The sequence below is a fragment of the Cyprinus carpio genome, chromosome B3 (assembly GCF_018340385.1).
Source record: "Cyprinus carpio isolate SPL01 chromosome B3, ASM1834038v1, whole genome shotgun sequence".
Lineage (NCBI taxonomy): Eukaryota > Metazoa > Chordata > Actinopteri > Cypriniformes > Cyprinidae > Cyprinus > Cyprinus carpio.
The window spans coordinates 7,624,700-7,747,032 of NC_056599.1; the positions used below are offsets into that span (position 1 = coordinate 7,624,700).

At 38.2% G+C, this 122,333-nt stretch overlaps 1 pseudogene; it reads left to right on the forward strand.

Moving 5' to 3' along the window:
• Positions 1 to 43,292: 43,292 nt before the first annotated feature.
• LOC109057473 lies at positions 43,293 to 115,967 on the forward strand (annotated as a pseudogene).
• Positions 115,968 to 122,333: the final 6,366 nt, after the last annotated feature.

A 122,333-nucleotide genomic window follows, 5' to 3' on the forward strand; every position in this document is an offset into this window, starting at 1 on the left:
AAATTAAGTTAATTTTTACTTAATTTATTCAATAAATCATGTTATTGCGAATGGTTTTAAAAAACAAAATTTGGGCGTTTTTTTTTTGTACTTGTTATCTGCGTCAGTGTTTTATATTTGCAGAACAACAAGTGATGAAACGTGCTCTGTGAGCCGTTTGTCCGTTTAGGGCTACTGTTACAAACATGGGTGGCGACTTCCTCGTAAGGGGACCCCCCAAAAAGGTTGTATGTAGATAGAAAACTGCCTCAATCTAATGTAATAAAAACACATAACGGTTCTTTCAAGACAGGCTTTATACACCTCTGAAAACATAGTTTTATAGTACAAATCCGATTCCAAAAAAATGGGACACTGTACAAATTGTGAGTAAAAAAAGGAATGGAATAATTTTTACAAATCTCAAAAACTGTATATTTTATTCACAATAGAATATAGATAACATATCAAATGTTGAAAGTGAGACATTTTTTGAAATGGTCATGGCCAAATATTGGCTGCATTTTGGATTTCATGAGAGCTACACAATTCCAAAAAACTTTTGGGACAGGTAGCAATAAGAGGACGGAAAAGTTAAATGTACATATAAGGAACAGCTGGAGGAACAATTTGCAACGTTATTAGGTCAACTAGCAACATGATTGGGTATAAAAAGAGCCTTTTAGAGTGGCAGTGTCTCCTCAGAAGTCAAGATGGGGAAGAGGATCACCAATTCCCCCAATGCTGCGGCGAAAAAAATAGTGGAGCAATATCAGAAAGGAGTTTCTCAGAGAGAAAAAATTGCAAAGCAGTTTGAAGTTATCATCATCTACAGTGCATAATATCATCCAAAGATTCAGAGAATCTGGAACAATCTCTGTGCGTAAGGGTCAAGGCCGGAAAAACATACTAGATGCTCGTGATCTTCGGGTCATTAGACGGCAACTGCATCACATACAGATAATGCTACTGTAAGGAAATCACAAACATGGGGCTCAGGAATACTTCCAGAAAACATTGTCTGTGAACACAATCCACCGTTGCCATTTGCCGTTGCCAGCTAAAACTCTATAGGCCAAAAAAGAAGTCCCATATCTAAAACATGATCCAGAAAAAGCGCAGGCATTTTCTCTGGGACAAGGCTCATCTAAAATGGATTGTGGCAAAGTGGAAAACTGTTCTGTGGTCAGACGAATCAAAATTGAAGTTCTTTTTTGGAAAACTGGGACACCATGTCATCTCGGACTTAAGAGGACAAGGACACACCCAAGTTGTTATCAGTGCTCAGTTCAGAAGCCTGCATCTCTGATGGTATGGGGTTGCATGAGTGCGTGTGGCATATGGGCAGCTTACACATCTGGAAAGGCACCATCAATGCTGAAAGGTATATCCAAGTTCTAGAACAACATATGCTCCCATCCAGACGTCGTCTCTTTCAGGGACAGACCTTGCATTTTCCAACATGACAATGCCAGATCACATACTGCAAATCAATTACAACTCATGGCTGCGTAGAAGAAGGATCCGGGTACTGAAATGGCCAGCCCTGCAGTCCAGATCTTTCACCCATAAAAAACATTTGGCGCATCATAAAGAGGAAGATGTGACAAAGAAGACCTAAGGACAGTTGAGCAACTAGAAGCCTGTATTAGACAAGAATGGGACAACATTCCTATTCCTAAACTTTGAGCAACTTGTCTCCTCAGTCCCCAGACGTTTGCAGACTGTTATAAAAGAGAAGAGGGGATGCCACACAGTGGTAAACATGGCCTTGTTCCCAACTTTTTGAGATTGTGTTGATGCCATGAAATTTAAATCAACTTATTTTTACCTTAAAATTATACATTTGATATGTCATCTGTGTTGTATTCTGAATAAAATATTGAATTTGAAACTTCAACATAATTGCATTCTGTTTTTTATTCATAATTTGTACAGTGTCCCAACTTTTTTTGTAATCGGGTTTGTATATTATATTGCATTCCTGTAAATAGATCATTGTAAATATTACACATTGCACCTTTAAACAGGGATGCACCACTGGCCCGATACTGTGCTCCTGTACTCGTACTCGTAAAACTGCCCCCGAAACCAAAAGCCGGATACCACACAGCGTGTGAATAATTGTGTCCAGAAAAAAGAAACACAGACAACGAACAACAGAGAGTAGAATGGAGTTATTAGAGATTAAGGATGTCCATGAAGTACATGTAAGTACACTGTAAAAAATTGCGCTGTAAAATAACGGTAATCTACTGGCAGCTGTGGTTGCCAGCATTGTACTGTTAGTTTACAGCTCTCTACAGTTAATTTACAGCTCTTCATTTTTACAGTATGTTTACCCGTTATTATACCATGTGGTAAACTCGTTTCATTTGCAAAAACCGATTGCTTCAAAACCATCGAGTTAAAAACAACAACAACACAAACTACTGTTTAGATGGTTTTTAGTGCAGTGAACTTATTTAATTTGAGTCCACTAAAAAGAAATACTTCTTAATGTAAAACTGCAAACATTGAAAGTGCAATCAAACAAAGCACGAATTTCACTCAAATCTTTGTAGAACGTCATTAACTAGCAATAGTACACACTTATGTACTAAAATGCTTAGTAAAGAGATTGTCACTGAATCAGCAACTCCACATTTACTGTCTTTATATAAAGCAGCAGAAGATTAGTGTTTGTGGCTCATCATTGACTGAAGCCACAGACTCTACTCTCCAGCACAATGGGTGAACCCACCAAAACTACATTAAAACTAACAGATCTCTCTTGTGCCACACATTAATACAGCTGAGTTCAGTATTTACTCTCATCATCAGTGTATGACTTTGCATAACTTTTTTTTCTATAAACATTTACTAATATTTTAGTTAAATTAACTTGTTTTTGCTTGGTAAACCTGACTGTTACGTTTTACAGTATATTGCTGTTTTTCCCTTGAATTAACGGTAATCTACTGGCAGCTCTGGTTGCCAGCATGTTACTGTTTTTCTACAGTTCATTGCCGTAAATTAATTACCAGTTTATTGCTGTTAAATTACGTTTCATGCTGTTTTTGTTTTTTCGTCATTTTATATCTTTAACTCTTTAAACCCCACAACAAAATCCTTAGTTTTAAATGAACACTTATAATGTGTGCACACTACAGAGTGTTAGAGTAACACTGAATCAGTGAAGTTAATGAGACAATTCTGTGATTAATAAAGTGATAATTGAGCATATTGATGAACACCTGCTATTAACAAACGGAATCAGTGAATGAAAGAGAAACACAAGAAATACAATTTTCAAACACAGCCTTAGATGAAATCAACTGAAATGAAAGACATTAAATCTCTCAAGATCTGATTAAACAACTGCTAAAACAGCTTCACCAGCCTCAATTATTACTAGAGTGACTTTATTCCTGTGAAACATATACAGAAGATCTTACTGAGAGTTACAAAGGGGTTTAGATGTTCTTCTTCTGTTTTTTGTTCACTACCATGATTGAGATCAGTGTTCACTTTAGTTGGGCTCTTGAACCTTGACTTTTTAATATTAACTTTTGCTGCTGTAGCAATGTGTTTCTGGAACATGTTTGTTATGGCACAAAAGAATTAAATCAAAAAAAAAAAAACCTGCCATTGTTGTTTCATAGCATTGTCCTCATTGTTCTCATACTGAACATTGTTATAGAAACAGAAAAAAGAAGCAACTATCAAGCAATCAGTTATGAAAGACTGTAAAAAACTCAACACTCATTTGAAAACAATTAAGAAAGTTTATTGTAATTTAGACTGACACGTCAATAATCAGCGTATTTAATCTCAACAATGGTGACAATCTAAAAAATATATTAAACAGATCAGTTCTGAACATCACAAAACATGCTACTAAAGCCAAACACAAAAGCAAAATATAAAAACATAGTAAGAATCCAAGGAAACAAGTGGACAATTGAGCAGTATAATTTATTCATGCTGCAATGCATGCTGGGAGTAATGGGTGGTACCCAGCATGCATTGCATAATGAAGCTTTTGATTGTCACCATTGTTGAGATTCATATGCTGATTCTTGATGTCTCTCTGAGTGTTAATGAGATGGTAGTTCAAAATTAACTTAAACATGAAATGTTTTAAATTCTTAATATTATGCATTAGACCACTGCTCAAGCAAATCACAAAAATATATTTAACACTCAAGCAATTCAATCATATAATTCATCAAAATTTTAAACGCATATTACAGATTATGGCTATTAGAAAAACCCACACATTACTTGACCATCATCCACAAACATTTTGCCTATAAAAATTGTATCTTTAACAAAACAGTTATAGCAATTAAACAAATGCTAATGTTCAAAAGTCAAGGGTCAGGAGCACAACTAAAAGCAAACACTCATCTCCCACAATGGTAACGTCAAATGAAACAATAAAACAGCATCATTTAAAACTGTTGTTGATTTCAATAAGATCTTCTGTAGATGTCTGACAGAAATAAAGTCAGTCTGGTTAGTAATGAGTGAAGCTGGTTAAAGCTGGTTTTGTTGATTGTTTAAATCTTTAAATCAGTTGATTTCATCTAAGGCTGTGGCTGAAGTCAGTTGTAGTTCATGTGTTTGTCTTGTTTCTCTTTTCTTCAGTGGTTTTGCTCGTTAACAGCAGCTGTTCATCAGTAGAGGTCTGCATTCACTCATTAGTTTCATTCTCTCTGTCAGGTGGATTATATTAGTAAACTCATGTAGGGAATAGTGAATGAGGGTGTACTGGTGTGATTTGAAACACAGCCTCTGAGTGTCGACTTTGAACGTTGTTAATTTAACGATATATAGCAGCAGGCTACTTTCTCGAAAATGACAAATATTACCCCAGAATGCACTGTTTTAATGGAAAACAGAATGTTACTGTCAAAATTTGGCCGTTTTTTTTAACAGCGATTTTTAACAGTGTGTAATTAATAAACATATTAAACATTCAATATCCACGCCTGTATAGCGGATGTGCATGAGCTGATAAGCAGAGCACACTGAGTGGATTGAGCACGTGGCGGCACAGATGCGCGAGCTTGTCAAGTGAATATTTCACAAACATCACTGGAAAGTTTGTAGTTCGGTCAGATATGTCAAAAGCAAGTAAGTAAAACAATGCACAAGTTACTAAAGTTATTTGAAAGTAAGGAGAGAGAGTGCGAGAGTAGAGAGAGAGTGAGCGCGCACTTCTGAAGCATTGACCTTGATTGCTGTTCGCTCCATTAGCACATGCATTTGGATTAAAACTAAATCGTTAATTAATCCTAAAAATTATATGGGCATTCACTATAAACAACATTTATTTTAAATGTCAAACAAATAGGACTTCATTTAAACTAAAAGTGAAACTAACAGACTGTGTGAAATCCACGAGGCTGTAAGTGTCTGTCACATTTTGCACCAACACAAACGTGTGCGCTGCGCATAATTAGCTTGCTTTAAAGACCAAAGTATATTTAGTTTTTTACTCGTACGTGAGGGTCAGGTAATAACTGAAGTGTGGAAATAACTGAAGAAAATATTTGTTTGCTAAATGAAGCCATCTAACATGATTCATATTATTATATATATATAATATATTTGTAATGTTTTACAAATATTGCATACAGAAACAAAATAATAATCATAATAATAATTATTATAATACTTATTATTATGATTATTATTTTATTTCTGTATGCAATATTTGTAAAAAATTACAAATGCTGTAACCAAAATGTACCAAAAAAAATGAGTACCAAAAATGAAATTATCGGTATCGGACTCGTTCTGAAAAAAGTGGTATCCGTGCATCCCTAATATTGAAGGCTATGAAAACAAATAAAGTGAATGTAAACCATGTAAGCCTTTATTTATGTGCAAATCACATTTCATTCTAACATCGTAGCATTGCAATATAAAAACAAAAACAAGGCTTTTAAAGTGGAAGTTAAATTCGCTAAACTAAAAATGAAAATAAATTTAGTAAAAAAAAGAGTTGTGTTAGTCTATTTTGATTACATTACAGTCACTTTACAGTTCAGTGCTATCATAAAAATAGACTTAATTGTAGGCTTAAAATTCTACGTCACATTTATTGTCCAACTACAAATATTTCAGCGAAATGTATGTTTTAGTCAGAATTATTGCGCTCCTATTTAATTGGACTGGAAATATTTCCAGTGGTTTCTAACATTTACAGATGGAGAATATACCTGTGTAATGTAAGTTATGCATTCAGGAAGACACAGCGCATCTCAAAACACATTAAACAGCTTGAGTAGCCAACTGTCTCTGTCAGTGGCACACGCATTATTTCTGTCAGAGCATATGACGGGCCGAGACGCTTAAAACTAATATGTGAAACGAAACTATAAACTATGTCTTACCAGTTTTTAAAGGCCTTAATATGAAGCTTGTCACCATTTTTAGAACAAATTGGATTATGCACTCTCTCCGCAGCAGCTGATTCTGTCCTCCCACTATGTTTTCAGATGTGCTCATATCAAACTATTGTATATCGATATAAACAGTATTGCCTCATATCGAATCACATATAAAGAAAATATTGATATATAGTAAAAAAACTCAATTATACCGCCCAGCCCCTACACTGAATTACATGTTTTTATAACTCTCTTGAAATGTGGTTTTACATTTGGGGACATCTTGATAAAAATTGTCTCCTGTTCTGTCCTGGTAGGGGCTGATGGGGAAGTTCAGGGGAAAGTGAGACAATTTCTCGCTCGTCCCAGTTGCAGAGAACATTTAGGATTGGTAGAAGGCAAGTCGTACCTCATCATGGGCAGATCTGATGACCTGCCAGAGCTGGGAGGAAGGTAGGTGTCAGTACTTCCTGACCTACAGAGAATTTGCAGTTTTGCACAGAAGGACCCACAAACCCAGTAAATTTAGTGTGTGGAATTTATCCAGAGCTCTGTCTATACACACTCATTTTTCTCATATAGTGTTGCCAGATTGGGTGGGTTCCCGGTTCCCACCCAATGGGGTTTCTTTTGATCAGGCTGGGGTCGGAGATTAGGAGGGGCGGGAAAAAAAGCATTGGGGCAGGTGGACAACATTTAGGCTGCTTTTTTAAAAATTACATGGCAGATTTTTTCACATTTTTTGTTTGGTTGTGATATTCTGACAGAGGGTTTGAATCAACAGTTAATCAATCAGTTCTGACTGCACGTAAAGTTCTGCTTTTATGTTCCTCAGTGCATTCTATAGTTCTGTTTGACGTTAAGGTAAGCGCATTATTAAGTCCCTTGTAATTATTATTTTTTGACTATTGTACAGTGTGTAATGAATGACTCATTATCGGCTGCGCCTGGTGTTTGCATGAGCGTGTGGGTGAGATGAACATGTCAGTATCAACCAAAAAAGTTGATCATATTACAGGTCACCTCTCTCAAAAAAATTAGCATATTGTGACAAAAAGTTCCTTATTTTCATAATGTAATGATAAAATTAAACTTCATAAATTTAGATTCATTGCACACCCAACTGAAATATTTCAGGTCTTTTATTGTTTTAATACTGATGATTTTGGCATACAGCTCATGAAAAACCCAAAATTCCTATCCTCAAAAAATTAGCATATCATGAAATAGGTTCTCGTAAACGAGCTATTAACCTAATCATCTGGAATCAACTAATTTACCCCCTAAACACCTGCAAAAGATTCCTGAGGCTTTTAAAAACTCCCAGCCTGGTTCATTACTCAAAACTGCAATCATGGGTAAGACTGCCGACCTGACTGCTGTCCAGAAGGCCATCATTGACACCCTCAAGCGACGAGGGTAAGACACAGAAAGAAATTCTGAACGAATAGGCTGTTCCCAGAGTGCTGTATCAAGGCCCACATCAGTGGGAAGTCTGTGGGAAGGAAAAAAAGTGTGGCAAAAAATGCTGCACAACGAGAAGAGGTGACCGGACCCCTGAGGGAGATTGTGGAGAAGGACCGATTCCAGACCTTGGGGGACCTGCGGAAGCAGTGGACTGAGTCTGGAGTAGAAACATCCAGAGCCACCGTGCACAGGCGTGTGCTTTTGAACCAGAAACAGCGCCGCAGAAGCGCCTGACCTGGGCTACAGAGAAGCACCACTGGACTGTTGCTCAGTGGTCCAAAATACTTTTTCGGATGAAAGCAAATTTTGCATGTCATTTGGAAATCAAGGTGCCAGAGTCTGGAGGAAGACTGGGGAGAAGGAAAATGCCAAAATGCCTGAAGTCCAGTGTCAATACCCACAGTCAGTGATGGTCTGGGGTGCCATATCAGCTGCTGGTGTTGGTCCACTGTGTTTTATCAAGGGCAGGGTCAATGCAGCTAGCTATCAGGGAGATTTGGAGCACTTCATGCTTCCATCTGCTGAAAAGCTTTATGGAGATGACAGATTTCGTTTTCTTCAGCACGACCTGGCACCTGCTCACAGTGCCCCAACACACTGGTAAATGGTTTACTGACCATGGTATTACTGTGCTCAATTGGCCTGCCAACTCTCCTGACCTGAACCCCAATAGAGAATCTGTGGGATATTGTGAAGAGAAAGTTGAGAGACGCAAGACCCAACACTCTGGATGAGCTTAAGGCCGCTTTCGATGCATCCTGGGCCTCCATAACACCTCAGCAGTGCCACAGGCTGATTGCCTCCATGCCACGCCGCATTGAAGCAGTCATTTCTGCAAAAGGATTCCCGACCAAGTATTGAGTGCATAACTGAACATAATTATTTGAAGGTTGACTTTTTTTGTATTAAAAACACTTTTCTTTTATTGGTCGGATGAAATATGCTAATTTTTTGAGATTAAAAAATTTTGGGTTTTCATGAGCTGTATGCCAAAATCATCAGTATTAAAACAATAAATGACCTGAAAATATTTCAGTTTTGGTGTGCAAGAATCTAAAAATATGAAAGTTAAATTTTTATCATTACATTATTGAAAATAATGAAACTTTTTCACAATATGCTAATTTTTTTAGAAGGACCTGTATACTGGGCTTTTTGTCTGCTACTTGAACTGGCTTGTTTTTGCTGTTGACACTGAAAATGATGCATGTGTTTTTCCAAACGGTTAAAGTCTGTCAGTTTCTTGATTGTAGTTTCCAGATATTTGACTTGTTTTAGTTTATGTCTGTTTGGAGTTATTTCATGTTAATTTTTTCATCATATTTGCTAATTGCTAATCTCCTAATTCGCTTTTACTATATTTGTCATGTTTGATCTGTTTCCTTCTTGCATTGTTCTCCAGGCTAGGAAATTTATTTATTTATTTATTTGTTTATTTATTATCAGCAATATTTAGGTGAGGTAAAAATGGTCCTTATCAACCTTGTTTGACATGGCAATAAAATCATATCGCATTCTTTTGGCAATGAATGTTTGGGCATCCTTTTTTCCCATGGAGTGGGTGGGTTTTGGAGAGCGCTTTTGGGCTGGAAATCCCTCTGCCAATCTGGCATCACTGTTCTCATATAGTGTGATATTTTTCACAAAGAATTGTGAAGTGTGTGTCATTTTTTTAGGACTGACGAAAACCAACCATCAATCTCGGGTAAATCATCAGCTCAATGCTGTTAATGTGAAGTTTGTTTTTAAATGCATATTTGTATGAAAAATCAATTTATGGTTTTGCACAGTCTGTTTTCCTGTTGTTTTAGTCTGCAGTATGTTTTTGGAGAGCAGACCTGGGTTGAATACTGGCCTACAAGAGAAGAAAGCCAAACTCGAGAAACACAGGGAGCGATTTCTTCGGCATCAATGATCTCCAGAATAGCCTTCTCAGTTATGGATGTGCTACTTAAAGGGTTACTCCACCGCAAAATGAAAATTTTGTCATTAATCCACTTACCTCCATATTGTTCCAAACCCATAAAAAGCTTTGTTCCGTCTTCGGGTACATAATTTTAAGATTTTTCTGGATGAAATCGGAGGGCTTGAGACTGTCCCATAGACTGACAAAATAATAACAGTGTCAAGGAAAGGTATGAAAAGCATCGTCAGAATCAGCGTAGTCCCATTTTGGACAATCTGAGCTGTACGTAGATGGGCATACGCTCTTCTGTGTCAGACGCGCTGCGCTGATGTGGTGTTTGGCTTTCAAACCAAAGCATAAATCACATTGGTAAAAACGTATCCTTGTGGCGCCGCTGATACAGAAGAGTGTAGCCGCTTGCATACAAAACTCAGAGTTGTCAAAATGGTTTTGACAAACCCTCTGATGGGTGAGAGACACAGAGGAAAGATGTTTTGACATAAAGTCATTGATTTTTGTTTTCTTCGTGTACAAAAAGTACGCTTCGTCGTTGCTTCATAAAGTTTACGGTTGAATCACTGGAATGGCAGATGGACTATTCTGACAATGCTTTTCAGACTTTCCGGACCGTTGACAATGTTATTTAATTGGCATTCTCTGGGACGTCTCAAGCCTCCATGTTTCATCCAAAAATATCTTAAAATTGATTTTTCAAAGAAGAACAAAGCTTTAACGGGTTTGGAACTACATGGTGGTGAAGTGATTAATGACAAAAAGTTAATGTTGGACTAGAGTTTCCCCTTTTAAATATACAGTAGTCAACATCTGAAGTGGATCAAAAATGTAATCCAACGTTGTTCCCTAAGACGAGACAGTGTATGTGTTTTGGTTTTTAGGACAACTGTGATGAAAGGTTTTTGATCCCCTTCAAAATGTTGACTGCTGTAGTATAATAAAAACTATTTCTTTATTAACAGAAAATGTAAACATTGATCTTTTGCATAGTCAAAAAAAATTGTTCTTGATAAATGACTTTTGCACCAAAGATATGCTGTGTGTAATTCCTAATAAAATTTGAACATGTTCATGCACGATTAATTATCATGTTTGTAATTTATGCAGTACTTGAATTCATTTTAAAATCTTGTTTTTCTGACTTGAGCCTTCTCTGGGAGAGTTGATTGGACATGCGATCTGACCAATCATAATGCAGAATCGCCATTTTTGTCTTGAAAAACAAACCCGACACAGTAGAGTTAGTCGATTAAAGCCATAGAGTTTAACTTGAAAATGGGGGTAGTGAAGTGATGTCTTTGCACTCAGTGTACCGGGTTACAACATACTTTCTGATGCGTGTCATTCTACAACCTAAGGGGCACTACAGCAATCTGTCCACCAATGGTAACCAATACATACTTGGTTTACTATTGAGATTTTAATATAAAACATGTCTCCACAATACTTTGTTGGCCATTGAATAAAATTCGAGTGCCTTTAATCTATTACATAACAGTAAGAGTGAGCGAGTTTTTTGGGATTACTAGGTAAGAACCACACACTTTATTTTAGTGATAAGTAGTACACATTTTCGATTATAGGATATTTGTTAGGGGAGGTACACACAAATGTTCCTTTTACCCTTAGCTTGCTAGAAAAATCCTCAGTCTATATACTTCATTACAGTTTTCATGTGGCTCATAAACATTTCCATTTTAACGTGGCTTTAAAGGACTATGCATGGTTTACTAAGCTGGTAAATGTGGGCTTTACATGGAAATAAATCATGTGAGTTTTATCCTTAGGGTCCGGAACCCGAGTCTCCGATCAGTAAGCGATAAAACGACCCATCTTCCATCTGAAGACTTGTGTTGCATTTTTGGGGAAAGAGCAAAAAAAACTTTGTCAAACAACAATGTAACAATGTTGGAAACGCTATTAATTGGTTTATTCCTACAATTAATGTATACTATAAATTATACACTAATGATTGGAAAAATACTGTAAATTGGTAAACTGTCGGGCGTGCTAGTGATGACGTTCAATGGTCAGTGCCTGTAGTCCCCATTTAGAAACTTGTTAGCACCCGTCTTTCTTAAGAACATAACAGTTAAAAATAAAAAAAAATCAATGATGTGTGGTTGCAAACTGGTGTGTTTTATGTTGTAGAAATCAAAACTTGAACCAAGTATCTTGAGCTTGTGTAAACCACGTACCTTATTTTAGGGGATTTAACCAAACTCCCATTCAAAAAACTCCACTGACTTCATGGTGATGACCTGGACACTGCGTGCTGTAAAACTGAGCAAGAAACAAAAACTCAGCCCACGTTTCCGACACGTCTCTTATCTACACAGTGACACACAGCACGTTTCACCCACTCTATTGAACACATATTGGTAACCCTTAGTTTTTACCATTGCTCACGGTCGGACAAACCAAAACAGAGTTTGTAAACTGTCTTACAGTGACAGCCTGCCAGGGTGAAAACCTTGTCCAAAAGATGTTTTGGATAAATAATTGGACACAGAAAGAACCCCACCAATCATGTGGGGACTTAAATGTGCCACAGAGCAGTGGTCGGGCAACAGGTGGACGCGAGGCCAGAACTGGCTCACCAGCAATTATTCGGCTAACGGCCAGATTTAATTTGAAAGCAGCTGGTTCTGAAATATGATCTGTTATGAACAAGGCAAACAGTTACTTGCAATCACTTTGTCTTTAGTGAGTTTGCCTTCAAAATAAAAAAGTAATGCGAAAGTTTTTTGGGCAGCATTGTTTATTTTGAGATGAATTTGAGAGCTTTAATATTTAAATAGTCTGAAAGACATTCAAAAAGAGTCTGGCGTGTTTGCAAGGCACACCTCTAAAGATACGCCGGTCATGAAAATGTGTGGTATGAATAAAAACGTTAAAAGAATAGGCTACGTCCTAATAATTATCTACAATATGTAATTGTTAGGTTTCACTTGTGTAAACAAGCAAATTAAAATTAGCCACATTTATTATTCACACATATGGAAAGAGGAAATAAACCAGGGCCTCCAGACTAACATTTGAAGAGCAGTGGCACCAGAGCCACTAAGGTGCTTTCAACACCTGCCTCATTTAGTTCGGTTGAATCCGTACCCAGAAGTTCGTTTCCCCCGTTGGGTGCGGGGTTTCCGTTTTCGTGTTGGGCAGGTGTGAAAGCAGCAATCGAACTCGGGTGTGCACCAAATGGCGGGACCAAACAAGGCGTACCGAGAACCGTGCTTGAAGAGGTGGTCTCGTACGCTTCAAACGAACCCCGGCGCGGTATTCGTTTGTGGTGAGAACGTGCTCCGACCCTCGAAACAGACCCAACTGCAAAAAACACTGATCATTTCTTGGACTAAACACAGCTGCCGTAGTCAAGCTGCGCTGTTTGCATTATGGGATGATGGAAGTGTTTTGTATGACAGTTTGCCCTTTAGATGGCAGCTCGTGGACTTAATGCATGCCTCCGCTTGAAGTTTACGAGCGATGCCCGCTCGCCGCTTGCAGTGCATTAGAACGTTGTTTTCAAGCCGCATCCGCGCATCATTATAGAAATGTATTGTTTGCATATTGTGGTGTATACAAACAATGTAACAGATTATGGCCAGGGACAAAACCAGCCCGCGCAGTCTCTCCATAGTTGTGTTGTCTCTGTGTTGTTTGCTGGCTTTTCCGGCTTATGTTGGAATTTTCCCCCCGCACGTAAATTCTGACCAATCGAAAAAAAGCAGTTTAGAGCGAATACTATCATTGGCCAATGAGCGATGTGGATGTTGTCATGTGACTGCATTTTTGGTTTTCGTTTCAAACTGGTTTCGGACCAAAGCAATCAGTGTGGTGGTGAAAAAGGAACCAAAAAAGTGAGAAGGGTATAACTGCAGCCTGGAGATCTTCCAATTGGGGGCGGAACTCCAAAACGGGGTGGGAGCTCCAAAATAGGGGCGTGGCTTTCCTCCCATTGACAGACAGGCACATGACACGCAAGCGCAATTTTTTCCCCCCCAATCAACTTAAGTGCAAAACGCCGCCCCATACTGATTTCTAATGCTTTTAATTGGTTGTGTTAATTAAATTTTTGTTTCCTACACTATGGCGATATGATAGTCATTCCATACCTCTTCCCCAACTGGACCTCGCCGGACAATGGCACTTTTTACGTTACACCCAGCGTCCTACCACACCCCGTTCTACCCCTGCAAATTTCGAGCCCCAGGACTGCCCCCGTTGCTGAGCGGAAAAAAGCGTTAGAGCTGCCGCTGGGACGGCTCGCGGGAGACCTCGTGGGTGATTCACGTTTTTATATCATTATAAGCAGAGGTTCAAACATCAGTCCGAACCTCACTGGCCACAAGCTTTGGGGGTGAACCAGGTTGCTCTCACAGAGAATATCTTGATTTATATAGCATAATTGTTTATTTTATGAAAATAAATGAACTAGAAACAAATGTTTAATTTATAAAATTTTTATTTTGAAATGTAAAGTCAATAACAATTGGCTGGAGCCAGAGCCAATGGTTGGAAAGTCCTTTGCCGCGAGGAGGACCCCACCCCATTGTTGAGGGTTCTGCCCAATTTTGGAGTTCACTCCCCATTTTTTGGAGATCTCCGGCATGCAGTTTATATCTACCTTGAAAACAGCTGAAAAAATGCTACAATGTATCAATTGTTTGCCCTTGGTGTCGGACCAAATGAACCGCCTAGAGCTGTGAAGCACCCTAAGTTTCTACAGATGGTGGCGCCAGGAGCAGAATCTGGTAGCGCTGGGGGTGGGGGTGGTTTCATACTAAAGATTAATTTAACTCAAAAAAAATAGTATTGTTTTTGCATTAATAAGTGTAATTATAATAATGTTTTCATCTTAAATTTCTTGATTATTTTTCTTTTGTTTATTGTTTATACAGATTTGAAGAGTTAAGAGCACTAAGCTTGAGGTTAAGGTGGTGGTTGAGGAGATTCCCCCTTTCTATGTTTAAACGCTTTTGCGGTGCCCAGAAAAGCGTTATATAAATGTAAGGAAGTTACATTAATTATTATTACGATGCATACAAAAATGTTACTTTTATTAACAACAAGCAACAAGTGCAAAACTCTACTTTTTTTATATAACAGAAAAATGTCTCTCTTCCACTCTTATTAAATGTGCCATTAGTTTGGCATACGGAACTAACAACTTCAGTGATTAGGTTGTATTTAGTAGCCAACTGAAGAAAAGTTTGTGAATTTTATTACTTTCTTGCACAAAAAAAGTGTACAAATTCTGACAAAATCTGATTTTCTTGATTTTAGGTTTTATAGTGATTTATAATTTCAAAATATGGAGAAAAAGATGAAGGACTAATAAGCCAATAAGTGCTCCTCTGCTGTTGTCTGCTGGGTATAATTGTGATTTGATGTATTTTTTATTTTTTTATTATACACCCATAAGTGTTTGTTTACACAAAGTATATTTTTGCTCATCCCATTAAAAATAACATTCAATCTGGATCATTTTTTATTTTAGAGCTTAGATTGCTGGAAACAGCTGTTGTGAAAGTGCTTGAAAAATCATTGAAAAGTGCTTTGAATTTCTCTCTCAAAAGGATTTGTACAAACCCTGAAATGAATGGATGTAAAGCATTCGACTATGCCTACCACAACACCATGGTTACAGTTAGGTGTTACCCACTTCTGTTTTCCTGAAGTATGTCAGCCGATGTTCATGGACAGATTTCTGTGCAGAATTGAATGATCGCAGTAAATCTGGCAGACAACCTATATCATTAGGTGGTGAATTTCAAACGCTTCTCACTGGTTTATCGAAGCACTGTTGCATCTGTGCAGTACAACAGTGTCGCAAAATCGGACTTTGGCTCCCGAATAAAGCTGTTTTGAGCTCGGACAAGTTTGTTTGCATCGCGGCCTCGATTCTGAAAAACGGTCCGCGCTGCGCAGCTGAATCTTAGCATGGTTTACTTTAATTCATTTGCCGTTGATGTTTCTCAAATGCAACAGGAAGCCAGCACTTATGACGGTTGACACAATGCGGTGGAGACCTGATAAAACATAGTTAAACAGCTTTGTTAAGAGCATGACTCAAACATGCCATTATGGGCTTATTCAATTTCCTCTTTATTTTTTGGAGTTATGCCATTCGCATCTCCCACATATGTTGCCAGTTTGGTGAATGAAGATACTTGCCACACTGTAAAAAAAAGTCTGTAGTTTTTACAAAATAATTTTGGCAGCTGTGGTTGCACAGAATACTTTTGTAAAAAAATACCACTGTAAAAAAAAGTCTGTAGTTTTTCAAAATAATTTTGGCCAGCTGTGGTTGCCAGAATACTTTTGTAAAAAACTACAGAAAAAAACTGTAAACACAATTACGGCCAAAACTGTAAAGTTTACAGTCTAAAACTGTTATTTACAAAACAAAAAATTTTAATGTAAACCAGTAAATTCAACAAACGCACACTGCTATTAAATCTGTTTTGTACCTTTACACATACTGACAACCACCTAATAATGCAGGTGCCAGTACAAAGAGAAAGCCACATGAAGAATCGAAAGTTCATCACAAGTAGCTTCGCCACAAGCAGAAGTTTATATTAATATATAGAAGGTGCAAAAAAGTCATTCATGCAAACACAAAACACCATCATGGTGACACACGATGACTTAAAACAATTTCAAAACTTGCATGTAAACAGCTAGAAGATGTAACATAAAGCCCAAATGTAACAAACTGATAACAAAAAAACTATAAAAAAAAACATGATTATTTAAACAAAATACTTTCAAATGTTGGAGCGTCACACACAGGGAATTCTTCTGGAATATCAGTTTTACAGTTTTTTGACTGTAAATTATTAGCATTGATTTGTTCTTTTTTTATTTCGAAAAAACTGTAAAATTAACAGCATTTTACTGTAAAATTTACATGAAATGTCCTGGTTGGGATCTTTTACAGGTTTTCTCCCTGTATATAGTTACAGAAACTTACTGTTACACTTTAACACTTTTTTTTTTGTAGCGTTTTTGCAAAATTGCATACAGTTAAAATGACAACACTTATTTTTTACATTGCAAGGTTACGTGTCACTACTCTGACTTTAAAAAACTAATTTATCCAGTTGATACCCTTACACTGACACACACACGTGGTTTTTTTGTAATAACTGTCCGTTCTACAGAATAATTTAACACAGAGCAACAGATGCTCACTACCAAGTTACCAAAAGACACTGGAAATAAATTATCATTTTTTCATTTTATGGCGCTTTTTTCCCCTGCATGGTACGGCCTCGAGTTCGCGCTCGGTACGGTTTCGAGCTCGGGCGCGGAACGGTTCGGATCCTCGCCCAGTCACGCTTTGGCCACTGCTTGGTACGACTCGACTTCGTACTGGAATCGGTTTTTCGGTGTCGTTTAGCTCGGATTTTGCTTTTACACTGCAGTTAGTACCGCTTCCAAAGTGGAGTGGGATCTGATCGTTAATAGTTGCCGCGTCTTACTGTCATGACATCATCCTAAAACGCGCCATATTTCAAACGCGACAACACAGACACCACATGGAGGCCTATACGCGGGGATGGGTTGTTTCTTGACTTCCTCGGCAATGGTGGATGTTTTTAACCTCAAAGACGGAGAAATGTTTTTAAACTGAGGCTTATTGCAGCAAAACAAATTACTGCAAAAAAAAAAAAAACAAAACCGACGTCTGGGGAACTCTATACAACGAAAAGCGTAAAGGATGATGACGAGCAATCCAACAGCAGAATGTTGCACCGACGGCGCACGAGGGTAAGCTAATCTTGTTTAGGGGCTCAGAATTTGCAATATTGTCACAAAAGCATATAATGGATTTAGCTGCACCATTGTAGGTATTAAACATGTTTAACTCTGTGTAATTTTAGATGTACAAATATTTTGCAAAAGTCGCCGTCACAGGCCATCGTGTCTGGACAATTTAACAGAGGCTTCGAACGATGGAGTGTGGGTGTGATTTGTAATTCCTGGGTTTACAAACACGCCAGTGGTTGGAGACACTGTTTCAGAGAGCAACCTGTTCGGGAAAGAGAACGTTTATTTACTTGTGTGAACAAACACTGCGTCCTGCGATGGAGAAGGACGGGGACACAAACTATGCCTTGCGGTGTGTGATACCTCTAAAGAAGAGAGTAGCACTTGCAAACTGTGGAACGGCTTGCTGTGCACCGGCTCTGAGTACAGAAGTAGTTTTGCCAGACTATCGTTTTTGGTAAGCAAGCATTTCAACTGTGTGTCACGGGTCGCTGGTTCAGGAAGTTCTGTGCAACGCTGCAGGCAAGAAGACGTTGTATGATACCAGAACATCAATTTGTTTCCAAGATGCAGGAGAGGTTTAAGAACTATGGCTGACCTACATTAGATAAGACAAGATGGGGAGTTTTCACAGATCTGTGTATTGGTGCGATTGAGTTGATCACCACATACCCATAATAGCGACCACAATGACTTTATCGGTAGCACTGATGACTATGTCAAACGTAAAGGCTGGCGACTACATCATCCTTCAAGGGCGTGTCTTGTTGTGGATGGAAAGGCGACTTTTTCTGGAATGACGGCGGCTTAACAGGACTGCCTGGAAGTCCTTGCTATGATGCTCGGGTTTTGAGACTGTCCACACTGTTGGCGATGAGAAACACATGGTTACAAATACCTAGCTATCTCGACAACAACATTCGACGGGGTTAATGCTTGGCTACTCTACGTCCCTGGAGACTCTGGCCTATCCCTTGCGGAACTGGGCTATTAAAACCATTCATTGACAATGGAGGGCAAACAGCAGGACAACGCGTTCTACAACATGGAAAATCTCCAGAGCACGTGGAGTGGTTGAAAAATGACTTGTGGTAGATTAAAACAGGAAGATGGCGGGAGGCTCTGATGCCGTTACGTGAATAGTTGACTCTGTCTGTTCTGTGAAGTTGTGTGGAGAAGAAACTTGTGTGCCGTATTCTGAAAAAGTTTCCCCTGCATATTTATTTACCCAATTTTATTATAAATATAATATTTAATACTACTAGCATTCATTATAACGATTTGTAAGGATCTACAGCTAGATCGAGAGTTGGCCAAATGTGTATGTAATTCTGCACACCATGCTCGCCACACCGACCGTGACAGTACAGTCTTAATTTATTACCAGGGACTGTGTGGAGCTGGCTCAAGCTGCAATATACTCTGTAAACCTGTGATACTTTGAATAGTAATTATCACTCATACTGCACTCAATCATTGGTTCCCTCAGGTTTGGGTGTTTCACTTACATGCAATATACAGCATTCTTAAGCGGCTCTTATCCAATATGTTGTGCACATTTGGAGAAATAATTAGGCCACACACGTTCTGTTTAAATACTATTTTGTCATACAGAATAGCATGTTTTGAATGCAGTATTTAGTATGCCACACAAACACTAGTTTTAAACCACGAGCAGAAACGAGGGTCAGCCGTACGCAAGGATAGCTGTCGAAGCGAGCCGGTTTAAGAAGTGAGATTTTAGACTGATATACACGGCCAAGAAATGTAGTACCATATTACATCCTTTACAAGCCCCCACCGGGAGTGTGCTGGCAGATCTTAGCACTTGATGAAACCTTTTTGCTCTTATCCAGCATGCACCATAAAAAAGGAAAGTACAAAAGTTTGGACAAGTAAATTTTATTCTAAAGAAAAATGTAAACAGATTATAAACGTTAAACAAAGTACTAATGTATGTATACTGTTAAAAATTGCTGTAAAAAAATGGCCAAATTTTGACAGTAACATACTGTTTTTTCATTGAAACGTGCAATTCCTTGGTAATATTGCATCATTTTCGAAGAAGAGCAACCTGCCTGCTAATAACGATCGTAAATTACACCAACGTTCAAAGTCGAGACACTCAGAGGCTGTTTTTCGAATCACATCCCTAACACCCTCATTCACTATTATCCCTACATGGAGCTTTACGATTATGAATCCACCTGACAGGGAGAATGAAAAACTAATGAGAATGGTGATTCAGAACCACGATATGAAAACAGCTGCTGTTCATGAGCAGAATCTCTGAAGATAAAGAGGAAAATAATAAAAATACTACACACAAAGAACTACAATTGACTTCCGCCACAGCCTTATGATTAAGATCAACTGAGGATCTTAAGAACAGACTCTCAACAAACAGAGCTTGCCACGCTTCACTCAATTACTAGACCAGAACTGACTGTTATTTCTGTTAGATCAGAGATCAAAAGATCTTATTGAGAATTACAGAGATTTAGATGGATGGATGTTTTACTGTTTCGTTTTGACGTTACCAATTGGGGAGATTCAGTGTTTGCTTTTAGGTGGACCTTCTCTCCCTGGACTTTGAACTTTAAGTTGTGTTTGAGATTGCGTAAGCTGTGTCTTTAGGGATACATCTGTTAATAGCAATATTTATTTGGTCGGTCCAGTGATTTATGGCTGATTTTGTCAGCCTACTTATCTACTAGACTGACTTCTTAAAAGAGTTACTAGAATACATTTGTTGTTGACAAATAAGATGTGCAATTACAACATTGGTGTTTTTTTTTTTAATTTCATATGATCTTCAAAGCATTAATGTGGACAAGTAGTGATGTTGTCATGCGCAAAAGTATGCTGGGCTCCAATGAGAGCCGATGCTTGTGTAGGGTGAATCGATGAAGAAAGCCGGCTCCCAGTTTTTTTTTTCCTCGCTTCCCGCTGCTTCACCTCAAGGCGACATAAACATTATGTTTTTGATTGGTCAGCCAAGAGCCATCGCGGATACCGAATCAGGGGATTGTGAGTATATGGGAATCATACCATTATGTAAAAACAGACGCGAGGGGGTATGTGAAACAGGGCAGTATAATCCCGAGGCGTCAACCTCCCGCTTCTCGTCTCGTGGACAGCCAATAAGGAAGTGACAAAACGGGAAATGGCTTTCATCATACTGGCCATCCTTGAGGCATGGACTGTCTCGCAGGGAGTCCAATCCCATAGATTATCTCCATAGTTTAAAAAAACACATGCCCAACTTGTGACAGGCCCAGAAAAAAAAGCCGGAAATGGTATTAGCGAGCCTGTTTCACAAACTGAATTCGCTAGCGTACTGCTATTCAGCTAATTTTGCCCTTTCATGACAACAGCGTGAGGTGAGCAGTAATTTTGTTTATAAAGAAATCGCGGGGATAACTATTATTAAGCCTGGCAGCGTTCTGCCGTCCGTCTCAGGCGGCACGGCGTACGTCACACTTGAGTGAGCAGGGTGGATATGACGCTGACTGGACACTCGCCGTCATCGCGCTTAGGTGTGCTGTGGACGTATTTTGGCAAGACAAACCAGCTCCCATGCCTTTTTGCCCATTTTCGATTAACCGGGAAGAGGTCGACATCTGGGAGAATGAGTGACGCACGCTGCACGAAGATGTGCGACGGCCCGCTACTGCATATACACTTGAGGCTTCAATGACAACCAACATCGTATCAGGTAGTCTATGGGTGACAGTCCACAGGCGTTGAGCGAACGTGACGTCCACTATTCTTCTTATACCAGGTCCTATGAGAGTCAATCACACGAAAAAGAAATAGGTATCAGTCCCATCAAAGCTGAGGCACTCTGATTTTTTTGAATGCCAATCTTCACTGAGGACGATTGAAATACTGTTTGCTGGGGGAACGTTATGGGTTCTAGTTCTGTTCTGTGGATTATATTTCGTTGTTAGAGATTTGATGCGAAATAACCATGTTGTGAATTCATAAAGTTATGATAAACAAAACAAACAACAGAATGATTTGTAACAAAATACAATGCACAAAATTAGGCAAACTATAAGGATTCTCAATAAAAACCACTCTCACGTATGGAAAGGGGTTTCAACACACGAAGACCATTAATTTTGTTGCAAAGTGTATGGATAAAATAAAAGTCTCTACAAAAAATCCCTAAATGTAAAGAGCCGTTCAGTGAGTCCGAAAGAGCCGGCTCTTCTTTGGGAGACGAGCCCAAAAGAGCCGAACTTCCCATTTGCACTAGTGACAATCAAACATATGGATTTAAAAACAGTTGGGTTTGAAATATTTTGAGCTTTCAGTGTCAGCAACACTCAAAAAGGAGACATCAACAATCAGCCATATGAATCTCAACAATGGTGACAATCAAAAGGTTCATGGATGCAATGCATGCTGGGGTACCAGCACAAGGACAAAGAGCTCCCGACATAACATGACGGCAAAGTAGGCCCGCAAGATAGACACGGGGCCATTGCCCCGGCATGCAATAAATTATGCATCCTGAATGTGTCCCCTTATGTCTTTAATTCTTATGTGCTTGTCTTTTTGCTTTTTGTCTTAAGTTTAGTAAGGAAGTTTTTGTAATGTTCATGAACTTATCTGTTTATTATCTTTTGTGGCATTGTCACCATTGTAGTGTGGATTCATACGCTGAATTCTTGATGTTCCTGTCCTAAAATGTTCAACAAGAAGTTTTTTTTTTATTAGTGATATATTTCTTACGCAGTCTTTCAGGTAACATTGTTATGGCTCAGCAGGTGTTCTTTTGCCTGTAGTATCAATATTATGGAGTCAAATTATAATATCACATAATATACGCAAAACAAAGGAATAATGCAGTTTTGCGCAAGACAAAAAATCTAAAGTACGCCTGAAGGGTAGTTAAAGTAATACTTTTTGCTATTTTGCAAAACAAAAATAAAGGAATTGCAAAAACATAAATGATACCAGTGCGGCGAAGAGCAATGAGTTTTGCAATACATATTTTCCAATCGGTCCCATATCTACAATTTTAATTGCAACACTGATTTTATTTTTGCGCGTCAGTCTCAGGTTTGGAGCTTGCGCTGCAGTTTTCCTGTGAACGCTTCATTTTCTCTGCAGCGTCTAGACTTTTGTAGGCAGCTGTTTTTGACTTGGGTGGTGGAAGTCAAGGGGCAGGGGCGTGTAACAACATTCCTTCCCTGGAAGTGACGTTCATCGGCCACTGAGACGCAGCTCACTGATCCAGTACGGTCAGCATGGGGGGGGGGTCACTGGATGAGCAGATGCGATGACGAGTGGATCACCTTCCTTTTATTCACTAGCATTAAAACATGCATGGTTTCGTTTTTATAACTTTATTAACTAAATGTATAGGGTCGCACTGATTATAGCAGCGTTTTGCTGACAAGTTAAAGATATTCGGTGTGGTACCATGCACATCTGTTTTTTATTTCTCCTCAGATGGTGCACGTCTTTTACTGGCATACAAGTTGGCTTGTACGTTGGACGTTTCGATATTCGCATAATCTAGGGACCGTCTCTAAGAGTTACATGGACGGAAAGCTACTATACGACTTCTCCTAACGTTCAATAAGCATGCAAGGGGAAGAATGACTAACAGTCATGAAAAAACAACTGTTAACTGTTCAATCCAGGTGTCAAACTATAATGCCCACACCTTGTTATATTTTTTGATAATTAGTCAAATAAACTGTACAATCATATGTAAAATATTGCTACCTTTTCATTACACTTTTCCCATGTACAAGGTGCACTTTAGAGGAATTGATTTCCCACAATACCCTATAATAATAAATACGCGAATTATAAAGAATCAATTCGCTAGTTTCTTTGATAAAATGAAAACACTAATGTAACAAAGAACGTTAATTGGTAAGCAATATCACGAATTATAAAAGGGGAGAAGAGAAAAGCATAACAAAGAATATAAACATATCAGCCCTCTTTAATATAATTTATTATCATTATTATATCGGTACCTAATATGGAATAAATGAATGATGCATTTATATAGCGTTTTATAATGTATTGTTGTACACCCAATTCGCTGTACGATCATGTGGGGGGTCTCTCCTCAACCAACCAGCAGGGTGCAGCATCCACTTGGATATAATTATATATATATAATGATACAAATAATAAAAGCCGTATATGCGCATATATTACATAAAAAGACACGACTCGGTCAACGGACTGTGGGATGGATAAAAATATTTGATCAATCTCTGTCTTAATCTCAGGTTGCTATGGTCACGCGGGTGTTGTTTATGCATTAAACTCGTGGCAAAATTTAAACCAAAAAGATTCGAGCGCTTCATTTTTGTTTTTTTATCTTACAGACAGTCATTTATTAATTTATGCCAGGAGTTATGTAAATGAAAAACGTAGTCGAGATCGATATAAAACTTGAGTCGTAGACCTCTTAATGATGTACGTTATAGTTTATGAAGTGAATTGCATACTTTTTACATTAAACTAGCAGGTAACTCTTGACCTAATGTTGAACAAAGAATGCTTCTGTGCGCTGGCGTCCCCCCACGGTTAGATCTTAAACCAATAATGTTAATACAACTGCCAGTAACCAAATGGACGAAACAATACCAACATGTAATGCAATAAAAGTGGTGTGACTGACATGTAAAGTTGGTCTTGACCGCTGCGATGGAAGCGTTCGATATTTGCAAATCTTGAGGGACCGGTATCTAAAAGTTACAGCGAAAATACGTATACATTCTCTAATGTCCAATAGCATGCCAGGAGAATGACAAACAGTAGTGAAAACAACGTGTTAAACTGTTCGATAAAGGTGTCAAACTATAATGCACACCATTTTAGATTTTTTTGATATATATCTAAAATAAAACTGTAACTCAAATGATAAAATATTTAGGCTACTTTTCAGTAACCGACTGGGCTCAAATTTAAAATAATGGCCATTAATCTGATCTGGCGCCTATAATAGCATTGAAACAGAATGACTACACTTTCATAAACATACTTATAACAGGGTTCATCTAGGCGTCAACTATAATGACCACATCACATTCATTATTTTCATAATTAGTTCAAAAAACTGTTATAATCATATGTAACAATATTGCTACTTTTCATTACCGAATGCACGTAAAACAGAGGTGGAAGGAGGCCAGGGAGTCAGAAAGTAAAAGTCATGCACATATGTTATTCCACCCATGAACTCACGCCAGCTGATTTGAACCGTCAGAGGAGGGAATCAAGTCATTCCTTACCAAGTCACAAGCAACAAGTCTCAAGTCAAATCCCCAAGTCCTCAAAGACGTTGAAAGAGTTAATGAGCTAATTAAGGGACTATTAATTGATGATTGTGCATTAGTGGATGAACAAAGCCTATTTGTTGTTGTAAATTACAGAGGATCAGATGTTAATTGTTTATGGTTGGTTAAATGATGCCACCATCATGGAGATTCAGTGTTTGATTTAGTTGTGTCTCTTGACCCTTGACTTGTTGTACTAGATCGTTCTCTGTAGTTTCTATATGTGGGGTTGGTGAGAGAGAAAAGAGATCAGTGCAATATGCATTAAACAGATAATCACAATGAGATGGTGTGATTAGTATTCAAAAATCGGTGTTTGTTTTTTTCAGTAAGTTTAGATTTGAATAATCATCCCGAATAAAAACTACAGCATGCAAAAAAAAGTACTGCTCTAAAATTTACAGGGAATGAATTTTATATCTGTGTAACACATACAGAAATATTGAACTCCAGTGCTTTTTAGGACCCACACAGATATCAAGAACAGCATATGAATCTCTACAATGGTGAAAATCAACAAAATGCTTCATGTTGCAATACATGAACAAAAACCTCCAATAAAGCACTGCAGTATGAATAATTATTTGTCACCACTGTTGAGGATCGATCATGATAAAATGTTCACGGCTAAATGCCTAATCCTAAAACAAGTTTTTTTTCTCTTAATAAATTGAAGTAGTATGTATGGCAATGTATAATGAGATATCACTCTTTTTTAAAAAGCAATAAAGAAATTCAATCAAGATCATACCAGTCATCAAAAAGCATAAGTTACCTGCTAGCTCAAGAATTTGCTTCCAGCATTGCACAAACGTTTGCTATGAAACAGTAATGCATTGCTTAGAAGCAAATTTATCAAAACTGTTAAAAAGGCTCAAGAGTCCTCCAACTGAAGCAAATACTGACCACAATATGGTGGCAAAGTTTTTTTTTTTTTTCCATTTCAATTGATTTCATCCAAGGGCTGTGCTTAAAGTCAGTTGTAGTTCTTGTGTTTCTATTTTCTTCAGTGATGTTGATTGTTAACAGCAGGTGTTCATAACTAATGCACAATCTTCATTTAATTAGTCACTTAATTATTTCATTACTTTAACTCTTGAGGACTTGGGATTATTAGACTTGAGACTCGTTTGTGACTTGGAAGGAATGACTTGATTCCTCCTCTGGTATGAAATCAGCTGCTGAGTTCATTGTGGAATAAACATGATGGCAGGACTTTTTACTTTATGACCCCTGGACTCGCCCACCTCTGCACTTAAATACACATACAATTTAAAGCTCATAGCATTTGAACAGAAATGACTCACTTTCAATAAAACGCTACTGTAAAGTGTTCATCTTCGTGTTCAACATATAATGCACACCGTTCATATTTTTCATAATTATTCAAATAACTGTAAATCATATGTAAACCTATTGCTATTTTTCATTTGAGCTTTTGAGCTTTAAAGTTAGGTTTACGTCCATTTGGTAATGAAAAGTAGCAACATATTTTACATATGATTTACAGTTTATTTTAATAATTATCAAAAAAATATCAAAAGGTGTGCATATAGTAGGATGACCCTGGGATGAACAGTTAACAGGTTGTTTTCATGACTGTTAGTCATTCTCCTTGCATGCTATTGACGTTAGAGAAGGTATAGTAGTTTTCGCATGTAACTTTTAGAGACGGTCCCTAGATTTGCGAAATATCGAACGCTCCAACCGTCAAGCCAACTTTAGTGCCAGTAAAAAGAGCGCACATCCGAGAGAAATAAACAATAGATGTGCATGGTAACAACTTCTTTAACTTGAGCAACGCGTGCTAATACACATATACATTTGTTAATAAAGTTAATAAAAAGAAACCCATGCATGTTTTAATGCTATAGTGAATAAAAGGAAAGCGATCCACTCGCATGCATCTGCTCATCATGACAGTACCTGGATCAGTGAGCTGCGTCTCGGGCCGATGACGTCAATTCCAGGGGAGGCATGTTGTACACGCCCCTGCCCCTTGACTCCACCCACACGTCAAAAACGCGTCACAAAGCGAGACCGCGCAGAAAAATGAAGCGCACAGAAAAACTGCAGCGCAAGCTCAAACTAGCGTATGTGACGCGCAAAATAAAAATCAGTCGTTGCAAATAAAATTGTAGATATGGACCATGGAAAATATGTATTGCACAAAATCATTGCTTTCGCCGCACTGGCAGGTATCATTAAATATGCAGATGCAATGCTTATTTTTGTTTGCAAAAAGCAAAATTATTTTTCCTCATAGCGACTTTAATTTTTGTTTGCAAAACTTTATTTTTTTGCGTAAATATATGTGATATTATATTAACTCCCATACAATTATTCAATAATAGAAGGGACACACGGGATTGGATCAGAAAAAAAAAGAAGGAATGTTTGTTCTTATCAATCTATAAACACAACAATACCACATTTTATTTTTTTTTTCTGCTAGGACCTCTATTTTTGCTATAACAAGTGCGACCCGAACTGTTACAGCATGTGTAAAAAACCTTAAGATTTAAAAGTCACGGTTCAAGAGCCCAACTTAACGTAAATACTGGATCTCCATCATGGTAGTGAAAAAAAAAATAAACACCGAAACCTCTTTTAAACTCTCAATAAGATATTCTGTAGACATATGGACAGAAATAAAGTCAGTCTGGTTAGTAATGTGATCTGGAGAAGCTGTTTTAGGAGTTGTTTAATCAGAAATCTTGAGAGATTTGATGTATTCTTTTCATTTCAGTGATTTCATCTAAGCAGGCTGTGCTGAAGTTCAGTGTAGTTCTTGTGTTTCTCTTTCCTTTAGTGATTCTGTTTGTTAACGCAGCTGTTCATCACTAATGCTCCAATCATCAATTAATCACAGAATTATCTCATTAACGTCACTGATTCAGTTTTACTCTAACACTCTGTTAGTCTGTGCACACATTTGAGTGTTCATTTAAAACTGAGGATTTTGTTGTGGGGTTGTTCAAAAGGGTTAAAGCTTTAGAGCGAAAAGATAAAAAACGCATGAAACATAATTTAACAGTAATAACTGTAATTAATTCACAGGAAACAAACTGTATAAAAACAGTTTATTTACTGCACCCCTGCTGCCAGTAAATAAACTGTTTTTCTACAGTTTGTTGCTGTAAATTAATGGTTGCCCAGTAAATAAGTGTTTTTCTACAGTTTTGTTGCCGTTAAAGTCAAAGGGAAAAAAACAAGAACTATACTGTAAAACGTACAAGTCAGAGGTTTACCAAATGAAAAAAGTTAATTTGACTAAAATATTTAGTGAACATCCACTAGTAAAAAAAGTTATGCAAAGTCATACACTGATAAATGAGAGTCAATACTGAACTCAACGGTATTAATGTGTGTTTGCACAAGAGAGATCTGTTGAGTTTAATGTAGTTTTGTGGTTCACACATTGTGCTGGAGAGTAGAGGCCTGTGCTTCAGCAATGATGAGCTACAAGACACTGATTTTCAGCTGCTGTTATATAAAGACAGTAAAATGTGGACGCATCAACACTGATTACAGTGGTGATCGTCTGTATACGTATTTCAGCCATAACGTGTGTTCTAGCTGACCAATGAACTGCACGTGATTTGAGTCAAAGTCATGCTTTTAGTTACTTTCTATTTAGCTGTTTGCGAGTTGTTATATTAAGAAAATAATCCTTACCTTGCAGTGGACCAAAATGAAATAAAGTTCCCAGTACTCACATTGTAAATGAAAGGTGCTAGTTTTTAAACTCCGAACTCGAAGCAGTGGGGGAGGTGGAGGTTAATTTCCAATGGTAGGAATTCTGGTAAAACCCTGCTAAAAAAAAAATTAAATTGAGTTGTAAATTAATGGTGCGCGCTGTACGATTAACAGTGACCTTCATATGCTCACCCGGCTGCCAGTCCCTCGCCCTGTTATTTAACGGCACCAATTTGTTACCAGTGTCGTGCCAGCAAAATGTATATAAAGAAAATATCAAAGACATATGATAAAGACAAATTTAAAAGTAAAGACGTGTACACCAAGCCAACTTTAAATGTGAAAATGTATGTAGTGCAAAACAAATAAAAAGTATAAATAAGACCTATATAATAACAGTTTAAAGTAAAAAAGGTACACTCCAAAAAACCTTTTAAAATGTTGTGCACAAACATATGTAGTAGAAAAAAAATTCACAGAGGGACAAAAACAAGTTAAAAAATTAACTATTTCCGTTAAGTATTGGACTAGGGAGGTTTTTAGTCGGGAGAGGAGGAGTTTGTTGTTCTTGTCAGTTCTGTCACTGTTCTGGTCTGTTACTCACCTCGCCCTGTACAAGCATCCCCCATGACGTTGAGAATATGGCTTGATTGAATGCAGCCGTTTGTGCATTTTCCTCCCTCCTTAAGGCGCCTTACTGCCTCCATTTCTTGCCCGAGGTCTCATCTGATTACAATATCTGCAAAATGTAGCTCCCTCTGTGCATGGTTCAGTTCATGCTGTTGATATCAGCCCCGTGCATCTCTCTTTAAAAACAGCAAGATGCTCCTGCTGGTGCCTGTTCCGGTTCCGCTTGCCTGGACGACAAAGACAAGAAAAGTTATAATTTGTGATTTTTTTTTCTCTAACAGTTTTTGTCTAAATAAAAAAAAAATAATTGAGAGTTAAAATAAAGCTTATCAAAAATCATCGATATCATTTATGAAAGAACTGCTCATTTTAAACACCCATTGATCTACAGGGTGACACTAAATCAAAGTTACAGTACTTAGTCAATAATGGTTTTATTGTGCGCAGCAGGATTATCATGATATATCCAATTTTAGTGGCCACAAGGTTTCTCAAAACTACATAAGACAGGATTAGGTAAGCTAGTCTAAATATATGATCTGTAACATTAAATTGTTTTAGTCAGTATTTTCCAGCAGTGGTGGACCAAAGTACACAAATCAAGTACGTGAGTAAAAGTACAGATACAGATATATAAAAATATTACTCCATTCAAAAGTACTCTCCTTTTTTAAGTGTATCCCAAGTGAAAGTACAAAAAGTACTGCAGGTTTTTCTGTACTTAAGTACAAAAGTACTGAAAGGATAGATGTTTGCATATTTTATATAGGGCTTACTTAATTTAATTTGTTATATTAGCACATATTTTTTATCATCCTACTGCTCAAAATCACCTGGGATGTTTTATTCCAAAATAACCCCGATAATGGAGTCAAGATTTTTGTTGTTGAGATGGACTATGTTTATGAGAGTTACAGGTCACTGTGAAGCTTTACAACTGTGATGTACCTGAGAGAAAACAGAGATGACACCTCTGATTTTCACCAGTAAGAAAAAAAGTATTTTAAAGTTTGTGTGTTTTACAGAACATTCACCGTTGACATGATAATAAGGCCTGAAGTTAGTATAATATAAATTTAAAATAAACTACCCCCTGGCCAACACGGGGTGCATCTTCTCTCCCACTTTGATAATTACTGTAGTTACCATGTTCTAACACAATCACATTCCTTTCACATTTTTTTCTCCCCAGAGGTGTATATTATATATATATATATATATATACATATATATATAAGATATATATATATATATATATATATATAACCATATTATATTATAATATCTACATATATATAGTACATTATATATTAAATATATATACTATATACATATAACATATATATAGCATATATTAAATATACATATGTATTAGCATATCTATATACATATATATACATATATATAGTCATAGTCATACATATATGATTTAACATATGCTATCTATATCTATATAACTAGGTATACATATTATATATACATAATGTATACATACCTGATATATATGATATCTATATAGATATATAGGTGGTTGAATAAAAATATTTGGACATCATTTATAAAATTACTCAACTTAGCACCAGCAAGCTTGTTAGCGGGGCAGTTAGCTCTGGGGTACCAATATTACTTTTTCAGTATGGTATGAATAAACATTCATGTCTGTCTACTCATTAATTTAATCCACCACTGTCAACCTGGAGACAACACGCTCTGGGGTCCTGCTGAAACAGCTGGAACGTGCTGTGTCGTACGGTTGCCTTGCTGTGTGGCGACGGCTGCTATCACCAATTGGGACGTTGATGCATCACTGCACGGAGAAAAGAAATGCTAACTATGTCGGAATCCTAGTACGTGCATCTGAAACAAAACAGTTTGTACATGGTTGTTAATGCACCAATTACAGCAACATCAATAGCCACAATAAACATCCATAACATTTACATAATAATTGAATAGGCCACTACATGACAAAAAAAATAAAAAATAAAGCTTACAGTATAGCTGGTAAATAAAGTGAAGCTTTCCAACTTAAGATATTGGTGCACCACTTTACATACCTCCCTCGATTGTGTTGTCCACAACGTAGGTGCCGAGGTCCAGGGCACCCTCTCCTCCCATTGCTCGCAGGTCGACTTCCGTAGATAGCGTCCATTTGGTCGAACAAATGTCCATCTACTTTGCTGTTGTGGTGGAACCGACTGTATCTCGGCGGCCGTTGTGGCTACGTGGGGGTTGGCTTCGGTAGTCCTTTGTTTCAATTTTTTTAATTTGTCCACCACAACTGTTTTTGTAGGTCCGGTGGTAGCGTGTGCGGCTAAGAGCTGTGCTACTTCTTGGGTACAATTTTCCATAATTCGTGTTGCCCTAACCATCTCTGGGTCGCGGGATCCGCTCATCGGCAACAAAGGAGATGAGGAACGTTCTGCCCTCTCCACTGACCAACACGATTCAGGTAGCCATTCTTTTTTTGAAATTTTTTTTAAATTCCTATTTCTTGTTATTCAGTAAAAAACTCTAAAAACAAGGTGCCTATTACGTACTTTGCTTTGGCTGTTTGTCCTGGTCTATTTTAACATCGATAGCGGGTGCGTGTTGTCCTCGTTTCGCAAATACAATGCCGCTGGTATTGCGCGAATTCTGTCGGACCTCAGTGATCTGAGTGTTTACGTTCACATTTAGTACTCGGTACGGTCCGACTGGGGAACCTCAACAGATGTGGTACCATTTAAAAGCGAGCCGAAGCGAGCATGTACAGTTTACCGTTACCATGCAGTGGAAAAAATGCGCCATAACCTGAGCAGTACTGAATGCCCGAGCTTGGTGTACGTTACATGCAGTGGAAAAGTTGCCAAAAGGCGCCGTGCCGCGACCGAAAACCGTACCGTACCATGGCAGGTGGAAACGCGCCCATTGAAGTATCCTTTGACTTTATGTTCTGGACCGCCATCTAGTGGCTGTGATTTTTTATTTTTGGCCTTATGCCAACTATACTTGTCGAACCCTGCAATAGCGGGACTATATAAAAGATTTTAAAATGACACTATTGTTGGTAACAAGATTAACTTTGCGAAGCGGCGTGGTTTACCGATGTTACGGGTCGTCATGATCGCAGATGACAATATCCCGGATGCATGTAGCGCAGGAAAGGATTAACTTAATGTATATGTTAACCCAGCTTAATATGGAGTGTGACACTTGAAATGTAGACCTCCATTTATGTGTTTTTTTTGACCTACACTGTACATGACCGTGGGAACGTTTTAGCTACTTTACTCAGTTTTGTATGTTATGGATCTTGCTAACTTTTAACGTTAGCTAGTTTTAGCCAGATATACCTTGCTGAAGCACAAGATGGCATTAACATTTCTGCTTGAGCAGAAGAAAATTAATGAGAGCATGACAACCAGAAAATGAACGTTTTCAACTTTATTGGGATTGGGGTTGGAACGCTTAGCGATATTTTGCGTTCGATTTGTTTGGGTTTAGGAAAGGGGGTAAACAAATTCCATTGCCCATACGTTTTAGGATAACTGGAATCAGTTGTTACAAGAACCCCAGGCACATCGGTTTTCCATTTTTTGTAGCAAAAACACCATCAAAAGCGATGAAAGCTTCGGATCGTCCAATGTTTCTCTATGGCACTGAAACCTAAAGAAGTCTGAGTTCCGGTCCCTGTGCAACTGATATTTGACTGTCATTGGCTCATCTGTGTTTGAGGAGGATGAGGGGCTTACCGAAAATAGGCCAATTATTGTACAACAACTCCTAATTTTTCAAAATATCAACACAACAACACACAAATTATTGATGACACATGTTTTGTAGCTTCGGATACGTGAAAATGTGGAATTATCAATATTTAAAGGCAACAATCAGTTTGCTGATGAGAATCAGTTTTTTTCTATGATTTCAGAAGATAGGGCTTCTTAGATTCGCTGAGTTACAACTGAATAACCTGTGACTCTCTGAAATTGCATTATTAGGGGAGAACAGTCCCTGGTTATTTCATAACGTTTAAAAATCAATAAGACATAGTGCTTTTACCAGGTTTTTCCTTGAGCAACGTTAGATAGTTTGAATGCTTTATTGTCATTGTACACAAGATGCAACTAATTGCAGAGCTTCTGCGCAAGGTGCCGTGGCACACAATAGACGAAAGAAACCAAAAAGAAATACATAACACAAAAGAGATGTACAATCAAACATTTAAGCCAAGACAAGAAAATAAGGAGAATGAAATAGAAATAATGTTTGTTTGTGTCTAAAAATAGATAAGTATTAAGTGAACAATTTGTTAAAATGATTACTGCGCTGATATGAGGTAGACCTCTCTGGCTCTAGTAAAATGGCACTAAAAGTGAAGATATTGCACTGAAATATAATGCTACACTAGTACTGAGGGGAGAAGATATAGAAAAACATTTCAAAAAAGAGAGTGCATAGAATAAAGATACATATGATATACACATATTGCACTGAGGACAGATGGGGGTGGTGGGGGTCCGTGCGTGTCATACATGGATGTGTGTTCACTGTGATTATAGCTCTGGGGAGAAGCGATCCTTAAGTCTGTTTGTACGTGTACTGATTTAATGCACTGTAAGCGCCTGCCAGAGGGCAGCAGGATGAAACAGGTGGGATCCAGGTTGAGAGTGGTCTGGTTTCCAAGTTCGAGCTCTTCTGAAGGCAGCGAGGAGTTGGAAAGTTCCTTCAGAGAGCGGAAGAGAACAGGCCAATGATCCTCTGCGCAAGGTGTTTGTTGCGATCCGCTGTATTCGTTTGCTCTCCCTCACCGCTCTGTACAGCTGCCATACCATAGGGACTGTGATACAGTAAGTCAGCGGCTCCTCCACGTGCAGAGCGATAAGAAGGTCTCCAACAGCTTCTCCTTCAGAGTTGTTCTTCTTCAGCAGCACCTTCAAAAACCTCTTTGAATTTTACATAACTTAACTCAAACCGTTTGAGTAAACAGATATCCTTAAAAACCTGACAAGTTAGGGTTTACTCAAACCGTTTGGGGAAACCGATTGCCCTTAAACCATTTAAGTTTTAAACTAACACACTGTAAAACCCACAAGTAACGTAATCAAACCCTTTTCTTTGTAAACAACATAGCCTTAAAAACTGACAAGTTGGTTTTACTCACAACCGTTTGAGGAAAACCGATTCCTTAAACCATTTAAGTTTTAAAAATAACAGTTATGAGTACTCTGAACTTGAATTCAGTTGAGTTCACTGAAAAGAAGATAACCAGTTGCAATTAAAAGTAATTAAGTGTTAACTGAGTGATAACCTTGAGCATTAGTGATGAACAACCTGCTGTTAACAAACAGAATTACTGAAAAAAGAGAGAAAGGAACTACAACTGACTGTCAGTGACGACAACCTCACCGCTAAAACCTGACAAGTTATGTTAACTCAAACCGGTTGAGGAAACCGATTGCCTTATAACCTTTTTAAGTCTTTTAAAACTAATAGTTGTGAGTTACTCTGAACTTAATTCAGTTGAGTTCACTGAAAGAAGATATACGTTTGCAAATATTAAATAATTAAGTGATTAATTGAGTGTAGTTAAATTGTGAATTAGTGATGAACAGCTGCTGTGTAACAAACAGAATTACTGAAGAAAAGAGGAAACACAAAAGAACTCCAACTGACTTGTCAGACACAGCCATTAGATAAAATAAACTGAAATTAAAATACACTACAATCTCTCAAGATAGATTGATTAAACAACCCCACAAACAGCAACACCAGCTCCACTTATTAATAACCAGACTGACCTTTATTCTGTCAGACGTCTACAGAAGATCTGATTGAGAATGAACTAAGTTTAGATATGTATTGATTTATGTTTTCATTTGAAGTAACCATGTTAGAGGATCAGTGTTTGCTTTAGTTGGGCTCTTGACCCTTGATTTCTGTCTTAGTTTTTTCTTTGGCTGTTGTAAACCATTTTGTTGTAACTCAAAAGCCCAGAGAAAAATATCATCAGTGTTATACACACACTTACACTCTTAGAAGCTGCTTTTATCCAAAAGCAACTTACAGTGCATTCAGGTTAGAATTTTTTTTTTATCTAACCTGTACCTGGATGTTTGGCTGTTATATACTGTATATTGGTGTGATGATAATCATTGATTATTGGACTGTTTGGAGTCCAATCTCTGATGAAATAGGTGTTGTGTAATTAGTTGGATTGATTACAGTAAAAGTAATTAAGAGCCAATGGTTCCGAGATAATCAGTTAATATAAAGGACTTTCCAAATAGTTTTTTGGTTTTCTGTGGTGTCACTTAGTAACACACAGACATCAATAATCAGCATATGAACCTCAACAATGGTGACCATAAAAAAAAAAAACAATGCAGCAGAGCATGCTGGGAGCCATGGATGGGTTTTGTGTACTACAATAGTACCCAGCATGCAGTTGCAGCATGTTTTTTTTTTTTTTTGTAACCATTGTTGAGGTTCATATTCTGATTATTAATGTCTGTGTGTGACTAATTGACACCATAGAAGACCAAACTGTTTGGAAAGTTCTTTATATTAACTGATTATGAAAAGACCACTGACTTTTTGAATGGCTTTCATTGTAATCAACTGAACTAACTATAGAACACCTATTTAATAAGATTCTGAACTCTGAACAGCTCTATAATTGATGATTATCATCACCAATATGCTGTATAACAACCAATACCTGATCATATTTTTCTCTGGTTTTTTTTGAGTTATAACAAACGTGTTTCAAAAAAACCACATGGTTACAACGTCCAAAAAAAAAATAATCTAAGACAGAAAATCAAGGTGGGTCAAGAGCCCAACTAAAGCAAAAACGCACTGATCTCTAACATGGTTACTTCAAATGATAAACAATAAATCAACATCTAAACCTTAGTTAATTCTCAATAAGATCTTCTGTAGACGTCTGACAGAAATAAAGTCAGTCTGGTTATTAATAAGTGGAGCTGGTGATGCTGTTTGTTAACAGCAGCTGTTTCATCACTAAAAGCTCAATCAGCACTTAATTAATCACTTGATTACATAATTGCAAAGTTTTTAAAACTTACATGGTTTAAGTAAAGGCAATCTGTTTACTCAAACGGTTTGAGTTACTGTGACTTGTCAGGTTTTACAGTGCAAGTGAAGGCGCTGCTGTGCCTTCTTGATGACTGCTATGGTGTTGGCTGACCATGTGAGATCTGCTGAGAATGATGGTGCCGAGGAATTTGAATGTCTGAACCCTCTCTACGCAGTCTCCATTGAAGTAAAGGGGAGTGAGGTCTGCCCTGTGCCTTCTAAAGTCAAGGATGATTTCCTTTGTTTTGGTGGTGTTAAGTGTCAGGTTGTTGGCTGAACACCACTCTGGACAGTCTCAGGATCTCATCTTCTGTATGCACTCTCATCCCCCTTTGAGATTCAGGCCCACCACTTGTAGTATCATCAGTGAATTTGATGATGGTGTTCTGGTGATGGGCTGGATGGCAGTCATTTTGCGTGTAGAGAGAGTACAGAATTGGGCTCAGCACGCACCCCTGAGGGGAGCCAGTGCTGAGCATGTGGGTGGAGGAGAGATGGGGACCGAGTTTAACAGTCTGGGGGCGGTCAGTGAGGGAAGTTTCTGATCCAAGTGCAGGTGAGTGAGGAGAAGCCCAGATCTGTGCGTTTGCTGAAGAGGATGTCCGGTATGATGGTATTGAAGGCTGAGTTGTAGTCAATAAAAAGCATCCTCACATGGCTCAGCGCATTATGGAGAGCTATGGCTATTGCATCCTCAGTCGTCTGTTTACTCTATACGCAAACTGATGTGTGTCGAAGGTGGAAGGAGGCAGGTCTTCAGATGGTGTAGGACACAGCCTCTCAAAGCACTTCATGATAAATTGGCATGAGGGTAATAGAGCGATAGTCCTTGAGGCTATCCGTGCCTGATTTCTTTGGTGGGGATGGTTGTGTTGAAGTTTTCAGGTCAGGATGGAATTGAGGCTTGTATCAGGGAGAGGTTGAAGAGGTTGAAGTGAAGAGGAATCCTGAGAGCTGGTCAGCACATCCCTTAAGTACCCTTCCCTGGGATGCCGTCAGGGCCTGCAGCTTTCCCTGTGTTCACTGTTCTGAGCACCCCGGCTAGTCCCGCCTCACTTCATGCTCCTGGACAGTGAAGGGGGGGGGGGGGGTACTATGGGTTCTAGTGTTGGCTGAGGGTTGTGTGTTTTTTTGCTGCTTGTGGTGTGTCAAACAAGCAAAAACAAGCAGTTCCCAGCTTGCACAGCTGCTGCCTTCTGAAGTTTGTTAGGTGCTGGAATCCCTGCCATACCTGTCGTGAATGCCCATCAGTGAAGCGGATCATCTACCTTCTTTTTATAGTCCCTCTTTACATCCTTAATTCCTCTCTTCAGGTTGGCTCTGGTAGCACTGTAAAGAAGCTCTATCACCTGACCTAAAAGCAGCTTTCCCGATCTTTAAGGAGCTTGTGGACTTGCCTGGTCATCCAGGGGTTTCTGGCTAGGAAAAAACCCGTATGATTTTATTCCACTCTGACGTTGTCGCATGCAGTACATGATGAAGGCAATACCGCCTCAAAGTGTGAACTGCCAGGTCATGATGTTTCAAAAACTTCCCAGTCAGTATGTGTTGAAACAGTCCTGAAGCTGGGGAAAGTGCATTTTCAGCCCATTAAGAAAAAAGTCTTTGTGAGTGGTGTTTTTCTTCTTCTGAGGGGAGTATATGCTGGAGTAAGAAGCATCTAGAGAAGTGGTCTGGCTGGCCTAGGTGAGGGAGAGGAATGGCTCTATATGCATGTTTTAATGTTGGTGTACACACGGTCGAGTGTGTTATCCCCCCCTCTAGTCGGGCATTTAAACATGCTGGAAGAAGTGTGGACGTTGTGCTTGTTTTCCAGGTCTGTCTGATTAAAATCTCCAGCTATAATGTGTACTCCGTTGGGGTGAGCACGCTGCTGTTTATTTATGGAATCTAGTACGAGAGAGTGAGAGGTCATGCTGACATTAGCGTTGGTTGTATCGTTAACAGCACAGTGACAATCACTACTGTTAGCTCTCTCTGTAAAAAAGAATGGGTGCCATTTAACAGTCATGAGTTCCAGGTCCGGAGAGCAGTGGCTATCTATGATTATACTGTTGTTTGACCAGTCGCCGTTGTGCACATATATACAAACGCCATCCCCCTCTGCTCTTACCAAGTCTTTGTTTCTGTCCCAGCGGTGTAGAGTGCGACCCGCCAGCTGCACTGCTGCGTTGGGGATCCTTGGGTGAAGCCAGTCTCAGAAACTATCATATTGCAGTCAGTCGCAGATGTGCTGGTTACCATCGATATAAAGCGCCAGTTCATCCATTTTGTGAGCCATGGATCTTGCATTGGTGAGAAAACATGCTTGTTAAAGGAGGCTTATGTGGCTGTTTCTGAGTCTCGCCAGAAGGCCGGCCCGTAGCCCCGCTTTTTTGTTTCCTTTCCCGACTCGCCGCTGCGCGTCGTCTGCCAGGGCCAACAACAATCCGCTGAGATCCGGTGGTCCTGGCGATGTCCTTCGGAATATTGTGTGGTGCGCGATAAAAGTCATGTGATCTTGTGCTTGAAATCCAATGTCTAATAAGTCCTGACCGCTATAATTATGCTCCACAGCAGCAACAAACGAAAAACACACAAGAAAACAAACAAAAACGCACCAAAAGTGAGAGCTGTAAGCCCCTGCATCTGTGAGCGCCCTGCATTACACATTTTTTCTACAGACAGACAGCAAGACATCACAGGCCAGTTTCTTCTGCCCTAAAACGTGATTCTCTTCCACTCTTCTTTTCCTGTTGTTTTGAACTTTCCCCCATACTGAATGACCTCTTTCTCCCTGGCCTCTGTCATTCCACACACACAAGAACTGGTCTATCTCAGAAGCTTTGATTTCATCTTCCTCCACGTCGTATACGCACTCTTTCATACCTCTCAGATTGATGGATGCACCCCTGCCAATCTGTGCACTTCAAACTGGATTATATTTTGTACATTCACACATTTAGAAGCAAGTGTGAACAGTTTTTAATAATTGTGTATAAATGATGACAACCGTATTGCAGTTGCGCTTAACTTTTGCCTTGTTTTTTGGGTTTTGCATCACAAGTTAATCACAGTGCAAATTGTGTTTTAGTGAGTGAGAATGTGTTTTGCAAAAGAGTGCATGCACTCTCAAAAAAAGTTTCAGTCTAAATTTTACTTTTATATATTCAATTACATAACCAAATTTCCATCCAGTTAGATTACATAGTTTTAACATAAAAGAAATCAAAAATTTAATATGATTCAAATGCATCAGTCATACGTGAATGAAACAGATAAAATTTATGTAATAGTTCACAGTACAGTGCCCACACTGTTCAGTGTTCATGTGTTATCTTTGCTGGTTAAGCTAAATGTGTTTTTTATGAACACACAGTTAAAAACAACCAGCATAACATTGCCACCACCCAAGACATCAAGGGTAAAACAGCCCAAACAAAAGGATGGTCAACTTGATGGTGATGTTAAATGAGAAAAACATAAACATCTAAACCTCTGTTAATTCTCAATAAGAGTTTCTTTAGATGTCTGACAGAAATAAAGTCAGCCTGGCTAATAATGAGAAGCTGCTTTAGGAGTTGTTTGTACAAATCAGATCTTGAGAGTTTATAAAAAGTCTTTTATTTCAGTTGATTTCATCTTCGTCTGTGTCTGAAAGTCAGTTGTAGTTCTTTGTGTTTCTCTCTTTTCTTCAGTGCATTCTGTTTGTTAACAGCAGCTTGTTCATCATTAAGTTGTCAATCATCACATAATTATCTTCTTATCTCCAACACTGCTTCAATGCTACTTTAACACTATGTAGTGTGGAAACACATGAACACTGGGCACTGGCAGACTTTGAAACTTACATGTTTCATTCACGTATGACTGACGCATATGAATCACATTCAATTTATTGATTTCTGATTGTTAAAACTGTAATCTAAATGGATGGAAATTTGTTATGTAATTAAATTACATAAAATGAAAATTTAGACCGAAACATTTGTTTGAGTGCATGAGATCTCCAAACAGTGTTTAAATGTGGGAAGTTGTGGCCTAGTGTTTAGAGAGTTTGACTCCTAATACCACGACTGAACTGCTCCCCGGGTGCCGCAGCATAAATGGCTGCCCACTGCTCTGGGTGTGTGTTCACTGCTGTGTGTGTGCACTTTGGATGGGTTAAATGCTGAGCATGAATTCTGAGTATGGGTCACCATACTTGGCTGTATGTCACGTCACTTTCACTGTCTCTTTTTAAACTGCCTGAACTTGTTTAAGGTTTTGCAAAAAGAGTGATTTATTTGACAAATTGGTTTAGGCTATTGAGAAGTTGGTTCAGAGAAAAGGGTTTAGTGTCTTAGCAAATGTGAAAAACTGTAATATAACACAACCAACATGTATTTGAAAATGCCAAGACAACAAATCTGTTTTTTAACTTGCTATTTTAGGTTTATTAAAAGGTGTAGGCTAATGGTAAAATCAAAATCCTGACCATTACACTGAATAGCATTTTTTCACTTTCACTTTGGAACATTATTTCCCCCATATTTTGACATTTTATTTTCACCAAAGTTGTTTGAACTATGAAAGTAGACTCATTAGTTGCATTTAACATTTATTTTTATGTATATAAAATGACTTTTGTAATTTTAATTTGACATGGACACCATGGTGGTGAAATATGGTGTTTTATGGTTTTTTACGTGTTATTTTTTTGTTTTTTTTTTTTTTTTTTGTGTTTTTTTTTTTTTTTTTCTGTCTTTTTTGGCTTATTAGGTTTATCACAGCAGAGTGATCTGCACAACTGATTTGGCACATGTTTTACGCTGGAAACAAAACATGCCCTGTCCTGCTGCAAACCAGCACAGACAGTACACTAACTTGTTGGTGTGCAACCTCATTGCTGGGACACACTCACTTCACCAATTCACACACACCACGGGCCAATTTTACTTTATCCAATTTACCTGTACTGCATGTCTTTGGATTGTGGGGGAAACCGGAGGACCCGGAGGAAACCCACCCAGACACGTGGGACCTTCTTGTGCTACCCACTAAGCCACCGTGCCGCCCGGTGTGTGTATATGTGTGTGGTGTATGTCTGTATGTGTATGTATGTGTGTGTGTGTATGAATGCTGAATATATGCTGAAGCTGAAAACACAATAGGTGTCCATCAGGAGTCTGTTTGTAAATCACTGGATTTGGGTGGTTTATGTGTTTAATGTCCTTCATGGTTTTTTTTAATAATACCAGTAAGATTTCTGCTTTATACATGAACACAGTATTGTCTTCACTCTTCTGTTGTTTTAGTCTGCAGTATGTTTTTGGAGAGCAGACCTGGGTTGAATACTGGCCTACAAGAGAGGAAAGTACAAGGGAGCGATACATAGGCATCAGTGAACTCACTAATGCACTTGATACAGTAGAATGGATTAATTAATTGTAAAACAAGTGTTTTTTTTGTTTGTTTGTTTGTTTGTTAAGATTACAGCTTAATGCCATAAGAGAGTTTAGACCAAAATTTTATTATTTTGGCCAAAACCTGTAAATTGCAAAAATGAGTTACAAAATTTGTAACTCATGTGCGAGGTTTCTGGTCTCATCTGCTTCCAGATATTTTAGCAGTACATAAACAGTTGGTTATGATGACTGGTATTACAGACTGCTGTTTTGGTATCATATCATTTTAAAATATTATCAAAATTATAAACACACTGGTTTATAATGCAAATAGTTTTGCACTTGTTATTTCTATTATAAAATGTTCAATGAAATGCAAGTCTTGCACATTCACAGAAAATAGTTTTACATCTGCACTGCAAAATCAGGTGGATATGTTTTAGAGAGGGTCTCTTTTTTTAATTTATATATAAAATCCTTAATCATTTAACACATTACAACTTACTGAGGGTAAGTTTGCTCTCAGAAATGTTTTTCAGCAGACCTGTGCTGTAAATACTGTCAACTTCCTGTGAGTGGATTTCAAACTGGTCTCTTATCACCAGTATTACTGCTTTCTTATTTCTACACCATTATTCATTACAACCATCCCACAGTCAGCAGTTGATGATTGCTTAGCCATTTAAAACCATGTATTATAACTGATGCAACCACATTTTAAACATGAACTTAAACATGAAATGTATTTGTCAAAGTGGTTTGTTTCAATAAAAAATTGAAAGATAATAAATGTAATATCATTTCCTTTCATTTAAAAGGTACTCCTAATCCACCATAAAAAAAAAAAAAAAAAATAAAAAAAAAAAAATGGTTTGTGCCTCCAGAGTGCATGCCAAACATAAACTCCTGCAGTTACACTCAAGATCTCTGTTCTGTGTGTTTTGTCTCTGTTTATCATACACAGTACCAATAGTTGAATATAAAAAAGATAAAATACGTCCATTTCATGAATTAAAATATAACATACAAAACAAATATATAATATAATGTAATATAATACAGTCAATAAAATAGATACAGAGATTATTCAGACGTTTCTTAACATTATTGTCCTTATTTTGTCATTTCAATGGAGAAATCCTTTGGACCTCATTTACATAAAAGCACAGTTGTTGAGCCGAAACATCTGGGACATATTTTCATGGCTATATATGCTGTTTGTTAATTCTTTCAACCCTTAAAAGATCAACAGAGCACCTGCCAATTTACCAAAGGTTGAATTTACACAAACGGTTTTTGCAGGTCATTTACAGGAAATCTGAACTGGACTGCCGTGAACCCTTCACATCCTTCATGTCCGTTTGATTCACAAAACTGGACTCAATATTTAGACACTGAACAAGTGTGAAATTTGAGCTACATGAATTCAAAATATTTGATTCATATTTGATTCATAAAATCTATAAAAATAGAAAACTGTTATTTCAAGCATGAATATAATTTGCTATACTGTTAGACTGTAGATTGGTGAACTGAAGTGTCTGTTTATTTATAAATCAAATGCAAACAGACAGACTGAGAGAGTTATCAGTTTGGACTCTGAGGGAGGTGGAGGCGGGTATAAATCTGAGCTGCTGCAGCTTCACAGACGCTCACAGGAAGAAACACACAGACAGTCAGGATGGAGGTGAAGCTGCTGTTTCTCTGACTGTTGTTCTGCTCTCCTCACCGCTCCTCACACTATGTGACCCGCTGTGAGTATCAAACACTGTTTGTTCATGGATTCACTGACAGATCTGTTCTCAAACACTCTGATTTTATATCTTAAGTTATGTTCTGTCAGCTCCTAATCTGCTGAGGGTGGGTTCCTCAGAGAACGTGTTTGTGGAGGCTCAGGATTACTCTGGAGCAGCTTTCGATGTGAAGATCATAGTAAAGAACCACCCAAAAAAAGACAAGGAGATACTGTCTCAATCAGTGAGACTTACTGCAGCCAACAATTTCCAGATCCTTACAGATATAAAGGTGAGAGTGCAGTAACTACAGTGCAGTGATGTCTCATTTATTTTATTAACAGTTATAACTGACTGGTTATCTGTTCTACAGATCCCTGATGATCAGAACTACTTCTCTGATGATCCTCTGGAGAAGCAGTATGTGTATCTACAAGCTCACTTTCCATCCGTCACTCTGGAGAAAGTGGTCCTGCTCTCATTCCAGTCTGGATATATATTTGTCCAAACAGACAAACCCATCTACACACCTGCTAGCAAAGGTACCATTAAGTGCTGAAAATTTGATGAATATAGAGTGCATTAATAAACTTTGAACTTTAAAACATCAGCCTGATGTCATTCTGTTGATTATTAAACTGCCTGCTGCTTTTATCAGGGTTTGTATCTGCAGAAAATAAAACCATCAGAACTCAAATTTGAGTTTTTGCTTTTACCTTTTTGCAGTTTATTACAGAATTTTCTCTCTGACGCCCAACATGACACCACTCAGTGTGTCTGGAATCACAGTGGAAATAATGGTAAACACTGTTATTTCACACACTGTCTCTCTCTCTCACACACACACACACAAGGTTTGTTTTTGTGAAAAGTGGGGACATGGGGTAATGTCCAGAAAAGTCACCTTCTCCTTGTAATACCTATGTCATAAAAGCGCACACTCATTCATGACATTTCAGCTGTAATGAGCACTGATGATCTCTGCAGTCACAGTGTTCATGCTGATTTCTGTGTTTCTGAAGAATCCTCAAGGCATCACAGTTTCATCAGACAAGATATTTCCAGTCAGAGGGATGAAGTCTGGAAGATACACCATTCCTGAGATGGCCAGGTAGGTGTTTGTGCATGTGTGTGTGTGTGTGCGTGTGTGTGTGTGCGTGTGCGTGCGCGCGTGCGCATGTGTGCATGTGTGAAACACTATGAAGACTGATCCTGAGTGAACTGACTGGATTTAATTTTCAATGATCCACGATGTCTACCTCAGGATAATAATTCTTCAATGTATCTACACACACACAGCTACTCATAAATGTGATCTTTGTTATAAGGCTGATTTAGTATATTGTATAATGCTTATTTGTGAATGTTATCCAGCTCTGGGATCTGGAAGGTGGTCACACTGTTCTCAAACACTCCTCAGAAGAAGTTTACTGCAGACTTTGAGGTCAAAGAATATGGTAAAAACTGATTGTTACAAAAATGTGATAACAATTAAAATGTATTTATTGATTGATTTGTGTGTCTTTTGTCTGGTTTGGTTTTAGTGCTTCCAACATTTGAAGTGAAATTAAAGCCCAGTAAGTCATTATTCTATGTGCGTGATGAGAGTCTGACAGTCGATATTGAATCCAAGTAAGACAAAATCAGTGTTTAATGTGTGAGCACACTGAATTAAAATAAAGTTGTATGTAAACTACAAAATAATGTACTATATATGTGCAACCAAAACTTGTCCTGATAGTTTAACTTTAAAATGAACAAAGATAATTTTCTATTTACCACAATTATTTTACTGGTCATATAACCATAGTTTCAATTTTGTCTGTCACTTCCAGTAGATCTGCACAATCTGCACAAACACTCAAAGCACAAACACTTCTCAAACAGCATAAGAGTACAAAAATAAAAATACCCTCATAATGTTTAAAACCTGTATGACTTTCTCAACACAAAAGAAGAACTTTTAAAAATGCTGAAGTTGCTCTTTTTCTGTGTAATGAAGTGGATGTGGATCATCATTCAGTTTTACAGCAGAGATTGGATGTGCTTTTATAGATACCTGTTTGGACAGAAGGTGGATGGAAATGCGTTTGTGGTGTTTGGTGTGATGGAAGATGAGAAGAAAACAAGTATTCCTGCATCTCTGCAAAAAGTTCAAGTGAGAGACATTAAACATCTTGTCTGATGGGATCGATATAATTTCTCCTCACCTAGAGGACAGTTTAAATAAGAGGTTAAATAGCTGTAGCACCCTGCTAAATTTATATATTGTTTATTTTGTGTTCTGTTAACAGAAATACAGTATATTCTGAAATATGGGCCAGTTCAATTGTTCTTGATGTGTGAGAGATAGCTACGAGCTAGTGGTAAGTGGTAGGCCTACGATTGAGTACATTACTGGTCATCAACAGTTAAGAGCGGGGGGAATTTGTTTTTTCCCCCGGTTTTTTTTTTTTTTTTTTTTGTCAGTGTGTAACCCTGTTAAAACTGGAGAGTGAGTTTTGTTTTGTAGCTGGTTAAATCGGCCACGGAGATTCTACTGAAGAGGAGCTAGCGCCATAGCCATGTGCGAACTGTTACTCCACAGCCATGTGCGTCGGATGCTGCCATACATGTTGCTGTAGTAGATGTGCTCATGATTCGCGCTGATTCCGGAGGGTGTCTGTGTTTGCACATGGATGGGACGGAGGTTCAGGATGTGTTTGTTCATATGGCAGCATCCGACGCACATGGCTATGGAGTAACAGTTCGCACATGGCTATGGCGCTAGCTCCTCTTCAGTAGAATCTCCGTGGCCGATTTAACCAGCTACAAAACAAAACTCACTCTCCAGTTTTAACAGGGTTACACACTGACAAAACACCAACAAAAAAAAAAAAAAAAAGAAAAAAAAAAAAAAAAAAAAAAAAAACGGGGAAAAAAAAGAAAATTCCCCCCGCTCTTAACTGTGATGACCAGTAATGTACTCAATTGTAAGCCTACCACTTACCACTAGCTTGTAGCTATCTCTCTCTCTCTTTTTTTTTTAGTCCCGCCCCCTCAAAAATCCGGTAGGTTGCCAAACTGCTCTCTGGATGGCACTGATGGGATAACAAACAAAACTGACACCTAGCCACCCAATGCAAAATAAAATGACAGAGGGTTCAAAGGTTACTCACAACAGGATATTTCAACACCTTACAATTTTATAACTCAATAACAAATATGAATTAATATTAAATATTAATGACAAAAGTTATTACACACCAAGAACAATTGAACTGGCCCATATTTCAGAATATACTGTATTTCTGTTAACAGAACAAAAAATAAACAATATATACATTTAGCAGGGTGCCACATAGCTTTTTACTGTATCTTGTAGACTGATGTTGCTGTGTTTCTCATAAATTAATAGATCATTAAAGGAGAGGGTACTGCAGAACTGACCAATCAGATGATCACTAAGACCTTTCCAAACATTAACCAGCTGGTTGGACGATCAATCTATGTTTCAGTCAGTCTATTAAACAGAAAGTGGTAAGACTCAACAGATCTGTATGCAGATGTTTACCTGCACCTGTGTGATTGTATGAGAAGCTAATCGTGTGTTTCAGGCAGTGAAATGGTGGAAGCAGAAAGGAGAGGCATTCAGATTGTGACGTCACCGTACACCATCCACTTCAAAAAAACACCACAATTCTTCAAACCTGGGATGCCTTTCAGTGTCTCGGTAGCTGATTTACACATTAAACTCTATTCTGTAAAAAGGAAGTGGCACTCATGTGAAAGACACTGAAAATAAGTGAGATATGAGTGTCGTTTACATAGAAAAACTGTTAAAAAGCAGCACAGTCAAATGTTTTTTTGTTTTGTTTTTTTACAGTTTTACAGTTAAAATGTGGAAAATGTGGAACAATTTCATTATTTTTTGGTCTGGGTTCTAAAAAGGTTTACATAACAAATCCTGACCAAACACCTGCTGAGAATGTGGAAGTGGAGGTCAATCCTGGAGGGGTCAGAGGTCGAACAAGAGCCAATGGCATTGCGAAGGTTGCGGTCAATACTCCGGGAGGATCTTCAACACTGGAGATCACTGTAAGACCTGCCATCATAACAGCACTGATGTTCAGTCAGTTTCACTGATGATTGAGTATAAAATAGATAAGTTAACAGATATTAAATAATCAATTGAGAATATTGTACAAAGAACATCAGAAAACAATATATATATATATATATATATATATATATATATATATATATATATATATATATATATATATATATATATATATATATTCTTTCCAGGCAAAGACCAAAGATCCACAATTAAGAGATGAACAGCAGGCAGTGAGAAAGATGACGGCTCAGGCCTACGAGACCAAAGGTGGCTCCAACAACTACTTGCACATCTTCATCGATGCTGCAGAGCTTCAGATCGGTGATCAAATGAGAGTCAATCTGAACACTGGACGAAGCCCAGGAGTGAGAGATCAAGACTTCACATACATGGTGATTGACAGTCATGTCATCATTCAAGCAAAGAAATTATTGTTTTAAGTAAAACTTGTGTATTGCTTTTGTTTAAGTTTTGAATCTTATGAATAAATGAATATCTCTATTTTCTCATCTGCCTCATTTTCAGATCTTAAGTAAAGGTCAGATTGTAAAAGCAGACAGGTTTAAGCAAAGAGGACAATTTCTAGTGACTCTGTCTCTGCCTGTAACCAAAGACATGGTGCCGTCCTTCCGCTTTGTGGCTTATTACCATGTGGGCTCGTCTGAGGTGGTGTCTGATTCAGTCTGGGTCGATGTGAAGGACACGTGCATGGGGATGGTGAGTCAACATTCACAAGAAATAGATGATGTGTTGAGGTCTGACTCAGTGTGTCTCATTTAATAACAGCTCCAGATTAAGGTGAAGGACAAGATGAATACCTATGACACAGGAGATGAGGTCAAGCTGCAGATAACTGGAGATCCTGGAGCTAAAGTTGGTCTGGTGGTGGTTGACAAGGCTGTGAACAAGAACAGACTCACTCAGACTCAGGTGAAGGATCTTCCTCAGCATCTCATCAGTCACTGAACACTTAAGATTGGTTTATAAATGGTCTTTTTGTTGCTCTAGATCTGGGAAGTCATAGAGAAGCATGACATCGGCTGTACAGCAGGAGGTGGGAGGGACAGTATGGGGGTTTTCACTGATGCAGGTCTGATGTTTGAGTCCAGCACTGCAGGAGGAACCAACACCAGAACAAGTATGTGTACATATTTGTAATTTCTTCATTTTGAATAAAAATACTAGTATAGTTTATTCACTAAAGAGGCAACACTATACAATAATGGTACATGATGGTACATGGTATGTGTACTAATAGCTGATTTAATACTTCAACATGAGCTCATGACTAGTGATGACGAGCTAATCATGAACCAATCAAGAGCTGTCCTTAACTATGATTGGAGTCATAAGGATTCATGCATGAATAACGCATCCTTAACTAAATAGTACATGTTTAATTGACATTTAGGGGTGTACTCAATCAAACAGTCTCTATAAGAAGGAACTGTATATATTTTGACTTTTCAAATACATTTAAACAGTGTAATATTGTTGTAATTCAAACTATTGACATCTGCAACTTTGCCATAAACATTACTGGGTGGCACAAGATCGGTTTGTCATTATTTTCACTATTCCTCCTTATCAAATGTAGAAGATACTAAATATAATAATAAATTATCTTAAAAGGTCAAAATCTGTTTTGAGTATCCATGAATCCTTATGACTTCAATCCAGTCATAGGATTTGAGTTTTGGATTTCCTCAGAAAAAAAGAAGCGCTTTATCCAGCAGAGGTCATAAACATGAGTAAGTCTTTATATATATATAAATATATGTACTTGAATTGAATTAGGTTTCACATAATGTGTACACATTTTACTAGTTAGACTATTTCCAAACTATAATAAATGTATAATCAGGTGAAACATTATGAAGTTTCATTTACATCAACTGAATGTTCTACTGTACTACTAGTATCAGTGACCATCACAATAATGTTAATAATGTAGTTTATCATTTAGTTTATTTAAGAGCTCATAAACAATACACACTTTGGAAATGCTCGTTATGTGATGTTCATTTATATTTCAGCATTACACAATACCAGTCAATACCAGTTTGCTTCAGCAGTGATATTGATCAATAATTTTACTATTTAAAAGAACTGCTTTCTATTTGAATATATTTTACAATTTAATTTATTCCTGTGATCAAAGCTACATTTTCAGCATCCAGTCTTGCTCCAAGTTTAACAATATACACTACACTCTAAAAAATGCTGGGTTAAATATAACCCAGTGCTGGGTTAAAAAGGGACCAACCCAGCGGTTTGGGTTGTTTTGACCCAGCGGTTGGGTTATTTTGACCAGAGTTGGGTAGTCCAGGGGTCAGAAAGTAAAAGTCCTGCCATATTTTCGCTCCATCCATGAACTCAGCAGCTGATTTCACCAGAGGAGGAACAAAGTCATTCCTTTTCAAGTCACAAACAAGTCTCAAGTCAAATCCCAAGTCCTCAAAGAGTTAAAGTTAATGAGATAAATAAGTGATTAATTAAATGATGATTGTGCATTAATGATGAACACATGCTGTTATTGGGAATTACAGAAGATCAGATGTTGCTGTTTTATTGGTTAAAATGATGCCACCATCATGGGGATCAGTGTTTGCTTTAGTTGTGCTCTTGACCCTTGACTTGTTGCGCTAGATCTCTCTCTCTGTAGAAATGCATGTGGTGTTTTACAATGATGAGATATTTGCTGTTTATATGTGATGAAACAAGCCTCATGAAATGGCCTTATTTCATTTAAAAATAACTTGCTTCCATTTACATGTTCAGGTTTTGCATTAAGAACTATGTGAAACTACAGAACACTGTTGTTCTAAAATATATAGTGAATTTGTGTGTGTGTGTGTGTGTGTGTGTGTGTGTGTGTGTGTGTGTGTGTGTGTGTGTGTGTGTGTGTGTGTGTGTGTGTGTGTGTGTGTGTGTGTGTGTGTGTGTGTGTGTGTGTGTGTGTGTGTGTGTGTGTGTGTGTGTGTGTGTGTGTGTGCATATAATACACCAAAAAAAAAAAAAAAAAAAACTACTATACTATTTAGACACAGAGAGACATCGAGAACCAGTATACCAATCTCAACAATTGGTGACAATCAACAAAATGCTTCATGATGCAATGAATGCTGGGTAACACCATAGTAAAAACTCCCATCATGCACTGCAGTATGAAAATGTATTGTCACCACTGTTGAGGATAGTATGATAAATGTTCATGGCTAAATTCCTGAGCTGACATAGCTTTTTTTTTATTCAATATTGACACATTAAGGTGGCATTTGTTTAATAGTTTTTTTTTTGTAGTTCTACAGTACCTGAACAATAAACCAAAGAGAGAGACAGCTTTATGATGTTTATTTACCATGAGTTATTAGCAGAAATCACAAGTTACTCTGCTACTTCAAGCTTTTGATTCAGCAATGCACAAATGTTTGCTGTGAAACAATATTGCAATTGCTTAGAAACCAACTACTTTGAGTTATTAAAAGGGTCAAGAGACTAATTAAAGCAAACCTTGACCACAGTTATGGTGGCATCTTGTGTGCTTTTAAAAAAAAGAAATAAATCAGTATATTTCATCCAAGGCTGTGCCTGGAGTCAGTTGTAGTTCTTGTGTTTCTCTTTTCTTCTGTTAAGTTGATTGTTAACAGCAGGTGTTCATCACTAATGCACAATCTTCATTTAATTAGTCACTTAATTATCTCATTAACTTTAACTCTTTGAGGACTTGGAATCTGACTTGAGACTCGTTTGTGATGTGAAAGGAATGACTTGGTTCTCTTCTGGTTAAAACAGCTTGCTGAGTTCATGGGTGGAATAAACATATGGCAGGACTTTTACTTTCTGACCCCTGGACTTTATACCTCTGCCAACTGCTGGGTCAAAAACAACCCAACTGTTGGGTTGGTCCCTTTTTAACCCAGCGTTGGGTTATATTTAACCCAGCATTTTTTAGAGTGTACAGTCACACACCTGACTGAAAGGCTCATTATGCAGCTCATTATGTGGGTCTTTGTCTTTGTGGTGTGATGTTTTCAAGTCACAAGCAAGTCTTCAAGTCATATCCCAAGTCCTCAAAGGGTTAAAGTTAATGAGATAATTAAGTGACTAATTAAGTGATGATTGTGCATTAGTGATAAACACCTATTGTTAACAATCAACATCACTGAAGAAAAGAGAAACACAAGAACTACAACTGACTTTAAGCACAGCCTTGGATGAAAATTAATTGGACAAAAAAAAAAAAAAAAAAAAAACTTTGCCACCATAATCGTGGTCAGTATTTGCTTCAGTTGGGCTCTTGAGCCTTTTAACAGCTTCGATAAATTTGTTTCTAAGCAAATGCATTACTGTTTCATAGCAAACATTTGTGTAATGCCGAAACAAGTATTGAACTAGTAGATAACTTATGTTATTAATGACTGTGTTTAGGATTAGGCATTTAGCCATGAACATTTATCATATGATTCTCAGCACTGGTGACAAATAATTAATAATACTGCAGTGCATTATGGGAGTTTTTCATGTATTGCAGCATGAAGCATTTTGTTGATTGTCACCATTGTAGAAATTCATATGCTGGTTCTTGATATCTGTGTGTCTAAAAGTACTGGAGTTCAAATTTCTGTATGTGCTACACCGATTTAAAATAAGTTCTCTGTAAATATTAGAACAGTACTTTTATGCGTGTTGTAATTTCACTGGAGTGATTATTCTTAGCTTAAATTTATGAAAAAAAGCATTATTTTGATTATAATCACACCAGCTCATTATGACTATATGTTTATTGTATATCACTGAACTCTCTTCTCTACAACACCACAAGCACGAGTCAAGAGCACAACTAAATCAAACACTGATCTCCATGATGGTGGCATCATTTTAACCAATAAAACATTAACATCTGATATTATGTTGTTATCATTTTAAGCAGTTGATCATTAATATTTGATAATAATCATTTAATTAGTCACTTAATTATCTCATTAACTTTAACTCTTTGAGGACCTGGGATATGACTTGAAGACTTGCTTTTGACTTGAAAGTCCCCCCTCTGTTGTCTTCTAAATCTTTGTCTTCTGTAAATCACAATGATATTCATGATAGTTGAGGCCTACTCGCATATGCCCTTTACAAACAAAAAGTATCTTATAAATTTTAAATCGATCCATTGTTTTCTGTGAGTGAGTAAACAAAATGATTTTCACATCATTTTGAAGCAAAAATTCTAGGCTACAAGCTCCAGGTTTGACAGTCTTGTGAACAAATGTTCTGTATGTATTTTATGACCTTATTTCAGTGACTTCAAAATGTTAGATTTTCACTAACCATGCATAAATGTTGTTTTCTCAAAAACAAAATCATGTACATACATGCTATTAACATATTATTGTAGCCCAGTTTGTACTGAATACAGTGTTTTCAGACTTTAGCCATGTATATGTTTAGAAGCAACTAAAAAAAGAGGAAAAGTCAGGGTATGTCAAAACTTCTCCAGGCCTCCAAAACCCCCTTAGATCCCAGAGGGTTAAGGAAAGTTCTTGCTTGGTTCATGATTCACTCATGTACTCACCAATCTTGAGTTCATGTTATAAGGATTAATTCAAGTATTAGTACATGATTATTAATGTATACTTTTATTTTAAAGTGTTACCACTAAAGATATTCCAGAGGGGCACGTACTGTCCATAAACACCATGAATTACAAAAAAAAAAAAAAAAAAAAAATCTTATAAAGCAGATTTTCACATTTGAGATGTTTAAACAGTTAATCATAGTGTATTTGGCTTTAAATGTCTCCAGTGTCCAAGTTGGTATCAGTGCTGAAACAGCACTGCACACAGCAAAATCTCCAGTGTTAATTTAACACTCTGAGTGTGGACTCATATAAACTCTGAAGTAGTGTTAAAAGTAACACTGAAGCAGTGTTGAATTAATAAGATAATTAGGTGATTTAATTGAGTGATGATTGACCATTATTGAAGACACCTGATGTTAACAAGCAGAATCACCAAATGAGAAAATCACAATTTGTTTGTCACCATTATAGTGGTCAGTGTTTGCTTTAGTTGGGATCTTGACACTTGACTTCATAACATAAAATTTTGCTTGGCTGATGTAATTGAGTTATAACAGACGGACAAGCCAAGAACAAAAGACGTTGAGAGATGAAGATTGTTTTAATTTTGGTTTCTCTGAGTTATGTTTGTTTTATTGATTATAACACCTTTGATTCCACAGTGGAAGTGTAATTTTTGTATGTTTGGTACAGGTCTCTTGCAAGCTGTTATGTTTTTTTTTATTTATTTTGAGGGCCTTTTTGTTTTATGGCACACACACATCAAGAATCAGCGTATGAATCTTAATAATGGTGACAAACAGCATATTCAGATAAACAGATCAACCCTGAACATCACAAAACAAGCTATTAAAGTGTCACATAAAAAAAAAAAATAAAAAAATAAAAGAATATAGTAAGCATAAAAGAAGTTACAAAGACAATTCAGTTCATAATTTATTCATGCCACAATGCATGATGGGAGCCATGGATGAGTTTTTATTGGCTACAACATGCTTTTTTGATGGTCACCATTGTTGTGATGCTCACACTGATACTTGATGTCTGTGTGTCTAAATTAAAGAGTGCTTTATTGATCTTTTATGTTGAAGTAACTTTTAAAGATGTCGGACTACCCCAAAAAATTCCAGCTCTTGTATTTTTTTACCTAATTTACACAATCAATAAAGCAAACCCAATTGAGGTGTTCAGGTCACTACATGACAATTAGTTCAAAACATAATCAACACCACATGATCACCTTTCCTCTGGTTTGTCTGTCTGTTATAACTCATTTATCACAGCCACATAAAATATAAAGTTATCAACTTCAGGATCACAACTAAAGCAAACACTGACCACTATAATGGTGACACACAAATTGTGATTTTCTCGTTTGGGGATTGTGCTTGTTATTATCAGATGTCCTCAATAATGGTCAATCATCACTCAATTAATCACCTAATTATCTCATTAATTCAACACTGCTTCAGTGTTACTTTTAACACTGCTTCAGAGTTTATATGAGTCCACACTCAGAGTGTTAAATTAACACTGGGGATTTTGCTGTGCACCTAGTTAATATTTAGTGAATTCCCCCTTTATACATCAGAGTGTCATATGCTAATTTTCTCTAGTGTTGGAGTGTCCCTTCCTTTCAAAGAGAAGACGGCGATCAGGTGAGAAACAGCAATTCTGATTTAACCCTTTTAAATGCTAAACATTCATCTCTGTTGTTAGATTTGTTGCATTTCTATCATTATGGTTTGTTGGAAAATTAAGTTACCATCATCTTGATGATTATCAGAATTTGCTAGTAATGATCCAACTATGATTTCTCTGCTATTTGTGTCTGACATGACAGATATTCACTCTGCAAGAAAAGTCACAAAACTGGAGTGATAATGTTGCTCAGCAAATAATGAAATAATGCAATGTTCTCCTTATTTCCAAACAATTACATAAATTATGCTCTGACAGGTTAGATTCAGGGTTGACCAGTGTTACTTCAGCACTTATGTGGCTTCACCCCAGCATAACATACATGCAAGAATTAAGAAACAAAGACAAAAATAAAAGGCACAAAACAAATTTAGAAAAACAACAATGATAACCGATGAGACTAAGAAGGAACTGTGAATACAGTAACAGTAATAAAGGTTTTCAGATCCCAGAGAAATTAATGATTTGTTTGTGTTAAAACTAAATATAGATGATGAAGATGATGACGACTATTATATAGACTCTGAAGATATTGTGTCACGTAAGCAGTTCCTTGAGAGTTTGTTTTGGGAGGAGATTGATCTACCCGATAGCAGAGGAAACAACTAGTAAGTATAAGAGTTTGTGTTTCTTTAGACAGCAGTATTGTGCTGAACTGAATCAAATCAGTCTTTGCTGGTCAGATGAATCTTGTCTGTGATTTTCTATCTGTCTCTTCCTCATTTTCCAGTGGAACAACATCAGTCACAAAGGAGATCTACCTGAAAGACTCTATCACTACCTGGCAGATCTTGGCTGTCAGTCTGTCACCAACACTTGGTAAGGAGAAGCTGCAAACCCAGAATACATGCTCTGAAAATCATCATCATCATCATCATCATCATCCAGGAGCTGCTTCTTTAAATCCTTCTGTGTGTCTGTGTTCCTCCTCAAAGGCATCTGTGTGGCAGAACCTGAGGAGATGGTCGTTTTTAAGAGCTTTTTCATTGACCTAAAGATACCTTACTTAGCTGTGCGCGGCGAACAACTGGAAATCAGGGCCATAATTCACAACTACACCCCAATGAATCTGAAGAAGGTAGATCTGATTTAATATAAATAAAAACAAAAAACTAAATAAAAAATCATTCTGTTTTTTATGTACAGTATATTATAGCAATGTGGATTGTAGTAAACATTTCTGCTGGATCTAAATCATTTAGATCCTTGAGCTGCTTGTGACTCAAACTGAAGAAATGTGTAGGATACTGTCCTGTGCTGAAACAGAAATATATCCCATCATCACACATTTCATCTTGGATTTATTTCCTCTTGATATTTAAGTGATATGAGTCTCATTCTCCTGTTTTATCCAGGTGCGTGTGGAGTTCATGGAGACAGAAGATGTTTGCAGCTTTGCCAGTAAGAAAGGCAAATACAGAACGACAGTATCTGTTGACAGAGGCTCCAGCATATCCGTTTCATATGTGATTATTCCCATGACGCTGGGAAATCACATGATTGAGGTGAAAGCAGCAGCATTTGATTTCTCTGATGGAATGAGAAAGACGCTGAAGGTGGTGGTACGTCTGATGGGAATCAGTGATTGTCACTTGTAGCATTTGTTTCATTTAAATTGGTTATTTGTTAATATTATGATCAACAGATCATGTTTTGAATAGATAAACTAGAACATCACAGATAGTTAACACACACTCGCTCTCTCTCTTTCAGTCTGAGGGTGTGCTGACTTCAGTACACAGAGGAAATGTGGAGCTCAATCCTGTTAAGAATGGTAAGATTTACTGTGAAGCACTCAATAACATCTGTGTTACACTTCCATTATACAACGTTGCAGACATTACACTTCCAGCCAATTATGAAAAATTCTCTATGAATAGCATTAGTTTTAGCAAGTCCAGAGATCACAATGAACTTCTGCTCTTTTCTCACCAAAATGTGATCAGCATGTGACTCTTTCTCCATCTTGATGTTCTTCTCTGTTTCTCTTCCAAAATGGATTAGGGGAAAAACCTTTAGTTTTTAAATCTGTCATACCAGCTGATCGTCTTCCAGACACAACTGCTTACACATACATCTCAATTACTGGTAAGGAAAAAGATGCTTTTATGAATGTGTAATGATTATTTCTTTAACGTTGTATGCATGATTTATTTCGAGAGAGATGAAGTCTACAGTATGTCTACAGTCATAATGTCCATGGCAGCTTTTATAGTGCTTGTATGAGGATTCTCTCACAGTACTTAATGTTGGGTTGGTTTGTAATAATTGCAGTTCTGTCATCACAGCTTTCTGAGAATTTAACATCATAATATACATGTGTTTGGTGCATGTCAGTGAGACATATGTCCATGTGTGCCTGACAGTGGCGGTTCTACATTGCATTACACCCTGGGCGAGACACCTTCAAGCCGCCCCACCAAAAAAAAAAAAAAAACACAACATTCTGCACAAACAGTTATATTTTATTATAATAACATAAGTGAATGAGAAAATTATATTTCTCAGTTGCACAAACGTTAACTCAACTGATGGAACTACATAATAACTGAACTTGTAACAGTTTTGTTGCAAAGCACAATTTTATGGTGAAATTAGATATCGTGTTTGCTGAGTTAAAACCAAATTATTTTTGTATAAGAATAGCAAGCATCATAGCAAAAAGGCTAACAAACCCCCCCCCCCCCCCCACTGTCCGTTCCATTTGGGTTCCCAGAGGTGAACTGTGCCCCACTCTGCTCCCCTTCTCACACAGCTTCTGTGCACGGCACCTTCTCAGCAAGCAGGGGCGCCAATTTGCCAATTCCCCACTCAGTGAAATGATAGATAATAGAAAACTGCTTTGTGTCGGCGGCACAGAGGATTATTTTATTTTATTTTTTAACTGCTCGTGCCGCCCCCTGTGTATCATGAAAAAATGCTGCCCCGGGCAGCTGCCTGGTTCGCCCATGCCAAAAACTGCTACTGGTGCCTGAGCTACCATGCCAACCGGCTTAAAACTACACTGTAAAAAATTGCGCTGTAAAATAACGGTAATCTACTGACAGCTGTGGTTGCCAGCATTGTACTGTTAGTTTACAGCTCTCTACAGTCAATTTACAGCTCTTCATTTTTACAGTATGTTACCGTTATTATACCATGTGGTAACTCGTTTCATTTGCGAAACCGATTGCTTCAAACCATTCGAGTTAAAAACAACAACAAAAACTACTGTTTAGATGGTGTTAGTGCAGTGAACTTATTTCATTTGAGTCCACTAAAAAGAAATACTTCTTAATGTAAAACTGCAAACATTGAAAGTGCAATCAAACAAAGCACGAATTTTACTCAAATCTTTGTAGAACATCATTAACTAGCAATAGTACACACTTATGTACTAAAATGCTTAGTAAAGAGATTGTCACTGAATCAGTAACTCCACATTTACTGTCTTTATATAAAGCAGCAGAAGATTAGTGTTTGCGGCTCATCATTGACTGAAGCACAGACTCTACTCTCCAGCACAATGGTGAACCACAAAACTACATTAAACTAACAGATCTCTCTTGCGAAACATACATTAATACAGCTGAGTTCAGTATTTACTCTCATCATCAGTGTATGACTTTGCACAACATTTTTTTCTATAAACATCTACTAATATTTTAGTTAAATTAACTTGTTTTGTTTGGTAAACCTGACTGTTACGTTTTACAGTATATTGCTGTTTTTCCCTTGAATTAACGGTAATCTACTGGCAGCTCTGGTTGCCAGCATGTTACTGTTTTTCTACAGTTCGTTGCCGTAAATTAATTACAGTTTATTGCTGTTAAATTACGTTTCATGCTGTTTTTTCATCATTTTATATCTTTAACTCTTTAAACCCCACAACAAAATCCTTAGTTTTAAATGAACACTTATACTGTGTGCACACTACAGAGTGTTAGAGTAACACTGAATCAGTGAAGTTAATGAGACAATTCTGTGATTAATTAAGTGATGATTGAGCATTAGTGATGAACACCTGCTATTAACAAACGGAATCAGTGAATGAAAGAGAAACAAAAGAAATACAATTTTCATACACAGCATTAGATGAAATCAACTGAAATGAAAGACATTAAATCTCTCAAGATCTGATTAAACAACTGCTAAAACAGCTTCACCAGCCTCAGTTATTACCAGAGTGACTTTATTCCTGTGAAACATCTACAGAAGATCTTACTGAGAGTTACAAAGGTTTAGATGTTCTTCTTCTTTTTTTTTGTTCACTACCATGATTGAGATCAGTGTTCACTTTAGTTGGGCTCTTGAACCTTGACTTTTTAATATTAACTTTTGCTGCTGTAGCAATGTGTTTCTGGAACATGTTTGTTATGGGCACTGGCACAAAAAAAAAAATAATCATCTGCCATTGTTGTTTCATAGCATTGTCTTCTTGCTTCAGGTTCACTGATTTTATCTGGTGTCTCTTCTCATACTGAACATTGTTACTAGAACAGAAAAAGCACTATCAAGCAGTCAGTTATGAAAGACTGTTAAAACTCAACACTCATTTGAAAACTATTAAAAGGTTTATTGTAATTTAGACTGACACGTCAATAATCAGCGTATTAATCTCAACAATGGTGACAATCTAAAAAAATATATAAACAGATCAGTTCTGAACATCACAAAACATGCTACTAAAGCTCAACACAAAAGCAAAAATAAAAACATAGTAAGAATCCAAGGAAACAAGTGGACAATTGAGCAGTATAATTTATTCATGCTGCAATGCATGCTGGGAGTAATGGGTGGTACCCGGCATGCATTGCATAATGAAGCTTTTGATTGTCACCATTGTTGAGATTCATATGCTGATTCTTGATGTCTCTCTGGGTATTAATGAGACGGTAGTTCAAAAATAATTTAAACATGAAATGTTATAAATTCTTAATTTTATGTATTAGACCACTGCTCCAGCTCATCACTGCAAATCACAAAAATATATTTAACACTCAAGCAATTCAATCATATAATTCATCAAAACTTTAAAGGCATATTACAGATTATGGCTATTACAAAACCCCAACATCACTTGACCATCCATAAACATTTTGCTATAACAATTGTATCTTAACAAAACAGTTATAGCAATTAAACAAATGTTAATGTTCAAAAGTCAAGGGTCAGGAGCACAACTAAAGCAAACACTCATCTCCACAATGGTAACGTCAAACAAAGCAATAAAACAGCATCATTTAAACTGTTGTTTATTCTCAATAAGATCTTCTGTAGATGTCTGACAGAAATAAAGTCAGTCTGGTTAGTAATGAGTGAAGCTGGTAAAGCTGTTTGTTGATTGTTTAAATCTTTAAATCAGTTGATTTCATCTAAGGCTGCTGCTGAAGTCAGTTGTAGTTCATGTGTTTGTCTTGTTTCTCTTTTCTTCAGTGGTTTTGCTCGTTAACAGCAGCTGTTCATCAGTGTCTGAATTCACTCATTAGTTTTCATTCTCTCTGTCAGGTGGATTATATTAGTAAACTCATGTAGGGAATAGTGAATGAGGGTGTAGGGTGTGATTTGAAACACAGCCTCTGAGTGTCGACTTTGAACGTTGTTAATTCACGATATATAGCAGCAGGCTACTTTCTCGAAAATGACAAATATTACCCAGAATCCACTGTTTTAATGGAAAACAGAATGTTACTGTCAAAATTTGGCCGTTTTTTTACAGCGATTTTTAACAGTGTAGTTAGAAGCGCACTTTGTGTAGTTAACAAATACATGTATGTTGCAAGTTGATGAGATGATAAAATAAAAAAAAAAAAAAAAAAAAACAAGCAACCACCTGAAGCAAAATATCAGAATTTAAAGTCATTTATTAATTGTAATTGACATACTCTTATTTTTATATAATAAATCCATTAGGTTCAAGGTTCAAATGCTTTACCTTCAGGAGCGATAAAAATAATGCTAATATGCTGAGTGTTCAGCTCTTGCATACAAATGCAAGACTGTTAAACATTATGCTTAGTTTAAACTTGTTTATTGTTATTTATTTACAAATCAGTAAGGCAGACCATGCAATATTCACAATTATATAAAGCAAAAGAGAGTTCCCTAGCGATGGGCACTTTTGAAGCACTGCTTCATGTAGCTTCGAAATCTTTAGTTTTGAATCAGTGGTTCAGAGCGCGTTTCAAACTGCCAAAGTCATGTGTGCTGCATCCCAATGTGCCTACTTATACTACGTCCTTAATTGTACTCTTAATGTACTCTTTTGGTGAGGAAAAAGTACACACTTTTGAGTTTTTATAGTAGAAGTGTAAGCAAGCTTTGAAACATACTATCATGTCATACAACTGTGTCTTTAACGCACTGCTCTGTCGCACAGTTACACACACCCTGTCACTGTAACCCTTACCAACAAGTAGTATACTTCAAGTTTATTTTATTAAGTATACTTAAGCAAAGTTCAAGTATATTTTTAAGTATACTTTATGTAGCAAGTATACAAATATCAGTGTTCTAGTAGTATACTTGTAAGTGCAGTACTGTTTCAATACTCCTTGGGACTAAATTGGCCCACTTTCTAGTATAAAAGTATACTTTAAATTTAAAAAAGTACCAAACTTTGAGTACACAACTAGTTTACCTGTATGTTTGTAGTTTGTACTGCAATTATACCAAAAGTGAACTTATAGGTATACAGATAGTTTGCTAATTAAATACTTTGTACACTTTGAAGTATAGTCTCAGTAAACTACTAGTTTAGTAGTTTTATACTGCAAGTACAGTATACTCATAAGTTGTCTTTAAGTGAACTTTACGTCATGCTTTAAGTATACTACTATGTCCCTATTTAGGTTTTAATTTGTATATATTTCAGATGGCGGCGCGTCCACACGCAGCGGCTTCTCTCTGTCCCGACAGAACGGTGTTTTCGTGTTTTTTTGTCTTGTGAGTCGCAGTGTTTTTGTACGTCGTCATCGCGTCTATCTGTCTTTAAGCGCGCATACAGTCGTGAGTTTCTGCTGGATGTCGGCAGAGCCGCATTTTTAGAGTTAAACTCCGCGCACGCCGGAACAGCTGCGAGATCTCGGACTACTCCGGAGGCCTACATCATCACCGACACCCACTACTGCATCTCGCCCACAGCGGAGGCGCCACAAGCGGCGTGAGAGGAAGCAGAAGAGGGGTAAGCGTGGAGGTATCCGGGCTAGGCTAACGGCTAACCCACACAAGCCATCTATCCCCACCATCGTACTGGCTAACGTACGCTCTTTGGACAATAAACTGGACTACATCCGATTACTACGTTCAACTCAGAGGACTGTAAGAGACTGTTGTGTGTTTGTATTCACGGAAACATGGCTCAGCGACAGCGTTCCGGACTGCGCCATTCAGCTCGACCAGCTGACGTGCTATCGAGCAGACAGAGCTCTCGTCGCGGGAGGAAAAACCCGCGGCGGCGGGCTTTTGTGTTTACATCATGACGCGTGGTGCCGCGATGCTGTTGTGATCTGCAAGCACTGCTCACCCCCTGGTGGAGTTTATGATTATTAAGTGCCGGCCGTTCTATCTGCCGAGGGAATATACTGCCATACTGCTCGTATCGGTTTACATTCCCCCGAACAACAGCAACAGCAACAGGAACGATGCACTAAATGAACTATACCAGCACATCAGCGAGCAGCAGACAGCACACCCCGATGCTTTTCTCATCATAGCTGGGGATTTCAACCATGCTGACTTAAAGAGTGTGTTTCCAAAAATACACCAACACATTAACTTTCCAACACGAGGTAACAACATTTTAGACTTTGTTTTACACCACACAGAGAGGAGCTTACAAAGCCCTCCCCCTCCCCCACCTCGGTGCCTCAGACCACATCACTGTCATGCTAATGCCTGCATACAGACCGCTCGTTAAAGTCGCTAAACCAGTTCAGAAACAGATTCAAGTGTGGCCAGAAGGGTCGTCTGACGCTCTTCAGGACTGCTTTGATACAATTGACTGTCTAATTTGTAGTTAATCTATCACCCATATAAATTCCACTGACCTCCAGGAGTACTCGGAGACTGTCACTGCCTACATCACCAAGTGTATTGAGGATGTAACAGTCACAAAAACCATCACTGTCCGGGCCAACCAGAAGCCGTGGATGACAGGGGAAGTCTACAGACTCCTGGAGACGCGGAACGCTGCCTTCAGAGCTGGAGACGAGGGGGGCCTGAGAACAGCCAGGGCCAACCTATCCCGCGGCATCAGAGAGGCTAAGAGACAGTACTCCAGGAGGATAGCCCATCGTTTCAGCGACAGCAGAGACACTCGGAGTCTGTGGCAGGGGATACAGACCATTACGGGCTACAAGCCTCCACAGCGGACCTGTGACAGCAACATCTCTCTGCTGAACGAGCTGAACACCTTCTTCGCTCGCTTTGAGGCACAAAACTGCTCCACTGCACAGAAGACTCCACCTCCTTCCAGTGACCAGGTGATGATGCTGACCCCGGACAGCGTGAGGAGATCCTTCAGCAGGATCAATGCACGCAAAGCTCCGGGTCCTGACAACATTCCTGGGCGTGTACTGAGAGACTGTGCAGCAGAACTCACTGATGTCTTCACAGACATTTTCAACATCTCACTGAGTCAGGCTGTTGTTCCCACATGCTTCAAAGCTACCACCATCATTCCAGTCCCGAAGAAGCCATCTCCATCCTGCTTCAATGACTACCGTCCTGTTTGCACTTACTCCCATCCTCATGAAGTGCTTCGAACGGATAGTCATGCACCATATCAAGTCTGCCCTCCCCCCCCTCCCTGGACCCCTTCCAGTTTGCATATCGGTCCAACCGGTCGACCGATGATGCCATCTCAACTACCCTCCACTCAGCACTCACACATCTAGAGAAAAAAAGGCTCATACGTCAGAATGCTGTTCATAGACCTTCAGTTTAGCATTCAACACAATCATCGCTCAACAGCTCATTCACAAGCTGGTCGAGCTGGGGCTAAATATTTAGATGTGAAGATTGATGTTTGAGTTTGTGACTGGAAGACCTCAGGCAGTACGTGTCGGCAGCAACACATCCAGCACCATCACACTGAACACTGGGGCCCCCCAAGGATGTGTGCTGAGCCCCCTCCTCTTCACTCTGCTGACCCACGACTGCACACCGTCACACAACTCCAACCTCTTTATTAAGTTTGCGGATGACACGACTGTGGTGGGTCTCATTAGCAACAGAGATGAGACAAACTACAGGAGCGAGGTGAGCCGCCTGGCCGGGTGGTGCAGTGACAACAATCTCTCTCTCTGAACGTGGAGAAGACGAAGGAGATTGTTGTTGACTTCAGGAGAGCGCACACTCAGCATGTTCCTCTGACCATCAACGGTGCGACTGTGGAGAGAGTGAGCAGCACCAAGTTCTTGGGTGTGCACATCACAGAGGACCTCTCCTGGACCGACAACACTGCAGCACTGGCCAAGAAATCACAACAGCATCTCTACTTCCTCCGCAAACTGAGGAGAGCCAGAGCCCCACCCCCCCATCATGTACACCTTCTACAGAGGCACCATCGAGAGCATTCTGACCAGCTGCATCACTGTGTGGTATGGCGCCTGCAAAGCGTCCTGCCGGAAGACTCTGCAACGCATAGTGAGAGCAGCTGAGAAGATCATTGGTGTCTCTCTCCCCTCCCTCCAGGATATTTATGGAACCCGTCTCACTCACAAAGCCCTCTGCATTGCAGGTGATCCCACTCACCCGTCACACAGCTTCTTCAGTCTGCTGCCATCAGGGAGGAGACTGCGGAGTCTCCAGGCCAGGACCAGCAGACTGAAGGACAGCTTCATCCATCAGGCTGTCAGGAAGCTGAACTCGCTCCCGAACTTGCCACCCCGTCCCTCTTCTGCCCCAGGCACCACTGAACTATGAACCACCCCCTCCCCCCAGGTCCCACATCCCAGGTCCTTCCACCCCCCCCCTCCCTCTAACATACGATGACATGCACCAGTCACTTTGTGCAGCAGTGGTCTGCTCACTACCTCATTCACTCATTCACCATGGAACTGACATCATTCTACCACCTCATCAGTCAGTTTAATAATATAACTGCTCTTGAGCCCTTTGTCACTTTGTCACTTTTAATCAGACTGAATAAGCTATTTTTTTTATGCACTAAAAATATTTTTATCTGCACTGTTTGTTCACTGGTTTGCACTCTATCTGCCATGTGCCTTGCGCTGCTTTTATTTAACCTTATTTTTATTTTTATTTTTTCTATTATGTCTTTTTTACATTCCCTTATTGTATAGTTTTATCTTATATTTTATATTTGATCTAGATTTTTAGGGCTCTACTGTTAGTGATATCTGTATGCACCGGGGGTCTGAGAGTAACGCAATTTCGATTCTCTGTATGTATGTACTGTACATGTGGAAGAATTGACAATAAAGCAGACTTGACTTGACTTTTTCTATTTTGTTTGTCTGAATGAATTTAGTTTATTTGTGTGAGTATTGTTTATATAGCACTTTAAACAAAACAGATTGTGTCAAAGCAACCGAACAACATTAATTAGGAAAACAGTGTGTCAATAATGCAAAATGACAGTTAAAGGCAGTTCATCATTGAATTCAGTGATGTCATCATCTCACACAGCAAAATCCCCAGTGTTAATTTAACACTCTGAGTGTGGACTCATATAAACACCGAAGTAGTGTTAAAAGTAACACTGAAGCAGTGTTAAAGTTAATGAGATAATTAGGTGATTAATTGAGTGATGATTGACCATTATTGAAGACACCTGATGTTAACAAGCAGAATCACTAAACGAGAAAATCACAATTTGTGTGTCACCATTATAGTGGTCAGTGTTTGCTTTAGTTGGGATCTTGACCCTTGACTTTTTAACATTAAATTGTGTTTGGGTGATATAACTGAGTTATAACAGACAGATAAACCAAGAGTAAAAGTCATCGGGTTGTGATTATGTTTTAATGTAATCATTATGTGACCTGAATCGCTGAACTCACTCAGAGTATTTTCTCTGAATTATATTTCTTTTATTGAATATAACAACTTTTGATACCACAGTGAAAAAGTCTGCATCTGCTATACATTTTGTAAGGGTCCCTTGCAAACTGTTCTGATTTTTTTTTTCTATTCTTTGGTGATTCTGCTTGTTAAAATCAGGTGTCTTCAATAATAGTCAATCATCACTCAATCAAACACCTAATTATCTCATTAACTTCAACACTGCTTCAGGTGTTACTTTTAACACTACTTCGGTGTTTATATGAGTCCACACTCAGAGTGTTAAATTAACACTGGGGATTTTTCTGTGCAGTTAATTTTTAATTGTTTCTGTGCAATCATCTGCAATCAAGTCAACGATATCGCTGTAAATGAAGTATCCCCAACTAAGCAAGCCAGAGGCGACAGCGGCAAGGAACCAAAACTCCATCGGTGACAGAATGGAGAAAAAACCTTGGGGGAAACCAGGCTCACTCGGGGGGCCAGTTCTCCTCTGACCAGACGAAACCAGCAGTTCAATTCCAGGCTGCAACAAAGTCAGATTGTGCAGAGGACTCAACTGGTTCCTGTGGTCTTGTCCCGGTGGTCGTCTGAGACAAGGTCTTTACATGAGATCTGTATCTGGGGCTCATCTAGTTGTCCTGGTCTCCGCTGACATTCAGGGATGTAGAGGTCCTTTCTAGGTGCTGATCCACCATCTGGGCTGGATACGTACTGGATCCGGGTGACTGCAGTGACCATCTGACCTGGATACAGACTGGATTCTGGTGGCTACGGTGACTTCGAAATAAGAGAGAAACAGAATAATATTAGCGTAGATGCCATTCTTCTAACGATGTAGCAAGTACATTGGGTGTTATAGGAAGTGTTCCCGGTTCCGGTTTACCTAATTAATGCAGCCTAAAAATCCTTTAACAGATTGAAATATATTAGAAATGTGTTAGTGTGTTATGTGTAAGCCAGGTTAAAGAGATAGGTCTTTAATCTAGATTTAAACTGCAAGAGTGTGTCTGCCTCCCAAACAATGTTAGGTAGGTTATTCCAGAATTTAGGCGCTAAATAGGAAAAAGATCTACCGCCCGCAGTTGATTTTGATATTCTAGGTATTATCAAATTGCCAGAGTTTTGAGAACGCAGCGGATGTGGAAGACTATAATGTAACAAGAGCGAGTTCAAATACTGAGGTGCTAAACCAATCAGGGCTTTATAAGTAATAAGCAAGATTTTAAAATGTATACGATGTTTAATAGGGAGCCAGTGCAGTGTTGACAGAACCGGGCTAATATGGTCTTACTTCCTGGTTCTAGTAAGAACTCTAGCTGCTGCATTTTGGACTAGCTGGAGTTTGTTTATTGAGCGTGCAGAACAACCACCCAATAAAGCATTACAATAATCTAACCTTGAGGTCATAAACGCATGGATTAACATTTCTGCATTTGACATTGAGAGCATGGGTTGTAATTTAGATATATTTTTGAGATGGAAAAATGCAGTTTTACAAATGCTAGAAACGTGGCTTTCTAAGGAAAGAATGCTATCAAATAGCACACCTAGGTTCCTAACTGATGGCAAAGAACTGACAGAGGAGCCATCAAGTCTTAGACAGTGTTCTAGGTTATTACATGAAGAGTTTGTAGGTCCTATAATTACCACCCTTTTTTTTTTTAGAATTTAGCAGTAAGAAACTACTCATCATCCAGTTTTTTATATCGACTATGCATTCCGTTAGTTTTTCAAATTGGTATATTTCACTGGGCCGCGAAGAAATATAGAGCTGAGTATCATCAGCATAACAGTGAAAGCTAACACAGTGTTTCCTGATGATATCTCCCAAGGGTAAGATGTTAAAAAAAAAAAAAAAAAAAGATGGCGGCGCGTCCACACGCAGCAGCTTCTCTCTGTCCCGACAGAACGGTGTTTTCGTGTTTTTTGTCTTGTGAGTCGCAGTGTTTTTGTACGTCGTCATCGCGTCTATCTGTCTTTAAGCGCGCATACAGTCGTGAGTTTCTGCTGGATGTCCGCAGAGCCGCATTTTTAGAGTTAAACTCCTCGGACTGCTCCGGAGGCCTACATCATCACCGCCCCCCACTGCTGCATCTCGCCCACAGCGGAGGCGCCACAAGCGGCGTGAGAGGAAGCAGAAGAGGGGTAAGTGCGGAGGTATCCGGGCTAGGCTAACGGCTAACCCACACAAGCCATCTATCCCCACCATCGTACTGGCTAACGTACGTTCTTTGGACCATAAACTGGACTTCATCCGATTACTACTTTCAACTCAAAGGACTGTAAGAGACTGTTGTGTTTTTGTATTCACAGAAACATGGCTTAGCAACAGCGTTCCGGACTGCACTAATCAGCTTGACCAGAAGACGTGCTATCGAGCGGACAGAGCTCTCGTCGCGGGAGGAAGAACCCGCGGCGGCGGGCTTTGTGTTTACATCAATGCTGCGTGGTGCCGCGATGCTGTTGTGATCTGCAAACACTGCTCACCCCTGGGGGAGTTTATGATTATTAAGTGCCGGCCGTTCTATCTGCCAAGGGAATATTCTGCCATACTGCTCGTTTCGGTTTACATTCCCCCGAACAACAACAACAGCAACAGGAACGATGCACTAAATGAACTGCACCAGCACATCAGTGAGCGGCAGACAGCACACCCCGATGCTTTTTCTCATCATAGCTGGGGATTTCAACCATGCTGACTTAAAGAGTGTGTTTCCAAAAATACACCAACACATTAACTTTCCAACAAGAGGTAATAACATTTTAGACTTTGTTTACACCACACAGAGAGGAGCTTACAAAGCCCTCCCCCTCCCCCACCTCGGTGCTCAGACCACATCACTGTCATGCTAATGCCTGCATACAGACCGCTCGTTAAAGTCGCCCAAACCAGTTCAGAAACAGATTCAAGTGTGGCCAGAAGGGTCGTCTGACGCTATTCAAGACTGCTTTGATACAACTGACTGGAATATGTTTAAGCAGGCTGCCACTTACAATAACACCACTGACCTCCAGGAGTACTCGGAGACTGTCACTGCCTACATCACCAAGTGTATTGATGATGTAACAGTCACAAAAACTATCACTGTCCGGGCTAACCAGAAGCCGTGGATGACAGGGGAGGTCTACAGACTCCTGGAGACGTGGAACGCTGCATTCAGAGCTGGAGATGAGGGGGGCCTGAGAACAGCCAGGGCCAACCTATCCCGCGGCATCAGAGAGGCTAAGAGACAGTACTCCAGGAGGATAGCCCATCAATTCAGCGACAGCAGAGACACTCGGAGCCTGTGGCAGGGGATACAGACCATTACGGACTACAAGCCCCCACAGCGGACCTGTGACAGCAACATCTCTCTACTGAACGAGCTGAACACCTTCTTCGCTCGCTTTGAGGCACAAAACAGCACCACTGAACAGAAGACTCCACCTCCTCCCAGTGACCAGGTGATGATGCTGACCCCGGACAGCGTGAGGAGATCCTTCAGCAGGATCAATGCATGCAAAGCTCCGGGTCCTGACAACATTCCTGGGCGTGTACTGAGAAACTGTGCAGCAGAACCCGCTGATGTCTTCACAGACATTTTCAACATCTCACTTAGTCAGGCTGTTGTTCCCACATGCTTCAAAGCTACCACCATCATTCCTGTCCCGAAGAAGCCATCTTCATCCTGCTTCAATGACTACCGTCCTGTTGCACTTACTCCCATCCTCATGAAGTGCTTGGAGTGGTTTGAACGGCTAGTCATGAAGTCTGCACCACATCAAGTCTGCCCCCCCCCCCCACTCCCCCTCCCCCCACTCCCTGGACCCATTCCAGTTTGCATATCGGTCCAACCGGTCGACCGATGATGCCATATCAACTACCCTCCACTCAGCACTCACACATCTAGAGAAAAAAAGACTCATACGTCAGAATGCTGTTCATAGAGTTCAGCATTCAACACAATCATCCCTCAACAGCTCATTCACAAACTGGTCGAGCTGGGGCTCAACACTTCGCTGTGCAACTGGCTGTTGGACTTTCTGACTGGAAGACCACAGGCAGTACGTGTCGGCAGCAACACATCCAGCACCATCACACTGAACACTGGGGCCCCCCAAGGATGTGTGCTGAGCCCCCTCCTCTTCACTCTCCCCTCCCTCCAGGACATTTATGGAACCCGTCTCACTCGCAAAGCCCTCTGCATTGCAGGTGATCCCACTCACCCGTCACACACAGCTTCTTCAGTCTGCTGCCATCAGGGAGGAGACTGCGGAGTCTCCAGGCCAGGACCAGCAGACTGAAGGACAGCTTCATACATCAGGCTGTCAGGAAGCTCAACTTGCTCCCGAACTTGCCCCCCCCCCCCGTCGTCCCTCTTCTGCCCCAGGCACCACTGAACTATGAACCCCCCCCCCCAGATCCCACATCTCCAGGTCCTTCCACCCCCCCTCCCTCTAACATACGATGGCATGCACCAGTCACTTTGTTGCAGCATTGGTCTGCTCACTACCTCATTCACCATGGAACTGACGTAATTCTACCACCTCATCAGTCAGTTTAAATAAAATAACTGCTCTTGAGCCCTTTGTCACTTTAATCAGACTGAATAAGCTATTTTTTATGCACTAAAAATCTTTTTATCTGCACTGTTTGCTTCACTGGTTTGCACTCTATCTGCCATGTGCCTTGCGCTGCTTTTATTTAACCTTATTTTTATTTATTTTTTTTTTCTATTATGTCTTTTTTTACATTCCCTTATTGTATAGTTTTATCTTATATTTTATATTTGATGTAGATTTTTAGGCTCTACTGTTAGTGTTATCTGTATGCACCGGGGGTCTGAGAGTAACGTAATTTCGATTCTCTGTATGTATGTACTGTACATGTGGAAGAATTGACAATAAAGCAGACTTGACTTGACTTGACTTGACTAAAGCGTGAAGAGTAACGGCCCTAGTACTGAGCTTTGAGGTACTCCATACTGCAGTTGTGATCGATATGATACCTCTTCATTCACTGCTACGATTTGATGGCGGTCATATAAGTATGATTTAAACCATGCTAATGCACTTCCATTAATGCCAACAAAGTGTTCTAGTCTATGCCAAAAGAATGTTGTGGTCAATAGTGTCGAACGCAGCACTAAGATCCAATAGCACTAATAGAGAGATACAACCACGATCAGATGATAAAAGCAGGTCATTTGTAACTCTAAGGAGAGCAGTCTCAGTACTATGATACGATCTAAATCTTGACTGGAAATCCTAACAGATACCATTTTTCTCTAAGAAGGAATATAATTGTGAGGATACTACCTTTTCTAGTATCTTGGACAGAAAAGGGAGATTCGAGATCGGTCTATAATTAACTAGTTCTTTGGGGTCAAGTTGTGGTTTTTTGATGAGAGGCTTATTAACAGCCAGTTTGAAGGTTTGGGGGACATATCCTAATGACAATGATGAGTTAATAATAGTCAGAAGAGGATCTATGACTTCTGGAAGCACCTCTTTTAGGAGCTTAGATCGAATAGGGTCTAACATACATGTTGTTGTTTTAGATGATTTAACAATTCTTCCTCTCCTATAGTAGAGAATGACTGGAACTGTTCCTCGGGGGATCTATAGTGCATTGTCTGATGTGATACTGTAGCTGACGGCTGCATGGTTACAATTTTATCTCTAATATCTCTAATAGTACACTGTAAAACCCGACAAGTAACTTAACTCAAACCGTTTGAGTAAACAGATATCCTTAAAAACCTGACAAATTAGGTTTACTCAAACCGTTTGAGGAAACCGATTGCCTTAAACCATTTAAGTTTTAAAACTAACACAGTGTAAAACCCGACAAGTAACATAACTCAAACCTTTTGTGTAAACAAATATCCTTAAAAACATAAGTTGGGTTTACTCAAACCGTTTGAGGAAACCGATTGCCTTAAACCATTTAAGTTTTAAAACTTAATAGTTGTGAGTACTCTGAACTTAATTCAGTTGAGTTCACTGAAAGAAGATATACATTGCAATTTAAGTAATTAAGTGATTAATTGAGTGATAATTGAGCATTAGTGATGAACACCTGCTGTTAACAAACAGAATTACTGAAGGAAAGAGAGAAAGGAACTACAACTGACTTCAGACACAGCCTCATTAAAACATGACAAGTTATGTTAACTCAAACCATTTGAGGAAACCGATTGCCTTAAACCATTTAAGTTTTAAAACTAATAGTTGTGAGTACTCTGAACTTAATTCAGTTGACTTCACTGAAAGATGATATACTTTGCAATTAAATAATTAAGTGATTAATTGAGTGATAATTGTGAATTAGTGATGAACAGCTGCTGTTAACAAACAGAATTACTGAAGAAAAGAGAAACACAAGAACTACAACTGACTTCAGACACAGCCTCAGATAAAATAAACTGAAATAAAATACATTAAATCTCTCAAGATCTGATTAAACAACCCCACAAACAGCATCACCAGCTCCACTTATTAATAACCAGACTGACTTTATTTCTGTCAGACGTCTACAGAAGATCTGATTGAGAATTAACTAAGGTTTAGATGTTGATTTATTGTTTCATTTGAAGTAACCATGTTAGAGATCAGTGTTTGCTTTAGTTGGGCTCTTGACCCTTGATTTCTGTCTTAGTTTTTTCTCTGGCTGTTGTAACTCAAAAGCCCAGAGAAAATATCATCAGGTGTTATACACCCACTCACACTCTTAGAAGCTGCTTTTATCCAAAGCAACTTACAGTGCATTCAGGTTAGCATTTTTTTTTTTTATCTAACCTGTACTTGATGTTTGTTGTTATACTATATATTGGTGATGATAATCATTGATTATTGAACTGTTTGGAGTCTAATCTCTGATGAAATAGGTGTTGTATAATTAGTTGCATTGATTACAGTAAAAGTGAATCTAAGAGCCAGTGGTTCTGTGATAATCAGTTAATATAAAGAACTTTTCAAACAGTTTGGTCTTCTATGGTGTTACTTAGTCAAACACAGACATCAATAATCAGCATATGAACCTCAACAATGGTGACCATAAAAAAAAAAATGCAGCAGAGCATGCTGGGAGCCATGGATGAGTTTTGTACTACAATAGTACCCAGAATGCATTGCAGAAAAACAACAACAATGCAGCAGAGCATGCTGGTAGCTTCTGATTATTGATGTCTGTGTGTGACTAAGTGACACCATAGAAAACCAAATTGTTTGGAAAGTCCTTTATATTAACTGATTATCACAGAACAACTGGCTCTTAGAATCACTTTTACTGTAATCAATCCAACTAATTACACAACACCTATTGCATGAGAGATTAGACTCCAAACAGTTCAATAATCAACGATTATCATCACCAATATACAATATAACAACCAACATCTAAGTACAAGTTACATAAAAAAAAAAAAAAAAAAAAAAATGCTAACCTGAATGCACTGTAAGTTGCTTTGGATAAAAGCAGCTTCTAAGAGTGTGATTGTGTGTATAACACCTGATGATATTTTATCTGGGCTTTTGAGTTACAAACAAATGGTTACAACAGCCAAAGAAAAAAACTAAAACAGAAATCAAGGGTCAAGAGCCCAACTAAAGCAAACACTGATCTCTAACATGGTTACTTCAAATGAAACAATAAATCAACATCTAAACCTTAGTTAATTCTCAATCAGATCTTCTGTAGACGTCTGACAGAAATAAAGTCAGTCTGGTTACTAATAAGTGGAGCTGGTGATGCTGTTTGATAAAACTTACATGGTTTAAGTAAAGGCAATGTGTTTACTCAAACGGTTTAAGTTACTGTGACTTGTCAGGTTTTACAGTGTATCGATCTTAGAAGTAAAGTAGTTTATACAAACCATCCAAAGAAAGAACAGGGTATCTGCTTGTAAACAAAAACATTTGAATCTAGCTTCATGCATTCTTTTTTTTTTTTAAACACTTTAATGTGGTTAAGTTTCATAAAAAATAAATAAATATCATTTTGAACAAAAAGCTGAAAAAAGACTATGAATTGGATTCAGAATGATAATCAAAATGTAGATGGAGTCAATTAACACCCCAAAGCTTGACTTAATTATTAACTCTTCATCGGTTAACATTTTATTCCATAACGTTACAGTTTTGATGCTGTTTCATGTCAGATGATCGTGTTAGATTACATGTGTTATTATCTGTTGTTTCTTTTTCTTCTTCACTTGTATTTTTTTTTTGGAAATTCTGTACAAAAGATGTGTACTAGCGCCCTCTACCGTTAACAATGAAAACATGGATTCTAGGAGCACAAGTATAGCTCAAATATATTTAGACTTTGTGTAAGTATAAGTCAAGTATACTTAAATGTCATTTTAACTATATTTCTGAGTAGTACATAAAGGCCATTTCTGAGAAGTACATAAAAAGTAAACTAAAAGCATACTTTCCTATTTTTTTTAGTTTAAAAGAAGTATACTAATAGCACACTTGAATAAACTTCTTTTTCGTAAGGGAAACTGGTCTGTCATTCATCTTGACACAGTTAACATCCTCCACATTTCATTTCATTTAACTTCGTACCATACTGTAAAGAAATGAGTAGCACATTAATCTGCCAGCAATGGGTCTTTATGCGAGTACTCATATTTTTGTATAACGATGCATTTAAAAGTTAATGGCCAAACGGGTGTTTATAAAAGTTCACGTTGTTGCAGATGACATGTAACTCAATTAGTAACTCAAACCTCTTTATCTAAACCTCTCTACTTAACTATGTTGCACACATTTGCAGTGTTTTTTTTTTTGTTTTTTGTTTTTTATTTAAGCTTTTTATTGGCTTTGGGACACACTTATTCTAATCCCACATGTTTAAGATGGATAATATGAACACTGGGAGACAAGGATGAGTTCAGTGAACGATGCTTCATTACATCATAAAATGTTTCGAAATGTTCAAAGGATCACAGCTGGGGGCGATGATCTCTGTAAACCTCTGAATCATGTGTCAATCATGAGATCGTCCCCCCAGGGGCGAACCATTGAACCAGCATCTATGTTTTTTACCTGATCTTAGGTCAGTTTTATAAATTTGTAGATGTTTTAATGAGGCATTTGTATGATTAAAAGGGAATAATAGTAGTTAATAGTTTTTTTATTGACCTGTTTAGCTGAGCCATCCATAGAACAAACAAAACAAGCCCTGAAAATTGATTAAAGAACACATATTATATAGACACTTGGCATTTAATGGTATTAGATGATGACTTATTTTGCATTTGATAGATTATATTTTCAATAAAACACTTGCAAAGGGGTTTGTAAAAGCTGTTTTATGCATGTTTCGACATGAGTTTTTGTTGCATTTACACAGTTTTGATCAGTAGGTATCAGACGTGAGTGGCATTTCGAATGCTTTGAAACGGTGAATCATTTTGCAAAGCAATTGGTTCAAAGCTTTGAAAAGCTTTGTTTTTCCCATTATTAGCATTCACTAATCTTAGATGTTGATTTCAGATGCTTTCTAAAGTGTGCTGAAACTGCTACAGCAATCACCAGCCGAGTATTTGAATGTTGAGCAGCAGCTCAAATCATCTTTCACTTTGTTTGCTGCACATGTCATGTTGTACAGCTGACCCAAGTTCACTGGTACTGTCCACTGAAACTCTCAGTCTGTACTGAGACATGCAATATTGAAATAATCACCATATTGATTAGTCTATTAATTATTATAATAACCATATATCATATTTTGAATAAAATATTACAACACCTGCAGCATCTAGAGTTCACTATAGAACTTTATCTTTACTTTGGCACATCCGGTTAAAAGGCACTGATGATGCTCTTGTTTCTTTCGAGTTTTTATTCTTTTATTCACTTATGTTATTTAAGCTCCAAACCACATTACAAATCAAATAAATGAACACAAATGAACCCAAGATGCACAGTGATCTGTGAAACCATGATCTGGACTAACATTTCCAATTTCTTTCTATGTTTTAAGGTATTTCAATATATGAGTCACATACACTGTAAAAAGTGATACTCTATATTTACTCAATAAAATTGTGGCAACAGATTACAAGCAATATTATTAATTAAATTTAACACATAAGAATTCATTAGAATTAATCAAATGAGATGCTTAGAAATTAACCATTCAAAATGAGTCAAATAGCACAAAAAAATAAGTAAAGTTTTAAACAAAAACAAAAAAAAAAACATTTATTTGAGAAAGAAAAAACAAATCACTATGCTAAGGAATACTATGTTATGCATACCAGGCCAATAGTTAGCGATTAAGAATACACAGCGCAAAAATGTAATTCACAAATTCATGTTTTTGTTGCTTAAATGGAGATGATACAGGCATAGTGTTCAAAAGCTTGTGTTTTCAAGCCCCCAAAACAGAGTTATTGAAGACACCTGATGTTAACAAACAGAATCACTGAAGGAGCATAATCTACATTTTGGTTACCATTACGGTGGTCAGTGTTTGCTTTAGTTGGGCTCTTGACCCTTAAACTTTTAAACATTTTTTTGATTGCTGTAATTGTGATACAGCAGTTGGACAAGCCAATAAAGAATAAGATCATCTGGTGTTGTTTGTTTTGACATCGTTTGATCTGGATTTCTGAGTTGGTTGTGTCTTATCAACAACAGATGTCCTTTGTCTGTACAGTATAAAGTCTGGTATTTTCAGCATAATCAGAGAGATTCTAAGAAGCAAATGTTTCAAAACATAAAAAAAAAAAAAGAAAAATTATTTTAGAAAATATTTTAAAAATTAACAGACATCAAGAATCAGGCTGAGAATCTCAACAGTGGTGACCATCAAAAAGCATGTTGCACTGCATTCTGGGTGCCACCAATCAAAACTCATTTATGGCTCCCATCATGCTTTGTGGCATGAATAAATTATGAGATTAATTGTCTTAAGATTTATTCTTAATATTTTCTTTTATTTTTACTTTTTTATGCAATTTTTAGTAGCTTGTTTTGTGATGCTTACAGTTCATCTGTTAATCTGAATATGCTGTTCGTCACCATTCTTGAGATTTATACGCTGGTTCTTGATGTCACTGTGTGTCTAAAAGAAGGTCTCCCTTCCCCACTACAATTTTTTTTTCTTAATCAGAATTCTTAAACTCTGGATTTTACAGGAAATTTCAGGTCTTCTATTGTTGAATTACAGGGCCTGCTATATTGAATGTTAATTTAACTCAGAGAACAGGCTGTATTTATAACACTTACGCCAAACAATGATTATGTAAAATCATAACCAACACCACCTGAACAGCTTTACTCTTGGCATATCTAGCTGTTATAATTCAGTCACAACAACCATACAAAATGTAATATTAAAAAGTCAAGGGTCAAGAGCCCAACTAAAGCAAACACTGACCACTATAATGGTAATAATTTACCCTTTTTTCTCCTTCAGTGATTCTGTTTGTGTACTTTAGGTGTCTTCAATAACTATGTTTTGTGGGACTGAAGACACAAACTTCTGAACATGATGCCTGTATCATATCTATGTAAGCAACAAAAATGTAAATTTGTAAAAAAAGTTGACGCCATGTGCATGCATATAATGTTTTCACAGGGTGTTTCATGATCGCCAACTACTGGCCTGGCATGTATAACATAGTATTCTTTAGCATAGTGTTGGTTTTTTTTTGTTTTTTTTTTTCAATGAAATCAATATTTTTGTGTAAATTTTACTTAATTTTTTCATGTTCTTCTAATCATTTTGAATGGTTGCTTGTAAGCATCTAATTTGATTATTTCTAATTAATTCTAATGTGTTAAATTTACTTAATAATATAGGATATACAATTTTAAACAATTTTATTGAGTAAATAAAGTGAATCATTTTTTACAGTGTATAGTGTTGAGAGTGTGACGTACAGATATAATAAACTGAATTCTCAACCTGTGTTTCCTCTTACATTCCTCCAGGTGAAGAGATCACTCAGACAGTGGAGCAGGCCATCAGTGGAAGCTTCATGGGTCGCCTTATTGTCCAGCCTAGTGGTAGTGGAGAGCAGAACATGATGTTAATGACTTTACCTCTCATTGCCACTCATTATCTGGACAGCACCAGTCAGTGGGACACTGTTGGCATGGAGCGCCGTAATGAAGCTGTTAACTATATCAACACAGGTCAGCAGGACACAACAGATATAAAAATCAAGATTACTAAATATTCAAGAATATTACTGATTATTGATATTGAACGGAACCAAATCAACAGTAAACTGACCTCAGCTGAATAATGACAATATTATTGCCTTTACAGCAGAATTTATCTCTGTTTGCATCATTGAATCAAATTATATTATTTTTCCTGTTTATTCTTGTGAAGCTGTATTGTATAAAGCACTATATAAATAAATAAAGAATAAATAATTATAAATAAAATAAAACATATTGATAAAGAATCTGACTATGATTTTGAATAAAATTGTAAAGTACTCTCAAAGATGCACCCTTGAAAACTTAAGACCAAAAGCAGAAAAAAAAATTGCAGATAATGAACATAAATATTCTCTCTTTTTTTTTATCCTTTTTTGTATTAAGGTTATCAGCGGCAGCTGGGTTACCGTAAATCAGATGGATCCTACGCTGCATGGACACACAGGCCGAGCAGCACATGGTAAACTCATTTTAATGTCATTATTTGTTTTTATGTTTCATGCCTATTTTCTCCAGTATTACATTTTATATTAAGTAAATGTTATTTTAAATAGTAATAATAATAATAATTTCTGTTGTTCTGCTTGTCTGTTAAAGGTTGACTGCATATGTGGCCAAAGTCTTCAGCATGGCCAATGACATTGTTAATATAGAGGAAAATGTGATCTGCAGCGCCCTCAAGTGGCTGATTCTCCACAAACAAACACTATACGGCTCCTTTAAATAGGATTCAGCTGTAATTCAGGGAGAGATGGTGGTAAGCTGAATGTTGTTGAATGTATCCATCTGTGTTCAAAAAAGAATGATGGAATGAACCTGAGCCAGTGATTTATTTCACTGTGGTTTCCAGTAAAGCCTTAAATAATCTACAGCACAAACAAACAAAATGTAACAATGTGACTATATGGAATAAGATTTTTCATGAGGGGGAATTATTTACATTATATACCAGACCAGCAACACTGCACTTTATTCTACATTAATGAACAAATTATTACTGAATGTGTAACACAGGGTTCACATGAGTGCCTAGAAATCCTTGAAAATGCTTGCATTTTAATGTGGTGTTTTCAGGGGTTTGAAAAGTGCTTGGATTTTGGATAGAGTTCTTGAAACTGCGAATGCGTTGCTTTCATAATAATTCATCTTACTGAACAGTTCACTTTTTAGTTTCAGTCACATTTTCCTTACACCGAGCAAGGTCACAGCATGTAAGCTGCTGATGTTTAGGCGGCACTGTGAAACGTAAGAATCAAACTGCCTGCTGAACTCACAATTGAATTACATATTTCAAATCAGCAACAAAATCTGAAATGAAGTGCCCCATAAATGTTTTTCCTTATTCTGAAATAGTTTTAAAAAAGCTTATTTTTCAGGCTAGACCAGCCAATGCGCATGTGTAGTCGTGAGTATCAGATTTCTATGGGAACCGGAGCTTCTAACGGCCGCTACAGTGATGCAATGACTTTACCAATCAGGGATTGGCTCTTTCATTTAGAAGGCGGGACATATTCCACCATATTGCGTGTTGGAGTTTCTCCCATTTATAACAGGAGTGAGCTGTCTGTGTATATATATCTTTGCTGTCCCTTATAGCCAAACTCTGCAAGTTCTGTGTGTCTCTGTGTGAATGAATGGCATGGTTTCGTCTAATACACACAAACTCAGACACACGCAACGTAATTTCAGCGTCTGCATCTCAATATATGAGGACATGAACTTAATCTCCAGAGCTGCTCTGAGAGTCACTTCACCAGCTTTTTACCATTTACTTTGAGAAAAACTACCATCAAGACACACAGAAAAAGAAAGACCTTCACGTCAACCCGTCAAAATAAATGTCAGATTTAACTTGAAGAAATTATGACAGAGATATAACTGTTCTATACTAGAATGCAATTCTCAAGTAGTAGTAGTAATAATAATAATAATAATAATTTTAATTAAAAAAAAAATTGTGCAGCATCTAATTGACAAAAAAAAAACAAAAAAAAAAATGCAATGTTTTGTTGTAAATGTTTTTCAATACACTCTAAAAAATGCTGGGTTAAATATAACCCAGTGCTGGGTTAAAAAGGGGACCAACCCAGCGGTTGGGTTGTTTTGACCAAGCGGTTGGGTTATTTTTGACCAGAGGTGGGTAGTCCAGGGGTCAGAAAGTAAAAGTCCTGCCATATTTTTGCTCCATCCATGAACTCAGCAGCTGATTTCACCAGAGGAGGAACCAAGTCATTCCTTTCAAGTCACAAACAAGTCTCAAGTCAAATCCCAAGTCCTCAAAGAGTTAAAGTTAATGAGATAATTAAGTGACTAATTAAATGAAGATTGTGCATTAGTGATGAACACCTGCTGTTATTGGAAATTACAGAGGATCAGATGTTGATGTTTTATTGGTTAAAATGATGCCACCATCATGGAGATCAGTGTTTGATTTAGTTGTGCTCTTGGCCCCTTGACTTGTTGCGCTAGATCTCTCTCTCTGTAGAAATGCATGTGGTGTTTTACAATGATGAGATATTTGCTGTTTATATGTGATGAAACAAGGCTCATGAAATGGCCTGATTTCATTTAAAATGACTTGCTTCCATTAACATGTTCAGGTTTTGCATTAAGAACTATGTAAAACTACAGAACACTGTTGTTCGAAAATATATAGTGAATTAATAAAAAGTGTGTGTGCGTGCGTGCATAAAATACATAAAAAAAAAACAAACTACTATACTATTTAGACACAAAGAGACATCAAGAACCAGTATACCAATCTCAACAATGGTGACAATCAACAAAATGCTTCATGATGCAATGAATGCTGGGTAACACCATAGTAAAAACTTCCATCATGCACTGCAGTATGAAAAATTATTGTCACCACTGTTGAGGATAGTATGATAAATGTTCATGGCTAAATTCCTGAGATGACATAGCTTTTTTTTATTCAATATTATTGACACATTAAGGTGGCATTTGTTTAATAGTTTTTTTTTTTTTTTTGTAGTTCTTAGGTTCTTGAGTACATGAACAATAAGGAGAGAGGGGTTTATGATTTTTGTTTTTTATTTGTTATTAGTTGTTATCGGAAGTTACTATTTTATTTGATGCTTTTGATTCAACAATGCACAAATGTTTGCTGTGAAACAATATTGCAATTGCTTAGAAACCAACTACTTTGAGTTATTAAAAGGGTCAAGAGACTAATTAAAGCAAACCTTGACCACAGTTATGGTGGCATCTTGTGTGCTTTTAAAAAAAAAAGAAATAAATCAGTATATTTCATCCAAGGCTGTGCCTGGAGTCAGTTGTAGTTCTTGTGTTTCTCTTTTCTTCTGTTAAGTTGATTGTTAACAGCAGGTGTTCATCACTAATGCACAATCTTCATTTAATTAGTCACTTAATTATCTCATTAACTTTAACTCTTTGAGGACTTGGGATCTGACTCGAGACTTGTTTGTGATGTGAAAGGAATGACTTGGTTCTCCTCTGGTTAAAACAGCTTGCTGAGTTCATGGGTGGAATAAACATATGGCAGGACTTTTACTTTCTGACCCCTGGACTTTACACCTCTGCCAACTGCTGAGTCAAAACAACCCAACTGTTGGGTTGGTCCCTTTTTAACCCAGCGTTGGGTTATATTTAACCCAGCATTTTTTAGAGTGTACATTTTAAAATATTGAATTGTTACAGTTTTATTAATGAATTTATTTAGACACCATTTTTTATGATAATATTGTATTTAATAAAATACAGAATCCAGGAAAAAAAATTAAACACAGAATTTATGGGAAAATAAAACAGATTTCATGGGGCCCTAAATTAGTTCTGTGGAGTTTAATTGTGAACAAACAAATTATCTTTTCTTTCATTCTCAAGGCTAACAGACATATGGAAAGCATTTCCTTCACAATTAATGGTAAATGAATATCGTGATAAATATCGGTATTATATTTGCCATACATAAAAACATGAAATCTCACTCCAGCTAAGCAAACAAAGTTAGCAACCCTGCTAATTACTTTTGTTTTTAGCATAAAACAAAAACAACTCCACTCAAGTCTGTTTGTGTGGCATTAGGTTGATCTGCCAGTCTTTCTGAGATGACGGGAGGCTGCCTTTTCAGTTAGCATTGGCTTGAATTATAGTTAACAGCCTACTGTCAACTCTGCTTTTTCATCATGTGAGCATCTGCACTCAAGAGCCATGAGAAAGTCAAATTGACTTGCAAATTTGATTTTTGAGTGGGATCAGGGATGGAAATATAACTGATAGCCAATTGTTTGCCAGATAATTGTTTGTCGATGAAGAGAGTAAATATCGTTAATTGAATGTTGATCACATAGAGTTGACATCTAACAGGGACTTGGGGCAAAATGAAAATGCCCTCCCATTCAGAACTGCGCCTGCTCAGTTAAACCAACTCTGTCTTAAGACTGTAACGGTTAAAATGAAATGTGAAAATGAATCAAAAGTGTTGAATGCAGCTTTACATTTAGGTCTACTCGTGTTGGTCAAAGATTTCGTTATAAGCATTTTTTTTCCAATACGTTTCCCCACACACAAAAACCAAAAGCACATTAATCGACATTAATGCTTTTAATTACAATATCCAGAGCAATCAACAATAATGATTTTCTCATAATACTGCAGTCTTATGCAGTCTTTTTTGTTATTTTATAATTTATATTATGCAACATTACATGCTTTAAAGCACAATATCATCTGATTTAATGTGAGGAAGAAAGTATATAATCATGTAATTTACCACAATTGTAAAGTGCTGGGAAAGCTTGAAAATGTTCCTTGAATCTGCTTGAATTTGACTTTGTAAGAACCCTAAAGTCTCTCTCTCTCTCTGTGTCTCTCTCTCTCTTCTCTCTCTCTCTCTCTCTCTCTCTCTCTCCCTCCCTCTCTCTCTCTCACACACACACACACATACATACTCTCTCAATTCAATTCAATTCAATTAAATTCAATTCAAGTCAAATGAGCTTTACTGGCATGACTTGTACAGTATTGCCAAAGCATTGGCCATTACATAGGCAATGAACAAATAATAAAATCAATCAGTAAACAAATGCATGAATACATTTATAAATCAATAAATAATAAATAAAAATAACAACAAAATAAAAAAAAAAAATAAAATAAAAAAAATAAAATAAAAAACACTTTTGTATATTTGTCTCAACATTCAGGCTTTAGTTTTGTCCACTGGCTGACTCTCGTAGTTTGTGGCAGGCTGTTACATACTTTGCTGCTGTTGTGACTGAGATAGAGTTTTCTCCCAAAATATGATTTAATTTCTCTGAATTGGGTAATGCCATAAAATGTGGTTCTAGTTGTTGGAATCTGGTGAAATAGTGTGATCTAATGCTGTGATAGTGATCACAGTGTATGAGGAAGTGTTCTTCTGTCTCCAGCTCTCTCTGAGAGCACAGTGAACACAGTCTCTGCTCTCTCTTGTTGTTCTGTCTTCTGTCTACAGCCAGACACTGACTCTCTCTCTCTCCTCTCTCTCTCTCTCTCTCTCTCTCTCTCTCTCTCTCTCTCTCTCTCTCTCTCCTCTCTCTCTCTCTCTCTCTCTCTCTTTCTCTCTCTCTCTCTCACACACACACACACACACACTCTCTCTCTCTCTCTCTCTCACACACACACACACACACACACACACACACACACACACACACACACACACTCTCTCTCTCTCTCTCTCTCTCTCTCTCACACACACACACACACACACACCGACTCCCTTTCTCTTTCTCTCTCTCTCTCTCTCTCTCTCTCTCTCTCTCACACACACACACACTCACTCTACAGCTAGACGGTGATCACTCAGTCTATATCTGCTTAGGCTCTTTCTCAATTTATGCTCTTTCACACAGCTCAGGTATTCTGCTGGTTTATACTCTCTTTTCAGCTTTAAATAGAGTTCCATCTTCGTTTGTGATTTAGTAGCATCTTTCCAATAGGTGATGTAATTTTGTTTTTGTAATTGTATAATTTGGTTTGGCCAGATGGTGCTGTGCTGGTCTGGCTGTAGTTTGAGGATCAGCTGTGAGAGTGCGCTCCGGTGCCGGTTCTGCTCCTGACACCGCAGGGCTTCAGCCTGGTATGAGCTTGGCTCGCTGTGCTTCAGGTGCTGGTAGAACTTCACAGCTCTTTTTTGGATACTGATTAATAAGGGGTATTGTCCTAATTCAGCTTTGCATGAGTTGTTTGGCGTTGCTCTGTTTACTTTTAGGATGTTTTTACAAATTTGTGTATGCAGAGTTTCGATTTCCTCTTTTTCCCATTTTGAGAAATCTTGTGTTTTTAGAGGTCCCCATATCTCACTGCCATACAGAGCAATTGGTTCAATTATTGCTTTTAGCCAGGTTTGAATTGGAATTTCATGTCGAATAGTATTTTTAATCATGTAGAAGACTCTCATTGCTTTTGCCTTCAGTTCATTCACAGCCAGATTAAAGTTCCCTGTTGAACTCAGTTTTAATCCCAGATATGTGTATTCCTGGGTGTGTTGGAGGACTTGGTTTTCCTGCTCGAAAGATGTATTTATTTTCCCTACATCTGGATCTATTTTGAAAAATCATTATTTTAGTTTTTGCGAGGTTAATTTTGAGAGCCCACATTTGACTGAATGTCTCTACGACGTCGAGGAGCTGCTGTAGTCCCTCTTTTGTTTTTGACAGAATGACTAAATCATCTGCAAAGATGAGACATTTAACTTCTGATTCCGTCAGGGTTGGGCCGGGGGCAGTGGAATTATTTAAGGCTTTGGCTAATTTGTTTATATATATGTTAAATAGAGTGGGGCTCAGTGGGCAACCTTGTCTGACTCCTCGTTGTTGGGAGAAAAATTATGTTCGTTTATTTCCTATTTTACAGCACATGTATTGTTTTTATACATGGTGCTTATCAAATCAAATGTTTTCCCTCCAATCCCATTTTCCAGTAGTTTTAGGAAGAGTCCTTCGTGCCAGATCGAATCGAAAGCCTTCTCAAAGTCAATAAAGCAAGCGAAGATTTTGGATTTATTTTGGTATACATGTCTATCAATGATTGTGTGGAGGGTGTAGATGTGGTCCGACGTTCTGTGTTTGGGTAGAAATCCAATTTGACTTTTGTCCAGGATTTTGTGGGTTTTGAGAAAGTTTTGCAATCTTATATTAATAATCGAACAGAATATTTTCCCCAGGTTGCTATTGACACATATGCCTCTGTAATTGTTTGGCTCATATTTGTCTCTTTGTTTAAAGATAGGTGTAATTAGGCCTTGGTTCCAGGTGTCTGGGAAATATCCTACTCTCAAAACAAAGTTGAATAATTTGATTATTGCGGTTTTGAATTGGTCGTTGGTGTATTTGATCATTTCGTTCAATATTCCATCAATGCCACATGCCTTGTTGGGTTTTAAAGCATGTAGTCTATCTGTAAGCTCATTTATTGTGATTGGGAAGTCCAGGGGGTTCTGATTGTCTTTACTGTTTTCTTTTAGGATTTCTAATTTGGTTTTTAATTCATTTTGAGCAGGATTTGTTTCAGTTGTTTTGTACAGATTTTCAAAGTGTGTCCTCCATATGTTCCCGTTTTGAATGACCAGGTCTTCCTGTTGTGGCCTATAGAGCGTGTTCCAATTGTTCCAGAAGTTACTGGTATTTATTGACTCCTCCATTGCTTGAAATAATTGTTCTGTGTGTTCTTCCTTTTTTACTCTTAGAGTTTGTTTGTACAGTCTAAGGGCTTTGTGATATTGATGGCAGAGTTCTTCATTGTCAGGATCTCTGTGTTTTTGATTTGAAAGATTTCGTACTGTTGTGTGGATATTTTTGCACTCACTGTCAAACCACATTTCTTTGGTGTTTTTTGGTTTCCTTTTTGATTTATTTTTCAAATTGCACATGGATGCTGATTGGTGGAATATTTTGGTAATGTCAATAAGTGCCAGATTTATGCCTAATTTATTTTGTGAATATGTGTTCATTATAAATTTGTCCAATAATAATTTGATCGTTTGACTTTCTATTGCATTTTGATATTTTTCTGTGCTGTTATTTGTCCACTTGTAGGGTGGTTGCAGCTTCAGTAAATGAGAGAGCTGTCTGTGTGATTCATTGCTATGAGTTCGTCTTAAATATAGTGTAATGTTACAGTGGTCTGACAGAGGTGTTTGAGGACTGACTGTGAATGCCCTGAGATGCACTGGGTCAATGTCTGTGATGAAGTAATCTACAGTACTGTTGCCCAAGAAAGAATTAAAGGTGTAACAACCAAGAGTCTCCCCGTATGCGACCGTTTAGTATATACAGGTCCTTCTCAAAAAATTAGCATATTGTGATAAAAGTTCATTATTTTCCATAATGTAATGATAAAAATTAAACTTTCATATATTTTAGATTCATTGCACACCAACTGAAATATTTCAGGTCTTTTATTGTTTTAATACTGATGATTTTGGCATATAGCTCATGAAAACCCAAAATCTCAAAAGATTAGCATATTTCATCCGACCAATAAAAGAAAAGTGTTTTTAATACAAAAAAAGTCAACCTTCAAATAATTATGTTCAGTTATGCACTCAATACTTGGTCGGGAATCCTTTTGCAGAAATGACTGCTTCAATGCGGCGTGGCATGGAGGCAATCAGCCTGTGGCACTGCTGAGGTGTTATGGAGGCCCAGGATGATTCGATAGCGGCCTTAAGCTCATCCAGAGTGTTGGGTCTTGCGTCTCTCAACTTTCTCTTCACAATATCCCACAGATTCTCTATGGGGTTCAGGTCAGGAGAGTTGGCAGGCCAATTGAGCACAGTAATACCATGGTCAGTAAACCATTTACCAGTGGTTTTGGCACTGTGAGCAGGTGCCAGGTCGTGCTGAAAAACGAAATCTTCATCTCCATAAAGCTTTTCAGCAGATGGAAGCATGAAGTGCTCCAAAATCTCCTGATAGCTAGCTGCATTGACCCTGCCCTTGATAAAACACAGTGGACCAACACCAGCAGCTGACATGGCACCCCAGACCATCACTGACTGTGGGTACTTGACACTGGACTTCAGGCATTTTGGCATTTCCTTCTCCCCAGTCTTCCTCCAGACTCTGGCACCTTGATTTCCGAATGACATGCAAAATTTGCTTTCATCCGAATAAAGTACTTTGGACCACTGAGCAACAGTCCAGTGCTGCTTCTCTGTAGCCCAGGTCAGGCGCTTCTGCCGCTGTTTCTGGTTCAAAATCACAGGCCTGTGCACGGTGGCTCTGGATGTTTCTACTCTAGACTCAGTCCACTGCTTCCGCAGGTCCCCCAAGGTCTGGAATCGGTCCTTCTCCACAATCTTCCTCAGGGTCCGGTCACCTCTTCTCGTTGTGCAGCGTTTTTTGCCACACTTTTTTCCTTCCCACAGACTTCCCACTGAGGTGCCTTGATACAGCACTCTGTGAACAGCCTATTCGTTCAGAAATTTCTTTCTGTGTCTTACCCTCTCGCTTGAGGGTGTTAATGATGGCCTTCTGGACAGCAGTCAGGTCGGCAGTCTTACCCATGATTGCGGTTTTGAGTAATGAACCAGGCTGGGAGTTTTTAAAAGCCTCATGAATCTTTTGCAGGTGTTTAGAGTTAATTGGTTGATTCAGATGATTAGGTCAATAGCTCGTTTAGAGAACCTTTTCATGATATGCTAATTTTTTGAGATAGGAATTTTGGGTTTTCATGAGCTGTATGCCAAAATCATCAGTATTAAAACAATAAAAGACCTGAAATGTTTCAGTTGGTGTGCAATGAATCTAAAATATATGAAAGTTTAATTTTTATCATTACATTATGGAAAATAATGAACTTTTATCACAATATGCTAATTTTTTGAGAAGGACCTGTACAGGCCCAGTGACCGACAGAGCTCTAGTAGGCTTTTCCCACTTTTGTTTGTTAATTTGTCATAATTGTTTCTTAGCTGGTATGAGGGCAGAGAGTGGCTTGTTTTTTTGATATATTTGTCTCCCTGTGTGTTGACAAAGTCTGGTTCATTTCCAGTTCTGGCATTTAGATCGCCACACATTAACACATTCCCTTTAGTCTGGAAATGGCTAATCTCGTCCTGCAGGATGGAGAAGGTTTCTTCGCTGTAATAGGAGGACTCAGCTGGAGGAAGGTATATAGCACACAAGAAAATGGGACACTCTGTGGAGACAATGTCTTTTTGGATTTTTAACCAAATGTTAAATTTTCCGATTTTTTATAGCTGTGATTGAGTCTATGAGGTGTGCTCTATACCATATCAGCATTCCCTCTGACTCTCTGCCCTGAGTCACCCCTCTTAGTTTCATCGATGGTAGAACTATTTCCCTAAATCCAATTGGACAGCCAGTGGACAAATCTCTAACATTCCATGTTTCCTGTAATATTATAATGTCAGAATTTTCAATTTCTTTTTTAAAGTCTGAATGTTGGCTCTTGATACCAAAAACAGAGGACCTCAGTCCTTGAATATTCCAACATGTGACTTTCAGGGAATATGAGCTCATTAAATGATCACATTAGTAATTTCAAAACAAGACAGACATCAGTATATTGAATTGACAAATCAAGAAGAATATATTAAATATTATGATCCAAGAAAATAAGTTAAATGTATAAATTAGGTAAAGAGAAATATACAAAGATATCATATTAATATTTTTTATATATATATATGTAACACAGGTTAAATGAAGTTAATTATTTTATTTACACAATTTAGTTATATGATTTTCCCTTAATAAAAGTTGAAAAGTGATGTGTTAAAAAAAGAAAAAAATGATTTAACTCAAACAGTTGACGTTTTAAGTTATTATTATTTGATTTGTGATTGACCAATGAACGAGCTCCGTCATCACGCGCTGTGTGTGTGTGGTTGGACGCGCCTGCGTAACGAGAAGAGAGCTGAGCATAGAGGAGAGAAGACGCGAGTCGATCTCTGCGATCAAAACTAGAAGTATATAGTTGAAGAAAAGTAGAAAACCGTTAATTTGATTAATTTCATACCGTGCAGCGTATGGAGAAGCCGAGTGAATGTTGTTGAGTCACATTTCACTCCAGGCTTATAGTGAATCGCGTGGGTATTCATCTTTCACCAACGCTATTGCTGGCCGACGCGTGCCTGTGAGACGTGCTTGGGTGAAAGTAAAAGATGCTAAATATAGAGGTAAATGATTAATATGGGATTAAAGTTCTTGTGAAAAATTAATATTGCTATGTTCTATCATTTAATTGTACTATTTCACTCTAAATGAGTATAAGTGTGGTCATAGTGAACCGCGTGGTTATTCCTCCATTTCAGTTCACCGGCGCCATTATTGGTCACATGCGCCTGTGTGAGGAAGACAGATAGGATTGTTCTAGAGGTAAATTAGTGTGATTATATAATGTCTTGAAACACATATTTGTGTGTTTAATTGTTTATTTTGATTATTTCAATCTTTGATGTGAAATTATTTCTGAAATCACTAAATGAATGCTCTGGTCTGTGATCAGGCCAGGTTTTTTTTGTCCCTTTTTCTTTCTTTTTTTTTTTTCTTCTTCTTGTATTTCTATTTTTTTTCCTTGGTTCTGGATTGTGATCTTCTGCGATATCCTGTGAAATTCACGTTTGATGGCGAGCCACCCGAATCTGCTACAGAGAGGAAAAGACTACAATTCATAAAGAAGAGGACAATATCCTTTCTTTCATTCTCCAGTCTTGCTTTAAGCAAGACAATTCCTATTAGAGACTATTGAATCCTTTTTTTTTTTTTTTTTTTTTTTTTTTGAGATTGACAAATACAGGGATTGACAGGAAATTGATCCGTGCTTTGAAGAGCATTGAACACTCTTGGTGTATGGTTACCCATAGCCGTAAGTTGATTGAAATTGATATGTGATATTTTGAGAAAAGTGTTTTAAAAGAGAAAAAAGACACCACTCCTTTATTGAGTATTTTTGTTTATTTTATTTTATTTCTTTTTGTCATTTCATTTACCAGTCTGTACATTACTTTTCTGTTTCCTGGTAAAAAGGGGTAAAAAAAAAAAAAGAGTGCACTCTCAAGAGGGGATTTTCATGCTTGAGATTTGTATCATTGCCTGATATTGTATTTAACCTGATTATAATTCTCACTGGAAATCTAATTACATACCAGTTTGCGTCTAACTTGTGTTGTCTGTTGTTTCTCACTACAACCTGCTACCTCCTTTACGACTCTTAAAATCTTCTGATAAATCTATTTGCACCAACAGCAATTCATTTAATTAATTAATTGTTAAATTCTTTAAACACCTGTTACATAAACTTTGGCGAGCCAGCCAGGAGGTGGCGCTGTTGCTGAGAACTAACAGCTGCACATTAAACAGGAACATTTTAGGTCTTTTTTTTCTTTTGCTCTCAAACAAGCACCTATAATGGAGATTATTGAAGCTGAGGGGATTATTATCCCAAACTCCGTAATAATCAGTGGTTTAACTGACACTGAGAGTGATGAAGAATTGTTTGATGCTCTGAAACGTTACGGGTCGTTTGCTAAAACCGTGCGCATCGACGACAAAGAATCCGAGTTCTACCAAAACGTGATCATTGAGTACAACAGTAATCAAGCATTGCAAATACTTGAACAAAAATTGCCGTATACTCACCAGCTGTCAAGCGAACCCAGTGTTAAGTACCATGTGAGAGCGTTAGCCAGTGTGTTTACACAGCAACTGGGTAGTAGCATAACAAAATCCTACCTGGACCGATTTAGAGAAATAGCAAAACTGAGCGGAAACAACTTTGAGTCTATACTGAGTGAAATGCTGTCGCAAGTGAGTGCTGACCTCCCACCAGAGCCTGCTGTTTCTGGTAGTACTGGTGAAAATACCTGTGAGAAACCGTATTGGGCATCTCCGGATGGGAATTTCGATCCAATTCGTAATCCGCCGAGTCAGATAGATGACGTACCGTCCCAACCTACTCCTATCAATTTGATTGAGCCGACCCTTCGCATGTCTTCCAAAATTCTCAACCCGCCTGAGGTCCAAAGACTAGTAGTTGAACATGTTGTGCGGAGCAGTGAAGTGGTTGCTCAAGGACAGATACAGCCCAGGCTTAGAGTGTTTTCAGGAAAATGCCCCAGGCCTGGAAACGAGGTAGATTACGACATTTGGCGTTCTAGTGTTGAATTCATTTTAAAAGATCCCTCTTTGTCCGATTTGCATGCGTCTAGGCGAATACTAGACAGTCTTTTGCCACCTGCGGCGGATGTTATAAAGCATTTGAATCCCGAATCTCCTCCTTCTGCTTACCTCCAGCTGTTGGACTCTGCTTTTGGGGCTGTGGAGGACGGGGACGAATTGTTAGCGAAATTCATGAACACGTTGCAGGATGCAGGTGAAAGGCCATCTACTTATCTGTACAGGTTACAGTCAGCTTTAAGTGCAACTGTCAAAAGAGATGGTATTGTCCCAGCAGAGGCAGATAGGCATCTCCTAAAGCAGTTTTGCAGGGGCTGCTGGGACTGTTACTTAATTGCAGAACTACGACTAGAGCAAAAGCGAAACAACCCTCCTTCCTTTGCACAGCTTCTCCTTATGCTTCGTACAGAGGAGGATAGACATACTGCGAAAGCAACTCGAATGAAGCAACACCTTGGGTCTTCTAAGCAGAGAGCGTTTATGCACTCTCAGAAAGCGTGGATTTCTGCTGAGTTAGAACAAGATGAAGCTCCTAGTGTGAGTCCTCTTGAAACTGAAACGCGCAAGTTAAAGAAGCAGATTGTCAAGTTGCAGAGTCAGTTAGCTAATCTTGCAGTCCGACCAAAACATCCAAAGAGAGCTCCGTCGCGAGAGGTAGTTAAAAGGCCTGCACCACCTGACCAAAGGAAGTCAGGGGCTGCTGCGAGTGTAGTTCCGGTCAATAAGAAGCCAACTGATAGACCTAGACCGTGGTACTGTTTCACATGTGGTGAGGATGGCCACATTGCATCTACCTGTAGTTCTGAGCCAAACCCGGAGCTTGTCGCTACTAAACGTAGGCTGTTAAGGGAGAAACAGTTACAGTGGGAGTCACAGAATTCCTCTACTAGCTCAGATTTAAACTAGAGGCTGTTCCTGTCGCGGGACATATAGGAACTGAGCTTAAATCGAGTGGTCCCATTGTAAATCGTGTCTTCAAGAAATGCCAAACTCCTAGGAAGCAGAGTGCAAATCTACCTAAGGGCTTAGTCGGTGCTAGATGTATTGCTGAAGTCAGCATAGCTGGTAAGAAATGTCATTGTTTACTAGACACTGGATCACAGGTCACAACTGTGCCTAAGTCTTTTTACGAACAACACCTCTCAGAGTACCCGATTAACCCTCTTGGCGATATATTGGAGGTGGAAGGCGCAAATGGTTTTTCTGTCCCGTACGAAGGTTACATAAAGGTAGACATAACTTTCCCTGAAGAGTTTTTGGGTGCGACTATTGAAGTGGCCACAGTAGCTTTAGTAGTTCCAGATGTAAAGTCTCACACTCAGCCTTTGGTCTTAATAGGTACAAACACTCTCGATATCCTTTATGAGCAGCAGTTACTTGCAGAATCCCCACAGCACCAGCCATCTCTATTTGGGTATAGAGTGGTTTTGAAAACCCTTGAAACAAGGCGAAAGCAGAACACGAGTGGTGTTCTGGGTCATGTGAGATTAAGAGGCAATGTACCGGAGGTCATGCCCGCTGGTCAAACTGTCGTAGTGAAAGGCTCTGTTGCGGTACCTGTTGGGATAGATAAGTGTGTAGTGGTAGAACACCCGTCTGATTCCTCCTTACCTGGTGGTGTGTTTGTGAAGCGCTGTTTACTTACCATTTCTAGTAGTCAGTCTGTCTGGTTACCTGTGGTACTAAAAAATGAAACGGAGCACGATATAGCCATTCCCCCAAAATGCATAATAGCAGAACTGCATGTGGTTGAATCCGTGCTTCCCCAGCCGAGTGTTTCGCCTGTTAGTGAGCGTTTACCTACTCAGGAGTCCAATTTCGCCTTGAATTTTGGTGAGTCCCCACTGCCACCAGAATGGCGGGAACGCATTTCAGCAAAACTCAGAGAAATGCCTGACGTTTTCAGCCAACACGATTTAGATTTTGGGCATACTCAAAAGGTGAAACATCGTATACATCTGCACGATGAAACTCCCTTTAAACATAGGGCGCGGCCGATCCATCCACAAGATCTGGAAGCCGTCCGCAGACATCTGCGTGATCTTCTCGCAAGCAATGTTATTCGCGAGTCTGAATCCCCTTTTTCTTCACCTATTGTAGTGGTGCGAAAGAAAAATGGAGATGTACGTTTGTGCATCGACTACAGGAAGTTAAATCTCCAGACCGTGAAAGACGCCTATGCATTACCCAATCTCGAGGAGACGTTTTTCCGCCTTAACTGGGTCAAAATGGTTTTCTGTACTTGATCTGAAATCTGGGTATTACCAGATAGAGGTGGAAGAAGCAGACAAACCTAAAACCGCCTTTGTCTGTCCCCTGGGGTTTTGGGAGTTTAACCGAATGCCTCAGGGGGTCACTAACGCCCCAAGTACTTTTCAGAGATTGATGGAGAAGTGTATGGAGGATATCAATCTCAGAGAAGTACTTGTCTTCCTAGACGATCTGATCATATTTTCTGAAACTTTGGAAGAGCATGAAAGACGGCTGTTAAAAGTTCTTTCTCGGCTCAGAGAGTATGGGCTAAAACTTGCCCTTGAAAAGTGCAAATTTTTTCAGACGTCCGTTCGTTATTTAGGGCACATAGTATCAGAGCGTGGAGTAGAGACCGATCCAGAGAAGTGCAAACCTTAAAAACCTGGCCGAGTCCCACAAACCTTAGAGAGTTAAGGTCGTTTTTGGGCTTTTCGGGGTATTACCGCCGATTTATTAAGGATTACTCTAGGGTCGTGAAACCACTCACCGACTTGACTGTAGGGTATCCGCCGACTAGGAAAAGTGGTAAACAGAGTGAGAGTAAGGGTCCATACCATAACCCAAAAGAGTCGTTCGGAGACCGTTGGACACCACTTTGTGAGGAAGCGTTTCGGTCTGTTATTGAGAAGCTAACTACTGCGCCTGTGTTGGGCTTTGCTAACCCTAAACTTACCTACTTCCTACATACAGATGCCAGCACCAAGGGTTTAGGAGCAGCCCTGTATCAGGAACAGGAAGGGAGGATGCGGGTTATTGCATATGCAAGTAGAGGGTTGTCCCGCAGTGAGTCCAATTACCCTGCGCACAAGCTTGAGTTTCTTGCCCTTAAATGGGCAGTAACTGAAAAGTTTAGAGACTATTTGTATGGTAGCCAGTTTACCGTCATTACAGACAGCAACCCTCTAACTTATGTTTTTAACCACGGCGAGACTAGATGCGACTAGCTACCGGTGGCTTGCTGCCCTTTCCACTTTTTCATTTAAATTACAGTACAGAGCAGGCAAGCTAAATGCTGATGCTGATGGTTTATCAAGGCGACCGCAGGAACAGTTGCCCGAAAATCCGGTATCTCAGAAAGAGTATGAACGAATTCAGCAGTTTATGCAGAATCATCTCACGGAAGCTGCAGATTCTTGTGACACCGCAACTGACGTAGTTCAGGCTATATGTGAGAAGCATCTGGTCAGACAGCCAACAGACGTTGGGTGTGGTGCTGCGTTTGTTGAATCTCTTGCACTTTACCCTGATGCTGTACCTGATAGTTACGAACAAGAAGGTGATTTTTGAGGGGTTTACCTGTTGTATCTTACCTGTCAGGGAACCTCTGTGATGAGCAAAGGGCAGATCCAGTCATTCGGGAAGTAGTATCTTTCTTAGAGTCTGGGGAAAAGCCTCCACCAACAGTCAGGAAGGAGCTCCCAGATCTTCCTTTCTTTCTAAGAGAGTGGAACCGTCTTGAGTTAAAAGGTGGGGTGCTTTACCGGAAACGACAGGTAGAGGAATTCATTACTTACCAACTCGTGCTACCTGAGAAACTGAGGCCCTCTGTATTGACCAGTTTGCATGACAGTATGGGTCATATGGGGGTGGAGAGAACTCTAGATTTGGTAAGGTCTCGGTTCTATTGGCCGAAGATGGCTGCGGAGGTAGAACAAAAGATCAGGACATGCGGTCGTTGTGTGAGGAGGAAATCATTGCCTCAAAAAGCTGCACCGTTAGTTAATATCCAAGCCACAAGACCTTTAGAGTTAGTCTGTATGGTTTTTTCTCTCATTAGAGCCAGACAAAAGTAACACGAGAGACATTTTGGTAATCACTGATTTCTTTACCAAATATGCTGTGGCCGTCCCCACACCCAACCAAAAGGCAAGAACAGTAGCAAAATGTCTTTGGGAGAATTTTGTTGTGCACTATGGGTTCCCCGAGCGTCTGCATAGCGACCAGGGCCCAGATTTTGAATCACGCACCATCAAGGAGCTTTGTGAAATGGCAGGTATTAAGAAAACCCGAACAACCCCTTATCATCCCAGGGGAAATCCTGTCGAACGTTTTAATAGGACATTGCTCAGTATGTTGGGTACCTTAGAAGAAAAAGACAAGGTTCGTTGGAAGGATTTCGTAAAACCCTTAGCTCATGCGTACAATTGCACGAAACATGAGGTCACTGGGTTTACTCCCTACGAATTGATGTTTGGGCGTCAACCCAGGTTACCCGTTGACCTTGCTTTTGGGTTGCCGTATCAAGATGGTCCGCGACAGTCTCATTCGGAGTATGTAAATCATCTAAAAAACAACCTGAAAGAAAGTTATTTGCTTGCGTCACGTGGTATGTCAAAAAGTGCAGAAAGAAACAAAGCTAGGTTTGACAAATCCGTAACTCATTGCTCTTTGGAGATTGGTGACCGAGTATTGGTGAGGAACGTTAGGTTACGCGGGAAGCACAAGTTAGCAGACAAGTGGGAGTCTGAGGTGTATGTTGTGGTGAGTCAGGCAGCTGAATTGCCAGTCTACACTGTTCGTCCAGAGAGAAAGGACGGCCCTCTGCGTACTCTTCACAGAGATCTGTTGCTCCCGTGTGGGTTTTTACCGTCTTCCGAAGTTGAACCACCCACTCTACACGAATCCATCTCAAAACCTCGAACACGACAGAATCCTAAAGTTCCGTTAATTGATGACGTTTCCCTTTCTGATTCCGAAGAAGGAACTTCATATTGCGAGTACAGTCATACTCCAAAAATAGAGACAGTACGTTTCTCTACAGTTCATGATATCGGTACGGAAGGAGAGACATTGAACGCTGATTTTGCTGATAACTCGGCTGAACAAACTTCCCCCACTGGCGTTATCCTGCAGGGCGACCAGAGTGATATTTACTTATTGAAGCCTTACCGATCGAAAAACCTGGTGAACACTTACCTCTTAATGTTTCCGGTGACCTTGAGCAAAGTAACTTAACTGATAAGGGCCAAGTTGAAGCTGTAATGGGTAATTCCGTTGATGAAGTTGAAGTGACCAGTGTTGTCGAAAGTTCAGATGTTCCTGAAAGAGCAGAACAACAATCAGAAGAAGAGAGAGACACTTTACCGAGACGTTCTGTCAGACAGAGGGAGAAACCAGAGCGACTTACTTATTTTCAGCCAGGAAACCCATTAATATATGTGGTCCAATCTTTGTTCCAAGGTCTGAATTCGGCTTTTGTTCAATCTCTTGGTGGAGATGAAAACCTGAATGTCCTTCCCTTGCTACCTAATGGTTTACACGGTGTGGTCACCAGTCAGCCGAGCAGAACATGCAAAGGGACTTGCATGAATTTAGGAGGGGAGAATGTAACACAGGTTAAATGAAGTTAATTATTTTATTTACACAATTTAGTTATATGATTTTCCCTTAATAAAAGTTGAAAAGTGATGTGTTAAAAAAAGAAAAAAATGATTTAACTCAAACAGTTGACGTTTTAAGTTATTATTATTTGATTTGTGATTGACCAATGAACGAGCTCCGTCATCACGCGCTGTGTGTGTGTGTGGTTGGACGCGCCTGCGTAACGAGAAGAGAGCTGAGCATAGAGGAGAGAAGACGCGAGTCGATCTCTGCGATCAAAACTAGAAGTATATAGTTGAAGAAAGGTAGAAAACCGTTAATTTGATTAATTTCATACCGTGCAGCGTATGGAGAAGCCGAGTGAATGTTGTTGAGTCACATTTCACTCCAGGCTTATAGTGAATCGCGTGGGTATTCATCGTTCACCAACGCTATTGCTGGCCGACGCGTGCCTGTGAGACGTGCTTGGGTGAAAGTAAAAGATGCTAAATATAGAGGTAAATGATTAATATGGGATTAAAGTTCTTGTGAAAAATTAATATTGCTATGTTCTATCATTTAATTGTACTATTTCACTCTAAATGAGTATAAGTGTGGTCATAGTGAACCGCGTGGTTATTCCTCCATTTCAGTTCACCGACGCCATTATTGGTCACATGCGCCTGTGTGAGGAAGACAGATAGGATTGTTCTAGAGGTAAATTAGTGTGATTATATAATGTCTTGAAACACATATTTGTGTGTTTAATTGTTTATTGTGTTTTTTTTTGATTATTTCAATCTTTGATGTGAAATTATTTCTGAAATCACTAAATGAATGCTCTGGTCTGTGATCAGGCCAGGTTTTTTTTTTTTGTCCCTTTTCTTTTTTTTTTTTTTCTTCTTTTTTTCTTCTTGTATTTCTATTTTTTTCCTTGGTTCTGGATTGTGATCTTCTGCGATATCCTGTGAAATTCACGTTTGATGGCGAGCCACCCGAATCTGCTACAGAGAGGAAAAGACTACAATTCATAAAGAAGAGGACAATATCCTTTCTTTCATTCTCCAGTCTTGCTTTAAGCAAGACAATTCCTATTAGAGACTATTGAATACTTTTTTTTTTTTTTTTTTTTTTTTTTGAGATTGACAAATACAGGGATTGACAGGAAATTGATCCGTGCTTTGAAGAGCATTGAACACTCTTGGTGTATGGTTACCCATAGCCGTAAGTTGATTGAAATTGATATGTGATATTTTGAGAAAAGTGTTTTAAAAGAGAAACAAAGACACCACTCCTTTGAGTATTTTTGTTTATTTTATTTTATTTCTTTTTGTCATTTCATTTACCAGTCTGTACATTACTTTCTGTTTCCTGGGGTAAAAAAACAAAAAGAGTGCACTCTCAAGAGGGGATTTTCATGCTTGAGATTTGTATCATTGCCTGATATTGTATTTAACCTGATTATAATTCTCACTGGAAATCTAATTACATACCAGTTTGCGTCTAACTTGTGTTGTCTGTTGTTTCTCACTACAACCTGCTACCTCCTTTACGACTCTTAAAATCTTCTGATAAATCTATTTGCACCAACAGCAATTCATTTAATTAATTAATTGTTAAATTCTTAAACACCTGTTACATATATTTGTAATATGAGGTATTCTTTTATTTGATTTATTGTTAAATTTTTTATACACCTTTTTTTTTTTTTTCTTTTTTTTCAAGAATAATAAATAATAGGTTTCTAAGAGTCTCATTTAAAATAAGAAGAAATAAAACACACTTTCACACACACACACACACACACACACTCATACATACATTTTAATTTCTTTACTCACTTTTTTCATTCTCATTTTTTTTTTTGTGGTGGAGGCGGTAGTGTCCCTGCAGTAGCTCTGTGGGGTGTTCATGAGGTTGCTGCGGTGTGCTGGAGCTGCGGTTGAGTGCGATGTCCTTGAGGGTTTTTGGCAAAGATGGGGACTGCCCTTCTGTTGTGAGGTGGACGTGGTCGTACAGGCTGCTGAGATTCAGTGTGGGGTGTTGAACCAGGTGTACGTTGGGCATTAGGGCACAGTCTCTGGATACTCTAGCATTTATATGCCTGATGGTGTACTGATGGAAGTCCGAGCACAATAGCAGGGTGGAGAGGATGATTTTGGAGTTGGGGAAGTTGGAGGATGCCTTCTCAGTCACATTAATGAGAGCTGTTGCTACTCTCTCTCGCTGAGCTCGGAGGTCGTTAGTGCCAGTGTGTGGATGATGATGTGGCTGGGGGGAACCCAGCTGCTCTTCACACAAGAGCTCCAGGGCCTTCTCTGTGTTTGGGCACCATATTTTTTTGACGTTTTTTTTGGGAAAAAGTCTCTTTTCATCGATGAACTTGCCACTGGAGTCCATGAGGAGTATAATGTGAGGCTGTGATTGACTGTAGGAGTCTGCTGGAGGAGGGCTGCTGGGCCGGGTCTCTGAGCTCTGCTGTTCTCCTCTCTGTGTCGCCTGCTTCTCCACAGCTGACCGTTGTATTATGTGGGACTCTTGAGGACTTCTCTTAGCTTTCTCATCTCCTTACCTCATTACAGACAGCTGATTGCGTACTCTTCTCCCTGTTTTTTCATTTCTTGAGTTTCTTTCTTAAGCATTTCTATTTATTTCCTGTAATCCGCTTCTTTCTCTGTTGGATCAGTCTCCTTCACTACTCTCAGCTGCACCAGCTCCAGCTCCATCTCCTCACTGTCATCTCTGGACTGATGGCTGGAGGTCGAGGGCTCTTCTGCACACTTTTGTGTATTAGGGCTGATCTTGTTCAGCTGAGCTTTTTCTTTAATTTGCAGGAAATCCTTTTCAAATTGTTTCAGCTTCCCCTGAATCATTACAGTCCAATTTTTATATAGGTTGGCTGTTATCATGACATCTGAATCTGAATCCTCTCCTTCCTTAATCTGTAGTTTCCATCCATTACTGATGCCCTTTCTAATTACTGTGGGGTAATGATGTCTGATTGCCAGGCTCCAGGTTCTTCTGTGTGGAATATGATGTTACTGACTTCTCCATCCCTTTATAGGTCTGAGTACAGGGTTTCTGGACTGTCCTTCAGGAGCTTATCCTTATGTTTCTTCTTTAGGATCTCATTGGTAGCTTTGGATGGGTATGTTATAGGGACTGATTCTGTCATTTTTCAAATATTCTGACAGTTGCTAGCAGTTTGTTGTTGTTGTTGTTGTTGTTGTTTTATGAATGTTTATATCTACTGCAGTCGGCCCTTATATTGTAGCTTAATTAATCACAGTTTTTGGGCAAATCTTTCTCCAAAACAAAGGTGGTTGATTGTTGATTGTAGTTATTTTGTGTGTATTCTCCCACTTCCGATGTAATGTGTGACTGTTGAGTGTGAGGGGAGCATTTTTGAGTGAATTGGATTTTGTGAGTGAATTCATTTTTCTTTCTTTCTTGTGTGGGTTATTGTTAAAAAGTGGTGGTTTATCTGTTTGTTTGGGCCGCGTGCTACCGTTTTTTATTTTTTTTGCGGGCAGCATGACAGCCCCACGTATGCAAGGTTTGAGTAAACTCACGCGGCGCCATGGAGTAAAAGCGGTGAGCGTGGAAGACTGTTGCCTGGCTGCAGGAGAGGTTGTTGGGCATGAACATATCATGTCGGCCTCCAGAATGAACAGTGCCACTGTCATCTTTCTTAGCTCTGTTGAAAAGGCAAATGAGCTAGTTGAGACTGGTATAGTTATTGAGAATCTTTTTACTCATGTTCTCCCACTTTCCATGCCATCTAAAAAAGTGTTGTTGTCAAACGTTCCGCCTTTCATAAGTGATGAAACTTTGGTGAGAATTTTATCTCAATATGGTAAATTGGTCTCACCTATTAAAATGATACCGATTGGTAGTGGATCTCCTCTTTTGAAACATGTGGTTTCGTTTAGGAGATTCGTTTACATAATCCTAAAAGAGGATGAGGATCTAGATCTTTCACTGCATATCAAAGTGGACGAGTTTGATTATGTCATTTATGTTACTACGGACAAGATGAAATGTTTTAAATGTGGTTTAGTGGGTCACTTGATCCATGCATGTCCTGGTAAAAATAAGGAAAACGGCTCAGCGGCTGATGACATCAGTGTTAGTGAGCCGGTCGAGGCTGGTCCGTCAAACGCGGTTCGTTCTGTGACAGAGATGGGTGTGGCAGAGACAGGTCCGGTGGAGGATAGAGCTGTGGAGAATCCGCCCGCAGCCAAGAGTTCGGCGATCCAGGTAAATGAACCTAAAAATGTGGTTGAGGAAAATAGACCGGGTGATGTTGAAACATCGAATATTCGTTCTCGTAAATCGTTCATGCAAAAAAGTGATAGTTTACCTAATGTTTTACTGCCCAATTCGTTTTGTGATGGCATTGAAATGGAGACAGAGCAGAGTGATTTCAAAGTTTTAAAGCAATTCTGTTTGCAGTATACTCAAAACGTCACTAGAGAGACAAGTTTGATTTTGAACACCTTGGAGATCGACATTTTAAAACTTCAAGAATTAGCTGAGTCGACTGATGGCCAGGGGTATTTAGATTCATTGTCAAAGAAAAAGACACAGTTGGCTGATTTATTGAGCATTAAAACACAGGGGGCTCTGGTCAGGTCGAGGTTCGAGAGTGTGGACCAGATGGATGCTCCATCCAGGTTCTTTTTCAACTTGGAGAAAAAGAACGGTCAGAGCAGATTCATCCATGCTCTGCGCTCTGAGTCTGGAGGATTATTGGCAGACTCTGCGGATATTCGCAAGAGAGCAGTTGTGTTGTATGAAAACCTGTATAAAAAGGAACTTGGGGCAGAATACAAGAGTGACAGTGACGCTTTCAGCGACTTACCCCAGGTGTCTGAGGAAGTCAATGCTGAGATCTCTGGTGTTTTGAGCATGGGCGAAATGTACAAAGCTCTCCAAGGAATGGAGTCTGGAAAGGCGCCGGGCATTGATGGCCTGCCAGTCGATTTTTATAAATCTTTCTGGTCAGAACTGAGAGAAGACCTTCTGGAGGTATTGAATGAGAGCTTCGCTGAAGGCCAGCTGCCTCTGAGCTGCCGTAGAGCAGTGTTAACCCTCCTGCCCAAGAAAGGAGACCTTACGGACATAAAGTGCTGGCGGCCCGTTTCGCTACTCTTTAGTGATTACAAACTGCTCTCGAAAACCCTGGCAAACAGGCTGGCAGGAGCGATGGATGGTGTCATCCATCCTGACCAGACCTACTGTGTTCCTGGTAGGTCAATATTTGACAATGTTTCTTTGATTTGTGATGCTTTAGAGCTGTGGTTCCCAAAGGACCCCGGCGCAGGGGTCGCGAGATGATTTCTATAAAAAAAAAAGTGGAAAAAATATATAGGCCTTATATATTTTTGTTGCAATTAATTTAACCCTTTCGCACGTACGATCACACCGGTGTGATCAGTCTAGGCTGGTCCCTGGAGTGTACGATCACACCAGTCAGTGCTTGACGAGAAATTCAAATGTGCTCTCGCGCGTTGGCTGGCGCTGAGCCAGAGACAGGCGCGCTCAGAGCTGTCATCACAACTTTTCAGTGTTTTCAACCACATAATGTTTATTTTAGGTTTCAGACATATAAGTACTAAAAAAGCAATACATTTAGAGTTTGTAAAATACACACTGATGTCAAAGGAATAGGCAATAATAATCCTTTCCATTATAATTAGACAAGTTTATTCATATCAGATATACATTAAGTAACTTTAAAGTTTACTCTATTATTCTCCCAGTTCACCAGTCACTTACTTTTATGTGTTTCGGGAGAAGTGGATGAATTCACGTGTTGTAAATCCAACAGATCCGATTCTCTGAACTGCGTCTGCGGCACAAACTATGATGGCGGCGCCCATCGCACATACAGCTCAACTAACGCGATCGTTATAAAGGTGTTTAAACAACAAAACACTTCCACTTGCATATATTTGACAATCGGAATATCAGCTATTTCATGCCATATCTAACAAATTTGTGAATATTTTGAAGTAAAAAAGAAAAATGACATAAGCAGATTATCATTCATTCAGCTCTGTTGTTGCTGCGATATGTCACGTGACAAGCAATGACGCGTCACCATGGAAACCATAAAGTGACACATCTAAATAACGGTCGCCTTGAAAAGCTTACGTGTGAAAGGGTTAATTCAATACTTGTTAAATGGTGTTTGCAGAAAAGTCTGATACAAATAATAATAATAAAAAATGATATATATATATATATGTATATACATATATATATAATATATATATATATATATATATATATATATATATATATATATATATATATATATATATATATATAATTATGTCAGCGTCAATCACAATCAAGTTATGTACGTACATCACGCGCAGCAACACAACGTAGAACAATAATTATTCAGCATGACACAGAAATGCTTTGCCGAGTAATTAGTGTTTCTGACACGTTGGCCGTCGGATTAGCATGAGTGTGTGTGTGAGCCGCTCAGACCTACTCGACTGGTTCCTGATGGCAGAATAATGAACGAGTTCAACACAGTTACTTTCCGAGAGAGAACAGGTGTATATCGAGCGGCTCATGCAGAATTGTAACACTGATTTTGCAAGTAGAAAAATAAAATATAACTTTGTGTGCTTTGAGACTGGTCATAAAATCGATTTGCTGTACATTTCACGCTACGGGAGGGGTTGTTGAGGTGGGGTTGGGGAGGTGCGGGGTCGCGGGGCAGCAGCGCATTTATCATGGGGGTTGCGAGCTAAAAAGTTTGGGAACCCCTGCTTTAGAGGTCTCCAAGATGGTGAATCTAGATTGTGGGTTAATCTTATTGGACCAGGAGAAGGCATTTGACCGTGTTGAACATCACTATTTGTGGAGAGTTTTAGAGGCTTTTGGGTTTTGTCAAGATTTTATAAATAGTATTAAAGTTCTTTACAGTGGCATTGAGAGTATTCTGAAAGTGAACGGTGGTTTATGTGCTCCTTTTAAAGTTCATAGAGGTGTCAGGCAGGGGTGTTCATTGTCTGGTATGCTCTACTCTTTGGCAATAGAGCCACTTTTACAGCAAATACAGGTCAAACTTTATGGTTTATGTTTGCCAAACTGTGCAAAAACTCTTATATTGTCAGCTTATGCAGACGATTTCTTAATTATGATTAGTAGGCAAAGTGACATACAGGTTTTGTCAGGTTTACTTAAAACTTTTAAAGGGTTATCTTCTGCTAGTGTAAACAGGAGTAAAAGTGAAACTTTACTTTTAGGTAAGTGGACAGGTGGGAAACCAGATCTCCCTAAAGGGTTAGGCTGGGGAAAATCAGGTTTTAAATACTTAGGAGTGTATATTGGTGATGAGTTAACAGTGCAAAAGAATTGGGAGGGAGTCATTGAAAGAGTGAAGGGTCTTCTGGATAAATGGAGATGGTTAATTCCAAAAATGTCATATAGAGGGTGTATATTAATTATAAATAATCTAGTTGCTTCTTCACTATGGCATAGGGTTGAATGTATTGATCCTCCATCATATCTGTTAGCAAAAATCCAGGCTATTTTAGTGGACTTCTTCTGGGATAAATTGCATTGGGTCCCACAGAATGTGTTATTCTTGCCTAAGGAGGAGGGTGGACATGGCTTAATACATCTTCAAAGTAGAGTATCAACTTTTCAGTTGCAATTCATTCAAAAACTTCTTATTGGTTCAGTTGAATTTAGATGGTGTGCTGTTGCATATGTTATTTTACGTAATCTTGAGAATCTGTGACTAGATAAAACTCTTTTTTTACTCGACCCAACGAAATTGAACAATTCTGGATTACCAGCTTTTTATAGGAACCTCTTTAAGGTGTGGAGTCTTTTTGTTTAAAAAAAAAAACAAAAAACAGAGGATTCAGAGTCACTTCATTGGCTATTAAAAGAGCCTTTAATCCAAGGAGCACGTCTGAATTTGTCTGGCAGTGGACTTTACCCAGGACTTAAAGCGTTAGTTCACCCAAAAATGAAAATTGTCATTGACTCACCCTCGTGTCGTTCCAAACCCGTAAGACCTCCGTTCATCTTCGGAACACAGTTTAAGATGTTTCAGATTTAGTCTGAGAGCTTTCTGTCCCTCCATTGAGAATGTATGTACGGTATACTGTCCACGTCCAGAAAGGTAATAAAAACATCATCAAAGTAGTCCATGTGACTTCAGAGGGTCCGTTAGAATTTATTGAAGCATCGAAAATACATTTTGGTCCAAAAATAACAAAAATTACGGCTTTATTCAGGATTGTTTTCTCTTCCGGGTCTTTATTTATTTATTTTGGGTTTTAAATGTGTTGAAAAAAAGATTTGTATGTCAGTTGTTAAATTGTGTTTTAGGCCAAGCAAAATTGGCTATTTATATAAGTAGAAAAAAGAAAGTTGAACAAAAATTGGGTGCACTGAATGCACTGTAAGTTGCTTTGGATAAAAGCAGCTTCTAAGAGTGTGAGTGTGTGTGTGTGTATGTATAACAACTGATGATATTTTCTCTGGGCTTTTGAGTTACAACAAATGGTTACAACAGCCAGAAAAAAAACTAAGACAGAAATCAAGGGTCAAGAGCCCAACTAAAGCAAACACTGATCTCTAACATGGTTACTTCAAATGAAACAATAAATCAACATCTAAACCTTAGTTAATTCTCAATCAGATCTTCTGTAGACGTCTGACAGAAATAAAGTCAGTCTGGTTATTAATAAGTGGAGCTGGTGAGGCTGTTTGTTAACAGGTGCTGTTCATCACTAAAGCTCAATCAGCACTTAATTAATCACTTGATTACATAATTGCAAAGTTTTAAAACTTACATGGTTTAAGTAAAGGCAATCTGTTTACTCAAACGGTTTGAGTTACTGTGACTTGTCAGGTTTTACAGTGTATCTGAAGGTGATTTGGTTTTTGCACATTTATTGTGAGTTGGGGTCACTCTTAATATTTATGCACATTGTAATTTAAATATACTGTGAAATGTATTTGTAATAAAAGCTTTGTTAGAATTCAAAAATTCTCTCTCTCTCCCTCTCTCTCTCTCACACAAACACAAACACATGCACTCTCTCTCTCTCTCTCTCTCTCACACACAAACACAAACACATGCACTATCGCTCTCTCTCTCTCTCTCACACACACACACACACTCTATCGCTCTCTCTCTCTCTCTCACACACACACACACACACACACACACACACACACACACACTCACACACTCTCTCTCTCTCTCTCTCCCTCTCTCTCTCTCACACACACACAAACACACACGCACTCTCTCTCTCTCTCACACACACACACACACACAATCTGACAGTTTTTTTTTTTTTTTTTGATAATCTAGTTTATTTTTGCTTTATTCCAGGGTGGCATACAGAGCAAAGATGCTGATGCCTCTCTGACAGCTTTTGTTGTGATTGCCATGCAGGAGGCCAGAGAGATCTGTGCTGGATCAGTTGCTGTAAGTGAATTTGTTTCACCACGTGCAGGTTTGGTGCTTCATTGGCCACATGCACACTGCAGCTAAATTTGTTTGTCATTTCATCTTTTGCTGCTAAATCCTGTGCTCACATTCACGAGGTTGCTGCCTCTGTAAATCACCCCTATAACATAACAGTAAGTATGTGACCATTTAATCAAGGCAAACAAAATGTTTATCTCTGATTTCATGATAATGGTCTTAAAACAGCTCTCTGACTGAATCATTTATGGGCACTCATGACAAAGTTATCTAAAGAATTGAGATTTGTCCAAGCATACAGGTGACAACACCACTGATCTATATTAGAGAATTTCTCATGAAGTCATAAAAAATATTGCCACCTCGCCACCATATTCATATTCCAGATGAGATCCTCAACATATGTATTACAAATAAGAAAGTGCTCATTCTGAAAACTGAAAGATTTCTGTAATATTGTTTTTATTCGTACAGTGAGCCAACTCCAATATATCGCTTATGCTTCCTGAAAAGACCATTAACATTACAGATTACATCTGAAGTAACAATTAATTCACATAGACATATCCTAAAAACAGTGCAAAATCAGGTGATTTTAGGTCAGTGTTTTGGCTGTCTGATGCTCTCTGTTGGTTTGGGAATAGCATCATGGCCGCTCGAACACTTACAATGTCTTCATCGCCTAACGGCAGCGCAGTGAGCAATCCAGTCATTATACAGATCAGTGGACAGCACACATGAACCTTCAGGGGTTAACACGATAGTCCATTCAAACATGAAGTCTGTCATCATTTACTCACTATCATGTTATTCCAAACCTGGAAAAAAAAAAAGAATGTAGGTAACAAAACAGGTTTTGGTCTCTACTGACTTCCATAGTATTTTTTACATACTATGAGAGTCAATGGGGACAAGCAACTATTTCGTTACCAACTTTCTTCAAAATATCTTCTTTCTTCTCGTACAGCTTTGGAACGACTTGAGAGTGAGTAAATGATGACAGAATTGTAATTTTTGGGTGAACTGTTCCTTTAACAGTTGATTATGTTGAAGGATGCAGATCTAATAACTTATTTTTACTTTGCACACTGTTATAGAGTCTGCATGAAAGTATCAGGAAGGCTGTTTCTTTCTTGGAAGGTCGACTTCCACAACTGACCAATCCTTACGCTGTTGCGATGATGTCATATGCCATGGCCAATGAGAACAAACTCAATAAAGACATCTTGATGAAACATTCCTCACAACATGAAGGTCAGTCAAGTCAACAAGGCATCAAAAAGAGATGTTTTGTACAACATTCAACAGTACTCACTCCGACCCAAGAATAAATAATGGAAGAATTACAGATGTTTTGTGGTGTAATGAGAGCTGCTTGAGACGATCCTGTTTCTATTGCTGTGTTGTGTTTGAAACAGCCGGTCGGTCCTGGACTGTCCCTGGACAGCATCATCACTCACTAGAGGCGACAGCTTATGCTGTGCTGGCGCTTGTGAAGGCAAAAGACTTTGATAAAGCAGGAGAAGCAGTGCACTGGCTGAACAGACAACAGTCTCACTATGGAGGATCTGGCACCACACAGGTACACCTAACACCTCATCATTTGACTGATAGACAGCATAACAAGTGCAGGACTGACACTGCAGGACAGGATTTGAATGCTTTTCTGTCTTTTCTAGGCAACCATCATGGTGTTCCAGGCTGTGGCAGAGTATCGCACGCAGGTGAAGGACCAACAAAACTTCAATCTGGACGTGGAGCTGTCTGTGGCAGGAAGAGGCAAACCTGTCAGATATACTATCAAAAGAGAGAATGCACATCTTACATGGTCACACAAGGTGAGGAATAACTCATCTACTAGATTCAAACTGTTTGCTGCTCATGTCAGTTGAAAGTTTTTGTGGTATGATATTAAATGAAGAATTATGGGAGTCATAATTTGTATTCTCTACATCAATAGTGTTTGGTCAGTGAAATCTTCAGGTATCTCTGTTACATCATGGATTTGATTATTCTGATCGAGTACGTATGCATTTACTCAACAGGTGGAGATAAACAAGGAGTTCAATGTAACTGCTAGAGGAACTGGAACAGCCACTCTCTCAGTGAGTGTTCATAAGCGTTTATACAGTCACCAGCAAGATTAAAGCGTGTGAACATCTAATCTGAGACGTGCTGCTGTTTTCAGGTTCTGACGCTGTACTACGCCAGACCTGTTGAGAAGAAATCTGATTGTACTTTCTTTGATCTGACTGTTAAAATGGAGAAAGACAATGAAGGTAAGATTGAGTTCATGCTCTTTCTGTGGCACTTTCCATACATTCAGAGCTAAAATAAAACCTCTATAACACTTCATTATGTGCTGCTTTTTTAATTACCACCATTTTTTTTTTAAGCAAAACATGGAACCATTGCAAGTTACAAGCTCACTATGGATTTCATGTATGTGAACAAAAGTCCTAAAAAATCCTACTAATAATTCTGAGGTCAGACAGACTCAGGTTCAAACCAAAAGCTCTAGTGTGAAAACAGAAGATGGAGCAAAACTACAAAACCTGTTATTAAAATCTTCTCTCGATCTCCATCTTCACAGCTACAAAAGTGATAAAACCGATGCCACTATGACTATTCTGGACGTTGGTTTACCGACTGGATTTGAAGTTGAAGAAAGTGATCTTAAACAGGTAGTGTGATGATAAACTGATGCAGTGATGTTTCTGTATATAGAAGAGGAATCTAACACTCATCTGTTGACAGGACATAAAGCATTTTGATGTTTTCTTATTTTCTTGTCCTCAGTTGTCTTCAGGGAAGGAGAGATACATTCAGAAATATGAAAAGAATAAAGTTCTGTCAGAGCGAAGATCCCTCATCCTCTACTTAGATAAGGTATCAGCAAACTGTTGTCTGATGATTTCGTAAACTGATTCAATCTTGTTTTCTTTTGATCAGGAAACGTGCTACTGTTTTATATTTCTATGAAATATTGTTGAGTTCTTCATTCTGTTTGGCTGACAAAGTTCTTCATTAATATCCAATAACTGCACATCCATAAAGTTCCATGTCACTGCATGCACACCTTTAAGTATATTGTGGACAATATATAGTCATATTTCACATAATATGATAATCACAAGAGAAAGTACATACATATAGCCTATGGCTGCAACCAGTGGTCGAATTGTAAAAAAAAAAAAACACCTATTAGGGGAGATGGTGTGGTCAGGTATTTCTTTGGTGGGGCAGGGGGTCCCATAGATATCTTTACACAATGGGTACCAAATTTGTCTTATATTTAAACACATTTTTGTTTTTTTTTTTTAAATTGGGCTTTATTAAATGAACTGTGATTTATAAGCTGTTTTCTTTTTGGAGTGTTGATGGATGGGATTTTTGTTGTTAATTATAATTAAATTATTTTTTGCTTTTTTTTTTTTTTTTTTTTTTTTGCCGGCATCTTGGCTGGTTTAGGCTTGTCATGGACAAGTAGGTGGCAGCTAACTCCCTGTTTAATAAATGATTAACTGAATCATTCAAATCAAATGATTCATTAAAATGTCTGATTCAATTAGAACCAAAACAAGTGGCTATGTTCATGAATGGATCGTTGAGTCACTGGCTCACTTGATTCATTCAAAAACAGATTCATTCAGGATTGAAACACCACAGTGATGCTCTGCACTACTGTATAAAATTAATAGCACATATGAGATTGTGAGTAATAGCACAAGAGTGCTTGTGTTTTAATTATAAAAATAAATAAAAATTTAACTTGTAAGGGGTTTTTCTTGCATTACTTGAAATAAAAAGGCATTCTAACTACATTCTAATAGGCTTCATCAAGCAGTGAATGCTTTTAGACTCTTGTTTGTTTTTGCAAAGTGAGTGATGTACTCAATTATGTCATCTCTCATTATCATCTCTCCATCCCTCAGTCACACATACAGCACAATAATGTTATATCAGGGGAGCTTGCGCATTAATTATTATACATAAATTATATTATTATAAGTAGAGAATTTTAATATTTCTCATTTGTATGATAACTTTTGCGTAAAACACAATACATTATTCATCTAAATGGGATGGGAAGGAGGATGGTGGTTTTACAGAGGGGATGGTTTTTGTCTTTTTTTTTCTTCAACAAGGGGAATGCCATCCCCACTCAGTTCAAGCCCTGGCTGTAACAAATTTACATTTTGTTTTATGTCAGCTATGCAACACACAAAATTGTCTTTTCAGTGTAAATGCAATTATAGTTTAATTTTTTTATAATGTTGTTATTATTATTATTTTTTATAATAATAGTAGTGGCTCGTGCATTTGTTAACATGGACAGTTTTCAGTGTAAAATATGACATGTAATCATAATTTTGCATTGGTTTCTGTATTATTAGGTTTCTCATAAAGAGAAAGAAGTAATTTCCTTCAGAATGCACCAGCTGTATAATGTGGGTCTGCTACAGTCTGCTGCAGTCACAATATATGAATATTACTCACCAGGTGAGCTGCACACACACTCGCCCATCTTCCTAAATGAACAATTAAAATATATAATTTAAAATGATTTACAAATGAAAATAATACACTGACGTAAGGGAGGGCAAGGAATAAATCAATACAAATTGCTCTGCTATAGCAGATTTCAGCAACAAGAGCAGATTGTTTTTAAAGTGCAGAACGTTGGTTGGTCAAATGCTCTGGTTTAAGGCTGAAGGTGTGTGTGACAAGCTGCTGTGTTTGGGATTTTCCGGAAAGTGCTAGATGGCTGTTGTAGTTGTCTTTAATTAAATGCATGTGTTTCAGATGCACGCTGTACAAAGTTCTACCACCCTGAAAGGACAGATGCTGCGATATACAGACTGTGTAAAGGAGACCTGTGCCTGTGTGCAGAAGGTATTACAATTATACATTTTTATTTTATTTTTTTATATATAAAGCCATTCACAACTTGTCATAAGAGCCAAATAATCTTCATTTAAATAGTTTAAATGTTCTAATTCATTTTATTTACTATATATATATATTTTTTTTTTTATGAATGGAGGAAAATGTTTTGTTGGTTTGTTATGAATGTTTGTGTAAAAAAAATAAAAAAAATAAATTCAACATCTCACAACACAGAGAACTGCAGTTTCCAGAAGAAGAATAATGTCAGAGATGAGGAGCGTTTGAATAGAGTCTGTGAACCTGGCATGGATTACAGTAAGCACACGTTCTCTTTCATCAGACATTGAGATCCAGTCTCTCAGCTCTGATATAACACCAATATAACACGACTGTTTTACAGTTTATAAAGTCACAGTGGTGGGGATGGATCTGAAACAGGACTCTGACATCTATGACATGAAGGTGGAGCTGGTGCTGAAAGAAGGTACTCTTTATTATTAATTTGTGTCCATCTTAAGTATATAGCCGGCACTTATTATTTTTACTATTATTGTTACCCGTGAAATGATAATTAACTTGGAACTTGATTTTGTTCTTTATTCCACAGAACTCACACCGTACACATTTTGGTTGATTGGTTGTTGTTTACTTGTAGTTTAGAATTCTTTCATGTTTATATGTGCATACATGTGCGGTCAAACTGTAAAAACAAAACAGTTCACAATTAATATTTAGCAATGTTTCACATATCACATTTGCATTAAACATTATCGCATGTAATACAATATGTATTTCTGGAACAGTCTCTCGTGTCACAGACTTGCATTAAACTTTGTTTACTAACTATATGCAACATATTGCATGAATATTTCAACAAGTAACATAAAAAACAACATATGTCTACATAAACAGCTAACATAAGTGTATAATGTTAACCGTTTAGGCGCTTTGGCGCTAATCGCAAATATCGATCTACTACAGAGAGATAACTTTAGAAACCTCATATTATTTAAACAACATAAGAATTACTCACCACGCTGGGAATATGTAGTTTAAGTTATAGCTTCAACATGAGAACAACATATCTTTCTCTGTCAGCCCTCTCTCTACTGTGCCCTGAAGTCAGCCAACCGCTACAGAGAGAGCAGACAGGCATCTGTAGGTGTTCTCCTGCGGTTGTTTTGAGCCGGCTCGCATCGAGTGAGAGCCGGCTCCTAGTTTTTTTTCCTTTCGCTGCTTACCTCAAGGCAGAACTTTGTTTTGATTGGTCAGCAATCGCATCGCGGCCAATCAGATGTGATTATGTACCATTATGTAAAAACAGAGAGGGGGGTGAAACAGGGCAGATAATCCGAGCGGCAACCTCCCGCTCTCTCTCGTGAAGCCAATAAGGAAGTGACTACTGGCCAATTGACACAGCATAAGTCATTATAATCCATAATCAGCCAGATTCTGCATCCCCTCGTTGAAGTCGCTACCTGATTGCCTAATCCCAACCCCACCCCTAATCCTAGCCCCTCCCCCACACCTACTCCTAAACCTACCAATACCAGGGGGTGCATAATCTGGCAGGGTGCAAATTTCGGCACTACACCGGCTGCAAAAGGGAGTCAATCCCATAGACACTCCATGTTAAAATGCCCAACTTTACAACAGAAAAAAACATTTACAGCCTGGTTCAAAAAATGATTTTGGTCTATATAGCTAATTTTGCCCTTCATGACAACTTTGAGGGGGGTGAATTTTTTTTTTATAACTCATCCGATTAAATTATATTAAGCCTTAAAGTTCTGCATTAATTAAGGGCGTGGTCACTTGAGTGACAGGTGGATTGCCGCTGCTGACACTGCCGTCGCACTAGGTGGGCGTTGCTTCAGCAACCAGCTCCCGCCTTTTTGCCCATTTTCGATTATCCGGGAGAGTCGCGCGGTGACGCGCTGCCAAGATGGCGACGGCCCGTTCTGTACACTTTGAGCTTCAAAACGGCTCTTCAGGAGTCTATGGGTGACGTCACAGACACTACGTCCATATTTTTATACAGTCTATGAGATAATCACAGAAAGAAGAAATAGGATCAGTACATCAAAGCTCAGGCATCTGATTTTTTTGGAATGCCATTCTTCACTGAGGACATTAATACGGTTTGCTTGAGTTTGGTTCTAGTTCTGTTCTTTGGATTTATTTGCTGGTTTTGTTGTTAATTTGTGCAATAAAATGTTTGATTAAAATATTAAACAAAACAAACAAAAGAATGGTTTTGTAACAAAATAAATGCACAAAATTAGGCAAATATAAGGATTCTCATAAAAACACTGCACATGAAAGGGTTTTCAACACACAAACCATTAATTTTTTGCAAAGTTATGGTAAAATAAAGGCCTACAAAAAATCCTAAATTAAGAGCCGTTCAGGAGTCGAAAGAGCCGGCTCTTCTTTGGGAGCTGAGCCAAAAGAGCCGGCTCTCTGAAAAGAGCCGAACTTCCCATCACTAGCCCTTTCCTCTATCACATGTGCCCCTGAAACAACATTCTTAAAGGGGCAGCACCCAACAATTATTTTCTTTTGTAGAATATATATGTAAACGTATTTTATGTGACATGTCTTATTCAGGTCAGTATTAAAAAAAATAACATGCATTTTATATGATCCCAATCATAATTTGGTAAAATAATTAACATTTTGCAGATTCTGCAAGGTGTATGTAAAACCTCAACTGTACTTACATCTGCACTTTCTTGTTTATGATGAGAGAATTTGCGTGAGAGCAGAATTCAGTCGTATCAGTGATGTTTCATGTGAACTTTTCTAAATGGCCATTGCTTTCATAAGCTCAACAGAACCATGTGTGATTGGTTATAATACGCAGCCCTGTAAAAACACAGAAAAGTAATCATGGTGCAACATTGAGCAGATCTAAATTTAATGCTGCAGTCATCACTTTTCACTTCATTTTCATTTTATTTGTGACAGCCATAATGGATTTAGTTTAACTGTACAACAGCATTTTTGTCGACATGAGTTGCCATGGTTTCTAAAAGTGGAAACCGATAGTGCAGAGCCATTATTTAAAATCGGAATTAATAAATTCTTGGGAACTTTTGGTAAAACATAAGTACACAGCTGCATGAAATAAATAACACTGTGCAAGTTGTTTTTGGATATTTGATTTTGAAAATCTTACATATTGTGTCTTTAATAGCGTGCGTGAATGCAGGCATTGACACATGCGCTCTAGAAAGCTTCATCTTAGCCCAGCATGGGCTCTATTTTTCTACATAAGTTATGACCAATAAAAATGGCTTTGTTCTCCTAAAGCCGTCTCATACTGTAACCAAGCAGCAACCTCCCACTCTCTCTTGTGAAGCCAACAAGGAAGTGACTTAAACTGCAATCCAAAAGGGAGTCAGACTCCCCATGTTAAAATGCCCAACTTTACAGCAGAAGAAAAAAAAAAAGTTTACAGCCTGGTAAAAAAAAAATATTTTGGTCTATACAGCTAATTTGGCCCTTCATGACAACTTTGAGGGGGATTAATTTTTTTATAACTCATCCGTTTAAATTTTATTAAGCCTTAAAGTTATGCATAATTAAGGGTGTGGCCACTTGAGTGACAGGTGGATTGCCGCTGCTGACACTGCTGTCAAGCTAGGTGGGCATTGCTTCAACAACCAGCTCCCACCTTTTACCCATTTTCAATTATCTGGAAGTGACGTGCGGTAACACGCTGCCAAGATGGCGATGGCCTACTCCGCCCACTTTGAGCTTCAAAAACGTTTTTCGGAACCCTACGGTTGATGTTACGGACACTACGTCCATGTTTTTATACAGTATATGGCCATAACCCCCTCACACAAGCGCTTCTCAATCCGGATGTCTGTTCTTGTTACACTGTAAAACCCGACAAGTAACTTAACTCAAACCGTTTGAGTAAACAGATATCCTTAAAAACCTGACAAGTTAGGTTTACTCAAACCGTTTGAGGAAACCGATTGCCTTAAACCATTTAAGTTTTTATCCGCTATTTTGTTGCTGATGTTGGTCTCTTAGTTTTGTTTTCTAATGTGTAACAATGGCCCGGGCCAGTGCAGCCACCTTGTGGAACAACGGCCTTGATAGCACAATTACATATGTATAATGAATTACATGTTTTTATAACTCTCTTGAAAGAGGTTTACATTTGGGACATCTTGATGAAATTGTCTCCTGTTCTGTCCTGTAGGCACTGATGAGGATGCTGAGGGGAAAGTGAGACAATTTCTCGCTCGTCCCAGTTGCAGAGAACATTTAGGATTGGTAGAGGGGAAGTTTTTTGTCTTGTTGGGCTTGCAGAAACGATTTTGAGAGCTGGGAGGAAGGTAGGTGTCAGTACTTCCTACAGGATTGTGCTTTTGCACAGAAGGACCCACAACCCAGTACATTTAGAATGCAACATAACATCAGATAAAAAAAAAAAATTGTGTGATATTATCTAGAGCTCTATCTAATTTTCCTCATATAATGTGACATTCACATAGAATTGCTGCATGAGTCATTTCTTAGACAGACGAAAACCAAATCAATCTTAAACATCAGCTTAAGTGTCTGTTAGTGTGATGTTTGTTTTTAATGATTATTTATACCAAAATGGATTCATATGTTTTGCATAGTCTGTTTTCTGTTGTTTTTAGTCTGCAGTATGTTTTTGGAGAGCAGACCTGGGTTGAATACTGGCCTACAAGAGAGGAAAGCCAAACTCGAGAACACAGGGAGCGATACATCGGCATCTCTGAGCTCCAGAACAGCCTCAGATATGGATGTACTTTATAAATATGGCATAACAACTATTTCTTTATTACAGGAAATGTAACATTATCTTTTGCATACTCTTAATAAATTGTTGTTGATAATAATGGTTTTCACCAAAATATGCTGGTATAATTCCATAATAAAACTTGAATCTTCATGCACAATTAATCATGATGTGTTTAAATAATGCAGTTCCTGAATTCCTATTTTAAATTCTTCTTTCCTGAATTGAGCCTTTTCTGGGTGTTTGATTGACAGGCGATCTAACCAATCATAAAGCAGAATCCGACATTTTGTCTGACAAACAAACCAGACAGGAGAGTTAGTCAATTAACGACAACAGAGTTGAACTTGAAAATGGAGTTGAACTTGTCAGACATATAGCAACAGTAACTAAGGGGGGTGGGTCTTTGCAAAAGGGCCAATTTCTACTTTAAAAACATATGAGTTACAAAAACAGTTGGTTATGTCTGTGAATGTAAACAGCTGGGAAAGAAATCGCATGCTTATATTAGATCTGTGTGACAGCAGCATAATATACAGTAAATAAATCAATCAATCCACTGCTCTCTTGTCTCCTCTGAGGCTGGGACTCTAAACAGTGTCCTGTGCTCATCTGTGCAGCCAAAGACAGAACAGTTAGCATGCTTTGCTCAAACTTTCACCATGACGTTTGAAATGGTACACCATTGTCATTTGCGAAAACACAATGGAGGTGCCGTGGGTGAAACGTGCAGATTGATCAAGTGTTAATTTCGTCAGCGAAGAAGACGCTGAAAATATTCATTAACTAACATTTTTTCTGTGACTAAGATGAGACGTTGACGAGCTAAAACTAATATCTGTTGATAAAAACTATGACAAATTTATGCCATGTCTTCTTCTATGGACCTATGTGTCTTGAATAAAAGTTGATTGATTGAACAAGATGAGACGGGACTATAATGTTATTTGAGGACTACCGGACATTCAAAATACATCCTATAGGCTACTGTCTTGTCCTTCAAAATGTGCATCCCTGTCATTGGACTGCAATCGGATAAGGGGCATTTGCATATCTATTCTCAGTATGGCATCCGCAGTGGATGGATACAAAAATGCAAACTAGCGATCTGAAGCAATGGCCTCAGCACCCGATGGGGTAGGAGGTGACCAGACGACCCGTTTTTCCCGGGAGTCACAATTTGTTGTCGATTAACATAAAAGTTAGTGAAGGCGGGATAGGCATAATAGTGTTGATAGAAGTGCTCTCTCTCGCACACGCTCCACTTCTTCAGTTCTCAGTGCTCAAATACACACACAGCAGTCCAAATGTCTATCCTGTAGAGTATCTCATGTAAATACAGTCAGTTATGGATTAAGTGAACATAAACAGGTGAGTGAAAACTGAACGTGTGTGAGTATTACTAGCATGCCTTCCATCTTAAAGGGACAGCATTCCTAAAAAAGTACCTATCCGTGTCATTAATGATAACAAACAAAAGATGTTACCTGTATCTGAAAAATGAGTTTAAGCTGTATCTCTTTCATATTTGTCTTATTCTGCTTTTTCAAAAAGGATTATACTATATAAGTTGCGCTATATAAGCAATTTTTATAAGTTGCTCCCTTTCACTACTGTTAAAGGGATACTTCACCCAAACATGTAAATTGTTATCATTTATTCAAGTTTTTCCAAATGCAGTCCTTGATTACTCATAAAATTAATTGATTTGGTCTAAAGAGAGAAGAATTAATGATTATTATTGTTTGAAGACTACATATAAAATAAGTACCAAAATAAATGTTGGCTACTGCAGCTTGACTAAAAGTTCATAGTAAAACTATGAAAGATTCAAATGACTAAGCATTTTCGTCTCAAGATAAAGACTAAGACTAAATAAAAAATGTCTGTCAAAATTAACACAGGACTGATCCCCTTTCTGTGTCACAGGGGGAGCGAAATCTGAGTGATTTTTTTTTTTTTTTTACATGCTTGCAGAGAAAAGCTTACCAAAAAATTTTTACTGGGATGTTCATCACGTTTTTTGGGTTGGTAGATGCACCGGGGACTGATTATAGCACTTAAAAAAGTCAGATTTTCATGATATTTAACCAAACAAAACTAATACGCAGAAATGTGATTCTTCCATTAGTTAGAGGCGGTGGGTTTAATCGATATTAGTAATAGATTTACTATCTTATCTTCTCCACAACCTGCTTCCTTTGGTGTTTTTACATGTAGAAAAAGCAAAAAGTTTCCAGTTGTCCAGTTTCCAGTTTTTTTGTGAAATTAAATGTCTGAAACATAACATAAATATTTGGTGGTTGAAAAAACTTGACAGTTGTGTTATATGACAAAAGCAAAGCAAAAAAAAAGCAAAAAATGAAATAACCTTTACAAATTATATATATATATATATATATATATATATATATATATATATATATATATATATATATATATATATAAATAAAGAAATGTGAAAAATGAAAAACATTGAAAAACAAAACTTAATTTCAAAATGTGTCAACTTAAGTTGCAGTGCAGTTAAACTGCCATCAGCAGTGGAGTGTGCAACATCCGCACCACTGAGCTGCTCTGAAATCAGGCTTTTAAAGGTCATGTAAATGCTTTAACCTGCTGCAGTGCTGGCTGAACGACTTGTTACAATTGATCTCCAGATTTCAATCAGTTCAGTGAATTTGTGAATAACAAATAATACATTCAACCATAGCACAATATATACAATTGTCTTTGTGATGTTTAACAATCATTACATAATTTACACCAAAGATGTCTTAATATTTATTTTGTTAGATTGCAGTGTTGTTGTCTTTATGTTGGGTGATGCTCTCCACTCCAGACTGCTGCTCCAGAAATCCTTTTACTTCAGACAGATTAAACACTTGGGACAAAAACAGAATCAATTATTGATATTGAATCAATCAATCAAGCAATATATATATATGTGTGTGTGTGTGTGTGTGTGTGTGTGTGTGTGTGTGTGTGTGTGTGATTATTAATATTTTGAAAGAAAATAAGATATATTCTGTTTCTTATTATCTTACACAATTTTCCTTCTCAAATATATTTAGCATGATATTTTTAAAGGCAAACTAAACATAATGATTAAGAATGGACCAGAAAACAAGTTGCTGAAGGTCACTCGTTAAAGGACCATGTAGTCCTAATGTAAGACATGTTTGGACATATTTTGCTTTTGTTTTTATAATAAACAGATCATATTATCAAATTTAGAAAGAAATTAAAGACCAGATTGTAAAAAGCAGTAATCAAAAGAAACAACACGACTCACCAGTCTGAACAACACTCCATACACACTTCCACAATATCACAACATCCAGGAAAACTGTCTGTACATATATCACAAATCTCACACACATCCAGCATGCTGCTTTGATGACGTTGGTGACAGTGACACGTGCATTCAGTGATGCAGTTGTCCTTGCAGTTCTCACACGATTCTTTGCTGTTCTCACAACCCATAACTTGACCAGCAAAGTTTACTGACCAGTTTGAACCAGAGAGTTTATTTGAAAACGTTCTCCAATCTTAAACAATCTACTTTGTGTTATCAGATTTGCATGTAGGTGCATCAGCGTGCGAGGCAGCGCAGTCCAGCCAATCCACTGGTCTCACGTGACGAGTATTTGCAGAAAATGTACGTCTGCCCAAACTGTATGCAAATGACACATGACTGCGCACACACTGATTCAGAAGCCTCTCTTTTGGCATCAACTACTGTGGACTCTTCTCCAAAAACAGGCTGCGACATCTGAGATTTGTTTAGACAATCGCTAGATAATAAACCCACTCGTCTGCTAGTGCCATGCAGATCCATTAGACATTGAGTTTCGACCCACTCGTCAATTTGAATGCTAAATATAAAAATGTTTTGTTTTCATGCTCTCAGCAGCCAGTTATTTTGTCACAATAATAATAATAATAATAATAATAATAATAATAAACATTAAAAAAAAAAAAAAACTGGACCACACAAATGTGTTTGTCCATTTTAAAGGGGTCATATGATGCGTTTTCATGTTTATGTTTAAGGATGTTTTAGGACGACTGGGCATAGAGGAGCTACAATAATGTACTATATGTGAAAAATCATGTTTTTTAACGTTAAAGCATACCAACGTATTCTATTACACCAATACACAAAATAATGATCTCTGGCCCCTTTAAGTAGATCTGTGTCTAATTTGAATAGCTTGTAGTAGAAGTGACAGGTGAATTTGCACGGACTTCAACAGCAGAAGATAGGAAGTGTTTTGCCCTGCCTTTTAAAAGTTCAAGCACATTTGTTTGCTGCCTGCAGCACGACAAACAATCTTTCAATCAAACTAAGCAGCAAAACGGAAACACAAGTCTTTGTACTCACTCAATAACAACATGATCTTTTTTGCAATGGGAGATTTTTTTTATTTTTTATGTTCAATATGTCTGCAGCTTTCATTGAAAATCAGCACCAACCTTGAGATTCCATACAAATTAAAAATGAAAATTAGTCCATGAATTACTCACCCTCAAGTCATTCTAGGTGTATATGACTTTATCTTTCAGATGTATACAACTGGAGTTATATTAAAAATTGACTTTGATCTTCCAAGCTGTTTAATGGCAGTCAGCGGCTGTTGCAGTGCATCAGTCCAAAAGAAGTTAAATAAAGTGCATCTATTCATAATAACAAGTGATTCACACGGCTCCGGCTGCATTTTTTTCTTAATGATTGAGTAAATTCAAATTCAAATGCAGTACATGATTTCAGACGCACCGTCCGTCTTTGAGTGAGCTGGTGAAGTATGGGAACAAGGATGCAGAGTGTCTGGATGACTTTAAATCACAGTCATTACACATCTGCAGAGAGAGAGAGAGAGAGAGAGAGAAAGAGCAAATGACCGCTAAGCTTCTGAGTACGAGAAAAGAGCTGCTCTAACTGCTGCCTATAAGCTGCATTTCAAACCATTTTATTATTTTTATTAAAAATATCAGTGCTGTATTGTTATGATAACCTTTTATTGTATCGTTCCTGTAAGTTAACTTAGCATGCTAACGTGTGCGTATTTGTGCGCTTAAATTAGTCATTATGGGTGCTCCTTAAGGCTGTTGCTGGTTTGGAACAGAGACAAAGAGAGAAAGACTCTCCATTTCAGTTCATTCACCGAGTGTTCAAGATAAATGAAGTCAGATCCTGTCACTTAAAACCTCTGATAAACAACCTCTATGAATCTCTGTGAGACTTCTGTTGACATCACAGCCGTGCGCGTGATTGTGTCCATGTTCGCATGATTCGAAACACACACATGTACACGCGTTATCACACACGTCTGCCTGATTATATGGGGAAGTCAGGCCAAATAAACTGTTTGTCTTCAATTAAACGCTGCGTAAACATTAACAGATCGTTCAGCAAACACGGTGGAAATGAGAGTCAGTTGCAGATTGTTCATGCAGCCCCGTGCAGACGGACGAAAAGAACTGGATAATAAATCAGTGGGCAAATGGGGGATTAAAACTTAATAATCTCAAATATTTCTGTCAAATACACATGTACTGAGCTTTAAAAATGAAGTCATAATAGAATTCAGTTGTTTACATTTTAAGCTTATTATTTTAAAGCAAGGCTTCACATAAAAAGCAAACGCTTTTGTTTATCGATGCAAATGTAGAAATATCTATATTCATACGTGTATAATTTATTCCACGAGTGATCAAGTTATCAAGTAATATCTGGCTGGTCATGTGATCACCCCAACGAGGCGACCCGCTCAGTGTAAAATTAACCCGTTTTTATTGGACTACAGATTTCTCAAAAGTACAAGCTTATTAATTTTTCAAAGGCAGAATAAGTGAGTGCACCATTTTAATTAGACGGTGCGAGGACTAACCCAGGTAACAAATAATAAAAACATACTGGGAACATGTTTTTCTAAATCGTTGACATGTCCAGTTTTCTTGTTGTGATTATAATGTTATTTAAAAGGTTACAAGAACATTCTAAAAATTTTATTTTCACCCAAAATCTAACTTTACTTAAATGTTTATTTTTAAGATTCTCAGAATGTTAAAATGTCAAATTTGCTTAATTAAAGGTTACAATCACATTTCTTACAACATTCCCCTTATTTTACCGTATATCTAAAGTTATTTGAATTGTTTATTTTTAATTTTCAATAATGTTAAAATGTTTTCTTGTAGTGTAGTTTTATGTTATTTACAAGTTCCGCTAACATTATTTGAACATTTAAACATTTCTAAGGATATTAATGTTATTTAAATATTTAAAAACTTTTATTAGAACATTCAAGCACAAATAAGATAAGGACAGTCAGAGAATGTTGTTCTAAGAATGTTTCCTCAACATTATGACCACATTTATCAAATATATAAGAACTTTGCATAAGCATTACTTTAAGAATGTTTTGTCTAACATTTACAAAAAACAAAAAACAAAACAAACAACAAAAAAAACACACACACCTCACTAAAAGTAGTTGGAATATTCCCTGTTAGCTGGGAGATCC